General features: G+C 38.6%; 3 protein-coding genes across 3 annotated transcripts in view; all 3 read right to left on the bottom strand.

Moving 5' to 3' along the window:
• Positions 1-9,283: 9,283 nt before the first annotated feature.
• Positions 9,284-11,670, bottom strand: ARL4A (ARF like GTPase 4A). Its single transcript, XM_031679612.2, has 3 exons — positions 11,450-11,670; positions 10,734-10,852; positions 9,284-10,291 (listed from the first exon to the last, which is right to left on the bottom strand). The coding sequence occupies exon 3, from the start codon at positions 10,202-10,204 to the stop codon at positions 9,602-9,604; it is 603 nt and encodes a 200-aa protein (XP_031535472.1). The 5' UTR covers positions 10,205-10,291; positions 10,734-10,852; positions 11,450-11,670; the 3' UTR covers positions 9,284-9,601.
• Positions 11,671-47,610: 35,940 nt separating this feature from the next.
• On the bottom strand, positions 47,611-113,860 carry SCIN (scinderin). The gene is made up of 16 exons (XM_006217747.3): positions 113,526-113,860; positions 106,953-107,107; positions 102,740-102,901; positions 90,824-90,973; positions 72,621-72,713; positions 70,339-70,471; positions 69,846-69,934; positions 69,026-69,241; positions 66,741-66,862; positions 60,730-60,820; positions 58,380-58,550; positions 53,951-54,128; positions 53,529-53,650; positions 50,823-50,900; positions 49,067-49,127; positions 47,611-48,458 (listed from the first exon to the last, which is right to left on the bottom strand). Exons 1-16 carry the CDS (start codon positions 113,722-113,724, stop codon positions 48,331-48,333), a joined length of 2,148 nt encoding a protein of 715 aa, XP_006217809.2. The 5' UTR covers positions 113,725-113,860; the 3' UTR covers positions 47,611-48,330.
• A 26,111-nt stretch (positions 113,861-139,971) lies between these two features.
• The window catches only part of C7H7orf78 (chromosome 7 C7orf78 homolog), a 14,313-nt gene continuing 10,105 nt past the window's right edge, over positions 139,972-144,179 (bottom strand). The window contains 4 exon segments of the mRNA XM_072964028.1: positions 139,972-140,173; positions 140,381-140,434; positions 140,436-140,446; positions 141,017-141,156. Of these exon segments, the coding sequence (XP_072820129.1) occupies positions 139,972-140,173; positions 140,381-140,434; positions 140,436-140,446; positions 141,017-141,156 (407 nt within the window).

Raw genomic sequence — 144,179 nt, forward strand, 5'->3', positions numbered from 1 at the left:
AAAGGTTTCATACTCTGAAATATTCTAAACAATTTTATTTATTTATTTATTTATTTATTTATTTATTTATACAGTGGTAAACATTTCTGAAAAAAAAATCTTGGAATATCTCTGGAAAAAAGTTCAGCTCAAACAGCTTTGACATCAATGAGCATGAACAATAAAAAAAACAGCTTCAACTTTTTATTATTTACATTTTAACTAAGTTTTGTATGTGGCAGCAACAGAATATAAATGCTGCTATATTTATAATAAATACCGTCTGAACGGAATACATCCCTGTAACATAAAGTGATGGATCTACTCTCTGAAATTCAAGAGGCCTAGATTCAGCATGTAGCGCCACCTATTCGTGCGACCTTGAGCAAGTTCCTTGACCTCTTCCAGCTGATTTGCTCTTTGGTAAAATGTGACCAATGAAACTATTTACTTAAAGGACTACACAGCTAATTTTAAGTTCCAAATCTACACAAAAAAGAAACAGGACCTTGGGGAAAAGAATTTAACATTGATATATTAGAGGGCCTTCAGAGACTAAGACAGCAAGATAAAAGCAGTAACTGAAGCTAGTAACTAGACAGCATTTAGACCAGGATAACTGTGGAAATGGAGTTGAAAGTCAACTTTTAAGACATTTCAAGAGATGACAAAGTAAATAATTTAGTTAAGATCATCTTAAAATAGGAATCAGATTTATGTCAATTTTTAAAAATCTGTAATACTTTCCTACTGCTTTTAGAATAAAATTAATTTTTGCTCCTTTTCAGACCAACTTTCCAGCTAAGAGAAACTGGAAAAGCTAAGCCATTTTTGTTTTTAAATCTATTTGAAGAGATCCGAGAGCTACAAAGACAATGAGAATTTGGAGGAAGGACCCAAAGGAAAAGGAAACCCAGAGAGATAAACTAGCCTAACCCTTGTTAACTGCCAGTAACAGAAGTAAATTTTCTCTGGAGAATGATGGCATCCCACAGAGCTTCAAATACACTAAAATTGTACTTTTAATGTATGGCAGTCAGTCAGAAGAAAACCACAAATACAAAAGGGCAAAATTTGATTAAAAAACAGAAGAGAAACAGACTCCCAGATAACCAAATGTTGATTCAAGCCATAAATTCAAGAGATTCTACAAATCCCAAGCAAAAGAATTACACAGAAAACCACCTGTAGACAGTCAAACTGCAAAAACTAAATACAAAAACAAAGAAAAGTCTTACAAGCAGACAGAGAAAACATAATACCTTCATAAAAGCAAAAATTACACTAAGAGCTGACTCCCACCAATAACAATGGAAGCAAGAAGACAATAGAAGACATGCTTAAAGAAAAAAACAAAACAAAAACTGCCAACCTGGAATTCTATTACATAATGAAAATGTCCTTTAACTGTAAAAACAAAATAAGTTATCTTCAGAAACCAAAAATGAAAGGATTTGTTGACAGCAGATCATACTTCAGAAAATACTAAAAAGACAGTTCTTTGGGCAGAAGGAAAATGATCCTAGATTGTACTTCAAGAGACTCAAGAAAAAGTAGAGAGCAGAAAGGATAAATACGTGTAGATAAAATACATAACAATAATAACCCATATATCACATGGGAGCTAAATGCGGTTAAAAGTATTTTATGTTTTTGTATTGCCCAAAAAGTAGAAATGGCAAAAGTGCTAATTTGTATTAGGCTTCATAAATCAAGGATGTAAGTTGTAATTATGGTAACAACACAAAGAATAACAGAGGAATTTGTAACAAAGTTAATAGAGGGGGAAAATTAATAAAAATGCTTAATAAATCAAAAACAAGAGGAAAAGGACATTAAAAAGAAACAGAAATGGTCAAAATGGCAAAATATTATGGTAGATTTAAGCACAAGTGGCAGTAATTTGTAATTAAAGAGTGAATAAAAGCAAACTAAGTATTCTCATTAAAGACACAACCGTCAGACTGGATAAATGTCTTCTCCTGATCTTTCAGCTTCATATCCTGCCATTCTCCTTTTTCTCACTAATTCTGGCCATACTAGTTTACACTAAATTCTCAGTTCCATTAAGTGATTTTTTTCCATGTCAGGACCTTTGCATATAATGTTCTTCTCTGCTTGAAATGCTTTTCCCTGTAGTCTTCCTATAGCTCTTTAGACAGACCTGAAAAATCTTCAACTACATTATTAAAAGAAAGTCAGCCGTATGGTTTTCCATTCCTCAGCCTTTTGTTTCCTTCATAGCACTATTCACCTTTTATATTTATTTTGCTCCCTAACTTCTGAATTCCCCTTAAAATTAAGCTTCATTCATTAGGTACAGATGTGTTAGTACACGCATGCGCCTTGGAGGGTTGTAAGAGCTAAGGATACAGCAACGGATAAATTCCTGTCCTGTGGAGCTTACTTTCTAGAGCAGGAGATAGTAAACATCTCTGTTTTGCCTATTGCTGTATCCTGAACACCTGGCCACACGAGGTAGTTATTCAAATACTTCTTGAGTGAATGTTTGATCTACGTGCCAGAAACCATGCCAGACGACTCACAGACCTTTCACAACATCACCCTGTAGGAGAGGGAGGATTAAGGTGAGAAGGCTATACAGCTTCACAGAAATGAAGTAACTTGCATTTAGACACACATCTAATATAGGTCACAATCATGATTTAAACGTACTCTGTAAAGTTTAAAACAAGCACCCAGCATTTAGCATGGGAAGTTGTTGACAGATTAGATGGAGCAAGAAGGACCATCTTTGTCTAGCAAACTGGCAGACTGAAAGTGCTTTATTTGTATAATCAATGCATCAGGGACTTAGTGTAGTCTGTTTGGCACTGCGCATTTTCTTCAGTTGTTGCTACTGTCATATGCCTTTGATCTTTCTTTATCATAACTGTTAGTCTCAAAATAATCAGCTATGATCCTGATCACTAAAACCTGTGATACTCAAAGTTCACAGAATAGCAAACTGTAGGCTGTAGTTAGTACTTCTCTAAATCTCTCTTTTGTGAGATGAGCAGGACTCCATGTGAATTTCTAGGACACCTTACACCTCTTAGCATAAAGCATATACAAGGTCAATAGGAGGAAAATTGTCTATTCCTTTCCCCTGGGCTCTCTCAGATTTCCCCTAAGCCATCTGATCGGAAACATCCTTGGATCAGACAACGTTTCTCAGTTTAGTTATTCTGACATCAGTGACAAACCAACGGAAAAAAAATCTCACCATATAGAAGAAAAGGGATTGAAGATAACCAGGTAAATTTCCACTAGGCCAGTTCTATATATGATCCCTTAGTAAGATGCCACTGTGAGTGCCATCCCTCTGTCATCTCCAGCAAAGCAATGGTCCCTAAATCTGGCTCAGCTAGGTGTGTTAAAAAAATAGGAAGAGCTAGAATATAAATTATTGGCTCCATTCCCTAGAGAGTTGATTCACAGTGTCTGAAGTAGTCTAGGGATTTAAAAAGCTCCTGAAGTCATTCTGAAGTATAGTCAGTTTGGGAAAATGCTGTTCTAGGGAACCCCATTTTGTCATTGACCACCCATTTCAGGGTATCTACAGAGAGCTGAAGGATTAAGGGAAACGAGCACTTATCATTTTAATATTAAAAAAAAAATACATTGGTCCACTGGAAGCCCATGGTTTCTAATCACTTCCCGTTCAGTTATTCAGTTTCTGCATCAAAAAGAAAGAAGACAAATGACCACTGATATTCTTGTTGGCCTTACATAGAGCTGTGACAGGAAGGCGAGAGAACTTTTCAACCAGAGGCTGTTCTATGTCAGATGTTTTCCAATGCAAACCACATGAATGTTATTTTCACCAAACAATTCTACTGCAAAGTATGGGTCTCAAACTAAAAATGAAAAAAAAAATTTGCCTAAAAAAGTATTATTCTTGATTGAGGAAAATATTCATGTAGCTTAGTTTAGAAAAGTCTTCTAATATGATGTGTAAATTATTTTTAATCCCAAATTGAATATGTTAAGAATACTGGAAGAACTATATATATATTAAATAAACCAAAGTCAGTATTTCTAAATGTAAATAAAAGATTTTGTGAAACAAATGTACCTAAACATGTACCAGTTGGGGGCATAACCACAACCAAGAATTTGACTGTTCATCCCTAGTGAGGTGTAACCAACCTAAAGACAAAAGAAACTAAACTACTGTTAAACCACTTACAGTAATCATACTGTTAGTAGTATGGTTGTATTATTTTGAGAATGCAGTGAGATTACAGTGGAACAAAGCAAAGGAATACGTGTGAGTCGCTGATAACTAGCATTTAGGGCATAGGTAAAAAGAGACAGTAAGTAGTATCACTGAGATTAAGTAAAAACCCCACTATCCTGAGTTTTAAGCTTTAAATTGGAAGTATCAGTGTGAATTAATGATGTGTCTTTTTTTAAAAAAGTCCTGTTCCATCCACTGAAAAAGCCTAGAAATGATGACAAATCCAGTGGTTTATACTGTGGACTCTACATACCATTTTCCACTAAAAGAAACCTGGAGTCCTACAAAAAGGGTGAGTCTGCTAAGGCAGGAACTTCTTGGAAAACCAGAAAGCAAAGAAACTATTAAAGATTAAAATTAAAATTATATTCCTCAATCACTCCAGCCACATATCAAGCACTCAACCACATGAGGCTAGTGGCTACCATACTGAACAGTGTAGAAATAGAGTATTTCCATCATCACAGTTCTATTAGATGTCATTAAGACCATGACCACCAATGGCTGCTGGCAGCACAACAAGAGATAACCAAACATAGTACCTATGGATGAGAGTATAAACAACCACGTCCTCTAAAGGAGTTTTGGGAAAACAAAGAAGTGAGAGTATGGATAAAGAACATGTTAAGCACCACAAGGGAGATACATTCAGCAAGACCCAGAGTGTGGGAAACTATACAAAAATAAATTACAATGGGGGGAGGGGGAAGGCAGGGACAGGGAAACTAAGGAGAGGGAGGGAAGGGGAGGAGAAAGTGGGGCAGGGAGAGAGAACCTAGAGACACACATCAACCAGTCACAACTTATACTATTATCGATTGGATCTTGAGTCCAAAAACCTTGTTAAAACTTAATCAGGGAAATCTCAACACTGAATAGGTAGGTATCCGATTTTATTTTGAGTAAGTATTATTAGTGTTTTTTACATGTGATATTGAGATTGTTTTTAAAATGGGTGCTTATCTTTTAGAGACACATGCTAAAATACTTATAAACAAGATGTAACTTCTAGGACTCACTTTAAAATAATATGAGGGTGGGGGCAGAGAAAGGAGATGAGGATATAGAGGAAACAGGACTGGCCAAGAGTTGATAATTACTAAAACTACATGAGTGATAACTGGGTGTTCATTGAGCTAATCTACTTTTCTGTAAGCTGAAATTTGTCATAAAGATTGTTATTTAAAACTAGAGCATCACTGAAATGTATCAACTTCAACATCTCTCTTCAACCATGCATTTTTTAGAATGCTACGTATCTTAGGATATTTACCATAGTTCCCAAGAAAAGCTTCCTTCTTTTGTGTACATGCATGTATAAACAATAAATTTAAAAGATATCACACTTAGAAGACAGTGTTTCTGCTGGCATCAATTAAAGTCCATTAAGTAGGATTTTATTGAATGTCTACTACAAAGCAAATATTGTGCTTCTGAGAAAGCACTTTTTAAAAAGGCCCGAATTAGACTGGGAGTTCAAAATTTGTAGATACTAACAGGCATATGCAGTATAGATAAACAGGATTATACTGTATAGCACAGGGAAATATATACAAAATCTTACGGTAGCTCACAGCGAAGAAAAAAATGTGACAATGAATATATGTTATGTTCATGTATAACTGAAAAATTGTGCTTACACTGGAATTTGACACATTGTAAAATAGTTATAACTCAATAAAAAATGTTTAAAACAAGGCCCAAATTAATATACAGCATTGAATTATTTAAAGGTTTGTCAACTATACCATTACCAACTATACCATAATGCTGCTCAACACATATTGATTCCTACTGGTTAACAGTAATAGCTACCACTTACTGACTTCTTATCAAATGCATGGTGATGTGCTCAACAGTTGACATTATTTCATTCAACGCTCTCAAAATTCTATGGGACAGTTCTCGTTTCATCACGAGGGAATTCACACCATGAGACGGTTCAAGGAGCTTGCCAAAAAGTCATGTGTAACAGCAGGAAAGCCAAGATTTGAACTCAAATCTGACCTCAAAGCTCATGCTGATTTTAGACAGTACACTTATCCTCCTAAACTAGGCTCCCACAGAGGCTTGCATTTCTTACGTTTCCACCTTGCGTACACACAATTTGGCACACTTCAGCTGTGATGTGTTGAGACTATTATCTCTGATTGTCATATATTTTAATATTTATCATTAGTATAGCAGATTATACTGGCTAATATTAAGCTTTAAACATTCCCATCCTCCATATAATTTGTAAATAAATCTGATCTCTTAATCAGGTTGCCCTTACTCTACTCTTAGCTTATTCTTTGAAACTAAGTATACATTTAATATTCTCATTTTTTTATTGTAGTAAAATTTACTATCTTTACGTATTTTTAGATGTAAAATTCAGTGGCATTTAGTAATTCACTGTTGCACAAGCATCACCACTATCCACGTACAGACTGTTCTGCTAAATTTAAACCTTAAATGCAAAATTCCAACCTCCAATTGATGGTATACTCAAGTTTCCAAGTTCTATTAGCTAAATGTTGAGTATTATACCATTGAAAGTTTAAAGAAATATTTTTATGTGTGTCACCGGTATCACTGAAGAAACCATTATGTTTACATGACTAATGAAACTGTGTTAAACAGAACCTTGCAACAGTTTACCCAAGGCCTCCCTCCAGGTCAACATGAATAATTAATTAAACACTCTTTAAGTGTCAAATGCCTTGTACCGACAAAAACATTCTACATCTATGCCTTTTCCTCTGTTCAGAAACCATCATTCTACAGATTAGTAATTCTCTCTCTACATATATATATTTATACTAATAACTTCAGTTTTGGGGCTTCTAATGATTTACTCATTTTTCCATAACACATTCTTGGTGAACCTACACTAGCTATTTAAAATATACAACTTTTTTTCCCCTGGATGTTTAAAATCTATTTTAGAATAATGGACACTTAAAAATTTTAAGTATCAAAACTTTTTTTGATTTAACTTTGACAGTAATTTGAACTTAGAGTTGCAACCCTTGATTAACATTATAGATATTTAACCAAATAACCTCAAATATAAGAAAATACTTCAGCAATACATTTTAGAAAGTGTCCTTAATGAAAAATAAACTAGCATTGTATAAACTCTTCAGAGTTCATACTGAGACTCCTCATTACCCTATCCTATAGTATTTTAACGGCTAGAATAGGTAGTGGAGAACCTGAACTTAGCAAGCTGGAAAATCTTGAGTTTTGCAGCTGAAAATGTATTTTATAAATAAAAACTACTACAGCATCTACGCCATTTTCTCTTTTCTTGTTGTTGCTCACTAAATAAGAAACACTTTGATAATGTGGATTTGCTTATCGAATTCTTAGTCTAACCAAATAAAGGTTCACATAAAGGCTCAAGAAATAGTTAAAACAGTATCATTTTATACAGCAAGTATATGAAAAGTACAGGAAGGCTGAAAATCTAAAATGATTCACACTTTTTTTCAGCAAGCTGTGTTCATCCATCACAGATCTACAGATGTTCGGAGTATACACCATGATTTCATAAAGTGAAAGGGAAAAAAATGTTCTCCCCAAAAACCACCTTTGGTGCCTGTCACACTTGTGCAGAACAAAGTACTGTAGGGCTGTGTAACCCAGCTTTCAAAGTTGTTTTCAACTACTAATTAGTAGCTTCATCAAAAGTGGAAATACATACATTAAAACTCCAACACTGCTCTCCTAGTGCCTCAAGTAGTTTATTGGTAGTTATTATCCACATTTCTATAAATATAAACATTCTAAGTGACTGTCACTAGTGCAGGGACACTTAACACTTGAAAGCTCCACAGGAAGCTACTTCATTTTGTGTGTAACAGGAATCCAGGTTCCAAAAACTCCATTTAAAAAAAAAAAAAAAACCAGAAAAACCCCAAACCAAAACAAAACCCTGCTAGCAAAGTGCATTTCTTTTGGTTATCTTCAGAACAAACAGCTTTGGGCTTTACACACAGAAATTATGTCCATTTGCTAATATATTATGATCAATGGAAGTTGAGTCTTTACCTGTAGATAAGAATTAGGGAAAGGTTTTTCCTTCTTCTAATTTAGAGGGATTTTTTGGATTCCAACGTAAACAGCACCAGCGAATTTTTGCAAAACATAGCTTTGCTACTTACCCCTTCATTTTCTATACTCGTAATTCTTATCTGCAGTACTGTATCATTTCTTCCTACCTTACAATCAGGACTGGATTGCCTACATAACACTGTTCAGTTTGTAAACAAAAAAATTAAAGCTCAGAGCACATATAGGATCTCTCTTACATCTTTCCCCCACAGTGCATTAGGCAGTGTTTATAAAGCTTCTGCTCCTCTCAAAACACTACAAAAATATATGAAAAACCACATCTGTGTTCAGCTAGCAAATATAATAAAACAAGTATTTTACAACTGGAATACTTTAGAGACCATATATTGTAATTACATCCTTTTGACTGAATTCATCGATTGCTTTCTTCATAAATCCATACATATATCCAAGCATATGCATTTCAGATTAGTGTACATGCCCAAATTTACCATATAAAAAAGTTAAGCAAATTATTTTCGGTTCTTCAACTGAAAGTGCTTCTGACAACAAACATTTCTGTAATAGCCCTAAATCCCAAAAAAAAAGGTGTTTTAAACCAGACCATGTAGAAAGATGCATAGCTATTTCTAAAAAATAAAAGATTATACACCAAAACATGCTTTGTCTGGAAAACTAATCCATGCACTTGAATATGCCCCAAATACCTTTTTATTATTTTAAGTCAGAACAACTTAAACATCGTCTAGAATTAAGACATAGCATTACAGTATTTGATTCCAGAAAATGTCAAAGTTCATCTGGCCAAAACTTAAAAAACTAGACACTTCCTCCTTGCCCCTTACTGGTTGGACCAATGTGATCAACATAGCTGTATATATAATAATCTACCTTAACATTTCCATTCATTAGCATTTTATCTTCACATACAAAGCCTGGCATGCAATTTCCTTGCAAAGGCTTCCCCCCAAAAGATGTAAGCACAAAACACCAGGCAGACACTCTTCAAAGTTTTATTTCACTAACTTCAAGTCAAATTTCCACAACTGTTTTCTGATCAATTTACTATCCTCGCTTGACTTCCCAAAATGGTAAGTACCAGAAGATTTGTCGGGTAGGGAGAGGAGACCATTTTAAGAAGCACTGCATTTACTCATCTTCCACAGGGCAATAGAGTTGGGCATCTGATTGTTCAACAAAACAAAGCTTTAACAGCATCCAGGAGGACAGGCAGGCAAACCAGGCTGTAGACACTCTTCCGTTTGTCAAAATCAGACCAGAGAAAACCTACTTCACAGACAGAAAAAGTAACACCACTCATCTTTTCTTTTTCTGTTGCCGCAACATTTTTCTTCTTTTAATTATCATATCATGTAGTTTCTCAAGTCCTTCCTTCAGTCCGTCTCCTATGATTGCACACGCGGGCTGCAAATGCCAGGGAGTTGATGAACTCAGTTCACTCACTGCTAACAGTTTCTCAATTTCTGAGAGAGACAATGAGTTCCTCAGGTCTTGTTTGTTAGCAACTATAAGTACAGGGACTCCTTGATTTTCTGATATCCTGGTTATTTTATGAAGTTCAGTTTTGGCTTCTTCCATCCTTTCGACATCAACAGAATCCACAACAAACACAATGCCATCTGTGCATCTGGTATAGGACTTCCACAGTGGCCTTAATTTCTCCTGACCACCTACATCCCAGAAGTGAAAAGTGACTGTTTTAGAATTTCCCAAGGTTACCTTAATTTTTTCAGTGTTAAATCCTTTCGTAGGCACGGTATTTACAAATTCATTGAATTGCAGCCTGTATAATACAGTTGTTTTTCCAGCACAGTCCAAACCAAGAATAACAATGTGGAAGGACTGAAATGAAGGCAGGCTGGACAGGATAGAAGTCTGGTCTGACAGTCCATTCCCCATTTCCAGTTGCAAATACGTGTTCCAAATAGAAAATGCTTTCTTCTTACTGCTTTAGAACTTCTCTTCCTAGGGGATCCGGCTACAACACTGCCGAGGGGGAAAATGAATAAGTTATTCTTGTGAAATAATGGACTACACCTGTTTTCTTTCTGCTAAAATAAGCAAAACGAGGAACCTGATAAATAAAACTTGCCTCAGTAAACAAACCAAGAGAGATATGAGACGTACAAAATCCAAGGCAAAAGACAGAGTAATCATTGCCATTGAAATATTTTAACATTCACTGAAATTGCAGTAATATATACTTTACTCTCCTGGATCCCTAGACCTCAAACACCTCATTCCGGAGACAACCTAGTCACCTGTATCTGGTCCAAGTCGCAATAACCACAGAAGTGCCTTTTTTGGCAGAAAATTTGTAACACATAATCCGATCTTCAGGATCTAATTCCACATGATTAACATTAGACCCAAGGTCACTATTATCCTCCGCCACCCTCCCAGTAAAAAAAACCCACAAAGTTCTCACCTCCTGAACTGGAGACGGGGTCCAAACGAGCAAGCATGGGTAGGCTTTTCAACACGAGGGCGGAGAAGAACCCCACTTCACACTGCTTAGGTCTTCACGCAGCTCTGGCGATCGCCGCACTAGAAACCGTGGAGTCAGCCTCCGGCCACGCCCACTCCTCACGGCCCACCCCTGTGCTCAAATTCCATTGGCCACCTGCGTCAGCGCGACCCTGCCACGCCCGCCCCCGCGCCCTAATTGGTGAGAGCAACTGCCGCTCCCAGCGTGGCGGGCTCGCCCTCGGTCCACAGGCACCACCTGTTGCCCTCAAGTTAGAAAACAGGGCACCTGCGGAGGGAGCCGAGCGGCCCCTGCAGGGCAGGGGGAGCCTCGGCAGTCGCTCCGGCCCCCACCAGCCGGCTCGCTCCGCCCGCCCGGGCGCACCTGCAGCGCGGCCCACGGACGCTGCGCCGCGTTTCTCACATCCGGGGCCCTCGGTCACCGCCGGCGCCTTAACCCTTTGTCCGCTGGCCGGAGGGTGCTCCCTGCTGCCGCGCCGGCCTCCTGACGCGAAAGACCCGACCTGCGGCACCCACCCAGCGGCCGCGCCGGCCTCCTGGCGTGAACGGCCCGCCCTGTGGCACCCAGGAGCCCTTCACCTCGCCCCCCAACCCCCGGCCGGCTCTCTCCCTCGGCAGGGCGTGGCCACACCAGCTGCCCGCCCCGCTGCGGCTCACCTGACTAACTGTCTTTCCCTCGCCTGGACCCAGCGTGGCTCACAACGGCTCGGGAGCGCGTAGTTACCAGCCGGGGAACACCAGCGAGGCCTGGACGGTGGCCAGGGACCAGACGCCGCTTCCCGGGGCGCTCGGCGGGCGCCGCGCGCCAGGCTGCCCTAACGGTGCTCCGCCGACCGCCCCCGGCGCTGGCCACAGCCCCGCCCCCTTTCAGCGCACGCCGGGACGCCGGCCCGTGGGGGGCGTACGGGAGCTGGTCTCCTAGCAACGCCAAAACAAGGTCACATTCGAACCGGCCTAGCGCGCCGGAGGTGGGCAGTGGGTGGGGCTTCCGGTCTCAGCCCCCAGAGCCGCTGCTGTTTCAGACGCTTTCTGCAGCCGGCCGCTAGCTTCCGGCGAGCCCCACCCAGGTGGTCCCACCCTGCACCGGCTACCCTCAGGGCATCGTACGGCGTCCTCGGCGCGGTGGCCGCTGACGCAGGCTCAGGGATGTCAGAGGACAACGGACGGGCGGGCACTTTATATAACGGGTGACGTGGATGTACCTCAGTAGCTGCCCAGAGCGTCTTGGGCTGGACTGGTGTCTGTAACACACCCTCCTTTTGCAAAGCAAATAAATGCTCTGTCACGTGATCCTAGCAATATCTCCGTGAGGTGGCGACAGGTAGAAATCTGCCGGTTTTACAGATGAGGAAATCCACTGGCTGATTCTAATAACCCAAGGAAAATTAGTGGTAGTCCTAGAATTTAAAGCCTAGTCACTAAATGCATAATACTTTCCACTGGATAATTCTGACTCTAATTGCGTTTGTGTGCTCGACCTATAAATTTGCAGGTACTTATGGAACACTTAATAGGCAGTAGGCACAATTCTCTGGGCTTGGGGATAGAACGGTGAGCATATGAGACACTGTCTTTGCTCTCGTGGAGTACTGGAGTCTCATGAGAGAAAAAGAAAGTATCAAGTTTCCACACGAGTAAATTTAATTACAAAATATAATCATTGATAGTTTCAGAGTACTTATAACAACAGATAAGGAATACTGACAAAGTTCTGAGAAAGTGTTAATGAACAAATAAATATCTCTTTGGTGGAGACTGTAAGATATTGGAAGAATCTTTGTGGTGCGCTTTTTTTTTTTAATTTGCACTTTTTAAATATGGATTGAAATTTCCTCAAGAAATTTCCTGGTTTTTCTCAAGACCATTATTGCTGTATCTATCTCATTTATGGCTAACAGGAACAGTAACTGTCAAACTAGATTTTAAAAATAACTGACATAAAACCTAAGGACTAAGCACAATGCATATTTTCAAGATGGCAACACTAATTTTGGAAATAAAGCTACAAGTCTCAAATGGCATATTCTATAAAGTTATTGAATCTAGTATAAGCTGAGGCTTGCCCTACTAGTTATAGTTGTGGAATCTCATTAGCCGTTTACAATAATCAGCAAGTAAGTGATAAAGGACTAGTCTCCTTGGAAATTTATTAGAGATTCTTTATTAAGCTGGAAAAAAAACTTGCAAATTCTCATTAAATAAAGAACTAAGGACAAGATTCTATGACAACTTTTGTTTACACTAGCTTGAAGTCAGGCAGGCTCTTTCCATATTAGTTACAGGGAAGCATTTCTGCATACACTTCCCTGAAACAAAAGAAGGATGAGCTAGGAAAATATTGAGAGCTTACAGCCTTGCAGAATCATCTTTACTGAATTGTACTTTAATGTTGTATATGAGGGTTTTAGCTAGAACCTGGTTGGAGAACCACAGCCCGTGGGCTGCATTCAAGAGATAAGAATGGTTCTTACATATTAAAAGGGCTGCAACAGAAAAGGTAAGGTAAGACTATGCAATAGAGACCATTTGGGGCCCTGCAAAACTTAAAATATTTGCTCTCCCACTCTTTAAAGAATGATACTCCCGGGGGCAGGGTATAGCTCAAGTGGTAGAGCACATGCTTAGCATGCATGAGGTCCTGGGTTCCATCCCCAGTACCTCCTCTGATAAATAAATGAATAAATAAAAACCTAATTACTCCCCCATAAACAAAAAGTTAAAAAAATAAAGAATGATACTCCTTCTCTATGAGCAATAACAACCATGTGAAAAATGCAACAAACAATAGAAAAAGTGATTAAATTCATGGAATATACTGTCTACTTTGTCGCACAATCTTTCTAAAGAAGGTCCATGCAAATACTTTATTTTGATGCTATGCCAGGAGAATGCTCCCTTTAGGCTATGATTCATACACTATGAGCTGAGTTGCTCTGGGGTGCCTCAGGGAAATTACAGGAATTTAATGGGACATTTTTAACTTTTTGAGGGAAACACAGCGCCATCTGTTGGACTCTGTCGACAACTACAATTGTTAAATTGTGTGAATCCATCTACTTAATAAATGGAACTTTAGGATATTTCTTTTGGCTTGAGGCACCATGAAAAAATTACTGAGACACTAGGCACTCTGTGAACCTCTGCCTTTAGTTATAGTTTTCCAAACTTGACTAATAATGTATGTTCATGTATGACTAATGCATTATGCTGTACACCAGAAATTGACACATACTGAAAACTGACTCTATCTAGCTATCTAGCTATCTAGCTATCTCTCTCTCTATATATATATCTGACTATGTATATATAAAGAAAATCCTAAAGACTTTGTAGGAAAAAAACTGTTAGAACTAATAAGCAAATTCAGTAAAGTTGCAGGATACAAAATCAACATACAAAAATCAGTTGTGTTTTTATACAATAACCATAAAGTATTTGAAAAAGAAATAAAGAAAACAATCCCATTCACAGTAGCATCAAAAAGAATAAAATACTTGGAAATAAATTTAACTAGGGAGGTGAAAGATGCATTCACTGAAAACAATAAAACATTGATGAAAGAAATTGAAGAGTACACAAGTAAATGAAATGACATCCTCTGTTCATAGATGGGAAGAATTAACACTTAAAATTTTCATACTAACCAAAGTGATCTATAGATTCAATGCAATTTCTTTAGAAATTCCAGTGACATTTTTCACAGATAGAAATAGAAAAAAAAATTCTAAAAATCATATGGAACCACAAAAGACCCCAAATAGCTAAAGCAATCTTAAGAAAGAAGAACAGAGCTGGAGGCATCACATTCCTGATCCCAAACTATATTAGAAAGCTATGTAATCAAAACAGTACAGTCCTAGCATAACACCAGTCATATAGACAAAGAGAATAGAATCAAGAGCCCAGAAAGCACCATGCATATGTGATCAACTAATCTATGTCAAGGGTGCCAAGAATAGTATTGAAAAAGAATAATCTCTTCAATAAATGGTGTTGGAATGCTGTATTCATGTGTAAAAGTGAAACTGAACCCTTATCTTGAGGCACACACAAATTTTCACTAGGAATGGATTAAAGACTTAAATGTAAAACCTGAAATTATCAAAGTCATAGAACAAAACATGGGGGAAAACTCTCCTTGACATTGGTCTTGATAATGATTATTTGGCTATGACACCAAAAGCACAAGCAGCAAATGCAAAAATAAATAAAGGGACTGTATTAAACTAAAAAGTTTCTGCACAACAAAAGAAACAATCAACAAAAGGAAAAGATAACTTTACAGAATGGGAAAAAATGTTTGTGAACCATCTATCTGATAGTAGATGTATAAGGTGTAATATCTAAAATATATAAGGAACTCATACAACTCAGTAGCCAAACAAACAGAAACCCCAAAACACCATTCAACTGAAAAATGGGAAAAGGATCTGAATAGACATTTTTTTTCCAAAGAAGGCATACAAATGGCCATCAGGTACATGAAAAGGTGGTCAACATCACTAATCATCTGGGAAGGGCAAATCGAAACTACAATGAGATATCGCCTCACACCTTTTAGAATGTCTATCATCATGAAGACAAAAGATAAGTGTCGTTGAGGGTGTGTAGAAAAGGAAACCCTTGTATGTTGTTGGTGGGAACATAAATTTGTTCAACCACTATGGAAAACAGTGTGAAGGTACCTCAAAAAATTAAAAGTAGAACTACCGTATGATCCAGTAATTCCATATCTGGATATATATCCAAAGGAAATGAAATCACTATCTTAAGATACCTGAACTCCCATGTTCATTGTGGCATTGCTCACAATAGCCAAGCCATGGAAACAACCTGTCTGTCAAATAGATAAACGGTAAAGAAAATGTAGTATACATACACAATGGAACATTATTCAGCCTTAAAAAAAAAAAGGAAATTCTGCCATTTTCAACAGCATGGGTAAACCAGGAGGGCATTATGCTAAGTGAAATAAGCCAGAAAGAGAAAGACAAATACTATATGATATCACTTAGACATGAATTTTAAAAAGTTGAACTCATTAAAATAGAGTAGAATGGTGGTTGCCAAGTGCTAGGGGGAAAGTGAATGGGGAGATGTTGGTCAAAGGATATAGACTTCAGTTGTAGAACAAATAAGTTCTGAGGATCTCAGGTACAGCATGGTGACTATAGTTAACAGTACTGCATTGTTACTTGAACATTGCTAAGAAACTAGATGTTAATTATTCTCACCACATACACGCACATACACACACACACAGTAACTATGTGAAATGATAGAGGTGTTAACTAACCTTACTGTGGTAATCATGTCACAATACAAACATATATCAAATCATCACCTTGTACATCTTAAATTTACACAATATCATATGTTGATTATACCCCAAAAAAGCTGGAAAGAAAGATGTGCTCAAAAAGCAGTATTTTCCTGCACCCCAAATAATAGAAGAAAAAATGGATGCATTTTATGATTTTGAAGTGTATCAATATCATTCATACTCAGTAAGTTATTCATGTTTTATAATCATATAGTCAGAAGGAGTTTTTGAGCTAGACTCAATTTTCAATTGCCTCGTGAATGGCTCTGCCAAATATCCAGCATGTTCAAAACCTAATTATCACTTCAGTATCATTTCTGCTGAAATATGGCCCTCCTTTTTTAGTTCATGTTTTGGTTGATGGTGATTTATTTAATAACCTCAAGTAGAAATCTCAGAGCCACTTAAAAAATTCTCCTATGCTTCACTTAACGATTAGCCACGATTAGTCTCTTTAATCCATTTCTTTCTATACATTCCCATTTCCACTGCTTACATCTGGTTCTCATGATGTCTCTCCTAAGTTATTTAATTCACCTCCTAACTGATTTTTCAGTTAATAGGCGGTGGCGCTGGAACTTGCTTCCTATGTCTGGCACCAGTGTCTGTTCTCTTCTCCATAACGTTCAAGGGAGTCCACATTCAGCTTAATTCACTTAGACTCACTGTAGCATCAAACTCGGGTATAATTTTTGCCAAGACTTTTCAGAAAGATGTCAGAAGGAAAGTACAAGCCAAAGTTCACTTAGAATGGATGCCTACTTAAGAATTCACTGGGCCCACAGGTCCAAAACCCTCCTTGTTAACTATTTTTTATGGTCGGCTTCCAGGTCTAGCTCCACCACTTTCAAGTCACAGGACAGATGGCCTCATCCTCCAGGAAGATCTTCAGGGGCTTCTGGACACCTCATCCAGGCCCAGCTGCAGAGAGACCCAGGGCAGAAAGATGACATGCCACGTCACACACAAGGCCTCCTCACTACAGCCCTAGTCCCTGGCCTTGAACCTGCTTCTTCAGGGATAATTGACAGTGAGAATGTCCTATCCACCAGAGACCCAAAGAGGCCATCACATCAGCACAGATGAGTCCCGATTCTTCCCAGTTTTAACTCACACTCTGTGTTACATTTGATTTCGACAGTCCAGTTCTGTCCAGTCTTCTTTAGCACTTCTGTCTTCTGTCATGAACATCTTAATCCCCTCTGTTATGGGTTTCCCATCCTCTGATTGGAGTACTTCAAAGCTCAGTCCTGAAGTCTTTCTCTTAGGTAATCTGACCTAGGACCTAGGCTTTGAACACCCTCCATGCTCCCAAATTTGTCTCCATCCTGGCCCTCTTCCCAGAGCTCCACAACTGAGCTGAATGTAAGGATCTCAAAGGACCTCTAACCTGCTCCTCAGGCTCAGCATTCCTCATCCTATTCACCGGCAACCCGAGTTACCTGCTTGCTCAGAGCAAGAACCCAGGGGCCATCCTCATGCATTACATCTAGTCCACGAGCGAGTCCTGTGGACACATGAACCCAAACCTGACCCCTTCTCACCAGTCCAGCACTGTCGCTCTATTTCGTGTCCACTGTGTCCCTGGTCCTCTCATATGGGCCCTCTACTTCTGGGAGAAAGCTCCTCCCCCAGGCTCACATATCATCTCCTGAAAAGCCATTCCCTGAGTACTTTATCTAAAGTATCTTCCCTGCCCTCCCTTCTCCACCATCACTCTCTTTTCCTTATCCTGCTTTATTTCTTCTTCCTGGTACTTGTCACTACCTAGTCTACAAGAGGCATAATTTGTACTTGCTTATTGTATGCCCTGATTAACTGCCTGCTGCTTTTCCATTTAAGTTCTCGGAGGCAAGAATCATGTCAATCTTGCACGCCGTTGTATCCCCAGTATCTAGTGCAGTGTCTGGCACATAGTAGGACTCAGTGAATTTATCAAATGAATATTTAATATTCTAAGGAGAATTGCCCAAATAGGAACCCATGGACCTCCACAAAAAAAATAATAATTTCAAGGCACAGTTCCACACAGAGAAAAGAAAGCAAATGACTTCTACCTCTTTGTGCTTAAATAGCTAACAGATCCTGTATAAACAGTTTTGAATATATCACTGTTACACAATGGAATACTTAGCTTCTCAGTGTAAAATATCTGCATGAACAGTCATCTCAGTGTTTTTTAAGACTAATCGTCAGGTACTTGCTGTGTTTTTATAACTAATGGGCCCATTCAGGTGGTTTTCAAGAGCTGAAGGACGCAAAGGAGTGTTCATATCTTTACAACTTTTGAGGCAGAAAACTAATAATTTGAGGCAGAAACTCATTATAACTTTGAGAATAAGAATGTTCTTCTACCTTCAAACCATCCATGTTCCAAATATTTTTGATCAAGTTTCAGCCAGGTGTTTCCTGTTTTAAGCATTTCCATTTTTTTGTTTTGTTTTGTTTTCACCTAGTATTTGCTTCTTTGTATGACTAGTTGTGGTCCTCCTGTGGGGGTGGGGGGGACAGTTATCAAAGTGAACATGGTTAACACTGTCACACTGTTCCCCTTGGATAAGAAATGAAAAACATTATCATCATGAGTCAGGAAGAGGCAGAAATTCCCCTTTTCAGTTCCACGAAATGTATCCTGATACTTTCACCATCAAGAGTTCACAGGGGCCCGGCGTACAGTGTGTAACAGTCACTCTGGAAGTGACTATTTACAACTGTCATATGTAATTGCAAGTGTTCCCTCTTTTGTTGAACACAGAATAAAAGATTAGATAACTAATTTCAAATTCTCTAACCTAAACTGAACATCTGTGTAAGTTAGTGAGGGAAATTGAGTTTTTACTCAAGATAGACTTGCTATCGTAACACTTTGGAGTGTTTTAACTAAGATAAAACAAGATTTTAGTGTCTATTGAGATGGTACAGAGTAGAACTATTGCCTCAAATATTCCCTCATTATTGAAGAATTCCCAGCAATTTAAATCAGCTTTAAATGAGCTTTATGGATACATAAAGAACTAGACTAGGTCTCTTTACAAAAAGCTACCTACACAACAATTATATTAGGATAAATTAGAAGGACTATGGTTTGATATTTAGTGAAAATAATGGAAAGGGAAGTTTTGTTACATTTCTTTTAAACTCATTTTTTATCTATTAATGCACTTAGTTAAAAATATATTTCACAAATATCTGATAGAGCAGTATGCTAGTACCAGAATAGATATGTAAAAATCTACAACTTTCTCTTTGCCTTAATGAGTGTGTGTGTTTGTGTGTGAGTGTGTAATGGTGTTGGAGGAGCTGACCAGGTGTGGCAGGTGATGATCTGGAAGAAAGATAAAGGTTAAGTCAAGTAATTCAATTTACTAATCCTGAGGAAAGAATAACTAATTTATGATGATAAATAATTGATAAACTACCTTTTCATTATCGTATATTTAACATTTAGCAGCAGCTTGGATTCTTTGTTTATTTTAAAAGTGTAAGTCAGTTAGAATCTTTGCTTCCATTCAATGAGTTCTCATGTACTGATGAAAACCAGCATGCTTTACTGGAAGCTCTGTTCCTGATGCATGATAAGAAAAGATTATTTAATTAAGAGAAAGATGACAATTAAAGTACATCACATATGTTTGAGTATCGATATATCTCTCACTCTATAAATAATGTTTCGGTTGCCTATAGAGAACATTACAAAACTTAAGTGAGCTTTCTATTATGATGCAAAAGTTATAATTAAAGTCTAACCCAGTAAGCCACTAATACAAAGAGTCCCTTACACCTTATTTGATTTTAAACTTCTACTCCTTATTTTATGTTTTAGTTCACATGGAGGAAATCTGTGATCACTTCTGAGATGATTGTTGAATGCTGCAATGCTATCACATGTATCACATCAGTTATTTTACTTTAAGTAAAATGACGTTCAAGTTGCTGGACACAGAAAGTGTTTTTATAGTTCAAAATATAAGTGGTGGTTGTTCAAATGATGTATCGAATACCATGGTTATCCTTTAAGATGACATTTTAACAATAAGTGGCTATAAAATGATTCCCAAATTAACCTGTCATCAACAAACTCAGTCTAGTGTAGTTATGATAACAATAATCCAAGGTAGGAAGATGTAAGGGCAACAGCAGAGGTATGCGTGATGCCGCGGAAACGTCTGGTCACACGGGTCTGCTTTCAATCAGGAAGAGCAGGCACACGTGGCAGAAAAGGTGACACTGAAGCTGGGTCCTAAGAGAAAACTTTGAGCCCGTGTGTGCCAGGAGGAGGCAGGGAAAGGACAGGAGCCAGGAGAGGGAGGGGCACGCCAGGGAGGAGAAGGAAACAGCATAAGCAAAGGCAGAATCGGATATGTTCCAAGGACACTGCAAGTAACTTATCAACTGACTAAAAAAATAGGATTGTGTGGCATGAGGCAAATTCAGAAAGGAAGAAGAAACTGGACCCTTATGGTGGAGTGTCTCATGTCTTAGTAAGGAGCTTGGACTTCAGCCACTGATGATGCTTTCATGTTACGTCCCATCCCAGTTACCTCCAAGATCCACGTACAGTACTTAGTAGAGCACCTGGCCCAGAGCAGAAACAACTCAAAAGTAGGTGACAATGTTCTGTTTCTCAACCTGGGTATTGGTTACATAGATGTGTTTACTTTCTTATAAGTTATTAAGCTGCACACTTATAATTTATGTGCTTTTATGCTTTTCAATGTATGCATGTTATGCTTTTACTAAAAAAAATTAGAAAAAATTAAGTTTAAGATGCTACAAAAGAATAAGAGTAATTAGGGCTGAACCAACTTTTGGAAGCTGCGGTCACGGGCGCCACATTACTTACCATGCAAAAAATCACCAATGACCTCCCAGAGTGTTGTTTTAGTAGAGATAGAAAGAAAACTATTCAATTAAGTTATTAAAACAAGTCTAGTTATTATTAAAGGAATAAACAAGAGGGCTAGGGTATAGCTCATGTGGTAGAGTGCATGCTTAACATGTACAAGTTCCTGGGTTCAATACCCAGTACCTCCTCTAAAAAAAGCTAAACCTAATTACCTCCCCACCAAAAAAAGAAAAACAAATAATAAATAACTTGTAAATAGATAATCCATTACTTTTTAAAAAGGAATAAACAGATTAAATTTTAGTGTAAAGAAAAAAAGAATTCCTGTAAATCCCCCTCCTCCCAAGAGAAAGTGAAATTAGTATTTCAGCCAAATGCACCATGTTTACACTTTAGATTTGCATGCCCCTAAAATACTCCCGTGGATCCCTGAAGTTGTAGTGCTTCATTCTGCAGACCTCGGATGACTGTTTATAGCTGGCTTTCTAACCTCACCTGCACCATTCTCTCATTCTCACTCTCCCACCCTCATTCTCGTGCGCCATCCACATGGCACGACTTCTGCTCCTCCAAGTGTTCCACAGCGTACTGTCGATGAAAAAAAAAAATCAGTCTTTCTGTGAAAGAAATGGACATTTTAATTCGGGTCCCATTAAGGATTATAACTCAGAAACAGCTTCTCAGAAAGCTCCAAGAACTGTTCTACTGCTTAGAGGTAAAACCACAGTCATATGTTTCTGAGTCAGAGGACTATACATTAAATGATGTATTATTGACAGTTCATACAATCTAGCAAGCAGTGAGAGGGCCATGGGTCATCGTGGCCCCTTACGAGATCAAGAAGGAATATTATCTCTTGAGGAGCTGTCTCGTTGGAGCCAGGAGAACGTTGCTCTGTATGGTTGAGCAGGTATTTCTGCCAATGGGGAGGTCTGGTCTGATGCGTGATACAGATACACAAGGCACAGGAGAGGGGAGCAAGGAGGCCAGAGGACAGAGAAAATATGTTATGTTTAAGTTTTTCTTGTCTTGCCATAAAATATGAATTTTATTTCACAGTATCATGCTAGTTCATGCCTTCTCACTTTTTATGTGATGCCTGCAGCACCCCCCATCCACCCCTGTTCAGCCCTGTGCTGACGCTTGTCCCCCTGGAGATCCGTGTACTGCTCAGCACGAGGTTCCACAGCCTGCATGCACTTTGGTGAGGCTTCTCTAATTTTCCCAAACAGAGCAAGTCACTCTTTCCTTTGTGCCACCTGTAGCTCATGTACTTAGCACTACTTAAGCACTGATCACTTTGAAATTCTTTGTTTTCATGTCTTATTCTCCTGCTGGACTCTGGGATCCCCAGCACACAATCCCCCAGTACAGAATTTATCACACCTTATTTGGCTGATTAGCGTTTTAATCCAGACACAGCTGCCATTTAAAACTCATCAGGTGCCTTTCTGACCGGTGCTGAGTGTAAATCTCCTTGAGGCTTATCTTTGGTTGGAAAGAAGCACTTTAAATGCCTCCTTTTCATTCAATAAATGTAAGGCAATTAGGTAAAGATTGCCTGGGAAATAAGACAGAATAGGGTCTTTTTTGTGACTAGTCAAATGGAATTGTCACCTGGGAAAAGACAAAACTTTATCTACAACATCCTGGGTGGAAAAGAAATAAAATGCATGTATCTTATTGAGTCTTTTCTTCTAAATTGAGATATTTTCATCCAAGGTCTCTGGCAGGAGCGGGCCAGAGGGGGAACTTCAGCAAGAGAAGAAGGGCGAAGGTCTGCACTGGGCCCGGACTTGGACACCGGGATTCAGATGTGGGTGGAAGGAAAGCCTAGTTCCGGTGCACAGTGCAGGTGAATCAGAAAGTGCCCCCTCATCCTTTCTTCCTGTCATGGTGGACTTCCTCCCGAGGTGGGTGCACTCTTTCTTCATGTCGTAGCTACTGCAACCACTGTAGAGATCTGGATAGGTAATCACATTGTGATAGTAAGTCCTGTTTGGAACAGCAAGTCTGCAGACCAGAGCAGCAGCGGCTGAAACACAGAGGCCTCCGGAAGACTGGCCCGATCATCCTGGACTCTGACATTACGAAGCATTTAGAGGTAGGATTGGCTCTTTAAGGTTATGGGCTCACTCAGGAAAGAGGACAAGCCCCAAGAGAAAGATGCTGGTATTACTGCTAACCTAATATTTGATCCTGAGGTGGTTTTATTTAGAAAAATAAAATTTGTGACTTTACTGGTACCCCCAGCTCTTAAAGAAGGTCGTATCAATCACAGAATAAATAGTAATGAAAGCTTTTTTTCACTCACTACTATATATAAAATAAACAACAACTAAACTGTACAGCACAGGGAACTATATTCAATATCTTGGGTAAACTGTGATGAAAAAGAAATATGAGAAGGAATATATGTATGCATATGTATGACTGAAACATTATGCTGTACACCAGAAATTGACACAACATTGTAAACTGACTATACGTCAATAAAAAAAAAAAAGAAACATTTTTTTAAATTTAAAAACGCCAAGGTCAGATCTGTGCTGCAGGAAGATTACTCTGGCCAAAAAATGGGTAAGAGTAGAGGGAGGAAGACTAGTTAGGAGGTTTAGTAAGACTCCTGATTAGAGCTTAATAACAGGAAACAAATGGATTGAGGAGGAAACAGGAGTTAAGTAATTTGGAGGGGAGGTTGACAGGTCCTAGAAACTGTTTAGATAAATGAGGTAAGGGAGGTGTCATATGGCTCTTACGTATTTAGCCAGAGTAACTAGAAAAATATTGGAACGATTAACAAAAAATAGAAGGCACACAAAAAATAGGAAACACAAAAGGTGACATTAGTGTGACAGAGAAGTTAATGAGTCTGAAATAAGTACGCACGTTTGAAGTGGTGGTGACACAGGTGCACACATACAGGGCAGTCTGGTCCTGTGGTTTTCAAAACTGTTATCAGAATCACCTGGTGAGGTTTGTTTGTTTATTATAGAGATTTCTGTTAGTTGGAATTTTTAGATTGCAAGTTAGATATATCATGATTGATTAAGCAGACAACATATTTTGATTGCCTCACACTGTGGACAAACTACCATTGAATATAATGCTGTCATGAGCAGAAAGTAGCAGGAAAATTAATGATTGGAAACCAGCAGTAGGCATTAAAATAAGACCTGTTTTCTTGGGCAACAGCTGCTTTGTGTGGCTCTGAGCCTCCAGTGTCAACAATTTTTCAAGTGGTTAGTTATATATAAGAATTCCACAGCTAATAAGAGTTCTGGTGGGGGGAGAGCTGGTAACAGACAAGCCTGTATGAAATCAAATCTGGATTTTTTTTGATTTTATATCTATTTTACAGCCATCCTTTTATTGTCATTAAAAAGAAAAGGTGCAGGAAAAATTACTTTTCTATATGACTAAAAGTTTCCAGCTTCTAACTCTCTTATTTTTCATTGAAATATTTATTGTAATAGCACACTATTTGATAATGCATGGTCTCTTTGGAATACAACTCTAATGTATGGTCAAAGATTTTAGTCTCCCCACCCAGACCTACTGAATCAGACTACCTAAGGGTAAGGTCTTTAAAAACCTCTGGAATGAGACGTAGCTGGAAATCATCGACTGACGCTGAGGATGAAAGCTGGTGCAAGACAAATGTGCAGTTTCTGATGTACACACAGGGTAGGTGATTATTAGAGGGGAGGAGAGAAATTTAGAAGAAAGTCCGTGCTTTCACATGCATAGCAATTTTTACAATTACATTACTTCATTTAATTCTTCAACTGTCAAGAAGGGGGTCAGAAGAGATGGTGCCAAAAGAGATGGGGGGTCAGAAGGAGAGGTGTGTTTGCTCCAGCAGGGGAGACTTCGTCTCTGTTATGCATACAGCCTAGATGGGTGTGTATGAATATTGTGATCTTTGTGGACAGAACTAAAAGAGGGCTCGGGCAGAGGCTGAGGGGAGATTTGCTACTGTTCAGCTACATTTAATCATCAACTGCTAAGTACTGAAACGAGGGTCCTCCTTTGACTGGAAGGGAATGTATGTCATCCCCGGGCGGGAAGGCTGTGCTGTGAAAGTAGAACGAGCCCAAGGGGAAGGGCGCCCTCTGCAGGTGGCACAGGATCAAAGGAAGAATCAAACAATCTTCCTTTTAAATTCTACTAGTCCAGTACCTGGCAACTGACAGGCATTTAGAAAATATTTGTAGCATGAATAAATGAGCTAATTAAGTGTGTCTTAGAGTCTTTGTACCTAATTTTCTCCTTTGGTTGTTTTTGGGCACTGAATGAAATTACTCTATGCGTAACAGTAATTGTTAGATAAAATAGTACTGTTTTGACTTACGATTTCTTTCATTTTTAACTTCCTGAAGATCACAGGACTTATTAACTGAACAGCACTTTAGTCAAAAGCAATCATGATTTAAAAATTGCTCTAAGTTGCTGAAATTTTGGGGTGGTGGTGAAACAAGTAAACTGAGCAAAGAGGCAGCATAATTTCTCACCTGCTGAATAGAAAGATAAAAGTGCTGGCTATTTGCAAGCAATTTAATAAGCAAACTGAGCCCTAAATTTGATATTTGATAAAAATGTATTTTCTATAAAAAATCAGTATTTGTTAAATAAACGAATAAATAGGTGTTAGTTTTGCAAAGTTATTTTCTATATTTATCAAATATCCTTCAAACTACCTTCAAAAGAAAGCAAGAGCTGTGTGATTTATCCCAGTTTTATAAATGAAGAAACTGAGGCCTCGTGAGGTTAAGTGATTTATTTGCCGAGAGTGACTAAGTTAGCGTTTGGGGTTGTGACTTGACTGACTCCGGAGAAGATCTCTGCCTGGGACCACGTGCTGACTCGCTTTGGGATGTGGAGGGTAAGGGAGGGAGGAAGGTTCTTTCAGGAAGCTTCCACTGCAACAGATCAGGGCAGCAAAAAAAATGTGGAAGATCAATATGTCCTTGCTTTGGAAGCACGTTTTCTGTTTTTAGCCCGATAGTCCCTCAGTATGCTTCATTTATCATAAGGATATAATACTAAAGGATTAATAACTATCAGCCTGGAATCCATCAAGAGTTGGCAGCAAATTTATGATGTTCTCAATTCTAAAGGATTTTATTATGATCTTAAGACGGATCCAGATGTAGTTTTAAAACCAGGAAATGAAATAGAGTTTGAAGTTAATATCACTCACACAGAAACAACTAGTGCTGGCTGGGGAACTCTCCTGCTCTCTTCTATTTAAAGATAACTCTGACTTCTCAGTGAAAACTAGGGGTGTTCATGCCCCATGTAATCATCATACATTAAACCAGCAACTCTTGTACTTGTTTTTCAAGTAGTAACTCTCTGTGATATAAATGGAGGGGAGTCTGCTAGGATGGCTTATTAAACTTAGACTCAATATGCTTTTTCAAGAACCTGAAAATTAAATTAGCCTGATACGCAGGCTGGGAAATCACTTCTGTTTTAAACCGTATCTTAAGACATTAGATAGAAAAGTTGTACCAAGCCAGGTTCACAAACATTTCTGTTATTCTGAAAATAATTGTCTCCAAGATGTCCCAAACACTAAGTATAATAAGGCAATGTTGCTTCAGGAAAAATCTGAAATATTAGAAAGCTGTGTATTTAACTTGAAATCCTGCTTTATATGAAATAGTTTTTGATATAGACCACAAAAAAGAACTCAATCTTACCAGTTTAGGCTCTAGAAAAAGATTTATTTAATTCTAAAACAGAGGTATAGAGAAAGTATAACTGATCTACCAGAATAACTTGAGGTGACTTCTGCTCTCAGTGTGTGTGTGTGTGTGTGTGTGTGTGTGTTTGAACATCTGATCCTAACAATAGATGCTGTTCACATGAGAGGATCAATTTACCTAAAAGTAAAATCATAATTTCTCATTGTTGCTTATTCATATATAAAAATGGTAAACACATCTGGAAAATATTAAGAATTTTCTATATTCTATTAAATAAAGGAAATTATCAATAATGGACATGGGCATTTTCTACTTGAACTTCATTTAGTCAGAGTTTAGAGGTGAGCATTGGATTAGCTTATAATGCAGGAATGAACGGTAGAATGTAATTGGATCTTCTGAAGTTCATAAACATCATGTAAACTTATAAAATTATAATTATATGTAATATGTAATTATAATTATATGTAATATATAATTATAATTATATGTAATATATAATTATAAATATATTATAATTATATGTAATAAAACAAAAAATATATTTTCCCTTCTTTAAAGAAATGGTAAAATCAAACTTCTAAAAATCAATTTCCTTTTAATATTTTGGATATGAAACTATACTTTCCAAACAATTAAAAAATTCCATTTGTTTAAATTTTACTCAAATATTAAGTACTATATTATATATAATATGAAAGTTATAAAAGTTTAAAGTTTTAATAAATTCCCAGAACATTAAAATATTTTGATATTAAAAAACTATATGCAAGTCCTGATGGGAATACAAAATGGGCAGTTGCTTTGGAAAACTGTCTGGCAGTTCCTCATAAGGTTAAATATAGAATTGTTGTATAAGCCAGCAATTCCATTCCTTGATATCAACCCAAGAGAAATGAAAACACATGTTCACACAAAAACTCATATATGAATGTTCCTAGCAGCATTATTCATAGCAGTTCAAAGGTGAAAACAACTCAAACTGATGAATGGATACACAAAACATGGTGTATCCATACAAAGAAATATTATTTGGTCATAAGAATAAATGAATCATTGATGTATACTGTAACGTGGGTGAATCTTGAAACACGATGCTAAATTAAAGGACCCAATAGTGTATAATTCCATGTATGTGGAATGTCCAGAGATAGAAAGTGATTTGGTGATTGCCTAGGACTAAAAAGGGGGAAGGTTGAGGAAGAATGGGGAGCAACAGCCAAAAGGCATGGGATTTCTTTTTCGGGTGATGAAAGTGTCCTAAAATTGATTTTAGTGATGGTTGTACAACTGTGGTGAAAAGACAGCAATAGCAATCTCTTTCAAACTAATCAGTTTGTGCCAATAAATCTTATTTCTTCACAAGAGGCTTGACCACCTGCCAATACACCAGGATATTTAAATCTAGTACATTTATAGAGGTAAAAAAAAAATCATTTGCAATACTTCAATACTTCAGGATATATAGGTAGGCTATTATTCATGTTTAGAAGAACTAATATTTCGACCAAATTCATTGTAGTTCTTTTACTGCAAAGGGAAAGTATCATCAGGCTTTCATAGATCTTGAGTTTTTATAGCAAAATATCTGATCATCTGAAGAGTAACTGGCTGACAAGCTAATAATCAGCATGTACTAGCTGACTGTCTCCAGTTGCATATGCAAGACCTCGCAAAACAACAGAATGCCTTTGAGGGGTTCACTTTAGGATTATGTCCACTCTGAGTTTTCACCTCGCAAATAATCCATTCCAAATAAAGCATAAAAATCGCACTGCGAGTGCATCAAAGAAGAGGACTAAACAAAGATCAAGCGAAGGTATTTGGCAATCCATTGCACCAGTGGATGGAGATGCAAATCTCAGTTTTGGCAGCTGTGTTTGTATACATTGTAATCCAGGCTGAACATTTGGACTCCTTACCAAGCTGAACACTCATGGGACTGAGAAAACGTTGGCGTAAACACACACAGTGTTATGTATATGGATTCCATTTGCAGACTGATAGTTATGTCTTGGAAATTAAACATGAATTTATGCAAAGATAGAGTGTATCGGTACACATGTACAATATTTAGAGGCTGCCTTCTTGCCAGCACTGTGCTAGGCTCCGGGGAGTTAAAAATGCATGATGATACATATTTGTTAAAAACATGCGGAAGGGATACAAGAGGTTCTTTAACCATTATTACAGTAGGTCTCACCACTTTATTTTCCTCGTAATTTTAGCTCTAAACACACTATAAGATTTTTAATCAAATTCATAGAACACATTTAAGTTTGTTCTGTTTTCCCCTGCGCCTCTTCTTTGCATATAACTTGAAGTGACTTAAAAGAGATCAGGATGCCAGACTTCTCTTTTTCCCTCCTGAGGAGCTCTGACAACAAATCTTTCACACATGGAAGGGAGAAGCTGTTGGCTCTTCCTTCGTTTTCGAGATATCTGCAAATATCCACTAAAGCCACTCTGGGGACTCTTCTGAGCTCATGGAACAGTCTGCATTATCCACTAATATTCTGGAATTCTGGACTGCACGTCTTCACTGAGGCCAGAATTAGAGGTGACTACATGGAAGGATCCTTTTTTTTTTTCCCCAGAAACTCTCAATTCCAACACTTTGATCTGTGTATAGCAGTCAGTATTCTTAGCTGTCAACAAATGGAATCACTTCTAGTTAGTTAAGCAGAAAGGGGATGTGCAAAGGAACAGAGAGCCTTACTTAGAGGCTGTACAGCCAAGAATCATACCTCCAGTCCCACCCGCGGTTACCAGCACCAGCCAAGTCACCACCGCAGCGGTTGCTGGGGATGCCACCGCAGACCACACTGCCCACGCCGCTGAGGGTGAGCCCTGGACAACACTGCCAGAACCTGGGCCACAGGCACCTCTGTCAACTAAGCACATCCAGCATGGCTCTCAATCAAGCAGATTCCACAGCACTGATGCCACCGGCTCCCAATTCAAGTCTGGTAGGGTTGCAAATGATGGTGGGGTTTAGGTCCTGCACCTGCCCAACATCTGCAAGGAAAGATGGGAGCCCGGGCTTCCAGCTTCTTGGTAGCAGAGGGCTCTCAAAAATGGGGGGGAACATTGGCCAAAAGTGCCAGACGGCCTCAACAACTTAAAATATTCAACAGGACGTGAAAAAAACATTGCTTTTCAGATTACTTAGCTGATTTGTGGACTGTGTGTCTCTCTGCACTGGGAACATAACTTCTATGATAGGTGGGGAGGATGGGGGAAAGCGATTCTAATTAGTTATTCCTTCCCAATTGTGCTACTGCCTTAAGCAGAGTTCTTGCATTTACATGTTCACTTATATATAATTTTCAGCATCATAAAATTTCAATGTCAGGGTGCAAAATTTTATAATCAATTTTTGGAATAATTTTTAAAGGAGAGAAATAAGAGAAGCTGAAAATAAGGCAGAAGAGTCGATGTGACTGCCTTCGTCATGTACCTGGAATGCTTCTGGGAATAACTTAGGTACGCAACCATAGCATTTGACACTTTCATAAATTCGTGGTTATAAAACATAAATGAGCTCTCAACATTGCTCCCCTCTCATTTAAGTTTTTCTTTCCTCAAAACAGTCCTTTCTCCAAGATGGTTATTTTAAACTTCAGCTGTGTGCCTTGAACATCCAAATACACCATCTCATCCTGCCCAGGGCAGGTAATTGTCCCTCATTTTTTGACCCCCGTTCTCCTTCCCTCCCGTGATGGTGGAAGCGGAGACCCTCCTGCCTGAGGCTGCTCTGGCCTGGGCTCTGGGTCCCTTCTTCTCTGCTTTCTCACAGGACCCCACTATCACTTATTTCACTGTCTCATGTGTTTGCAAACTCTTTCCCCTCGGCTTGTAAACATGCTTAAGTCTCTAACATCCCCCAAAACATAATTCTTCAGTCAAAGGTCTTCCTGGAGGAACTGAGTTTTCCATTGCCATTGCTGCCAAACTTCTTTCAAGAGTTTCCTGGACTAGCTGTTTCTATTAGCTCATCCCATGGTCTCTCTTCAGCCCCTGAGGTCCTACTGCCCTGTGCTCGCAGGAGTCAGCAAAGACTGCGAGAGCTGAAGCTCACAGTGAGTCCTTAGACTTTATCTTCCTTGATCACTGAGCAGATCCAAGACTAATGACACTTCTTTTCTTTTCTTTTCTTTTCTTTTCTTTTCTTTCCTTTTCTTTACTTTTCTTTCCTTTTCTTTTTAAGATTTTTTTTTTAAGTGGAAGTCCTGGGGGTTGAACCCAGGATCTGTGCCTGCTAAGCATGCTCTCTACCTAAATCCTCCCCCAACACATTTTTCTCTGAATTCCTCTGATACCACAGTCTCTCATTCCTCCTCTCCTTCTTCAGTCTTCTCTTCTAAGACTCCTTGGAAGGCTTTATTTTCCTTCCTTCCCGCCTATCTCTTAAATGTTATTGCTCCCCAGCCTTTATACTTGGCCTCACCTTGTCTTTTCCTTCATACCTCCTTGAACTTCTCCATTTCCTCTCATGATTCCAAATGTCATCTAAATGACAATGACTCTGAAATCTATGTCCTCTACCTAGAGATATACTGTAAGTTCTAGATCTGTGTTTCCGACACTTTAACTCACACAGCCTCCTGGAAATCCCACAGGCATCGCAAACTCATAATTCTCAAAACTGAGCTCCTGATGGCCGCCTCAGAGCTTGCCTGTTCCCATGTCCCGTCTCTCTTCCTCGGCGAGTGACAACGCCATCCTCCCAGCTGACTGAGCCAGAAAACCGCCAGCACCCTTCACTCACTGAATTTTTCTCGCCCTTTATACTCAACCATTTGCGAAGTTCTTCCTACTGATTTACCCCTTGAGTATCTCTCAGAACTGTTCACGTCTCTCCATCCCTGAAGCTGCTCCTCTGGTTGACGCCATTACCATCTCACGTCTGGATGGCTGCCTGGCTTCAGTGGTTTTCCTGTCTCCATGCTTGTCCCTGGCATTATAGTCCCTACATTGCTGCCAAGGTGGGCTTCCTATTATGCGAACTTGGCTGCTGGTTTCGTTATCCAACAGGCTCCCAGGATAAAGTCTAAACTCTTTAACACGTGTGAGGCCTACGGTTAACCTTGCTCCTGCTCGCTTTGCCAGCCTTAATACCCACTCGCAGCGCACCAGTCACGGTCTGCACTCTTTCTGTCGGCTCAGCCGGCTACTCTCTGTTTATTTTTGTGCTTGATCATGCTGAGAGGTAAAAAGGACAGTAACACTAAGAGCAGGAACTGGGCTGGAAGGTGAGGACAGTGAGGGTGGGAAGAGGATAAGAAAAAGTAGGAAAAATGAGCAGATTCTGTGAAGGGTAGACAGAAGATGTGGGGGAAGACTTGCTCTGGGTTCCAAAATATTAATCCTCCTCTGTTGCCTTCTCCAGGGGACGTCATCCACACTGGAACTACTTCAGCGGCTCTTGGGAGCTGGGTGTTTTTCCTCTAAGATGAATTATCCTGCTGAGGTCAGTGGGGTGATGAGGAACATTTATATTAAGTTACACTTTTATAATCAGAGAGCAAAGGTAATTTTTTTCTGGAAAGACAGGATGCGTAGGAACATGTGTGCAGATGTGTACCAAGCTATGCTTGATCTCCTGTATTCAGAGATGGCTACAGATGTTCAGGAAAAGAAAAGATTTCTTCTGCCCTGGCTGGGGGCTCCTGATCCATCCAGGCTTAACACCGTTGGGACTTTTGCTTCTAGTTGGACAACAGATATCCTCTCATCTTCAGAACTTCCAGCCCTGCATGATTTGACTGGGAAACTGGCCCCCGAAGTATTACTTTCACATCTAAAAATGGAAGTTACTTGACACGTCTCCCTTCTGGGCCCTGAAGCACTAATCCAGTTATAATCCACTGCAGCCCAGAGCAACTGCGGAGAAGCTCCAAACTCCTCCGTCTTCGGCTGCAGAGCCTGCATATCTTAGCACTGCAAGTGTATCATACTTCACATGCAGGGCACCTCCCAAAATTGTAACAGCAGCAGCAACAGCAATACTGCAAAACCCTCTGGAACCCCAGCTGTCAGTTGACCAGGGAGTGAGAGATAAGGCCCAAACAGGAGAATATCTGTGCTCTGAAACTGTGCTTTTGTTGAGTCTCATCTGGCACTGAACGCATGAGGCCATCATGAGCCCCAGATACCCACCAGCAGCAGGCTATGTGTATGAACACTCCAAGGCCATCTGTGGGATGCTCTGTGTAAAGTGGGGGACTATATATTTTGCATGGAACAGCATATGACCAGGATTTGCTCTGGGCCCTTTCAGCCAGCCACTGTGGCTCTGTCAACACGTTAAATGTGGTTTAGAATAGGGACAGTGGTTGGTGTTACATTTACTTGTGATATCTGTCTCCAGGGAAAGTAGTAGTATAATCATTATTTAAACCATTTTCTGCCCCTGAATAACCATGGAGACACTTCTTCTGGATTTTATCTCCTTCCTAAATACATGGTGCTGTTAGGTAGCCACACCAAAATGGCGCATGTTCTCTAGCACATACCTTATCCTCACTCCAGACATTGCCAGTTCAGGGAATCTCCTGACTCTGTAGACAGGTCCAGCTACCTGACTTTTTGGCTCCTAATTTTTAAAGATGGTGTTAAAATACAGCCAAGTCTGTATTTACCTTTCCATTGTTCACTATCCATAGAGAAGTGGATTAGTCCATCGACAAATGGGTGATCCAATGTGCTCTCAAAAAACATAAGCAGTGGTGTCCTTCCCTCTGTTCACACAACTGAATTTAAAAATATGACAGCTCCAAGCAGAGTACTTCATACTCCGTGGCAACTACAATTTCTGTTCCTCATATTCCATGAGTTCCTAGACTTCACTGATACCCTTGAGACAATCTGTACCTAAAAAAAATGATGAGATGGATACAAACATTTCCAGGACTCCTTCCCACAGACAGAAGGCAGGATGTAGTGCCAAGCTAGAGAGAGAGCATACCAGAGAGTCCTGGCATCACCCTTCATCACAGGCATCCTTGCCAAGCACGTGGCTCCTCTAAACTGACGGGGACAGTCAACCTTACCTCGGCTGCCCCACTTCCGTGTTTTACCTTATGCCCCATCCTCTATCTCCATGGACTCCATCATGCATGGCAAAACCTGAAGTGTGGAGCAAGGCTTTCCAAAAGGTGTTAGGTTACTGAGGACTCCATGCTTCGCTGCTGTTTCAGTTCAGAAAGGCAATGTGTCAGGAGGATTTTCTAGCTCCATAGCATCTTTGATGGGTCAATGATCCAGCAAAAACTTGTCTACATTCATCTCTTCCTCTGACCTTTCTAAGGCATTACAGGCCATTCCCTGTCATTCTCACTCCATTCCAGCTAGGGCTCATTGGTCCCACAGAAGAAAAGATCTGACAAAACATATTCCAGCAGCAGACCTAGCACAAACTGATACCAATGACAGGTAATTAGAAAAACTAAAATTAGTTCATTCTTGTTTACTTGTTTACCGAGGAGTCAGCATTAGCCAGAATGACTGGAATAACATCAACATTAGTCTTAATTCATGAATTATTAAAGCCTTGAACTGAGTCATAGTAAATTTGCAGGAATAATGTTTTAATTTGATACTGTTTGCAATCAGCGCAGAAATAATGGGAAAGCATTTTTATGATCAAGCATTTGTAATAAAGGTGCCATTTTTATTTTAATAGCATTAAAATAATCCCTCTAAATATGAACTTTATCTTGTTAACTGAATTAAAAGACCCATTTTTCACAGGTAATGGAAAACATTATGACTACTGAATTCTTCTTTTTGCACTAGAAGAAAACTATTTTACAAACCATCCTTCTGAAGAAATGGAGACCTGATGAAATACATGCAAATATCACAGCCAATTATATGCTGAAAAGGACATCTTAATAGAGACTTATGTTTTCAAATAACAGTTGGCTGCTGCTCACGTTATTATGAAAGAGAGAAACACAGCACAAGTTGCAAAGCACAAGGGGAAATATTAATACCTCTGATTTGTCTTCCACTGATTGCTTTATACAAGGAAATTGCTAATCAGTATCTCCATTTCTTTGCCAATGCACAAAAGAAATTTATCACTTAAAAATTCAGTGACTTTCTTTGATGCACTTTTGTATGCATTTCTGCAGGGTATTTATCATGGAGTGGAATTTCTGCGCCATAGGGCGTGTGTATGTTCATTTTAATAGAGAGTGAAAGTTTTTCAAAATCAATGTGTGAGTTCTTACTTTGCCAGCCTTGGATGAGTGTTCCAGTTTCACTGTATCCTCACCAGTGTTTTCACTTGGTATTGCCACATAAAATATTTGATTTTGACCACTCCCCATGAATACTTGGCTTGAACCACTTTTTACAGGTTTAACGGCTTTTTTATATCATTCTTTGTGAAGTGCATTTATACGTCTCCTCCCCACCCACCTCCCCCTCTTGTCGGTCTTACCTGGGACAACAGCCAACTGGAATGAATGATCATTCTAAATATTTTTAGCACCTGCAGGCTTCAAAATTCAAACTCAGTTCAAACGCATAAAAAATACTTATTTTTTTTTCCTTTTAACTCAAATAATCTTCAACTTATTTTTTTAGTAGAAAGGCCAGTTCCTCTATATGACGATGTATGTTTACAGTGTGCAGCTTTGGAAAACAACGGGTGTGAGAACTGCTGCACGACTGATGGTGAGCCCGGTGGACAGACGCTTAATGTTTAAAGCTAGAGAGGGTTCCTAACCATTCCTGGGGGCCGGGCACTACTACAAATACAATATGGAGGCAGTTCTCTTTACCAGGACGGTTAGAAGTAGGTGGTGTGAAAATTTACTTGATAAGCTTGAGATAGGAGATGAGAATACCAGGAACTATGCTTATAGAAAGATAGATGATCTCTAAATGGCTCTCACGGCAGAGGGTAACTGCAGGATTTTTGACTGTTGGGGTAGGGTATGTACCTGTGGGATCAGAGAAGAGACATGAGGAGAAAACAGTAGGTCTGGATCCCTGTGAGATCCAGGAAGAGGACCTGCCTTCCTTGCCTCTGATTATGTATCAGATAACAGTGCCAAAAAATCAGCTTGAAGGGATGTTACCCTATTAGCTTACTTAGAAACACATATGTTCCTCTCTCTTCCATGGGTACCCAGCCTAATGTCTTTGATTTTGAAGTAGTGCGTAATTTGATAAATACAAAATTTTCAGGTATATTTTTTACAAAAATATTGCTGCACTGAGGATCAAACCTTTTGACCAATTTATATACCCACTGGTAGTTCATTTGTGAATCTGTGTCCCTCTACTTTGCTGACCACTAACATTTTGATATTTTAACATTTGCTAATTTGGTAGATAAATAAAAATGTTTACTCTGTTTTATTTTGAATTTATTAAATTATGAGTGTCACAGAACATCTTTTCAATAATTTATTGGTCATTTTCACTCTTCCCCATGAGCTGTCTCTTCATGGACTTTGACCATTTAGCTCTTGGACTGTTGACTCTCTGTTGATTGGTAAGCGTTCCTTTTCAATGACACAAGTTAGTATTTGTGTAGCTATAATGTTGACTGTATGCATTACACATTAATTTCTGTTTCTTATCTGGTTTTGGTAGCATGTGTGTCATATTTTTATGTAGTAAAACATATCATTTCTGCCTTCTGAGTGCATATATTTTTGCTGTGATTCATTCAGAAATTAGATGGCTGTGTTTTCTTCTCTTGCCTTCTCTTGGGCAGGTGAAGACTCTCTGTGACAAAACTGAATAATCATTTTAGTTCTCAAAACATTCTACCTTACCTTGCCACCTGTCCCATTTTTTAAATTGCAATTCAGTAAATATGAACTGAGACCCAACTACTTGCCTCAGCCCTTGCAAATTAGAGATGAGAAGAGCCACTAGCAAGACAGTGTCAAATGCAATCTCCAGCAACTTGCTCTTTACTAACTTTGTGATGTCTTTGAACATTTCCTTCTCACTAGCCTTAAACCGGTATAACATTAAGCTTGCCTCATAAGACACTTATAAATATGTATTTCTGACTATTTTATACTCCATTATTTTTCCTAGAAGTAGTTAAATGCCTTCCTCTATCACATTTGTTGAATGCAGGGGAAGGGCTACCTTTGTTAGCGTACAGCTTAAGCTGCTAGAGCAAGAAGATTACTTTTTAGGCAAGTATCTTATTAGGTAAATATCAGCCCTGAGTCACATGGCCACAATCAGCTCCAAGTGAGGCTGAGAAATTTCACTTCTACTTGGACAGCCACAGGTTTGCTCAGATTTTGGTGGGTTCTATGATTAGAAGGAATTAAGAGGTAGTGAATACCAGGGGACGCTTAGCAGCTTCTTCCATAACCCATGTGTGTGGCCACTCAATTATCTCATTTCTTTCACCCCATGCAAAAGGACACACCTCTATTCCAAAGGTGAACAATGTAGAGGCCAACCCAGTTTCGCTCAAAGTCTAGAACCTTTGCCTGATGCAAAATTCTTCCCATGAGTCCTGAGGATGTGCTTTCTGGTTCTATAACTGACAAACAAGTAGGTAATTTCACTGTCACTCCCCCAGCCCCCATGTCCCCACACACAAACACATAAATCCACTGATACACAGTAGTGGGGAGAACGAGGATAAAAATTCCTACTTGGAAACAGAAGAATGGGAGTCACACAGAACCACTTGTCTATAGCAATGCTGAAATCTTGCTGGGCAGAAACCCTAAAGACTCCTCTCATTAGCAGTGGAGTGAGCTCCTTGATGAAATTCTGACTCTGCTCTCTGGGAAAGTCCCTTGTCTGTTGTCTTTTTGGTCTCCTGGCTTTGTCCTTTGAGAAATTCTTCTCTGCCTACGATCTCCTGGGACACGTCTACAATGCACATTGGAAAGCTGACCCTCTGTTCCCTTTAGCTGTGATGCTGGACAAGGAGTTCTAGGTTTTAGGTTGAATGCAGCACAAGTTTGTCAGCAGATGCAGGGTTAGGATCTCAGGAGGTGCTTTATGGTCAAACAATCTCAAACTTTTGTAGATTAGACTTGTAAGTTCTTCAGCAATGTAATTTGCTGGAAAAAAAAATAGTTGACTTCTTTTCTATTTGGTTCCAGGTAGTTGTGTATAAAGAAACCACAGGCAAAGGCTTTATCTGGATGTAACTCTGACGATGTTATCATCTCTCTCTCCTTTGAATTAACAGCAGCTACACTGGGTATGAAAACAACACCCTTAATCAGATTTTGGGCTGACTCACATTCTTGGTGGAGAACACTTAAGGGAAGGCTCTTGAGAGAGGTCCTGGGTGACAATTTTATCTACTGTTATTTTGTTTACAGAAACAGTTGGCTTTTCCAAGTTACTAATCCCTGAGTCAGTTTAGATTAAAGGCCACCTGCCGAGAACAGAGCAGAGTTATAGTCCCCCTTCATCTCTGCTTTAAACTGGTTAATTCTTGCCTGACTCATCTCTCTCTTTAGAGGGCGTTGCTAAAAGCTGCAAGGATCGGCCAACACACATTATCATTCTGAATTTTCCTAACCCCTTTCCAGGAGATACAGACTTGGTAGGCACATGATCTGCCTTCTTAGTTACCATGGGTAACAGTTTTATTTAATGTTTGCCATAAAAAGGATTACTGGCTTCCCAGCCTGCACTCTTTACTTACTCGCTCTCAGCAAGCCTATCATTAAGGCAGGGCCACAGATATTAGAACATTTTTACAGTAAAACTCCTTTTCTGATACCAGTTTTTCTATTAATTAGACTACAGGCTGAACTGCTCTAAAAAGGAGACTCAGAAAGGCAATGGCTCAGATAAGAATGTTCTTTTTTTCTATCTGCTAGTCTTAAATACGCAGATCGAGTCATAGTAGGGAAGCTCTACCAGCTGCTCCACGTGTCATCCATCTCGGGGCCCAAGGTGGCTATTCAAGCCATTTCGCAGCCAGTGGAAAATGGACTAGGACAATGGAGGACAGAGAGCTTCCTTTTTAAGGAAATGACTGGGCACCTGCCTTTATAACTCAGTGAACTTCTGCTCACGTCATTGGCCTGAATTTAGTTCCGTGACCTAGCTGCTGGGGACACGGAGAGTGTGACCTGCTAAGTCACACAGGTGGGTTTCTATTACTAGAAAAAAGGGAAGGATGGATAACAGCGACCAGTCAGCAGATACAGATAGCACACTAATGTATTTTGCTCTCCCCTTGCTTGGTTTTTTGACATCGCTTTGGGGGAAAGAGCATGCATATTTAGCAACAATATTTTTAGCTTCCAAGTTACATATGAAATTACGTATTTTCAATCTGCCTTTTGAATATCTTTTAACATTCATATTACAATCTTAATCTTTTAAAAATCTTTTTAATATTCAGGCTGTTAATCAACACCAAGTCACTAATCAATAAAAACATTTTTTTATCTGTGATATTTGCTGCTTTTTTTTTATTGGTCTTTGTCTTGTAGGTTATACTCTGTATTTTGTTTTTTGTTTTCCAAAGCTCTCTAAATTTCTACCTTCTGAAATGTTCCATAGAGCCAAAATTTCTTACTGATGTTTAATGGTCGGAGACTACACATGGCAAACGCAAAAGGTGAGTGAATACATAAAAGAGTTGATGGTATTTATACAAGAGGTGGGTTTTTTCCTTCCAGAAAAGAAGGAATTTTGTCTACCTTCTGCATAGGTATTGTTCATCTTAATTTTTACTTCTCACCTCCGTATATATAACTCATCTCATTGAGCACAAATTACTGCAAGCTAGTAATACTAGTTTCTGGCATTCAGTTTTCTTCCCCATCATGCCACCCTCACCACCATTATTGTTTTATTTATTCTACTCAATCCTTGAGCTTTTCCCAATATTCCCTCCTCTTCTCCCAGTTTCCTCAAGTTCTTGAACAATTATGTTTACAATTCCCTTTCTCAGCATATCCAATTTTTGACATATCTGTTCATTTTGGCTTTGTTCAGAGTCTCTCTTCACCATCTTCTCCACGTCCGGGCACTGTGCCACACTCTCCTCCTCTTCCCTCTTTTCTCACTGGGCTTAACCTGGGGGAGCAGCTCAGCCTCCTCCTCCTGACTTCCAGCAGCCATGCTGGTTTTTTCCCAGCACCCACACTAATTGGTGAAGACCATCAAATACGTGGATTGTAGGGTGAGTAGGCAGGCAGATGCATGCTTAACCCTTAGAGAAACTGAGGTTAAAAGACAATTAAGTGATTTACTTAATACACTTGGCTCAACTAGTAATGGTGGAGCCAGGATTCTTCCCATGGTCTTTTAATTAAAAGACCTATCAAGACACCACACAGTGTTCACTGTTGGTGGGAATGTATTTTGGTGCAGCCACTATGAAAAACAGTACAGAGGGTCCTTTAAAAAACTAAAAATCAAGTTACCCTGTGATCCAGCAATCCCACTCCTGGGTATTTATCTGGGAAAAACTCTAACTGGAAAAGGCACATGCTCCCCAATGTTCATAGCAGCACTATTTACAATAGCCAAGTCATGGAAGCAACCTAACTGTCCATCAACAGATGACTGGATAAAGAAGATGAGGTATATACATACATAATACAATACAACTCAGCCATAAAAAAAAGAATGAAATAATGCCATTTGCAGCAACGTGGATGGACCTAGAGATTATCATACTAAATGAAATCAGACAGAGAAATACAAATATCATATGATATCATTTATATCTGGAATCTAAAATATGATACAAATGAACTTATTCACAAAACAGAAACAGACTCATAGACATAGAAAACAAACACATGGTTACCAGGGGGGAAAGAGGGTGGGAAGGGATAAATTGGGAGTTTGAGATATGCACATACTACCTACTATATATAAAATAGATAAACAACAAGGACCTACTGTATAGCACAGAGAAGTATATTCAATATCTTGTAATAAGTTATAAGGGAAAAGAATCTGAAAAGATATATATAGATAGATAGACAGATCTCTCTCTATATATATATCTATATATATATCCGATTCATTTTGCTGTACACCAGAAACTAACACAGCATTGTAAATCAACTATACTTCAACAAAAGTAAAAAATGATTCAAACCATTTTAAAGACACCATACAGTGTTTTTAAGCATTGCACTGTTACTGTAACCAGCCGCACTGCTTTCCAACAAAGCACAGGAAGCGTGACAGCACCAGTAATCTGTCAGTTACATTTGGCTATTCCCTGTCATCATGGGGAGGCCCCGGAGGGGGGCTGGTTCTGCCAAGACTGAACAGTTTACTTTCCAGGGGAAAAACTCCGCCTAGAAAATTGAATGAAATTATACCTTTTTATTTTGGGCCTCACTCAATAATCATCTTAAAAGCCAAAAGCACAAAATATGTTTTAAAAAACTCATATAGCTGGAAATTTTAGGATCCGAGAAGATTTTAACAAACTACAGGGTACCTATAATCCTTACTGGGAAATAGAACATAATTTCCATACTTTTTTGTTATGAACTCTTTTTTTCATTAAAAATTGGAGAATCATTGTCCTGTGACTATTTTTCTGAGATGCTTCTGAGTTTGTGGTAGTTCTGGTGCTGGAATATGGAATGATTTGTCCTGTGTGTCATTTATGAAATTCCTTGAGAAATAGATTGTGTTTATCTGTGACCTCTCCTCTTAGGGACTATCATCACAGGAACACAAAGAAGGAGGGTGTGTGGGGCCTACAGGGACAGTCGGGCATTATGCAAATGTTCTGCTTTGACTAACTGATAACCTCTTGGTGTCCGAAACATGACAAAGGGAAAAACAAAATGCAGACTCAAATAAGCAGTTGATTCAATTGATGTATAAATAAAGATGTTATCTCTGGTGCTCTCAATAAAAGCTCATGGAAAAATAACACTAGACCTTATAAAACAGGACCTTTTTTGAAACACGTTTATATTCAGAAGTTAAAAATCTCAAATAATGATGATTCTTCTCAGTCCAATATGGGTTGGATGTTACGGACCATTAGAAGCCTGCTGGCTACCCTCACGGATGACGCGCTGAGAAGACTGTCATTCTAGCAATGTCCCTCCTAGGTCTTCAGATACACGACTCACAGGGATCCTGTGACTGGGAGTAGAAAAACTCCACTCTCAAACACCAAAGCTCAAAAATTATCTTATTTAATTAGCTGTTTAGTTGTTCAAAATATTTTGTTTCTGTTTCAAACAATCTATCACACCAAATCCTTTGTTTCCAAGTTGGCCCATATATACTTTTGCCTTTGCAGTAGTGTTACTGTTCCTGTGAAGACAGCAAATGCCTTATGCAAACCTAGCATGAGAGATTTCTTTCTGCCTCTGTTTAGAAGATTGTCAGGTTGGGACAAAACTGTACCTTGCAAGGATTAGGAAGGAGATGAAATAAATGTTGGCCAGATTTCCCCTCAGCTACAATCACATTTATTTTCCACTTCAGGAATAAGGGTCTAGGCTGAAAGTGTAAATGACAGAAGAAAGTGGAAAAATCTACTGGCTTTCCAGATTATCAGCTTTTATCCAGTACATCAACTGACTAGACTACTGGTTTCATTGTATACTTTTCTACCCAGTGTGGTGGGTGGAGAACCAACTCCCCAAAGATGGCTACACCCTGCCCAGAACCTGTGAACGCATTACCTTACTAGACAAAGGGACTCTGTAGGTGTGATTAAATTAAGGATCCTGAGAAGGGGACATTACCCAGGATTATTCTGGTGGGTCCAAGGTAATTACAAGGGTCCTTATAGGTGAAGATGGGAAGCAAGAAAGTCAGAGTCAGAGGAGATGTGACTGATGGTCACATAGCAAGGTCAGACAGGGAGACAGAGAGATTGCTGAAGAGGCTTCTAGCTTTAAAGACAGAAAGAATGGCCACAAGCCAAGGAATGCAGGAGGCCACGAGAAGCTGGGAAAGGCAAGCACAGAGATGCTTCCCCAGAGCCTCCGGAAGGAAGGCAACCCTGCTGGCCCACCTTAGGATTCTGAGCTCCAGAAGAGGAAGGCAGTATGTTTGGGCTGTTTTAAGCTACATCATTTGGGATCATTTGTTACAGCAGCAATGGGAAATGAATGTACTACAATTCAACGATACCCATTTTAAACATACAGTATCAAAATTGCAGCATTAAAATTTTTTTTAAGTATTACCTTACACATATACCTGTATCCATATATTTTGTATCTGTTAAATAGTTAGGTCTTAGTTGTAGGGTCGCTAATGTCACGATGACAAGAATATGGCAAATTTCATTCATTAATTAAGAGCTCTCATTTGGCCCTTTATGTGAAACATCATCTAAAAAAAATGAAGCAGCTGTTCCACAACACAGTATTATCTCATTTTAGCTTGTTTCCTTAAAATTTCTCTGAAGTAACACATTGCTTTATTTCCATTTTGAAATGCAGTTACTCCAGGTTAGGGATTCAGAGCCTTGGCACTACTGACAGTTTGGACGAGACAGGCCTCTGCTGCGAGGGGCGCTCCTGTGCCCTTACAGCGTTGGGCGGCACCCCTGGCCTCTGCCCACCAGATGCCGGTACAACGAGATGTGCCCCAGCAGTGACAACCAAAACTGTCATCAGGCATTGACAGGTATCCCCAGGGGAGCAAAATCCACCCTGGCTGAAAAATCACTGCGTGAGGTCACGCGCAGTTTGGGGAGAAATGCCCCATAAGCATCCACTAGAACATTCACCAGAGTATTTGGTTATATCGTTAGGAAATCATCAGAAAGGCAAAGGTTGTTGCTTCCTTAAAATTCACGCTTGTCCCTAAAGGAGGTCGCCAACCTCAACAAAGCATTCTCTCAGGGACTCCCATGGTCGTCTTCTTGCCTCACTGGGACCGTCGCATCCTCCTCGCCAGCTTCCCCTCACCTCCCGCATCCCTGTGTGGTGAGACATCCCCAGGAATCAGTCATCCTGTCAGATCTTCCGTATGTACACTCACATCCTAGGTCATCATGTTCATTCTTGTGTCTTTAAATGTATCTATACACTGACCCAGAGCAAATATAGGTCCCTGGCCATGGACTCTCTGTGGAACTTGAACAGCTACTCAGTAACTTCAATTAACTGTCCAATAGGAAGGGCACCTCAAAAGTGAACATGTTTAACTCCTGTTTCCCCACCCAAACCTTCTCCTTCCACAGCTTCCCAGCTCAGTAAACAGCAACTCCTCTGAGACTCGACTTCTCTCATTTTCTCACACCCTCCATCAAATGCACTGTCCTCCCGTGGGCTTCATACTCACAACACACAGGGATCCAGTCCCCTTCTGCCACCACCTCCATCAGTTCTGTCCCAGGTTATACGCAGAGCCTCCTAACTGGCCTCTCCTTCCTGGCTTGTCATCCTGTCGTTTCTGCTCAACTCAGGAGCCACAGTGAGCGTTCCAAAACATCAGACAAGTCATGTCACTCCACTAAATCCCACCCAGAGAGGGAATGAAAACGCCACAAGTTCTGTGTGGTCTATGCTTCCAGGACCTTCCTGACCTTACCTCCTGCACGTCTCCATCTCTCCCCATCACTCTCACCACGCTGGCTTCCTCACAGTCTCTTGAGAGAGACAACCAGCTTCTTAACCCTCTGCATGGACGGCTCTGCTGTCCCACCCCCTCCCCAGAGATATGCCCAGGGCTGTGTCACTAGTCATGGTTCTCCAGAGAAACAAAAACAAAAGGATGGAGAGGTAGATAGTGGGGCGGGGGGGGACGGGGGGGGGATCTCGGTATCTAGCTGTATCTATTTTTTTAAAATAAGATTTATCATAAGAAATTGGCTCACATAACCGTGGAGGCTGAGGAGGCCCACAATAAGCTGTCTCAAGCTGGAGACACAGGGAAGCTAGTGGTATAAATTCCAGTCTGAGTCCAAAGGCCTCAGAACAGAAGGTCTGATGGTATAAGTCAGTCCCAGGGCAGGAGCAGACAGATGTCTCAGCTCAGGCAGGCAGAGAGAGCCAATTCAACCTTCCTCCACCTTTCAGTTCCATTCAGGCCCACAACAGACTGCGTGCTGCCGGACCCCAGTGGGGAAGGCCGTCTGCTGTAGTCAGTCTCTGAGAAACACCTTCACAGGCACAGAGATAACGTTTAACCAGAAAGCCGGGCATCCCACGGCCCGGTCAAGTTGACACATAATAGTAACCATCACAGACTCATCCCCTCACTTCCTGCAGATCTCTGTCCAAATGTCACCTTGGAGAGGCTTTGCCTGTTCACTCCATTTAACACAGAATCCCTCATCTCACAACCCCGATTTCTCCCCCTGGCCTTACTGTTCTTCCTGACACTTACTGTGAGATGGCAGACTATGGATGTTCGTACTTGTGTCTTTTCTGTCTCCACCCACTAGACTGTAGCTCCCCTGAGGGAGGGCATCCTTAACTCTCTGCTCTCTGCTGTATCGCCAGCACTAGGCTATATACCAGGATATACAGAAAGAGACAGATACATACATAAGTATCTTTCTCTCTCTCTACATATATATCAGGATAACATGCCAGGATAGCATAACAGGTTGCAAATACATTATAAAAGCAATATGTGATTGTATTCTTTTGACCCTCAAAATTGGAAAACAGTATAAAAATACTTCTCGACTAGGAACACAGCCACATTTGGCCTGCCTGGAAGCATTACTTGTTTCCAATCTAAAATAAAAGGAAATACGGCTGTGTCGCTCGGCACTTTCAGGAACTAGCAAATGCTTTTACCATTAACAAGGACACAGAATGCACTCTACTGTGCTGTTTGGATGTACCCATCTCTTTGAGGAAAATCAAAGACAAGAAAGCAATCTAATGTTTCATATTAAAAGTTAAAGCAATAGCACCATTCAAGAAAAATAAAAAATTAACTAGGAAACTTTTATATTTATTCATTAGGCTGTACGAAGCTGCATTTCAAATCCCAAAGACTAAACCTACATGGGTTTACTATAATTGGACTTGAAGACTCTAGAGTATCATAGAACAATGGCCCTTCTGTAATCCAGCGAATGTTCCCTTTTCACAAGGAGACTGGTTCCCCTCCCCAGCCTGGCCGCACAAGGGTCGTAGGTGTTTCTTCAAGCCACACCAGCTGCGGGTGTGAAGTGCAAACGACAACTCCCTAGCTTGCTATTCCAGGTAATTTTTACAAATCCTCTTCAGCGCCTCTCTCCACCAGCTGCCCTTCAGTTTACTAACCACAGGCCTCCTAGGTCTCCTTGGTACAGCTGCCATTCCTGGGAATTTCCGGGACCACCCCCACGGCGTCGTCTCCCCCACACTGCTTGTGCTGGTGATGCAGCCCTCTCCGCGGGTGTCGCCGTCCCTGCCTCTGAGTACGCGGGTGTGGGATGGGGGAAAGCAATCTGTTCACAGCTCAGACTTAAACAGCAGTTCTGCGTAAGGTGAAGGTTTTGGAGTCCAGCGGAGACAGGAGGAGAGAACCCCAGGGATCTCCCTGCTTCTTTAGACGTCAGTGTATGCGGCACGCTCTCACCTCCGAGGCCTCGGTTCTCGGCGTTCCCTCTGCCTGGGTGTGATCACAAGGTCCACTCCCTCCTCCTGTCCATTCTGTCTGACCATCACCTCCACCTGCACTGCACCTCACTCTTCACTGAGTGTTTCTTGTCCTCCCTCCCTCTCTTCCTCCACAGAACTTACCTTCTAATATATTTGTATAATATATCTGCTAATTGATTTTGTTTTCATTAGCCTCTTCATGAAATGACAACTGGGATTGTCTGTTTCACTCCTGTTGGAGCCTAAGTGCCCAGAACAGCACGTGACACCAAGTAATGCCCCACAGATAATTAATGAATGAACGAACGGCCCCTGGGAGTGCAGCTTCTCACTGCTTCCTCTCCACCCACATGAGCCCCAAGTCCGCAGCAGACCAGCTACCTTTAGGCCAGAACGGACCTGGGCCCACGTCCCCAGGCCAGGACCGCGTCTGAAACACACAGCCCTTCCTGCCTCCAGCGAGAGGGTGCCAAGTCCTCAGACCGCTCCTCTCCTCTGATTCCCCTTTCCACCCGCGTGTAGCTTTCCCTCCTCAACCAGCCACGCCCAGCTTACCGGCAAAGTTGGTTTCTACCTTACTGGAGCTCCGTCTTCTGCCCCAACTCCTGTTTCCTGGGTGCTGTTAAGTTACTTAAACAAAAAGGCCATTAGACTGCGGTGGCTCTAATGCAGTGGCAGCCGATGTGAGCGAACCAAAATCTAAGCCTGTAAATGCCTCACGGTTACAAAATCAGGGAAAATCAGTCACAAACAGCCAACGCAGCTTGAAGCTGTAGCCAATCAGTGATTTCCTTGCTTTGTTTCTGCCTTTTCTCGATGACCGTCTCTCCCAGGTGCTCCATTTAATGCGGCCTGCCCTAAGTCGAGTTTTGCTCAGAAAAACTCTTAAAACTTTTCCTAAGCTTCTGTTTATCTTTTAACAGGGCCCAGGTTTCATCTGCACTGTGATTTTTAAAATTGAAAATTATGGGTAAACACTAACTTCTTGAGCAAGGACACTAAATATCTGGCACTGAATTATTCTCTATTCGAACGGAGACCTACGGTCTGTGAACGCGTTTTGAAATTGAAATTTCTATGTCCTGAGCATGAAGGGCGTAACAAAAAGGCACACACACACACACCATAGACAACTGAGAGTGTTTAGCTGTTTTAAATTGAAATGTACAAATCTTATTTGGAACAGTAACTTTTTTTAGAACCTATCATATGCCTAATGTTCAAAAGAATAAAGTTCATAAACAGGAAAAAAAAGAGAAAATTTTGTAACCATGGAAACGTTTAATTTTGACTACTTAATATGGACGAATTAAGAAATACTAAATTCATATCTATTTATGCATAAAAATAATTTTAAAGGTAACCATGTAATTAACTCACATATCACATTTGAATAAAATGTCACAACCACCTTTCCAAAAAGAGATGCGTTTTAATGATGAAAGACAGGATAAGTGAATTGTTGGTATGTATCTTTGGTGACAGTAAACATGTACTATCATATATAGAAACGTGGATAAGAACACAAATTATTTTGTCAGGAAAAAGCTGTGCTTTCAAAGTCTTTTTAAAAGGCCGAAAAGGTAAAGTTTCTCTTAGAAAATGGTTCTTAGGAGTTAATGGTATCAAAGTCACATTGGCTAAAGAAGGAAAACAAACTTTCAAAGCCATCTTAACAGAAATCTTACTGCCAACATACAATTCTTTTGAACACAACACACAGAAAGGAGACTGACCTCAAAGGCATTTATAACTGTCTTCTCTGGTACATGAAAGAACAAGTTTGGCTTATGGGTCCTGAATTGTAAAACTTCCTGACAAACTCCCCTAGATTGTGCATAGCGTTTCTCCTTTAAAAGGTCATGTGAAAAGATGTACGTTAGCTTCCATCAGAGCTAATATTGGTCTATAACAGAAGTTTAAGTTATTTTAAAGTATTAACATAAGAAAATTCTAGTTTGAAACGAATTTCAAACCAATACTAGGCATTAAAGGATAGCCTTACAGCTGAGGTTAATTTTCTCAAGTCAAACAAAGAAACAGACCCTCCCTTTTTTCCCCAAACACAGCAAGGGGACAACTGCCCCATAATGTTTGTTTGTTTGTTTGTTTGTTTTCCTACAAAAATCACTTTACCACCTGCTGGAATCCCAGCCCAGGAACCAGCCTGTGAATGTGGGTGGCTCATGGCCCTGTTTTATGATAACAATTGGTGTCCTCTTGTCTCTTCCAGAAGGGTCCGTCTCAAGGTACATTTTGGCTGAAAAGAGTTAAAAAGATGAATTCAGTTAGTTTCAATTAAAGTAAAATAACCATAGAATGAAAAGTCTTCCAACAGAAGTAGTAAACCAAATTTTCCTTGCCCCAAAGAAGCCAATGTTACTCCATATGAAGAATTCCTTATTGATTTCTCTCTTCTGCCACAGAAAGTGCAGGAGAGTCTCATTATGCCCTGAAAAAATTCCAAACTTTGTGGAATTATCCTGACAGCATAATTATTTTTCACTTTGCAATAACACACACACACACAAAATTGTGCCAGAAAGAGCAGCGTTACTGAAAAGGAATTTTTTTAAAAGCTAGGTTATCACAGTTAGGGCGGTCTTACTATTTCCATAATAAAAAAAGTGTTTCAGTGAACTACAAATTTTCAGAATAAATTGATATATTCTAAATTAGGCAACAAAACATATTTTTCTTATTCCTACTCTGAAATCCTTCAGTTAAAAAATTCCATTACTGTTTACTTCTGAGGATGAAAGCTAAGACTCGTAGTCAGTTGTGGAAGCTGTGGTGAGAAGGGCAGTTAGGAACTTGGGAACAACTACTCGGGGTTACCGGCATCGCTGCCCACGGGATCTAGCTTACCAGACTTCAGAGACTCTGTCTTCTCAACTTCATTGGCATCCTTGCCAATCCAAATAAAAATCTGAAAAATGAAACCATAATAATACATATCGTTTGGGAGTGTTGACTTGGTGCAAGCTGTATGCAAAGAGCTTCTCACACGTTTTCATTGAATCTTCCAACAACCCCAGAGGTTAGGGATGTGGAGATGGAGGCGCAGAGAAATCTGATCACCTTCCCAAAGTCTACACTTACTAGGAGACATTGAAATTTATATCCCACCAGTTTGCCTCCAGATTTCACATTCTGGTATTTTATGTTTATGCAGTATTTTCCAGTTGATAAAGTGAACTTTCCCCCAAACAACGTACTGGCTGGTTTCTCTGCACCCACCCCTGGGGTGTATGAGCCAGTCATTATCCCCATATTATTATCCTACGTTGCGGCGGCCACAAGTAGCTTGTTTGTGGGCACCCCAGACTTCCTTTAGGAACCCTAATGTAAACCTAGTGTTCCTCTCCTATGGCATTCTATCCTATAATACTCTGATAAAAGTGCTATATTGATTTTTTAAAAACTGATGCATATTCTATATGTATCCTTCCTGTCAAATGTATAGGCTGGATACCTCAATGGTGAAAAATTCTCCTGAGTTACTTTATATTAAATCACTTTAAGACGACTTGTTGGGAGAGAAATTTTGGTCAAATTAGTTTTGACTGTATTCTAATTCACACTGAAAGTGCTAGAACATTTGCTTGCAGAGCACAGAAGCAACCACGACAGCAGTGGTAATGAAAGTGAAAAAGCATGATTTACAAAAATGAAATGCAGCACAGGAAATATTCTAAGGTACGCATAAACACAGAAGCAAGAGTTAACCACTAACGGAAATACATTCTTCTGAATAAGGAGATGTCATTCTTATTTTATAAATTCTTAAATACATAAAGGTATTTTATTGACACGAGGTTTTACATATCATATCTAGAAATAAGTGACCGGTTCACTTGAGGAGAATCCGTGACTAGATCCCAAATTCAAATATGGTCATTCTAGACCCAGCTAAGGTATGATTTAACTGAATGACCTTGCAGTTAAGAACCGACCTAAGTAACACTCTCTATGGTTGACTCTAAGACTAGGCCCACTTCAGATAACTGTTTCATAATTTTTCTGTATTTAGTTCCTAACATTTAGTTCCTGACATTTATTTTTCCCTTTCACTATTATTAGTTTACAGAGACTTAAAAAAAAAACCAACTATCAGATATAGTATGTCAAATCACCATTAATTTTCTACCAAATAAAGATATATATAACAATAGTAAATTGTACTGTGTAGATTCAAAACTATCCTGTGTCTGTTTCTTCCCCAGGGAAGGGGACCCCATGACTTCTTGTCAAATTTCAAGAGAAATTCTGAATATTTCAGCTTCCCCTGAGGCATTTACCCCCATGGTATTGTGCCTACTAATGCATTTATTACTTAAATGAGTGGATGGATGAATGGATGAATAAATTAGGAATGAGTGAATTTTACAAATAAATAAAAAATCTATTCAAGATGGTAGCCATGAAACCATCTCCACCTTAAGAAGCCAACTTGCCACATGTATCAGGTTTACTTTTTGCCAAAACTGTGGTGAGTTTCTTTTAAATACAGCCGAAATCCATATGTCTGGTTATTATTAGACTTGCCACTTCTCAAAGCAGGTTTTGTCAGCTCCCGACTGTAAGGACATTCTCTTGTTATGAACAAAAAAAAAAGTTTTACCTGTTCCCAAGCATCTAGTAACATGACATCATCTTCTGCTAAATCATCCTGGGTGAACTCTCCTGGAACCTCTTCAATCTGAAAGGGTATGAAAAAGCTTTGTGACCCAACAGCCAAGCGGTGATTTTTCTAATACATAGGATACAAGTGCCTTGTATTTGGAGCATAGCAAAAATAAAGTTTGGCAGTCATTTTTTCCTTCCTTTTGGGTAATAAAGATTTAAATAATTGTTTATCTGTTTAATGGGGTATCACAAACTGATGGTTTGTGCTTCACATACGTATTGTATCTGAATGCCTTAGGGAGGCCATATACAGTCGGTTCTGCCACAGCTGTCTCTACTTCCAGTTCTTTATGACAAGTTGCCTCACAGATTTATGCTGCCTTCCTAGTTCCTAAAGACATTTAAGTTTATGATCTGGGTATTAAATTGTCTTTCATTTTATAGGTCAAGATTATTTTAATAAAATCAATAGGTCTGGTCATTTTTATGAATCAACAATTTTCAATAAGATATTATAACAATATTCCATATGCAAAGCGTCATTATTGTTATTTTAAACGGGTTAAATTGTGTTCTATGTAGTTAACATTAAAGGGTAATGGAGAGGGTTGGTTTCATGCACCCAATAAATGGGTATACTTTAATCTAAGTTCAAAATTTTTAAAGAATTCTGGATGAACCACCCCCTCCTCCCCAATCCTTAGGAAAGATTGGATTATGGATTATAGTCTGCAGTTCTTCACTCCTTCCCTCCGCTGTGTGACTCCGCAATACAGTGGAGCAGGTGAGGTTGACTGAGGCGTTGGCTGTGTCATATTAGCACATGGGACTCAGCGGGGCCCTCTTGTGCTGCTGGGCTCTGTCCTGGGAAAAACAGGCACGCACCTAACCTGTAGCCCCCTGAGCACAGCAGTACATATCGTTTGTAATTCGATGAGATTTTTAGATTGTTATACAGAAAACAAACACTAACATTTACAGAGGGCAAGAAACTGGGTTTATCTCATCTTTTTACAGAATAATTACCAATCACATATAATGATTTAAAAAAAGCAAAAAACCTTAATATCATTTACTCCATGCCAGGTACTGTTCTAATCTTTTACATGCAACAACTAATTTAATATTCACAGCCACTCTACAAAATAAGTACTAGAATTATCCCTATTTTTCAGATGAGAAAATTATAGCTCAGAGAGGGTAAGCAACCAGTCTAAGGTCACATAGCCAGAAAAATAGTATCACCAAGTAAGTGATATCAAGTAGCCAGACTGGTTCTAAAAGGTTTGCTTTTAACCAACAGGTTCTGCTCTCTTGTATGAATCTATGTGTCTAAAGCCTGCTTTCTGTTTCTTGGTAATAAAATCAAATCTTGTTAGTAATAGTCCTTTTCCTTAAAATGTGAAGGGATTAGAGTTCAAAATATCAAACAAGGAAATGAGTAGGTGCAAAGGGAAAGTAAATTTCTCTTAAATATATGCATGATAAAACCCCAAAATTAATAGATTTCTTTTTAAACCTAAGAACAAAGCCTAGGTATAATTTTTGTAAAATGTATCTTCATTGGAAACAAACATGTTATTTACATCAATATTAGCAAATAATACTAATAAGAAACTATAGGAGCATTGTGCTGAAAAAGAAGTTGTTTGGATGCAGTATCAAATTAACAGTCAAAAGAGTAAAACAACAGATTTTTCTGACAAGTATATAAAATACAGGGATTTCCTGCAAAGTATGTGAACAACTGTGACCAACAACCTAATATTTATCACAATCTACCACTTAAATCTTTAATTTTTAGACCAATCACTCATAAGCTTCAAAAGTGGTTCACCCATGAGCAGTTTCTTCTTCAAAGCATTTTACTTCTCGCAAGCAATGTACCTGAAAAAACACTTCGGCAATTTTCATGTCTGTGTTGGAAAGCAAAACTGATATTTACTAAGACATGGTGACCAAATCTGCAGATCAAATTTTATAGGCAAGGAATTCACTCTTTAAGAGAAAAATTTACACAAAAGCCTCACATGTCAAACAGAGAAAGCCGAATTTTTGTGGTCAAACTGAGATGAGAGGCCATAGCCCAGGACATATTTCAGAGCCCAGTAGAAAAATCCCTCTTGTACACAGGTACTTCTGCTTCGGATTGCCTGGAACTCCAAGCCTGCGAATGACTAGGAAATAAAATACTCCTGCTGATTTCAGTTCATTTGCAGGTGTGTATATAGCTTTCTGTGATTTTGCCCCATGAGCATAATATTTCCATAATATTTTTTTATTCAGTCAACATGGTGAAACTTTTTATTCCCCTGGGAGACCAAAGTGCACAGTTTACCTAGTTTGATCAGAGGAACCATTACTGTTGCCCACATAAAGTGTCACATTTTTGCATTATCAAACCCAACCACATGCATATTCGTACAGCAGTGACCACATGCTGACACAGGTGCAAAGTGGCTGATATTTCTAAGAGCAGCCTGATTTACAGAGTACCTTCCAGTACTCCCATGCTTTCCCATCCACTACGTTGTGGGCTCCTAAACCAACCCCGTGCAGAGCAAAGACTATCATCTGTGATTTTCAGGGAAACTAAAACTGAGACTTGGAGCAGTAACATGGCTGGAAAGAGCCAGAGCCAACACCAGAACACCTCTTCCAACGTGGCTCGGATCTGCCCAGGGTTTCCCGAGACACTCACAGTGAATCTTCCGGTCTTGTTGGAGCAGCCGTAAAGCCGAGGAGGATGGTCTTCTGCCTGGGTTTCTAGCAGGGGAGAGGTCTGGTAGCCTTTTTTCCCTCCAAGGGAACTCCAGAACTCCTCTGTGGAAAACACACCGAGTTATCCAATGCATCTTCAGGAGCATGCGGTTGGAATTGCTTTACATCAATAAATAATAATATCTCACTTTGACTCCATTGTTAAGAAGTTATTTAAATATAACAGGAGAAGTTACTCAAATCCAGCAGGTACTGTCACCCACTTTTGCAACTAATGAAAGGGTTCTTAAGGCCCTATAACCAATACAAAGTTCCCATTTCTGAAAAAATAAATAAATGGCAAGATTAGCAATTATCCCAAACCGAGTTCTAGTGAGTGTCCTGGGCCCCACCTGTACACACCTGGTTCCTTGCCTTCCTGAATCCTCGTGGTTTTGCATTTAAGGACATTTGCCACATACTCTGCTCCTTTCTCCTCCTCCCGGCTGGCACCCTTTCCGAGCCAGGTGTAGCCGTTGTTTTGCCAAAGTTTCAGCACAAAAACGTCATTGGAATTCAATGAATTTGCATCAACATCGACCTAGAGTATAAAGAAAAAGAACACAATGATTTAAATTCATTGCTGCTCCCTCAATAAACATGTCCAAGAAGCTGTGACAGTGCCAAGCCACCTACAGGCTTCTGTCCTGATCCCAGTGTGTTAAAGTGGGGCGGCACCAGGACCCCACAATGGCCTCAGAAGCATGAGAGCACGAGCACTTTTGCTCTGCGTCACTTTAACGCTGAACTGCCTGCAGACAGCAGCACAAGGCTCTAAATTAGAGCACAAAATTAGCCCAACTTAAGTGATAAGTAACAAAGATAATGTTCAAAGAGACCATGAGAACGAGGATGGGCTGTAACATGTTTGGAAAGAGGATGTAATATTCACAAATGATGCATGGAAAGCACAGAAGTTCAGCTTTTCTCTCTCCCACTGAAAAGGTTTAGCAAATCATCAAAGGGACACCTAAAAATCTTAAACAGGAACTGGGGTCCATTTTTGGTAAAAATATAGTAACACAGAATCACTAAAAAGTTCACCAGGTCACACTTGATATAGTTCAAATTATAAAAGACTATTTATGGGGGATTAAAAACACAGCACTGACACCACCCCTTCCTTTCAACCGAGAAGCATGGACGCCATCTGCAATAGGCCAGGTGAGCAGTTCCAGTCTGTGTGGCCACAGAGTGAGAGGCACCTGGATGAGACAAGACTCCAGCCTGAGGGTGAGGTTGCAGGTGGAACCCTCTCTGGGCAGGGACAAGGCATGCGCTGCATCTTGGGCTTCAGTAAGCCTGAGGGCCAAGGATGGGCTTGTGTCTTGGACCGTATCTATGACCTTGTCATTGTGTGTCTCTGTGCTGGTCTCCATTTGAGACCCTCTGTGTAGCCACATGACTGTGTGACTGTGACAGTATGTGCATGTCTTTCTGTGGGACCATGGGACTCAGTGTGATGGGTGCTAACAGGGAGATGAAGGAGAACCAGTAAGCAAGACAGCGACAGAGCAGCCACAAGAAGGAGGAAGAAAGCACGAGTGCAGCGTCCTGAGGCCAAGCGAGGGGGGGTGCTTTACAAGCAGGCTGGTGATCAGCGGTGACAAATGACAGCGTTTGACCACCCGTGTGGAGCTACCAGATGGAGGCATCAACAGCATGGAGAGCTGGGTTTCACCAGGTTCGTGGGGACCCTGTCCCCAGAGGAGCAAGGAATGGCTGATGGAAAATTTGAAGATGTGTCCCAGGTGTTGGTAGCATTCAGGGATGTGGTTGTCATCCTCATCCAGTAGGAACAAGGCCCGTGGATCAAGCTCAAAGGCACCTATCAGATGTGATGATGGAGATTTATAGGAACCATGACTTCCAGTTTCTAATCTAAAAGGAAAGAGTTTGGATGATGGTGAGACAGGTGACAAGAGGCCCACACCCAGACTGCTGTGGGGTCAGGAAGACAGTTCCCGCAGAGCAGGACAAAGCTTTAGCCTCCCAGCAGATGAAAACCAAAGTCTTCCAAACAATGTTTTGACTAGTGCATTTCAGAGAGGCTAGGAATGCGAAGGCTGGTTTGAGAGGCTGCAAGAAGATAAAGCATTTACATCGCAATCAGCTTACGACGCCCCATGAAGAAGCGCCCACTGGGAAGATACCGGGAATGTCATGATTCTTGGTGATTCCCGCGTCTGAAATCAACTGAGACTGCCTGTAGATGAGAGCTTAACTGTCACCTGATAGATTAAAAAAACCAGTCATAATCGAACACATGAGAATCCAGGCCCAGAGTGTTCTGGAAGCGATCAGTACATAATGGAATGTAAACTGTATGAATGAGATCACTCTGAAGAGGGCCAAGACCGAGCCTTGGCGGGTCCAAGGGCTTCGAGGACAAGCGGAGGAGGAGGATCCAGCAAAACCGGACTGGAGTGAAAACACCTTCAGAAGAATGGCCCTGAAGTGTGGAAGAAATCCCGAGAAGTGTGGGCTTTCAGAAGAGGCCTAGTGAGAAAGAAAGAATGTTTCGAGAAGACAGAAAAGGACAACTGTGGCAACTACTAGCAGGAGGCGGAGCAAAGCGGGCGCACAGAAGAGAGTTTTGACGGCGGCTGTACACAGGTCATTGGCAAACTAGGTGAAAACCATCCGGGTGGAGGGACGGGAATGGAGGGCTGAGGAGCGGCTCCTGGGAGAGTGGGCCTAGCATGGGGGGACAGAGGGCGACTGAAGACAACCGTTTTGAAGATCCATACTCTTAATGGGGGGCAGAGAAAGGACGTGGTGGTTGGGAGGGTCAGAGTCAAGAGATAGTTTTTAAGGAAAGGAGGGGAGTGTTTAAAGGCACATGTGTAATCCAAAGGAAGTGATCCAGGATAGAAGATTAAATTGGTGATACAGAAGAGAAAGGAGATGACTGCCTGCAATACTGATAAACTGGAACTGCATAAGAACATGAGACAGAGACCCAGGAAAGTCCTTAAAAAGGCCAGGACAGGGGGGGCCAGGACAGGGGGACCCTGGACAGAAGTTGGTGGTGGTGTGGGGCCAAAGGAACTTGGCCTGAAATATGAGTCACATTTATTTATGCAATAAGTATATATTCATTTTTATCAATATATTACTTTATACAAATGCTATTATTTTTATTTATTTATGGACAAGAATACATTGGCATGAATTGATAATTTAGTATGTATATATAAATAATGATTATAAAATATTTATTAAATGTTAAATACAAGTAAATTAACAACTTACATTTATTTCATAAAATAGGCAGGAAGGAGAATGCACAAGTACAAATGCAGACAAGGGGGTGAGCTTGGAGGGGAGCAGATAAGGTGATTCCTGTATGATTATATCTGTGTTCTCTGTGAACTCAGAATCCGTGGTCAGTAGAGAGCAGAGATGTTGGAGATTTAGAGAGAGAGGAGGAAGCGAAGGGTATGACGCATGGAGAGGGTTCATGGACTCAGGTGTGAGACTGGAGAACTGCTGGAGTGTGAATCCTGGAGAAAAAGCGCTGATGGACAGGAGACGGTTGTCAGAGACGAGATGTTTGAGGTGCTAAAGTTACTGCCAATGGCAAGGTCTAGTACAGGACCACGTGAGTGTGAGAAGAAGGAGGGTCAAGGTGAGACCGCTGGGTGAGGGAAGCCAGAGTGATGGGGAGAGTGAGACAATGGCTGAAGGTCACAGAGAACAAGACGGGAAGGACTGGCAGCTCAGCAAATGACAGCACACAGGGGTGGGGGTGGGAGACCCGAGGAAGAGAGAAGTCAAAGGGGCCAGGGCGAGCAAGGAGGGGACCCCGCCACCCCATCCCTGGTAAGATGACACTGAGGAGAAACACAGCTTGCACTGGAGAGGGCCGTGTGGGAGTCTGCATCATCAGAGGACAGCCACAGAGCAAGAAAGGAAGGCAGCTTAGAGAAGAGGCTGCAGGTGGAGGAATGTCACCTGGTTTTCAGGGCTCAGTGCAATGGCTGGGCAGACGGGTCCAGGTCTGGGGCTAGACAGAGAAGGCAGGGCAGTTTAGGGTGATGGGTTTCAGTGGCGACTGAGGTGACTGGGTTATGAAGTGTGAGGAATCCTCCTAGAGGTCAAAGCACTCAGCCATTTAAAAACCTGGGCCTTCCCGGTGGGGAGGGTATAGCTCAGTGGTAGAGTGCGTGCTTAGCACGGGCGAGGTCCCAGGTTCAGCCCCAGGTACCTCCATTTAAAAACAAAAAAGGTATAAAAAGCAAAACAAAACCTGGCCCTAGTGGCCTTGCCCACACCTGGAGGTCTCGTCTTCCGACACTGTGATCTGGGGTTTGACTTCTTTCACAGCTCCTGTGCTGGAGACAGCTAACTTGACCTGCTGAGTTATGGTCTTGGCCCAGTGTGGTGAAGCTTACTTTCCAGGTTGGTTACACTTGTTCAAATAAGGGCCTTCCCTCTGGAACTTCACAGTGTGGTCAGCTGACTATCACTTGCCCTCCACCTTCCCCCAGGCCTTTCAAGATAGAGCTTAAGCTGCCTCACACCTTTGACAGCTTGATTTGTAACATTATTGTTAAAATTAATTTGTTTTGGTACAAGGCAATTGAAAAACATGAGAGGCCTGGTATCTGGACTTCACTTTCTACTTGATTCTCCTGCTTTTAGTTTTCTTGTGTGTGTGAATGCCCGATTAATTATAGAAATGAAGGGGGTTGACTTGCCAGTTTTTTAAAGGCTAATATTCATTGATGGCTCAGGTCCACTGGGAAGCCCATAAGCAGGGCAGGTTTTATTGAATATATGACGTTACCTCCACGATTCTGGTGATGGATGCCAGGTTTCTCCGGACTTGAAAGAGGCGTGTAGGGGGGGCCGGCGCCTGACCTCCTTTCTTTGATGTTCCATTCTTGTAAATAATGAGCGGTTTATCTTTGAACAAACTCAGCAGGTGAGCAGGTTCTTTGCCTTGGGAGACTCGAACCTGGGAGCAGTGGGGATAAAAGCAGCATAATAAAGCGTGCAGGCAGGAAGGCTATATTTCCAAATGCGTTCTTATTCTTCTTTTTGAAAACAAACTTAGAAATAAAAAGTCAAGAGCAGAAGGAACGATGATTAACAGAAAATATAGGTTAATGATAATCAAGCAGCATCTCCTTGCTGACTTAGGAATTGTCTGGGTTACTGCAGACACAGCATCTTCTCGGGGGACCCGACGCCGTACTGCACAACACTCTGCTCCCAGAAAGCACCAAGATGTAAGTCTGTTCATCCACATCTCCAAAGGGGAAAAACAACAAAGTGCTGAAGGGTGCCATCTTTTATTTGGTGACTAAAATTACTCTTTCCTCACGGGCACCAACACATTCCAGATGCTCAGGGCTATACCTGTTGCTTACATGTTTCAGATCTTGTTCAGAGGGTGAGATGTGCATTCATTCAAATACTTCCAAAAGTAAGACAACAAAAAAGCATACTTGTTCTTTCTATATCTCTACCACTGTGAGATGAAAAAAGTAATCAAGTAATCATAATCTAGGGATGAATAAAGATTTAGATTCAAACATCAAACACTGGCAAAAATAAACAGAACAGACTTTCTACTTTTTAACTTATCTATGGAAATAGTAATAGTGGATTTGCTTAATATAACACTTTTAAAAATACAATATAAGGACTTTTCAAGATAAGGAAATTGAAAACAATAAATGGTAAATTATTTAATTTCACCTATTAATTTAACATCAGATACTGGATTAAACATGAATTCCCTGTTTCTTCCATAAACTATTGAGGCATTAATTTACATGAAGAGTTCAAACTTTGTGTCAGTCCCCTATTTTTTCAATTATTTTGCCCTGTGCTAAAATTGAACTGTCTCAACTACCTGGTCTGTCTTTTTCTAGAAGCCAAGTGAATGGCACATGCCATTGTGTAAGGAGGCTTAGGGAGCGCTGAAAGTAACTAACTCCACAGGTATCTTTCACTTAGCAGACATATGAATGAGTGAGTAGCAAATTATAAAAATGTCTTCTGAGTCACAGCCCTGAGCTTGGGGTGAGGTTACCTGGGAGCACCTAAAACTGCTGTTGGATTCACATTTCACATAACATTGAGAAAATCTCAACTGCCAACTTGGGAGAAAGAAGGCCATTAACTAAGACCCATTCTCCACTGCGAAATGAAAATAAGACAGGGAAAAGTAAACTGAAAATCCTTCAGTACTGTAATATAGTCTACAAAAGAATTGCTTAAAACAGCAATTTAGGACTTGTTTTTTGCATTATTGTAAACTACTGCCATCTAGTGAGGAAACTAAGCATTACCATTTCATTGTCAATTTAGGATTCAACTGGCTAACAGAATGGAAATTCATTCATTAGTTGTATCAAATGTTTAACTATGAAATATAAAGTTTATAAGGCACAGATCATATCCTCAAAGTTCTTGCATGAATTGGTAAGAAACAGCTGAAAGATCAATTAAATGACATTGATGATTTCAGTTCTTAGAAATATTTCATTCAAGAATGTAATAGTTTCTGGGGAAATTCGTGGGGAAGTTCACAGGGAGTTAGCACATTTAAAGAATTCAATCATCTTGTTAATTTGTTAATTTACAATGAACAAAGTTGGTTTATTTTTTGAAAGTTAATCTGTACTTTTAAATTTAGGTCTGACTTGCTTTACACAGGTACTAAGTACCAAGATGGAAAGGAAACCAGCTGGAAGACCAAATTCAACCTCCACATCTTAATTTCATGTGCTAAAGTATCTGACTTACATTTCTATTTAATTGATACTTTTGAAGAAGCCATTACACTTTTATAAAGATTTGAAAACAGGAAAGTGATCAGCTGGAAGTGGTAACTCAGAACGGTTTTAATTGACATCTGATGTGATTCTAAATGAAAGATTGGGGGGGCTCCTAAATGTGTTAATAGTTTATTTTTTTAATTCTGTTTGCTCCTTCTTTTCCAGAATCTGAGAAAATTAGTATGGCGTGAGAATTGGAATAGTTAAGCTCCAAAATGGAAAAAAAAAAAAAGGATAATATTTAGAAAATGACAAATTCCTATCCCAACTTGGGGGAAGGGTTGTAACTAGACACTGGGCTGGCAGAACTTTAACGTGTGTGAGTTTTGGGGTTAAAAACATCCTAACCTGCACAGCCTGTCCTCCAAGGGACCTGTCCAACTGCACAGTCAGGAACGCCGATGTCGTCAGCTCGTCCCTCGTGGCATTTGCTCCCTGCCTGGAGGAACCAAAGAAAAATAAATTAGCTTGTATTTAACTTTTAAGATCATCTAATGTAGGCATTTCAAGCAGAAATTTAATATCATGAAAGATCAAGAAGAAACTAGCTGTTTTGACACGATACAGCAACAAAAGCTATTGCTTTTGGAAAGTACCAACACTGAGCCATGAACTCTCCCGTGCACTGTCTAGAACTACACATGGGAGGTATTTTAATCTCCGTTTTCTAGGTCTATTTGCAGTTCTTTACATAACTTAGCTAAGTAATCAAGTCTGTCTGATTTCACGTTGAGCTGCCTATTTTGTGAAACCATCTTCATAGTGAAAAATAATCCACTTGAGTAGAATATAAGCCAGATCTATTGGGTTGAGTATTAGAGGCATTTTATCTTTCCATGATTATTTGATGAGCATGGTAACAAATGTCTGCACCCAGAAAAAGCAAGAAAATCATCATCAGAAGTGGGCAGTGGAGAGGCCCCATTCTGTCATTCTAGCCATTCTTTAAAGGAATTATTAATAACACAGTTAGAGTTTAAACTACCAGTCACTCAGATAAGAGACAATCAACCAACGCATCCCATTCATCTGCAACTTCCCTTCCTAGGGTAGCCTGTGTATCACTCCAGTCAGTAGCTTAACCTACAGAGCAACCTCTGGGAGATCTGCCTATTCGACGTGTTGCGGGAGAGCAAAGCCAGCCAAAGCACTGAGCATTGTTTGTTTCTAGCCAACCCTCCGATCCTTGTCTGACTGGAGGTTAGCAGGAGGAACACTAATGCTGGGGCTGGATTTCAAAAGTTAGTTATATCTTTTCTTCGGACGCTTTGAGAGAGACCTACTATTTCATACCCAGAGCAGACTAACACAGCTCCCCAGCCTGGGCAACACACCCAAACATGCACATACGCGCACATGCCCCGAAACACTGGGTGCGGGGAGCAGGTCCTACTTATCTCAGCACATTTCCTGCACAGAGTCAAAGGGTTGATACAGAAATGTCCTAGAGTGGGGTGCCGAAAAAAAAGGAAGGACATACTCACATCAGGCACAAGTCTAAAAAAATTAAAAATGCTTTCCATTATATATGGACGCTCACAAAAATACAGTCTTTAATGCTACTTTTAAGCCTAAATTTCCCAGGAGCCAGTCCCGCTAACAGTCACTTCCGGGAGCACCGGGTGAGGAGAAACACGGAGCTGAGGAAAAAGCAGGAGTCTGTTCTCCCCCGTCCTTCCTTCCTCACATCTGTAAGTTCCTGGCTATTTCTTCATTTTCTTTTTTCCTGTACGAAAAACAAAAATCCAACCAAGCAATAGACAACATCTCCGCACTACTGTTGCCATTTTACTTCTTTTCCCTGGAATATGTCAACCAGTAAAACTGGAAAACCAAACTTTTGCCTTCCGGACACTCTTACTAAATATTTCACTGCTTATCTCAAGCCCTTCTTCTTCCTATGAAGTGACCTATGCTTCCATCCACGCAGATTCACGTTATTCTGTTTTATGGACCTACGACCCAGGCCGTCAAGGACCCCACTACCACAGCGGCAGGATGGGTGAGCCGGCCGGGGCCGCGCTGCGGGGGCGGGGGGGGGGCTGCGGGGCTCCTCGGACCGGCGGGCAGACAGGGCGGCGGGGCGAGCGGGCGCCGTGCGGGGAGGGGCCGGCGTGACTGTCACGGAGCCCCCCCTCCCCCCGGAGGACCCCGCGGGGGGTGCGGGGCGACGCTCCCCTGAGCGCGGGCGTGGGGCCTCGTTCCTCCGCGAAAACGCAGCCATCCGGACGCGCGTGTCCACGTCTTAGTTGGTTTACGGGGAACTTGGAGGTTCGGACCCTGGGCCAAGGTGTGATGCCAGAGCCTACCGGCCTGTAGTCCAGGTGAGGCTAGTGTCCGAGAAGACGTTAGAATACGGTTGGGTGTTTTCACGGGAGAACAAAGATCGTTTTGATTTTTAGAAAAACAAATAAACAAACAAAGGACACCACTACAATCAAGATATAATGAAGTTGCTCTTTGCCTCTAATTTTGAAATTCTATGCGTCGAAACAGTCTACTTTGGTATGACTTCTTCTAAGTATGTGGTACTTGTTACTCATTAAAAATAAATACTGCATGAAAATGGAATTTACTGCTTCAAGGGACTCATCACTGCCACTGTCCAGAGTCTGTTCAATTCCAATTACTTGACGTTTCGGAGAAAAGTTCACTGCTGAAATTATTTTTCCTCCTATCATTTTCGAATACAAGTGGCTTCAGAAATAAAAAGACAAATCTGGTACTGAGTAGCTGACTGAATTCTAGTTTGTCACCTTTAACTCTGCCTCCTGGACTTAACCTATTTACATCCCTGCAGTGAAATGAGCGCATAAACTGGAAAGCTGTTTAATTTGAAAGCCAGGCTTCAAGAGATCCGCCTGTTTTCTAAATGTCCTCTTCACCACCTTTATGGAAGCTTTTGAAGTCCCACAAATCATACAACAATAACAAACTGACATATTTAACATCCATATTAAATGACAAAGACTCACAGAAGGACTCTTAAGTATCTAACTTGTATTCTTGATACCTCAAAAAGTCATACATTCTCATCACGGAAATCTTGAACACATCAAATTGAAAGGAGACAGTATGTCCCCTCCCCCACCCCCAGTGCTAGTCCAAAGGTAATACCTATTAACAGTGTGGCACAGTCTCATCTTCCTCTTCTCTTTCTTTACAGCGAGGGCCAAATTTATCCTCCCCGAGTTCCTTATTTCCACAAATAAAACACTACCCACCTGTGCACAGATCAGAAATCTGGGGTCACCCTTGCCTTGGCCATCTTCTCTGTTCCCCGTAACCAGTCATTCAGATGTCAGCATCTTAATACCCTGCAACTTGTCTCACCCTTTCCCTTCCCATTTCCCTTACACAGTTCTGGCCACATTATCATTCAGCTGGATTACTGCAACAAATTCCCCACAGCCTCTCTGCCACCAATCTCCTCCCACTAGTCCTTTCTTCACACGTCAACCAGAATAATTTCTCTAAGATGAAAACCAATCATGTCATTCCCCTGTGCAAACTCTCTGACTGGCTTGCAATGCCCTGAAATAAGGTTCATCCTCCCCAGGATTGTAACAAAGCCGTTCACAGCCTGGCTCCTTCCAATTTCTCTGGTTTTATCTTTTGCTCCCTAACTTTGCTCTAGCGGTACCTCATTACTAGTAGGTCAGAGCACACTTTTCCTTGCCTTGCTTGGGATAGCGTCCATATTTGCTCGCCTTCCCAGCTCCCACTTCAATGTCCCTTCTAGGAGCTCATCACCAATAGCCTAGGAGTGGGCTTGGGTGACTGTCCCTAATTCCCCAAAGATCACTCAGCTTGGGCTTATCTTAAATGCTTCATACTTCATTGAAATGCCTGTTAATCTTCTTCTTCTCTTTTAAAGTGTAAGTTCTTGGGGACACAGGCTGTATTTTTTTCCCCTCACTGTATCTGTAGTATCGAGCACAGTGCTTGGCACATAGAAAGTGCTCAGTAAACATTTTCAAACAATTTAAGGAATAGCTACTTCATTTAAAATGTATAACCTGATTTTGTCTGTTTAGTTATATCCACATAGTCATGTGGATTGTAAATTGATGATTCCTCAAAACATTCTTTTAAATTGCTCAGTCTTTCCTGTTTGGTCTAAGTGCCACAATCAATTGTAGTTTTTACATACAAAAGAGAATTAAGAGGAAACCAAGAAACAAAGTGTAAAAGAAAAGCTGGCTGGGAACAATGAATTTACCCCTATGAATGCCATGCTTTGCAGAAACACTTTTCTGAATTAAACTTTAGGAAAGGGAATTGCAAAACAAGGACATAGCTTCTAGCAGGGCATAGCTGCACTCAAGCTGTAAAGAAAGCTGCCGATCAAGGTGTGACATGTTGCTTCACCAGTTACAACAGTTATGACTTTGGGTTCAATTACTTCATCTGCCTGATTCCCCCCCTCCTCTTTTTTTTTTCTTTAGAAAATAATCTGTTGGTGAGGAAGAAAGATAATACATGGAAACATCTAGCTTTTTGCTAGTACAAACATGCTGATCAAAAAAGTGGTTGCTCATAGATGGACAGGTGATCATCATACTAAGTAGCCAGAAAGAGAAAGAAAAATACCATATGATATCACTGATATGTGGAATCTAAAAAAAAAAAAGAGGACACAAATGAACTTATTTACAAAACAGAGACAGACTCACAGACATAGAAAACAAACTTATGGCTATGGGGGGATGGGGAGGGATAAATTAGGAGTTACGATTTGCAGATACTACTATAGATAAAATAGATAAACAACAAGGTCCCCCTGTACAGCACAGGCAATTACATTCAATATCTTGTAATATTCTATAATGAAAAAGAATATCAAAAGGAATATATATATATGTATAACTGAATCACTATGCTATACACCAGAAATTAACACAATATTGTCAAATTGACTTTACTTCAATTTAAAAAATGGTTGCCATGAAGACGGCATCTTAAACACACAACTAAATCCTAAATACATTCATCTTTGACAGGGTATGATGTGACTGTGGGGTCAGAAACCTCCCTGGGCACAGTGTATGTGCCCTAATGGTGTACATTAGAATCTCAGGAGTCCCTGTGGGCCAGGCATTTGAATTTGTAAAAAATTGTCCAGGTAATTATGTGCACCTACTGTTTAGAACCATTGCCTAAGGCAGTGCCTGTCAATCATTATAGCACATATGAATCATCCTGGGATCTTGCTGAAATGCAGGTTCTGCTTTAGTGGGTCAAAGGTAGGGCCTGACATTATTTCTAACCACCTCCTGGGTGATGCCAATGCTTCCAGGTCCCAAATCACCCTATGGCACCAAGAACCTAGGGGACAGGGATAATCATCCCATCTCCTGAACTTGGTTAAGCTCGAGGCACTGGTGAGTGTAAGTGGTTACACTATGAGGACAGAGGTGGCTCTGTCATCTGGTGGGACGCTCACCACAGAGAAATGTCACCATCTCAGCAGAGACCTGAGGTACATTCAACGTGCTCACTGAAGAGCACCATCACAAGGTGGGCAAAGTTAGGATCCTGCTTCACCCTTGCACCTTCCACCTACACGTCTCAGCTTTAAGATCTTTTTAAAAAATTATTTTCTTTTTCTCTGTCTTCCCAGAAATAGTCTATTTTACTTGATTTCACTTAATAAAGTTTGAGAATCCCACATGAGATGACTTGTTGCGGAATCCTTGTCCTTTTGGAATAGTCCAATGGCAGCTACACCTAACTTATTTGGTGTTCCTTCCCCATTGGCAGTGACTCTCTTTAAGTAAACTTAACCCTCAATTAACTAAAATCATTATTCAAAACCATACAAGATAGGCTACACTGGCATTTTCTCCATTGTTGCTATGAATTTCATGGGGCCGGAGAGTAAGGATGCATCAATTTGAGGTCTCTGGAGTATGACATAGGATCATAAATTATACACCTGTGCCTTAGAGGGTTTGCCACCTTGCAGTGCTGCAGCTCCAATCAGTATGGACCGCTGTGAATTTCAACGATACGAAGACATGGTGCCCGCGATGCTGGCCGGATGGAGTGTTAGCTTGCATAGGAGATGAGATACTCAACTACATACCCACCAGGAGAACACTACCCTTTGGATACCAAAACCTTTTTCCTAGATTAAAAAGGATGGCTTCTATCTAACTCCTTCCTCTTGTGGATAGCAGCTACAGAATACAGTCAAAATCATATGGAAAGAAAATACTGCATGCATGTTATACAAATCTCACTGGGGTAACTAAAGGGTAATTCTACTCCACATTGCCTGGAATTCAATGAAATTTAACTCTGGAGCAGAACCTGGCCTCTGTGGAACTTGAGATCTTATGAAAGAGGGAACTTACCACGTGTAGATAATCTGTCCTCGGGGGTAAGTGTAGAGTATAATGTAGCAGTCACCGCCATAGAATTCACCGTATGAGTTCTGGTCAATTTCCACCCTACCATTGTTTTCTACCCGCCAGATCTGAAGGAAATAAAACATGCATACTGAAATTCAAATTTCCTTGATCTAATAACACTTCTCAGAGCTCTAAAAATTTTTTTGGTTTAAATCTGTCATTAAACAACTTTTAAATTCCTTTTCCAAATCAAGCAACAGGAAAAAATCTTATCAATCTGGCAATTTGTTTACTGACTTTTTAAGCACTTACACGTCCTTTGTACCTTCATAGTACTTAGTTCAGAGACTGATGATTAATAAGTAACCAACCATTTGATCGATACGTGAACACAACGGGACACTCAAGTGGAATAACGAACTACAACATTCGGCTCAGGGATACATCTCTTAACTTGTATAGAAGTTTTCATCGGTTGGGAGGTAATTTTTCACAACTCTCTTTCCTATCCTGTAAGGCGTGAGATAGATGACTATTTCCCAGGTTAAAGTGGCAGACTGTGACCAAATAATAAAGATGCCCCTTGTGTGAGCTCTATTTTCCAAAGGTGCCATCTAAGCATAAGACCGATAGATAAAAGCAGGCAGAACTGGTTTTTTTTTTTTTCCTATTTCCTCATCCTCATCACAGATTAAAGACAGTTTAATTAACGATGAAAAGCTGGAGAGAGAAGAGCTGTAGATGAAACAGTAAAGTAACATATGAGTCAGAGACTGCCCGGCACTGTGAGCACACACGCCCTCCGGCCTGGGTCCTGGGGAGGCCCAGCACAGATGGGCCCTTTGCTTTGAGACTGGAGCTAAGCAAGTGGGGAGGAGCGGAGCAGTGCTGTCTGAGAGCAGCCCTCCCACGCCATCCCGGAGGAGCGTGGCAGCACGGCCTGGCTAGACCCAAAACCTACAGCGAGCCCTGAAGTCAGCAGCCCTGGGGAGGGCATCTTGGAGACACTGGGGCCTGACAGGGAGACTGCAGCCGGGACATCCTTGGTGCTGGGGAACCACATCTTCACGGGGCTGTCTGGCTGTGCTGAGCTCCGGAAAAGGATGTTGGAGCAGCAGACAGACCCAGACCCGAAGCTGCTACCCTTCTGACCACCATCGTGGGAGGCACTTCCCCCTTTGCGGTTCCCACAACCCCCTGCACAGCTTAGATTCACACATCATGTCTTTGAAAAGAAAAACTACTTCCTAAATCTCTTTACTAGATACTTTGGCCCAAACATTGTGGTATGCTCTGGGAGGACAGAGATAAATGATTTTAATTCCTTCCCTTGAGGAACTGACAAGAGGTCTAGGAGGACAAATCTGTAAGTAAATGAAAAATTTTGTGGTACTTACATGGCAAATTCTGTGAAAAATATAACTTATGGTTTGAGCACAGAGAAAGGTCACTTTAGTGAGGAGGGAAGGCTTCATAGGAGAGGCAGCTTGTGACTTACTGAGTTACAAAGGGGGAGTGGACTGTCAACCAGACGGTGGAGGGGAAGTGGCCTCGGGGCAGTGGAAGGGTGAGGCACAGAGGAGAGGAAGGACCCACCACAGAGGGTCTGTGAGGCCCCACTGAGGATGGACGTTCTCAGAAAGACCATGGAGAGCCATCAAAATATTCTAGAATGGGAGTGACATGACCTAGTTCCCCTTAAGTTAGATGACTCAATAGCAGATTGACTGAAAAGATTCTAGTTAGGGACAGCTCTTAGCTGGGGGTTAATAATTTTTGTCAGAAAAAAAGAGGAAAAAAAATCAACAAACTCAATTTGAATGCTCTAAAAATATCGGTGAGTTTGGCATATAACACATGCCTGATTTGCTTTCGTGAATGCCTCTGAGATGCAAGGGAAGCAACAACTTCTGGTGTTGGTGCTTTCAAAGCAACACACCCTCACTGGGCAATCCCAGGTCTGAGAGCAGGGGCAGTTCAGAGCCAGGAAACCAGATAGAGATGACTGGGTTCCTTGCAGGCCTCTAAGGTGACAATAAAGTAATCTCACACAAATCACTTAACTTCCTGGAATTCCAAAATACACACTGTGAAACAGAACTGAAGGTCAGACAACATCTCTTCCAGCTTTAAATTCCCTAACTAAATATATAGTTTGGGACCATCTTTGTTAATAATTGAAAATTCACATTTTACAAAGTTTGCAATTTCTTGAAGTTGTATTTCCACTTCTACTGGCATAAATGGGCTTGATAAAAACAAACAAATACACAAAAACATGCAAATACCTTCACTTTGCCAGAACCATCATCCACCATATTATGCTGGGCCGCCATTTGTGGAGAAGTGTGTAATTTGGAGGCATCGAATGGCACTTGTTTTATTCGAGCCACTTTCTCTGTGACATACACTTTCCCAAAGCCATCGCTCTGATCTTTATCTCTCCAGTCTTTAAAGAACTGTTTGAAGATTGGTGTTTCACCTCCTTCCGGAAGCACTTGAATCTGAAATTTAAAAACTAATAATCATTATAAACAGGAAAATAAGAGATCAAGGAAAAACAGGAATCCGGTAGTACCATTACAGCCAAGTAAGTCCGAGTGTTTTTTCTACATTTGGTTCATGAGAGGTCTGTGACATGAAAGAAATGATCTCACTGTGTTACTTGCACCAGGACATAAAAATGAAAAAATGAGGCTGAGAGATTCAGAAAGGAAGATTAACTAGCCAGTGTCTAAGCTGATCTCCATGAAGCCAAATATTCTCTGGGCATTCCTCCACGTCTACACAGCTTGCTCTATGGTAAGTCTTCTTAGTTAATTCAACTATGATTGATCATCTCGACTTAAAAGTCTGGGAAGAAAGTGGATGGGCTCTAATTCCCAGCATGCAGCCCCATGGAAGGTCTGATCTCCAGTGTCTGAGAAATTCCATCTTCCACACAGATACAGTTCTAGGGACACATGACACAACACTGGACTCATGTAAGTGAAGAATGACTCCTATGCATATGTTACTTGGGACCAAATTCTTTCATGAGATTTGTGGAGATGTCCTGAGCTCTCATGTTTAACAATGTTTTCCTAGCCAGTTCATTTCCACACATACTTGAGTATTTTTAGAATAATTCATTTGCTCCAGGAATTCTTCAGCTGTCTTCATGGCAGTCTTTCTCTCCTGGGGATTAGCATCTTTACCTAACATGTGAGATAAATGAAAGAGACAGAATTTCAGAGAGGCAAGATACTCCATGATTAAGAATTACTTGTGCACCAAAAAATAAACCTGAATATAATTTAACTACAACACTGAGAGAATGACAAAAATTTCCTAGTACACTAAATACATTTAACAATATCATAATGAATGCTATAAGAAACAGATTTTTTTTTATGGCAACCAAAGGCTTTCTCTCACCCCATCATCCCTGGCAAATGATGCTCTTAGAAAGAAAATATGGTTTGGATGTCTGCTTTTTACAGATCATGCATCAGAAAGATAGGCTTTTTTTTTTTATAATCAGAAAAGATGTTTTAGTTCCCTTCCTGAAAAAAACTCTATAAATCTGAACAGCATCGACAATGTCAATCGCAGTTCTTACCTTTCCACACGAAAATTTGTTTGGCGGCTCCATGGTCCAAAATGAAGCATTCTTGGGAAAGCAGCATTGCCATGGAGAAGGGGTTTTCTTCTGCCACCATGCTCACCTTCATGGACCCACTGGCATCTGAAACCTAACATACAAACCAGGAGCTCATTTGAGGATGATAAATATGTTGTAGACATGGATCACAGCAATGGTTACACAACTCTATAAATGTTAATTGCAACCACTGAATTGTACACTTAAACGGGTAAACTTTACGTTACATAAATTATATCTCAAGAAAGCTACTTCAAAGAAAACAAATGAGCAAACAACCCCATGAGCCCAATTTCACCCTAAAAGGCTTTTATAAACTCCGTTGGAGTAAAAGTCTACTAGTAAAAAAAGTTAAGTTTCAACACAGAACATACCAGTGGTAATAATAATGGATAAAGTTTGTTGATTTTTCATATCTACTAGGCACCATGTAACAAACTTCTCATGATTACTTCTTAATTTTTACAACAATCTTTTCAAACAGGTAATAATCTTACACTCATCACACACACACAAAAAACTGAAGCTTAAACATTCATTCATTCATTGAACATTGACTGAGTACTACCACATGTAAGGCACTGTGCTAAGGAAGGCTTTGATACATTACAATTTATGCTTACAGATTTTTTTCAATATGGATCCTGTAAGTTAAGTATATTTTGTGTAAATTATCAAAGTAGATTTCCTCTGTCATATATAAATTGTTATTTACCTAGACTCTTGAGGTTTGGAAATGACCACAGAACATTTTTTATAAGTTGGCAGAGGTCTTACAAAGTTAAAAGTATACTTAATGCCCGGGTTAGAATTCACTGTTTTTCAAAGGCCAGCTTGTAGGCTGCAAGGTTATCACCTGGGCACTTGCTAAATATGCAAATTTCAGGGCCCTCCCTAGACCAGTGGTGGAGCTTTCCTGCACTCTGGTGGGGCTTGAATTCCGTATTTTTAATTCTAAGTGATTCTGCCTTTCAGTTTTGTTCAGAAATCCCAAATTAAAATATTTTCAAACGGACTTTAGACTTTGGATGTATGCAGTATGTTACAGATCCACTAGAGGGAGCAAGGATTCAGGATTAACAAAGCCACATTTTAAAATATTTCTTCAGACCCATAATGCTGTCCAAGAGGGAGAACAGATTCATTTGCTAATGCACCATAAAAGATATCTATTAAACTATTGAAATTGGGTTTTAGAAACAGTAATAAAAATAAGCAGCCACAGAATTATTTCTGTATGGTTTTATATTAAAATTACCGGTATTTAGGAGTGGTAATCACATTTTCCTATACCATCTAAGAAGAAAAGAATCGAGTTCCCCTTTACAAAGAGGAAGTTATTCTACACAAATCGGTAACTCGATCTTCATTTGAAATCACAGAGTTTTTTAACTCGAAGGTCCTTTAGGAGCAGCAAATAGAACTTCTTCCTTTAAGAGATGAGAAAACCACTCAGTTCCTCAGAGAGATTAAGGTCTGTTCTAAATCACGTGCTTGGAAAGTTGTGAGGGCAGGGAATGCTTGAAGGATCCCATGTGAGCAGTTTCCTCATCTGATATATCTTGTCACCAGCAATAAAATCATAAAATCATAGAGCTGGGAGGAACCTGAGTAATCTTCTAATGTCATCTCATTCTCTCTGTTTCTCTCTCTCTCTCTTTCACATAAGGAAATAAGACCCAGGGAGGTCACATCTTGCGCAGGGTCACCCAGCCAGTCCTCCACACAGAGCTGACACGGCACCAGGTCCTCCAGCGCCCAGGATAGGGCTGTTATTACTCTGTCTCCTTCCAGCTGTTTGATTTGACAGCCTTGCCCTCCTGAATAAAGAAAGCCCTCATGATGGCTAAACAGGATATTTGAAATAAGGTGACAATGTTATAGCATCTCAAGATTTTATAAGAAAGAGTTTATAGAATCATTTTACTCCATGAAGGGAACGTTTTGTTGAAGGCACTATATCAAACCATATTGTTGCAAAGTAGAACAGCAACAATATGTAATTTTATTCAAATCACAGCACTAAGTTCACTTATTATTTTTTAATAAAAAATTTCAAAGTAATAAAAACAGGAATTGTCGTAACTATACTAGAACAAAGAATGGAGTCTGCCCACATACTTCTCTTTGAGGGCAATGAAGAGAATTATCAACTGTGGCGAAGAGAGTCCCCGCAGTGCAGGCGTCCCCGGAGCATCCAGTCCAGTAAAACAGTAGAACCCCCAACAGTGAAAACTCACCATGTAGAGCTTAGCCATTTTCCTGTTGGTTATGTCTGCTCTGGTGTCATCATCATCTTCTCCATCCCTAAGCTCTGGCTTTTTCCCTAACACCTGGAAAAAAAATTGAACAGGCAAAGGATAAAGACGTCTTATTAAAGAATGCAAAGTTAAAAAAAAAAAAGTAAACCATCTTACATTTCGAAAGACACAGATTGTAAAATAGGAGCAACTGAAATGGCCAGGCTCAGACATTTCTCAGCCAATCACACTACATTGGCCTTTTTCCATGGGTCAAATCAATCAAGGGCATTAAGTAAACAAACACCGCGTTCACTGGTGATGTGAACTTTCAAGGAAAAGAAATCCCAAACTTGAAAGTGTAGGTCTCCATATTATGGAAAATTAGCAGGAATTAATTAAAATATGAGTTCTAAGTTCAGTTCTGCAAGAGAATTTCTTTCACGACAATCTATAGGTTTTATTAATTTATTACCACAAAGACCTGGCCAAATTGCTACTTAAGGGCAAGGTACTCTTATCATTACTGATATGGGCTAAAGTGCAAGTGAACCATATCGTGCTTTGTTTCCTGCTCTATTTTTGGCACAGAACAGAAGAATGTCAAATGAATGAATGAATGCATCTATTTATTCTTTGCATATCTGACGCAATCCAAAAGTTCAAGTAAAACATTCAGTAGAAAATACATTTGAATCAGCTTTGAATTTCTGTGCACTAAAATCACAAAAAATATGTCTATAGAGCACCTTAATTAATTAATTTAAATAACTGACACAAATATAGGACGTTAAGGACAGGAATCAAATATAAACATTCTAAACAATGTGAGTTTTATAACAACGTAAGTATAAATTCAAGTTCAGAAAATGCAAGGAAGTTATTCATTTAGATTCAATAAATATTTAATATATGAGGAAATTCCTTGCATAATGTGTTTTATATTCAGTATCCCTTACAATATGGTGTGTGAAAATATATAACTGCTAAATATCAAACAACAATGAAAATGTATACAAATTCTAATCCTTGCATGAGTACAGCACAGCCTCGATTTAGAAATATATTTAAGACATTTCTTCTGGGAGCATGTCCACCTTTTTGTTTAAACAATGATCAATAAAACACTTTAATTATCAAATATACTACATGATTGTAATACAGTTTTTCTTTTCTGCTAAAAGTGGGATCAAGGCAAAAATTAAAACACTTGCAACCAAAAGCTTTTTTTTTTTTACAGTTTTACCTTGGTAGAAGTATGTTTATCTTATAAAAGCAGTAAAAGGTCTCATACACACTTTTGAAATTCTACTCCAACCAAGAAAGTAGTTTGGAATCAAAAGTTTGGGTTAAGGCCGTATTTAATACTGGGACGTCTCCCAGCGGACTAAGCGAGTCTGCGATTTGGGGCATACTCCAACTTTTAATTTTCAGATAATCATTCCCACATTAGCCAGGGATCTTATTTAGCCTCTCAAAGGACTGTAGCATAGATGTGAAGTGAACCTGGGGGATTTACTAGAAACAGGCTTAACTCTGGGGATACAAGGATGCTATACATTGCCAGGTGTCATTTTAAAATTCAGTTCAACAACTAAGCATTTACCAAATACCTCACTGGGATATACAAAAGAGCGCCCCACCACCTCGCATAACTCTTAGAAACTTTACACCTTTCCTGGAAACAGGAAAATAATTTAAGGTCTGCACTTTATCCACTATGCCATACATTTTGATCTTTGAAATAAACCGTAAATACAGCTTTTCTTTTCTTTTTTTTTTCTACAGGAAGGATAATGCCTAAATTTAAAACACCCACTTTTAAGTTTCTCAAGTGATAAGCATTTAGCTCATATAATCCCTTGTGTGTGAAACAGCCTGTATTTTGATAATTTAAAGAGGAAGGGAAACAGAGAAGACTCCTCTGAGGATGTTCCATAAAAGTTTCATCTATTGTTTTAGCCAAGACCTGTCTCTCAAGCTTGGAGCTCCCCTTTCCTTCAATTATTTTCTGTAAGTTTCCACTTAAAAGTATCATCGTCCTCTAACAGGTTCCAAACTTACCTTATCTTCCTACAAAACTGACCATTCTCGATTTTCCCCTTGTGTTGGTGAGTCTCTACTCCTCACCTGGACTTAAAATCACGCTGTCCGTTTTGAACACTCCCTGCCCTCCACTTTGAACCTCCCAGCTGCTTAGTCACTAAATTCTACTTCTTGATGGTGATGTTTAGAGTCCCCGACTCCCGTCTGCATTAATTCCCACCCTAGCAGAGTGCTTCATCACCCTAGCCGCGGGTTACACCTCCTCCTGGCAGTTCCCTTCTGCCCTCAGTCCCACCTTGTCTTTTCATCCAATAAGTTATCCTGGGCACCGGCTGGAAGGCCCCTTATTTCACTTCACTCCAGTATTTCAAGAAAAGGACTCCAGGTAAAGATTTATATCTTTTATCTGCAGCCATGATTCTTAGGGTTCATTGTGCCACACCTGGGTACCTTGAGAAAATACAAATTCCCCACCGCCAGCTATTAAGCCAGCAGGTCTGGGCTGAGGTCCAAGAAGCCATGCTCCAGATGATTCTGAACTGGATGCTCATGGACAGAGCCCACACTCCCCTGTGTGGGTGCCAAGGCCCCTTCAGAGGCTGGATGTGACCTACCTTGCATCATTTCCCAGCATCTTCTACCGAGTAGCCTTCTCTAATCCGGCTAATGTTCTCGGTGTCCCCTGGGAGCCATGCACTTCCTTCCCCAGGGCTGTACCTAATGCTGCCTGTAACTGCTACCTAGGTGGACTGGGTTTGGCAGAAGCAAAACTGAGCAATTATTCTTTGGTTGGTTCAGCTAATTATAATGAGCACAGTAACAGTCACCGCTTACTGAATGTCTGCAGAGTCACACACTGGATCAGAAGCTTCAGACACATGTAACTTCAACCTTGCAAGGGCTCCCATGAACCAGATACTGCTATCATTATTTTACAATGTTCAAAGAGGTGAAGCAAATGTTTCATATAGCTGCTAAGTGCTGAGGCTGAGATTCTGGCACAGGGTCCTTTAATGCCATTTCTGCAACTTTTAGAATAACTGGTTGCATACTTTCCTAAATCAAGGAAAGCTGGGCAAGGTTTTGAAATGGACAAAAAGATTTTTTCCATGGATGGTGCCTAGGGGACTGTTCTGATGTGATCTGATGTGACCTGATGTTACAGAGGTCTGCACCTTTCCTTTTCGCTGAGTTATTTTTTAATTCAGTAGAAGACTGATAGCAGTAAATGATTCAGTCCACAGAGATGCACAGGAATTCTGTCTGGTGGAGTTGAAAGTAATTTCTGTGGAAGAGGCCAGTTTTGCAGTTATTAGCAAACTCATTTCAACACCGACTGCCATACCTTTGTGTGTTCTTTGGATCCTTCTTTGAATTCGTTACAGTATCTTATTAGCAGTTCTTTTATTAATGAATACAAAATCTTTGACGTGGGTGATTTTATGTTTGTCTGAGATACATGATTTTACTTCTTTGAAAACCACCCTTTAACATATAGTACCCCTTTGTCTAAACCTATTTATATATTTGTTGCCTTTTATTATGTTACATGCATTTAGCTAATACTTTTCAAGTGTTACTACCTGCCATGTTAAGAACTTTAAAAATATAATATAATCAATGCTCATATATCACTATGTACCAGACCCCATTCTAAGCCTTTTACATTTAATAAGTCATTTCCTCTTCATAACAACCCTTGGAGCCCATTTTAAGCCTTAAGAAACAGACTACGTAGTTTGCCCCAGGTCATGCAGCTAGTAAGTGACAAAGTCGGGATCTGCCCCCGCTCCAGAGTGTGTCCTAAACTAGCAGCTGTGCGCCTCTTGGAGGTACTTCCGATGATCTTCACTTAACTCTTTCAGCCTCATCCCTGGAGATGAAGCAGAAGTTGTCTCACAGTGGAGATTGTGCAGGGACCACTTCTATTTCCCCCTGTTCTGATCGGAGCAATGGAAGCAATTACCCGACGCAGCCCACATCCTACACACTTTGGTTAGTGTTCTGCCTTCCTCTCCACGTAGCTCTGTTTCCATCTTTCTCCAGATCCCCTCTGTCTACTTTCCTTTGTTCTTGGTTCTGTCTACGCTGTGGGCATGAAAGGCTGAGAGACAGAAATTTTTTTATCATCTCATAGTGTTGTGGGAGCAAGAAGCCCTTAATAAAAAGATAAAACAGGGTTCAATAAACAGGAAAGAGCTACCAAAAGAATGTAAAATAAAAAAATAACTTTTTTACTTGCAAAATTGTCAAAGGTTAGGAGAACACTGACAACATCCAGTGGTGGCAAAGATTCGGTATTCTGCCAGGCACTCCGGTGAGAAGCAACATTCTTGAAAATGATGAGAAGTAGGTAACAGAAACCTTAGAAACACACCAATCGTTTAGTCCAACAATTCTATTCTAATAGTTTAGTCTAAGGAAATAATTAAAATATATACAAAAAATTAATCTAATGAGCTTTCATCACAGCATTTTATAATATTAAAAAACAGAAGCCATCTCAATGCCCAAAATGGGAAGAACTGATGAAATAAATTAGGCTATATCCATACAATGGAAAACTATACAGTCGTTATAATATTATAAAAATTACTGAATGACCAAGAAAATGTTCATAACACTTCAACTAAAAATTTAGGCTGCAAAGCATTACTTACAGTATGAATTCTTTCTTGAAAAAGCACAGAGATATGTAGGTGAAAACAAAGATTAGAAAAAAATTGGTTACTTTTTTTCAAAGGTGGGACTTGGAGTGATACTTTTCTCTGTCATGATTATATTTTGTAAAGTTTCAACAATAAGCATTTATTTCTCTTAAATAAAACTGTAAAATATTTTACTAAAAAAGGCTGACCTCCTGTATTTGTTCCCTGTCCTAGTGGTGTAAACAGTGATATTTTGTTACTTTGAATAGAGTAATTATTACTTCACTTTAACTTACATTGTATCGGGGGCTTCTGCCTCAGCTTTCTTCATTCAGTTCATCAAAGGATACTAAGTTTGCTTACTGGATTCCTACCTGCTCTAGGCATTTTGATCAGAGAAGCATTTGTTAATGTAAAGATCTAGAAGGCGCCACCACGGGTCTAGAGCTCTTAAGTTTTCAGCTAGGGGAACGAAGTGGTTCCAAAGATCACAGGTGCTTTTTTGCAACAGATGTGAAATGAATTCAAAAATGGGAGTATCTATCTCTTTTCCTCTCTGTTTTGTCAGTAACAAATTGGAAATGCTTAATAACATCTTTTTTTTTTTTTGAGTAAAGTTAGATTTATTTAGAGAGATACATACATACCGCATAGAGTGTAAGGCAAGAGAAAGGCAAGGAAAGAGGTGTGGGAATTGGGTGCTCAGGTTAAGGTAAAAGTAGGTACACACTCCACAGACAGAGTGCAGGCCGTCTCCGCAGAGGAGGGAGTGAGAAAGGGCCGCTAGGCGTGGTGTTGCCAGTATTTATGGGCTCGGTAGCTTCACACGCCTACAGGTGGGACCATTTTAACTACCCTGGGGAAGGGGCTGGGATTCCCAGGAACTGGGCCACCGTCCATTCTTTGACCTTTTGTGGTTTGCCTGTCATGGTGCCTGTCAGTGGAATTGCTTAATAACATCTTAATGATGTAAGACACTACTCCGAATACATGAAATGAAAGAGGTTGGAAATGTGTGGAAGTAACAGTTGTTTTCTGCCTGAAGAGACTTCTGCTGTTTACTCTGCCTTCAACAGGAGTTCAACTGAAAAGAACTCAGAAGATATTTATATCAAATCATTAAAGCAAATACACAATCTAGCTTTAGATTCACAGTCCCCTAGTTTCAGAATTTCTAGGTTTTCATGACCTGCATCGAGATACCCTCTTATGTTTTTTCTGTGTGACCCACCGTGACTTTCTTTTAAAACATACGCTGGCCTATGTGTAAATCTGTTTTCTTAGAGAGAAGGACCAGGCAGTTAAGAGAAACTTGGCTGTATTTTCATAATTCTTTCTGAATTTTCATATTTCCATCTGTCTTTATTTAGCTTCTACCTTTTAGCCAGCCCAGCCTACTCTGGATATGAAACTGCAACACATACAATCTTGCTTACACAAGATGCAGTTAGCCTTCTTTACCTTTCTTCAGAAAAGTCAAGATGCTTGGACACTTTATAGTAAATATTTGAAGTGAATAGCAGGAAAAGAGGGGATAACACATGTTCTGGAGGAAGGACAGTGCGTAATTCAAAACTGCAGATCACTTTGGATAAAAATGTTCAAAGTTGGTGTCAGGTCCTACTAAAAGCATTTAACATAGAGGATCTTATGTGCTTCTCAATGTCAGTTCAGCTTGATAGATTAGAAAAATGAGGCTGAGGGAGTCAGGAGTTTTGCCTGAGGCCCAAGCGTGCGAACCCCAGGTCTTCCTCCGCCTACTGCAGTGTTTCATACAGAAAATGAGACATGGCATTGTTCTTACTGTAACTATTTTCGTGTAAACGGCTCTGCTTCTTTTTTTCCCCTTAGAACAGAATAAGCTCTCAGGCACTGAGAGCTAAAATTTTAACTGTTCAGTAATTTCTGTGTCTTGTTTCCTGTCTTATTTCCTTTCCCTAAATAGGGGGAGAAAAGGCAATACATTGCCAGCATCTGGTGAACAGAAATACATTATGAGGTGTAGCCTCATCGTTGTTTACTCGCTTCAAGATATTTTACACATTTGGTAGGACAAATATTTGGTAACAGGGAAGAAACAGGGATACAAAATGACAGGCAATTCTGAGAAAAGCTGCGTCCACATTTAACCAGCCCCGCCTCCCCTGGATATGTTTCTAACATCGCTCTTGTGCTCTCTCTCAGCGATGTGCCTCCCTGCCCCCAAACGACTTCATCTCCTTATTGACATATTGAATTAAGAGTAATTTAATATATCAAATAGCGGATGAGCTATTTCAGACCTGAGGAGAGCATGTGAAATACATGTTTGGATAAAAGGACAAAGTGGACCGAGTCCCTGCAAGAGAGGTTCTGCTTCATCACCCAGCTCAGGGCTGTCCAGCACAACCTCCTGTGGCTGTAATATTCCATATCCGTGCTGTCCAGCACGGTAGTCACTGCTGAGCACCTGGAACGTGGCTCGTGCCGCCAAGTCCCTGAATTATTAGTTAGATCAATTTTAATTTCTTTAAATCAAATCCTAAACGTCCACACACATCTCACAGATGCTGTACGTGACAGTGCAGTTCCAGAAGACTCAGAGGATGCCGTGGCCTTACGGAACTCATCGTGATGCAGGCCCTAATCTCGGTATTACCGTAACGTCAACGTAGCAGAGATTAGGTTCACAGGGTCAAACTCACGAGAAAGTCAGCTCATAAATTATTATAATATGGAAAGCTAATTCACGAGTTATTATTATGCAACACTAATGTTAATTTCTTCTGTATAGCACAGGGAACTAGCCATATTCAATATCTTGTAAGAACCTTTAATGAAAAGGAATATGAAAATGAAAATATGTATGTGTATGCATGACTGGGATATTGTGCTGTACCCTAGAAACTGATATATTGTAACTGACTTACTTCAATTTAAAAAAAAAAAAAACCAAAACTCCAGTACAAAAGAAACCAAGTATGATAACGTGGAAAGTGAACTCACAAGTTATTAAAACGCATAAGCCAGAACGTCAGCTTATTACATTACAGCAGTTGTCTTCACCAGCTGCATATTAAACCTGCCTGGAAGTCAGGATAAAGAACACTGAAGGCTGAGAATCCCAGCCCCAGAGAGGCTGACTGAAGCCCCTGCACTGTGTACTCTAGAAGCCCCCTGGGCCTGGTTTGGTGGTAGGATTTCGGCCTTGAGTGGCATTAGCTTTGTTAGTCTGGCTCATCCATCTCAACCATCAGGACGGGTCTGCCAAGCATTTCTGATTTTCATGTAGCTTCACATAAAGAATTTCTCCTGTGGACAAATGATCATGACCTGGAAAAGATTTGAGGCCATCTGCTCTTTCTGGAGATGATGAATCCCATTTCTGTTAGGTCTCAAACCCATCAGGACATGTCTACTTGACCAGTGCTTGAATGGCACCTCCATCACTTGCCTTTGGGGTTCCTAATCTCTATGCACAATGATCAACCCCCTACTTTGCCTTTCTGATAATCCTTTCATTGCTAAGATCAAGCCATCTCAGCTGGATGGACCCATTACTCAGGGACTCTGTGATCTTGCCCCCATATTTAAAATGGTGTAATAATTAATGCCACTCACAATTACGATGATGATTAAGTGAGGTAAATAAACCTGATTTACAGATAACATTTAATCAGATTAGGTGGAGTTTTACAGCAAGAGAGTTGTGAAAACCTCCTCTTTATCTACATAATTCAGAACATTTCCAAGCACCAAAATTTAATTGAGTGAACTCAAAATGGCTTTCATATACTCTGAAGGGCTTGAAAAACATTTGCATATATTTCATATTTCCACTAAAAGAATGTATTTTCTTTCAAAAAAGTCTGCCCAATAACCCTGCACCTAATGCCTCCACAGTATGGATAAAGGGTTGAAAAAGAGATATAAAACCAAGGGGCAGGCCAGCCCACTGAGCACAATATTACTTATGATGTAGTGTACACAAAATAGGTATGATTGTCAAACATGTGGCAACATTTTAGAAGTTATAAAATAATTTCACAGCCGACAGGAGTCCCATCTCTCTGCATGTTCACGCTTTACAAAGCTCTGGAATGAAGACCGCCTGGCTGTGAACCACAGCCCTCCCACCCCACTCCCACCTGGGCAAGTTACTTGGTCTCTCTACAACTTACTGTCTTTGTGAAGTGAGGATGTAGAGATGCTGTTGGGGCCTTGCCCATCTCACCTTGGTCCCCCTCAGAGGTCATCTGCAGACAATTCCTTGAACGTCAAGGCCTTCTGCTCCCTATCTGATGGCATTCTCTGGCCACTGAGCTGTACTGTACTCACACACAAGGCAGGCTGGGGGTTCTGGGGAGTTGGCACTCAACGAGACTCTCAGCCAGGGCAGGATGGGAGTTACTGGCTAAATCCCGCAGCCACTTCAGCCTTCAGCGGGCTAGTCCTGAAGTGTTTTCCATACATTTTCTCAGAGGGGCCCTCTGGGATTAAGCCCCAGTTGCCTGCAGCAGGAAATGACTTATTAACAAACTACTGCCTCGTTTTACTCCTCCTCCCTGCTTCCAGGATCATCTTCCAATTAACAACCTGCTCCCAATCCTTGCCTCAGGGTTGTTTTTCGGAGGAACACAAATCAAGGCAGGGAATAATAAATGTATGTGCTTCACAGGGCTCTTGTAAGAATTAAATCAGCTCATCCCCGCAGAGCCCACAGCAGAACGCCCGTCGCATGGTAAACACTGGATGTTTGTCCTGGTTGGGCTTCTTGTTACCTCCTCTGCAGCAAATAAAATCCATGACCAATTTGTTTCTCAGCGTATGGAATTTCTGTATTAATGATAAGAAGCACTTGTGCTACATATAGAAAAATGCAACTAGAGAGAGTGAACAGAAAATTCAGCTACCAGTGAGCCATCTGCCTTCAGCCTTGCAGAGCTTCACAAAACGAAATCATGTCTTCACCTAGCAGCGGAGCGCCACGACAGTGAACATCACAGCGACCGACGTTCCATTGGAGCGCATTTGCTACCTGCTTCAGAATAGTTTTTAATCTGCGTATTTGTCTTACCCTTATGTCCTCTATCAGATTTCATGAAGATTTATTTTCAGTTTGGGTTTGCTTTTTTAGTCACTAGCATTCATTGAAACAGAGCATTGGTATTTAATTTCACAGCTGTGCTTGGTACAGGACTCCACTTCCCAGTATATTTGTACGGCTTCTTGTGTGTCTGCATACAGACACGAACGTAGTTTCTTTTTAACTGTATGTTAGTAATTTTTTCCTGATGAGTAAAATGTCATGGAATATCCAGAAGTGAGAATTTCCTGTTGGTTTCCACTGAGAGCATACGTGTTTACACGAATAAACCATACTTTCCTGACAAAGTCACTCCAAAGCCTTCTTATACATGTGTATGTGTTATGTTATATATCTATGCATATCCAAAACAAGGTAGCCATAAAGTTGTGATGCACTGGGTACTCACGTGGACATAACAGCAATCCTAACAGCAATCTCATCGCTTTCTCATTTGTGCAAGTAAAGTCAGTCAATTCTACCACTTGGCTCTGGATAAACAGGACTTAAAAGCACAATCCACATGGCCTCCATTTTAGGGAGTTCTTTCCAATATGTGAACACATTTCCTCGTGATATTAAACAAATATTAATTACAAAGCAAATACTAAGGAGTTGTGAATCACTGAATCTTGAAAAGTCAATTTTTTAATATTTGGGCTTGGCTTACTTTTAGGTCAAGATGGTAAGAGGAAGCATACAAAGTTAATATTACTGCTAATTATTATTATATATTTTATACTATTAGGTATTTTTAAAACTACTTAATTTACAAAGTGATGTCAAGGAATTGTGAATCACTGACTCTTAGAGATCTGGCCTTTTGATATTTGAGGTTAGCTAATTCCTGGCACAAGGAGTAAGAACAAATTAACCTAAAATTGCCGAAAGAAAGTATAGTCTTACTCCTGCTTTTTAATTATATTTTGTCACTAATATTATAACAAACAGGAGGAGCAATATAAATAATAAAGAGACTAGAAGTCTGCCATTCTAGTTTAATATTTGTGTTAGTTTATCAATTCAGAGATAGATTTTGTGGGGCAAAGATCCACCCTTCCATACAGTCCATCTGTTGTGAATCACATTATCCTATTTACACTGTTCCTTCACTCCAGCCACAAACTAAAGGAGAAATTACGTCATTCAGAGACGCTTGCCAAGTAGTTATCAATTTGGACTGATTGCATAAAAGTGACACCTTATCAGTCAGGTCATAAGTCATCATGTGGAACTTTGGTGGACAAAGTGAAAGATCATTTGAAAAATTATCTTATTGTAGTATATGGTTAACTATACTGTTATTATAGTTTGTATCTTTGTTCAGAATATTCCAACTTCACCCAGTGGATGAATTGATGAGGAGCAAAATGGGTATGTGCACTAAATACTAGAGATTCAAATAAAAGTTCCATTAAAATAAATGACAACAAGTGAACGGTGCCTCAAACAGTATCTGGCACATAGTAAGCTACCAATAAATGGTAGACACAAGCAGCTGCAACCACAGTGCTCCTGAGAGCATCGAAACCTTGCAGCATGCACTGCCTGGCACTATAAGTCTTTGGATTTGGGGTGTGTACAAAGTATCATTGCCAAAAAGCAGAATGGAGGAAATGATTTAATTACAGTGCAACAGAAAGAAGAACAGGAAAGATTCGTATCTACTGGCACCTCTCTACTCCATATGTAATAAGGACTAATCTAGAGAGACTAGCAAATACTTTGGATCCCTTTAACTTAAAAATCTTTGAATGGTAAACTCAAACAAATCTCCCTCCACGTGGCTACTGCCATGTCAATCAGACGACAAACCCTGGTGAACACTCTGATGTGTCACACCTCATATGACATGAGTGGGAAATTCCAAAATATGTAAGACAATTGCTCAATTTCCCAAGAACTTACAAAAAGACTCCGGAAAATAAAGGAGAGGTAAACAAGGAGCCTAAGCCAATTAGCACACAAAGAGAAGTGTGCCTCTCTGACAACACATTTTTTTTGTTGTCTCTTAACGTTAAGTGTTTACTCTATTGGCCAAATTAATACCCCAAGCAACTCAAATTTCCAACTTTACAAAGTATAGAGTTTTAACAACAATGAAATAAATAAGAGGGCAACAGGAAGTAGTTTAATGAGTGATGTGTATGTGTGTGTACGTGTATTATAAACAAACTCACAAAACAACTTTACATCTCATATTAAGGAACTCAAAACACCCATATTTGTTCCCTCATGCTAAAAAGCAATGTGATTTTAACTTTCATTTATTATTAACTTTCATTTATTTATTAACTTTCATTTATTATTACTATTTATCCTATAAATCTTTAAACCTTTTAAAAATACTGTATACTCATTTTACCAAAATGGTCATGAGGAGGATTTTCAAAACGGCTCCCCATTTCTATTACTAGTACTTCTTTGGCTCATTCTACAAGGATAAATGGGGACTGATTAATCTAATCAAAAATCATCCCCAGAAAGTAACATTTCTGCCATTCTCTATGACATCATTTTCAGACTGATCAAACTTGATTTAAATATACAATGTTATTTTAGTTAAAAGATTAAAATATCCCATGTAAATCTGGTAAACTCAAGATTATGCTATGAAGCAAATGTTTCCACAGAGAAACTTTATGGAATGTTGACAGAATTCTAAATTTCCAAATTCCAACTTGATCTCTTGATCTCTTACTTTACATGCTGACAATGTATGTCTACTCCAGTACTTACATTATTAAATGCTTAAAATCACTCTTGATTTTACTTTCTGTAAATTTAAATTATATAAGACCTTGGGAAGCATTAGCATATGCACAGCCCTCTGATGTTAAGTCTGGGGGAAAAATAAGATAAATATATTGGGTGATCTCAAAAATAAAGCTCAAAAAAAAATAAAATAAAGCTCTACATCTGTATAGTTCCTTGGTGTTCGTGGACCATATTCACTTTTAACCCAGTGGTGAGGAGAGGCAGCTCCGGGACCATGGACAACAGCCAAGCAGAGGAGTCAAGGCCAATGGACAGCAGTGATGAGTGCTAGAGAGTGAGGGGAGTGGGCTTTTTGGACACTAAGTGGTCAAACATAGAAATGGTGACCAATTTTGCTGGACACTAAGTTGGCAGTGGCAGGAGGGGGGCGGTGACCTGATCTGGGAAGGAAGATTTTACAGATGGCAGAATCCAACTACAGCTCCTGGGGACATGTGCTTTTATTCACAGGAGGAATAGTTTTAGACATGAGCCATTTATTTCCTACTGTGCCAGGTACTTTCACCTGGAAGAAATGCAATCTACCTAACACATGGGAAGTAGATAAGCTCAAGACTCAGATATTACTTTCCAAGATGTCAGTTGGAACTATCCATCTGTAGAAAGAAGACTAGCAGAATACATGAATCATCCTTTTCTAAACACTAACTGCTCCTATACAAATGCAACTGGTTTTAAAAGTTAATCAACAGTATGGCTTTGTCAATATCTTTATCATCACTATCATTTAAAACACAAGGAAGTTTTAAAGCAATGCTATTCTCTAGAAAACAGAAGAACAAATGTAATTGGTTTTCTGGCACCACAAAGGTCACAGTTAACTATATTAACTATAAAATATTTATGAGCATGAATTGGAACCTTATATCTTTATACACAAATATAAAGGTGGTACCCGGCCTCAAGGAACTTGGAATAACCCTGATAAGATACAAATTTTATTTGGCCAAATACTTCAGAGAAATATGACTAAAGCCTTACTCTTTGCCTTAACAGACATCACTAAAGGATAATTTAAGAAATGTGTGCACCTATTCAACTCCAGATTTTACTTACAAGATACCCAGATGAGCACATCATAAATATCTGATCAACTTGTCAAGAGAATAATTAGATGAATTATTTTATTTTTGAGTAGTCAATTATGACTTCCAAAAACAAGATGAATACAATTCTTATATTATAGGGAGATTCTTTTGAGATTAAGATTAAGCATATCTATCTTATATGCTATTACCATATAATCTAAAATATGTACGTTTCATCATGAGAAGGCTTCCAACCATTGGCAGTATCATTCCAATCACACTGTCTGGCATTTGAAGACCCTCACAGTCTGTTCCCACTCTTTGACTCTGCTTCAGAGTTGGTGCATGCTTCTCTTCTCAATCAGACAATAAAATAAGCAGAGTCTTTGAACTTTATTGGGAGCCAACCCAGCCATTTAAAAAATATGACATTCTCATTTTTCTTCCAATTTCCTTTTTTTTCCTGTCCAAAGTCTAACATAATGATGGTGCATATGACTTTCTAGGGAGCCTTAGTGTTTTCCTAAAAGCAAGAAATCTAACAGTTCAGCAACATAGCATCTGCTCCCAATCTCCCTGTAGTACTTTTACTGCCGGTATTCCTCCATTAGCACTTGCAAATGGTTATAGACTTAACAAGTTCATCAAATGATACTGAAAAAACTCTCTGGGTTAGAAAAATTAGTTGTTTTGTTGTTATTTCAAACAAGTTGTCACTTCTTCCTTCTCTCTTTGATGTCTATGTGATATTGCCTTTTTAAAAATGAAAGTCAATTAAATTGATTGATAAATTATTGACCTTAACAATTTCTCCTCACGGGACTTTTCAGACTCCCTTCCTAATGATTAGAGAACGAACAGAGACAACAAAGAAAGTATGGGACTGTAGGGCTAGTGAGATACTTTGTTTTCCTTCACATTCATTGATTATTTATTTTAAATAGGAAAAGAAGAAAGAACAAGAAAAAAGCTTTACATAATTTATATGCAGCTTTTCACACAAATATGTTTACAGTGAGGAGAAAACAGGCACAGGGTGAATGTGCCTTTAGTTACCGGCTTAGTTCTACTTACAGATTACTTTCATATTTAGGCATATGAGCTTTTAAAAGTGCTGATGAGACAGATAAGAGGCTGTCCACACATCCTGTTTCCCCAGGCGGTCTTGTTATTACATGCTGGGTCCTATCTGGTTAGTGCCCCCTATTACTCTCCAAAGTGTTTTGGTTGGAAGGATAAGCTGCATTAAAATTGTGTGAAAATAATATTGTGATGATAGATAGCTGAATCACCTCCAAATAAAGATCAATTTTTCAAAAAATTCTCAGAATAATTATTTTTCAGTATTTTCAGTGTTGAGTACTTCAATGCATTATCAAGACAAGTTCCAAAAATCCAGCACTGAATGTGAAGAAATGATAATATAATCATTTAACCAGTTGAAAAGTCCTTGGTCTCAAGCCGTTACCAACCTTTATACATAGACTTTCAAAGTTTTTGAAGATAAATAATTTTAAAAGATTCTCATTAAAAAAATAAGTCAGTTAAAAGGTCTATTTTAAAAGACACTTTGAAAGAGTCTTAGAATTTTAGAATCCTTCACTAGCAATGTTAACAGTTGTATTAGAGTCTCAGAAAAAGAAATGACATTCCATCATCTCAAATGAGGTAATCTTTTGTGTGTGCGCTATCAACCACTTTGGACCACTTTTGAGTATATGAACCCCAACTAAGAAAAATATTTTTACACATATAAAATAAAATACATAGTATTACAATAGAACCCAATTATATTAGAATACAGCTATCAAAATATCAAAATATATCCAAAAAACACTTGTGATAAAGTAATACATAAGTTTCTTAGTTAACGCGTTAATATTATTGAATAGCAGGTCCAATAACTGTCCTAATTACCAAGTTGTGATGAACATAAATGATACTTTGAGGTTATGCATGATACAGTGTGATCTGAAAAGTCACAGGTACTGCTCATGCTACTGTGGTATGTCAACTACACTCACAATCAGAGAAAATTTCCATTAAGAGGTTAGTGAAAATGATGTTGCAATATCTTCCCAACCAAGGTCATGACCTCTTTGAATTTTATTGTTACAGGTACAACATTAAGAAAGCCTAGAGGTCAAACTAGCTTATCACAGGTGCATAAATAATTCAGTAAACGACTACCTACCCTTGTAATCACGCAGCAAAAGAACATTTATAAGAACAAAAATCCCCATTGAATGCTTTTTAAGAAAAAAAAAATGAAGGCTTTCAGTGAAAACTTAGTTCAGTTCAACAGAGTGAGAGCGGTTCAACCATAATGCAATAAACACTGAATGTGCTGAATGGAAACAAAGTAGGTATTTTCCAGGACAATTTAGAAACCAAAAAACTCAAAAAGCTCTAGAACACAGATACGTGTTTTATATGAAACAGTATGTCCCTTATTCCTATTAACAATATTTTAAAATCAGTTCTATTTTAACAAATTTTTTCTTCTGGTTTGCATTCTCTCATTTTAATTTAACACCATAATAAAGTAATTGACTATTTAAACTTTTCTTTCTCAGATTATTGACTGAAATCCAGTAAGCAAGGACATCAGAAGTCTACATGCACAGTTAAGACCTCAGCCTCAGTGGCTTCATTTCCTGGAACAGACTACAAATGAGTGATAGTTAAACACAGCTACTGCCTAAGTAAGGGACAAGGCTGAATCACAGATCACTGGAAACTAAAGGGACCAGGGAAGCCACTTCGTCTAACCCCTCACTTTACAAATGAGGAACCAGAGACAATCAGAGGTTGAGGGATTTTCCAGGGTGACCGTGGTAGTTAACGCAACCTCATAGTTAATGCAACACATGAATAGTTAATTCCCTCCAGCTCCTGAAAAAGGCAAATCCTGCTCCTGGGGCAACTTCAGTCAAAGCATAGCTATTGAGATCTGAGGTTACCGTCAGTTAGAAATACATCTCATCTTTGCTACCAAACATGAGAATTAGATGACTTAAATGGTGATCACATCTCCAGAACAGAGGCCTACAAAAATACTGAAAAATTAAGAATTTGCTCTAAATAGTTTTTGAGGTCTAATTTATTAGCGATGTTATTCTGACTACTGAAAACCCAGTTAAGCCATCCCTAATTTTATTTTAGTTTTTCAGATGGCCTTTTTTTCTGATTATAGAAGGAATACACATTCATTATGATAAATTTTGAAAACACAGACAAATGAAGAAAATAACAAAAAGCCACATCCTCAGAGTCAACAATATTATTGGTAATAGTTCAGCACATTTCTTTCCAGATACAAAAGTACACATATATACATACATATGTACATATAAACATGTATTATTAATATAGTGTATTAAAATTTTTATATCCTGCCTTTTCCCTTAGCATTATACTGTGAGCGTATTCCCACGGAATTAAAATTGTTTCCAAAACATCATTAATGTGACAGTCTGTGTTCAGTGGTTATTAAAGTCATAAAGTTTAAAGACATTATAATCAATAAAATGATCTCATTATTATTTTTTGATTACTAGATTGTGTAGGTTTTCACTGGATCTGGTAACTCTAATGCATTAAATTGCTCTAAATCAAACAATTAAAAATATGTTTACAAGATAGCCTTTTGAAAATTTTAAGTGCAAGTGGCTAAAATCATTGGGGAAAATGAACAATATCCCAGGAAATTAGAGAAATGAAAACTCAAGATACCACTGGCTACCATTAAATGCAGGAAGATTCAGAAAGGTATTACAACAGTAAGTCCTGACTGGACTCTGTAAAATCATGAAGGAACACAGGGCTTGTGCAAGGAAGCAGCAACTGGTAAAAGCACTAGGGCCTGGCTCACAGTAGGGGTTAAATAAATAGTTGTTGAATGAATAAATGGGAGTCAAATTTACCAACATGTACTGAGAAACCTGAATATGATTATACCCTTTGACTGATCATTTTACTTAAGGGAATATATACAATTTATAAACTCAGGTACTCACTGTAGTTTTCTTAAAGGGGAAAAACTGGTCACAGGACTTATATATTTGTTAAGTGAAAAACATAGAGACAATTCAAATTAATTTAACAACTATAGTAAAATTATAAGTATTTTGCCTATAATTCTTAGTTTAAAAATGATTGAAATATTTAAAATATTGGTTTATTTAATCTCTTGGAATAAGACTTTATTTCACAAAAACAATTTTTTAATAAAATTTTTTAAAAATTTTATTTTATTTCTTTCATGAACTAATTATTAATTTTAAAACTGAAGAAAACCACTGCATTAAAAAAAAAAAGTTGAGAAGCCCAGATGAGGAAACTATTATTTTTCTTCTAAAACATTTTCTTATAGTCCATCTCAAAAGTATCGCCCCCCTACGTGTCCTAGAAGAGCACAGAAGACAGGGACAAGGCTTCCTTTCACAGTCACACCAATGATGAGAGATAATAGTCTTGATGTTCTATTTTCCTGGTACCATGACTCTGATGACTCTAACATTTTCTCTTATCTAATCTTAGCCTAAGTATTAGAGCATTTGTTGAAACTAACACACACACACACACTCACATACACACCTTAGAGCGGCAACCTTCTAGAAAGACAATTCAACTCACCTCTATCAGCTCTGGCGGTTCGCTCCCTTCTTCCACCACAATGAGCTGAGCTCTTCCTTTCCTCTCATTGTCCCGAATGCCAACGGCAACCTGGCTGGCCTTCAGACGTTCATATTTGTTGCACAAGGATCCACACCACTGGTAAATTTCCTGTAAGGAAGAAACAGGTCTTTTGACCACAGAAATATGTGGAGAACATTCAGCCCTGGTGTACTACACACTTGGCTAATTAGCAAAAAAACAAAAAGGCATAAAAAATAAAATTAAAGCTATCTATTGCTGAGGTATACATAATTTTACATATTTAGGTTATACCTCATTCTGTATCCTGTGGCTTTCTGTTAGCATTATAACGTAAGCATTTTTTTAAACATGGAAAATATGAAGACACATCTCACCATTCTTTGTGTATATAATCCACTAAGCACAATTTATGAAAGTAACCTTACGTAGATTATTTAAATTCAGAATAAGTTTAATATTTCAGAACGTTAGTCAAGAATCTGTTATAGTAACATGCTCTCGATGATCATAAAAAAATGGTATCTCTTTTGTAAGGCAATTTAACCATTCTTATCAAGAGCTATAAAAATAGCTTAAACCTTTGACCCAGTAATATCACTATCTGGAATTTATTTTAATAAATTATTCATAAAGAGAAGAAAAAACACATGTACAGGGCTTGTCACTGCTGTGAGATTATGTTAGTGAGGCAGTGGGAAGACATTAAGTGTTCAACAACAGGATAATAGTTATATAAACTACAATACTTAGAAAAAATTACTAAATATCAAAGTTATACTTTAAAAGAAATTTAGGAAAATAGAAGCAGAACAACAGTTTGATAAAGTTTTAAATTAAACAGATTGCATTAGTTGCCATTTAGATTACATAGTTTAGACTTAGGCACAGTGTTCAGAAGATACACAGTTACAAATGTAAAATAACAATAAAATATCATTGTCTCCAGTAAATGTGGTTTAACAAAAGAAAGAAAGAAAGTTCCTGGCACGGAGGCCTGGGGGGATGTGGGAGTGGGCATCATCACACACCATGTGGGTCATGTGTCCTGACACAGGCGTTTTTTGAGGGCAATTTGACATCATATCAAAAAAAGTATATGTGCTTTTAGAAGGAGGAAGTTCCATTTTTAGGAATTTATCTTATAGAACTATTCAAGTGTGGGAGGCAAAGACAAAAGGAAACAAACAAAACAAAGTCAAATGGCCATCAGTAGGGAGATGGCCACATATATGTCCTTATTTGTGCACTGCAGACGATTCTTCAGTGGTTACAAGTTGAGGAAGATACTTAAATACTGATGTAGAAAATATCACTGCGTATCATAAAGAATAAAGGAAAGCCACAGAACAATATAGTTCCCCTTTAAGTAGAAACAAAATTATAAGCTCTGTTTCTGCCTTTTCTGCATTAAAAGATTTTTCAAGATACACAGTTTTAATGCATGGGGAGGTGCACGTATTTGCAGAAAGAAAGCCTTCAGTTTTTACTATACCTAAATCAGTGTTTTTTCTTTTTTTTTTTTCCAAACCTAACTCATTTTCACTAGGTGCCTATTATGAGCTAGGTGCTGGGAACAGAAAGACAAATGAGGGAAAACTAACAAGGAGAGACTGACATGCAGACAACAACGCTAATGCTGTCAGCTCTACACTTGGTTTTCAAAACGTTTCCACACATCTGTATCTGGTCCATCTGGAGAGGGGGAGACATCGTGGTTAAGTGTGAAGGAGGCAGACCGGCAGCCACTTACTGGCTATGTGACCTTGTGTTTGCACTTTTCAAAAGAGGAAATAAATCAATAACAGCAAAATAACAGAGCACTCCAAAATTCAGAGAGTCTGGCTCTTTCCTCTGATTATAAGACATTCTCAGTCCAGAGTCATTTCTTCATTCAAAAATAGTTAATCGATTGCATGACAGTGGGCAGGCCTTCTTCCAGGCAGGCCCTGGAGGCACAACTTTGAAGCACAGAAGCCTGGGGCAGTTCCTCTGACCTCTCGTATCCCCTTGTTCCTGACCGACATATTCCATATTCCTCTTTAAGAGCAAAATACAAGTTTTCAGAATTCAAGCCTTTATAAGAAATAAAATAAAAAGGACTTAGTTATTCAGTGTGGTCAAGGGGTGTTTCTTTTCTGCTTTTGAGAGAATTATGTGTTGCTATGGTTTCTTCTCTAAGCTCTTTTCTGCATCTGGGCATCTGACTACAAGGCTCACATTTGGAGGCAAGTTTGAAGACCAGGCCCAGGTTAGCTGTTAGAAAGTGTGAAAACAACTGGTTCCCAATGATCAGCCAATGCCTAATCACTGAGCATTAAAATCAGGTGGTGGAGCAGGGGGGTGACTTTTAAAAATACAGATACCCGAGGCTACCCTTAGGGACTCTTGGGTGTGTTCTGGGCAGCCGTGTTCATTGAACGCTCCCCAGATGATTCTAAACATTAAACCATCTGAGAACCCCTGCTGGTCCCTGCGCGCACACTGTACACGACAGGTGTTACAGGGACGCTGTAACTTCTAATTACCCACTTCAGCCAAGCCTGCTCCTCTGCTAGTACACTTAGGCTCTGAGCTTAGATTGCTTTCCTACTTTATTCCATGATATTGTGCAAACAATTCTTTTCTTAGTTGGTCTGAGAAAGCCAATATTGCACTACAGTGAAATACAGGATGTGGATCCAAAATTAGCTCTCCAGATTTCTCAGACTTGTCAGCAGCTTTTATTACTGGCTTGCTCCATATTTTTATTTTCATCTGACGGATGTTTAGAGTCTCCCTACCTTGGTTGTATGAACGACCTCGCACCTAGTTCAGAGAGATTATATAAAATCACGCTAAATTTTATTAGCACCTGTAAAGCATTATGGAAGCCTGGTAAAAGGTGTTTAAAAATGAATTATGGATAATGATAATTTTATGAACATAATTACTATTCAACATAGAATTTTATAATATTCTTTGGGTCCCAAAATATTTTCTATGATATTACTTTGGGTTGGGAGTTTTTATGTGCAGTATCAATTCACAAATAAATTTGTTGTAGAAAATATTCCTCACCATTGCTTAGAGACCACAATTTCAATCTTTAAAACAGCAAAAACATACCCAGTAAATACTTATAAAAATAATAAAACTTTTAAAAGTGAAATTTTCCTTTTAACTAAAAGATGACTAAATCACTAAAGAGAGTGTTACAAAAAATTTCTTATTGAGCATGAAAATGAACGTTTTGTGTTATGCTTACTCATTACTTTCACCTTATTTTATGCTAATATTTCTATAAGTGATATATAGTATCTTATGCACTAGAATTTTCAGTGTTTCACTCAGATAGGAAATATGATAAAATATGGACTTTAATTTTAAATTACTAAAAGCCAGAACTGTTTAAAAGTTAATTTAAAAACCTGTTGCATTCAATGCTAATTAACTTTTTATGCAAACAGTTTGATTATGGCAGCAGCACATTAAAACATGCTTTAAAATTTTAAACAGAATTTGAGCCATTCATTTAATTTGAGCCATTTATATACCATCACATGTAGACGATGTCTTTAAGACATCTCATTTTAACAGCGCTCTACCAGGATGAAATTAGTTTGTATCGTACTACTAATAAACTGTACAAGCCCAACACTTGCTCTGTTTAGAGGTAGCTGGTTAAGACTACTTCACCACTCTGTGCACAAGGAAACTTTGTACTCGGTTGGCCCTATGCTTGAAAAACTCTCCTGTAATTCAACTTAACTGTTTTTTAAAGGGAGTGGGCTAAAATAAAGAAATTCTGCATAGAGCTGAAAAAGCTGATAGATTTATATGTATTAAATTACAACAGAAAAGGTTTTATTGTTTTACTTGTAATACTTTAACTTGATTTAGATGAAAAACACTTCGTAAATCTGGTTTATGTGTAATGGGCACTGAAAGTTGTAAAGAAAACATGGTTTCAGAAGCAACTATTTTACCATCTAAGAGCCTAAGGAATTTAACAACTCAACACTATAATGTTATATTTCTTTGGGGAAAGGATATATAAAACCCCCCTGTAAACACAGAAGCATCCATTCAATTCAGAACAACGTCCACTTAAATTTCGGCCAAAATTTGCTGATATGCATAATGCCCATGAACACCCTCTGGTAGAAGTCTGTGACACTATAATTAACTCAATATATAAACTATTAAAGGAAAACAAAATTACTCTGGATAGTTGGAAAAGGAAGAAATAAGGGAGTAAAGACAATCCATTACTGGCAATTAGTTTGGACCACTAGTAACAAGACATAAAAGCCAGCAAGTGATATTTATAGAAACAACCACACTGGGCAAACCAGAGATTTCTAAATTTCCTTTAAACTACATGGTCAGAGTTAACCAGTAAAACATCAAAGTACAGCCAAACTTCATTTGGGGACAGGAAATAAGTCAACAATGCCCTCGAAGGGAAGCAAGATTTCAGAAGCTGAGTTTAAAGGCAAGCCCCCAACAGCCATGTGATGCTGGCTCATACATAACATGTGCAAAGAATTCAGTGTGGACTTGCTCCTCTTCTGTCCTTTTCTAAGTTATTTATTCTAAATACACCTAAGTTTACAAAAGGAGGAGGGGCAGACCTCCTCCCCTCCCTTGCTTCTATTGGCTTTATTTTTACTCTGTTTAGTTTTAGATCTAGTTAACTAAATATAGAAGTTTATTCAGAGATCCCTTTGGGTGGAGGTTCTTTCAGCACTGCTTAAAAATGATGACTTGTGTGATACTTCCAGGAGTCCACTTCTTTTACCTTTAAAACATGACTCTTTTTTTTAGCTTTTGGATACACAAATGTTTATTTACATTCTATTTCATTGTTGTTTAAAGCCAAGCCAACTCAACATCCTTCAATGACACATACACGTGTTTTAAAAAACATCTCTGACTGAAGGATGGAAGATGAACACAGTGAGCGTGGAGGGTCACTGAAGGCTTGGCACAGAAAGGGAGGAATCGCATGTGCGGTAGGGCAGAGCAGTGGTGATGGAGAGCGGAGAAGACAGAGGGATATTTAGATGGTTAGAGCCTACAGGGTTGGTAAACAATGCCTTTGGACGGATACTGGAGGACTAGGAAAGGGGGAAATGACTCGGACAGTTCCAGCTTGGCTGTGGCAATGATGGCACTTACTGGGTCCAGGTGATGGCTTCTGGAGCACTCCTTTGGTAGCAAGAGAAGGTGAAATTGTGCTCCCTATACTAATCAAAGTATTTGGCAAAGCAAGGATGTTTTACAGTCACATTTTATCAAAAAATAATTTCTGCCAGCCACATAAACTGGTGACTCAACTATTTTTAACTGACTTAACTGGTTCTTCAGACATATGGCCCTAAATTTTCCAGCACCTTTAGACACTTCCCATCCTGAAATGGTCCTCAACAGTCACTGTACAATGTAACAGCCTGGGGGTGGGGTTTAAAAACAATCTACCTCAAAGTTCCGTCCCAAAAGCTTAAAATCAGAATCTTCAAGAGTCAAATCACAGGCACCAGTATTTTTAAAACCTCTTCTAAATGATTCTAGTATGAAACCATGATAGAGAATTCTAGCATAAATCCGGACACGATGAGAGTTGTCTTCCTAGCGCCCTCGTCCATTCTCCGGTTACAATGTGTGTGCAGTTCCATTCCAGCATCTCTCACATTCTACCTGGTCAAACTCTGCCTGGTGTATGCGTCTGTGTTCGCACCGCTTCACAGTGCCTAGAGGTCGAAGGCTATCTGGTTTTCATCCTTATACTCCACGCGTCCAGCACACACTAAGCACGAATGAAATGCCATTCACCCACACTTTCATTTTAAGGTAAATTTTAGAGATTGAAAATTAGGCTTATCTTTCTCATTATCTTTTCTTGTTGCCTGAAGGCTCTCTCCAATAAATCTAATGGAATGCATTACTTTGGGGCAAGGATAAGTTATCTAAAACAGAGAAAACAAAAACGATTTTGCTCAGTTTTTAGTTTAAAGTAAGCCTTTTTAAGTAACAGTAGAGACCAAGTCTGAAAGCCAACATAGCTTTAATTTAAAAGAACCTTGATTTTGCCAGAGTTACGTCTTTTGGGGAGAGGAGTGAGGATGCAGTCTAGAAAGCTGGTTTTGCATTTCAACAACCACAAGTCTCGATCTTAGGGGCAGAGTATATTGCAGGAAGCACAGAGCAGGCAACAGTGTGAAACAGTGTTAAAACTAGTTAGGTCCAGAAAAAGCAGGTGATTACCAGGGAACTAGGAAACTAGATCAGATGCAATGAATCTTTGAGAAGATGATCCTGAGCATTAAAGCACAAACAACTCTGGGCAGTGACTAGGCAGTTGGAGTAATGGGTGCCGGTACCATCTGGGTACAGTGTCCCCACAGCCCCAGTGTGACGTGGGAAAAACAGAGCAGAGTTCCTGAGAGGGGTGCAGTGGAGGCTAACAGAACCAGCGAGGGTCCTGAAGCAGAAACATGGGTGCAGACATGTGGGCATCTCAGAAGACCAAAGTGAAGCTACGGATATTTTCCAGCAGCTGTCATGGGACAGAGGACGAAGCTCAAAGCTCAAGAATGAATGAAATGACTTCGCCTCAATGAACGTTAGAGAGGAAGGAGGCTGCGTGCTGCAAACCAGACTCACACTTCCATTCTTAAACCCGCCCCCTCCCCCACGCCCTAATACTACAGATGCATCTCCTGGGATGGAAAAAGGGATGAATGGGGTAAGCTTGATTTGCTTTAATAACAGACAAAATCTACCTTCATGAGGCAAGATTATTTTATTTTTAACTTTCCTGGGGAAACAGAAGAAATTTGATAAACAGATTGAATTATAGGTGAAAGAAATTGCATCTCTATACACATGACTGCATGAGACTGCATGCTTTATATTGGACAGATATACATTTGCTGAAACTTTGTCAAGTGAGTCTAAGTTCTGGGCCTAATACCAGGAACAAAATGAGGGAGGGAGGTCAAGAAGTGGATGGACAGGCAGTGCGGGAAGTGCTGAGAGGCAAGTCTCCACACCATGATAGGAAAGTGAAGGACCTGCCCAACTCTCCAGGGTGAGACATGGAACAGGGCAAGGAGAGAAGGGGGGTCAGGGAACACATTATAAAGAAGGCACATCTGAGTTGAATTTGAGGATGAGATGATATGGGATGCTTGCCAGAGAAAGGTGACACAGAAAAGGAGACTATTCTCAGCTAAAAAAAGTGCAAAAAAGCAAAAGTATGGCGTCTTGAAGGGAAGTGTGAGGCACAGGGCCCTGAGACAGTATTGTGCTGATGAAGAGGATGGGAAGGATTCAGGAGACACTAGGAGGTAGAACAGACGGGGGCAGTGACCGGCTGAATGGGCAGCACTTGGGACAAGCTGTCAGGATGACTCCTGGATGTGGGGTTTGAGGGCCTGAGTGGTCAATGGTTCTATTCACAAGGAAAGGACAGTAAGAGGAGAAATCTTTTGGGAAAGAGAGGGTGAAGTTGATGAGCTCTGTGTTGAGACTTGTTGAATCTGAGGTTCTCATGATACACACACAAGCTGAACCACCTTGGAGGCAGTCTGAAATACTGACTGAGAGCTCAGGCAAGAGTTCTGAGCTGGACTATAACACTGAGACTTACCAGTGGGTGAGCAGTTGAAGCTTTGGGTGAAGACGAGTTTGGGCAGGAGGAACGCATAAAGAAAAGACAACGATCAAAAGTAGAATCCTTAGAGAGGTGGGCAGACCAAGTGAAGAAGAATGAGAAAAAGTGGTTTGAAAGGGAGGAGAAACTGGAAGTCAGAAAAGGAGTGAGACTGAAGGAGAAGGGAGTAATCAAGAGTCAACTGCAGCACAGAGGTCAAGTGGAAAATGATCAAAGTGTCCACTGATCTAGCAGAAGGCAACGATGCTCATAGGAAGAACAGTTTGAAAGAAATGGTGGAAGTCAAAGTCCAAAGAAGTGGGCTGAAGGCCAACTGGTCGATGAGGAAGTGTAGGCTGCTGTTTCAAAGCAGCATGACTGACCACGAGAGAGGACATGATAGATTACAGATAGCCAAGGCAGTAGAGCAGTGCTGTAAAACTGACCAAACAAGTTAGTGAGGAAAGAGACCATGCAGAACATCATGATTAATCACTCACCACAGACTCCTACCTCTGTGAAATCTAAATCTCCACCAGTGGATGGCTCTGACATATATTTCTAAGAGTTAACTCCAGACCCCAAACTTTGAGAATATGGGCTTTTTTTCATTATCATTCATATTCTGGAGTTACTGATGCTTTGTGGCAATATATTTAAATGTGATCTTATTAGTTGATTTCACAAATACCTCATGTCTTTAAAAATAATGGGAAAGTAATGATTTATAAATTCACCAACATTAAAATATATAGCTCAAAAGCCTAGTTCCAATGATCCAGTAAATTCCAAATTGCTGAAATCTAGCAATGTCCCTTATTATTTTCTGAAAACACATGAAATATAAGACAATTTATGCAAATTATCCTCTAGAATGTTGATGATTTTCTTCACTTTCAAAATGAGTAAATGAGTAATTTAACAACTGCGTGCTTGAGGTTGAAGCAGTTGCATTGTCACGTCTAGGGAGTATTTGCTGTAGTCTAAAATCCTATCACAGCAAATGTCTCTAAGCCATTTGGTATATCATCTTCACAAAGGGACTCCTTACCCCACAAAGCTCACTTCTCTTAAACACAATCAAGATACGGGATTTAGGCTACACCCGTCACCTTAGTGTTGGTCAGCTGCCTTTAGCTGGGTGACACCTGTAGATGTCTAACCTACCTTTTCCATACCTGGGTAATAAAACAAACTTGAAGAAATGACACTGGCTTCCCTTCATGCCCTCTAAGCAGAAAGTGATCATGAAATAATTAACTCAGTAACTACTATTAAAATACTATGGTAAAGAAAATTTTGACTCCATTCTTCTTCACTGTGACACACCCCAAAAATAAAGTTCCCAAGGTAATTGCAAGATCTTATCACCATCTAGAAACTTTTGGTGACATACCAACTGGTTAAAGGTTAGTAACATAAACACAGGTCACATGGGTATTTGCTCTAATGTACTCAGGAATTCAGGGCTTGAGTCCTACCATGCTATCCCTTTGGAGTGTGGGAAATCTCAACAATATAAAAGATCATCCACTTCAAGTGTCTCTGTAACAATACTATTGCAGTATCCCTAACCAGGCACACGAGCAAAAGACAACCTGAAAGTCATTAAAGATAATTAATGACATAGAATAAAGAAAATTTACTATTAAACAGGTTCACGTCCTTGAGCCTTATAATAGATGCTCTGTCCCTCTTATATGAGCCTGGATTTGTGGGTCACAGTCCTATGGGTAGATATTACCTACAGGAAGAGAGCATATGCTACTAGCACTGCAAGCGATCTACCACCACATTCAACTGTCAAGTCCGTTGTGGAAACTCAGTACTTGCTCAAAAAAATAATAAACCACTTCAATAGTAATAATAATACCACGTTCAGTAGATTGTAAGCCAGATTAGACATAATCGATTCTGAAACTGCTGAAAGACACTGTTACAGAGCCATACCATCTTCTATGCTACCAAGTTCACCTACTGGAGTTAAAAGGATGTGAACCAGGAATAAACAGAAAAACCCCAGTCCGACCCAGGTCACCACTCAACCTGCACTGACGCCAGTGACCTGTTCACACCTCCTAAGGCTTTTTCCCTCCTGTGGAACTGGATGATCATTGCCATTTCCAGATGTGACTGTGTGTCAGATAGGACTGAATCACAGCCAGCTAAGGTCCGTAGTGTCTCAAGAACCAGAGTTAAGATAAAAACAAAACAAAAAACCAAGGCAGTTAAGGCTCAAAAGGCTCAGAGAGGTTAATGATTTGCCCAAGATCAAAGGGTAGATAGTCGGAAAGTTGAACAGGGCATTGTTCATGACAACTAAATTGCATTTGTAGAGCATATACATTACACATTAATAGGTGTTTTTTTTCAAAAAGAAATACTTTCCAGGAATGGCAGTGATGAATCACATTAGCAGTGGGAAGTGTCTCTCTTGTTTAGGGGCCCCAGAGAATATCTAATCAAATACCTGACTTTTAGAGATGAGAACCTGAGATTGCACTAAACTTGGATGAAAACTGAGGTCTCCTTTTTCCATGAAAAGTACTACATTATGTGTAAAAATATTTTATAAATTATACAGGAATAAAGGGCTATACTGTAAGTGTTTGAGAAAGACAATTACTGTGCAAGGCTTTGAGAGACTGCTGTAACTGCTTCTGGAACCGTGTGGCTTGATATACTTGATTATCTATCTGGATAAGTCATGGTTCTGGTTGCAGGGAAACGGAGGGATAGGATAGTCCCTGCTTTCTGCCTAGATCTCTAAGTCAGGGACTTAAGCCTGTTTAGGGGAACAGGTTAGTATTTTTAATTCAAAAGGACATTTCCATGAAATTCATTGCAAGATGCAGGGCAAGACCACTGCCATTTTGGGGTGTCTAAGTGTGACACTGGGAATTGTATTTGGGGCATTAACGTTATGCTCTCAACTGTGCACACAAGCTGGTGTCATCCAAGACAGTCAGATTATTCATTAGCAGTAATAAAACCAGAGGTGTACCCTAATTTAGAGAAACCAGTGATGTTTCTAGCTTGGTTCATTTTCCAAACCATTCCTAACCTTGGCATATTTAATCTCTGTGCTGTTGCTAAATTAATATTGTTCAAACAGAACCTTGATTGTGGAGCTCCATTCCAAACCCTCAGTGTCCCTTCACTATACATAAGGAATAAACGTGGCCTCCATCTGACACTCTTTCCCAAAATACTGCCCGCAGGGAGGCAGTAAAATGCTTAGGTGGGAATGTGACATCCATAGGGTGTAATCCTGACTTCACCACTTACTAGCTGTGCAACCTTAAGTAAGTTGCCAGGCAGTCCAAGCCTCATGCTGACCGACGTAACACAGGTCAGGTCAAGTCCCTGCACAACGCTGACCCAGAAGTGTGAGGGGTGGCGATTAGAATGCTGGTGGAAGTGGTGTGATGAGAATGACAAGCCGGAGAAGAAGGACATCATAATCGTGCTCTGTGAGTCCTTGCCTTCTCTGTCTTTGCACACAGGATTTCCATGCTTTTACATCCTTACAAAGTGTTAAAGACACAACTTAAATCCTACCTGCTAGAGTCCAGCACAAGACCTTGCAATAATACTTCTTTGTCATGACAAGAATAATAAGTATACCTGACATTAGAGAGGCCTCTTTTCTTGGGAGAAAACATAAATCAGATGCTGCCCATACCATTAAGACGAGACTCGTTATTTGCACTTGTGCCTTTCCTTCTAATAATTCTGTGAGAATTAAAAAGTGTGGAATAATATGGTGTGTGTGGATGAAAGGGAAAAAATTAATATTTGTTCAAATATCTTCCCCAAATTCTTCAGGCGGGCTGTTTAGACTCAGCCTACGTCCATTTAAAATTCTAGAATCTTTGCTTCCTGGAGGAATCAATTTCCCCCTTGTGCAATGTTTTCCCACACAAACTTTATGGACAAAAATAATTAGAGGAAGTTCTGTTCAGGGAGAAGGGGGAAATTATGAAAAATTTTTCAATTTCTGTTCTATAGTAGGAAGAACTAAATCATGATTCCATTCTAAACCTATCAAAGAAAATAAAAACTTCAAAGTCCTACTTTATGTGTCATTTAATTCCTTGCCAATTAGTCATACGGTGTGATTGCCTCTCACATACATAGACGTGACCTCTTTCTAGCGTGTAGAAAAGTGATTGTCTTCCGTGATGCGTGCATCTGATTTGAACTGAAGGCAGTTTACTTTCCTCTAGGGGTCTCCATTTGTGTATAAAACTTACGGAGCCAAGGTCAATGATGAAGCAGTCACCCCTGTTGAAACTGTCCCAGCTTAAGGGAACTTCCGTGGCCCTGACCACTCTCCGGCCCTTCACGTGCAGGAGCTTCTGCGCAGTCAGGTCGTTAGTGAGAACGTGATTCAGTCCCGACGCCACGCCTCCAGCCTGGTAAGTGGGAGGAGGACAGAAAACGAAACAAAACGGATGAGGCTTCAGACTAGACACAGAAACTTCTAAAACCACAGGTGCTGTTGCCAAAACGGCAGCGGGCCGAGATAAAATAGCTACCTAAGTGCACGTGGGAAACGAAACATGCAGAAGAGAAGTTCCCGGCAAATCAACAGGTTCCCGTTTTGTCCTGTGTTGTTTTAGGCTCTTTGTCCTGTCTATTTTAACTATTCAGTTTAAGATTGCAAAAATATATTGAGAGACTTCAGTGTGTAAAACGTGCGACATAAACAAAAAAGAGTTGTAGCTCCTGTCCTTTGGGAACTAATGATTCTCGACCACTGAGGGAGAAGGCAGACAAGGACCTCAGACAAGAGGGTGACAGGGGGTTACAGGGGAGTCACAAGTACAGCCAAGGAGGGCTCAGAACCGGGCAGCCGAAACTCACACCCTCAACAGCCTTAGGACCGAGAAGGGGAGCTGAGAGCCTGCATACGGTATGGGCTGCTCCTAATCATGGTACGGTTTTTACATTAAAAACTCACCTGTCTGTCTGTCTGTCTGTCTGTATGTATGTAAAAGGAGTTAACAAAATATGCCAGGCCTAAGTATTTATACTCTAAATTTGGTTGCACATCCCCAAATAAAGTACAATCACACTGAATTCAGAAATGCTGAAGAAAAAAAAATTGACTGTATCAAGTATATTTAACTTCTTGCATTATTTGAAATCGGCTTTTACCTTTTTCCCCCGCTAATTAAATAGTAGATAATCTTGGTTTACTTTTACAATTAATCACTAGGTAATGTGCATAGTAAAGATGTGGTATAAATAGATCTGTTATTTATTGATCAAAGGTCTCCCTCAATAATATGCTAAGCAAGTTAGCAGCATACGAAACCTGTAAAATAACCCAGCTTTCAAGTTACAGAAACATATACAATAAATGCAAAGAAAGAAGTCAGGCTGCCCATGTAGCAATCATTAACACATTCTTTACATTTCCACTGAGTTTAGATCTCCTCCCTTCTCCAAGAAAAGGCCCTCATGAGTAAAAAGGTTTTATTGATAAGGGCTAAATGCTGACTTGAGGACAATTATAACCACAAGTTTTTAGAAATATATAATAACTTCCCAGTTCATAATTTTACACAGGTTGCCATATTTCTGACTGCACAAACTCAGCATTATACAATAAAAATAAATACAAGTTTTCCGTCTATGTACTACTGTTCTTGGCCATTTCAATTTTTTTTTTAAATAAGAAGTACACTGTGATCTGATTAAGAAAACAGCCTAAGAACACTGTGGTCTGAAGAAAAAGTTATAAAGCATAGAGTTGACTTAGACTGAGGCGCTATATATATAATACATATGCATATACAATACATAATACATAATACATATTATTATATATATATAAAACATTTAGGCCAATTTCATATGGTGAAGTATCAGAGTACCATGTAGTATGAGCATTTAATAGTATTTTAAAAATTAATTTGTCTGTAATATTTAATGCCAAAATGCACAAAAGAGAAACTTTAAGTTTCATATATGTCCCTATCAGACAGTAAGTCGTTTCTCTGTGAATACTGTTTAAATTAACCCTAGAATCTCCCTGCCTCTTTCCATCTATCCTACAGAATGAAAACGAGGTGGAAGATTCTCCAATCGAGGGCACCATAAATACACTTTTACTGGCTGACAGATGCCTGCCCGTCCCTATTTATAATCACGGCTGAGGGCTGGGTCTTGATGAGCTTGGAAAAAGTGAGCTTAGCCCAGGATTTAAAATAAGGAAGTTGTGGTAAGTCCTCTAAAACCCCTCCCCAACTCCCTATAAAACCTCACAGAGTGAAAAACCTCAAGTCAACTAAATGAGATGGGAAGATGGTTTGAATGTTTCCCAGTTCTGTCTATACATTACATCTGGCAACTAAATTTGGTTGTTGCTGGCTTGGTAATGGTAGGCTTCGCCAAGTTCTGGCATTTTAAATCAACACAGTATCCTTTTCATCTTAAATACAGAATTCATCCTGACATTTGAAACTTTACTTGCCTTGAGAATCATAGTGTCATGGTCAGCAGCTCAGGTGCTGGAGTCAGATGGTCACCTGTCACTTACCAGCTGGGAGACCTTGGCAAGTTCCATCCACTCTCTAAGCTTCCATTTACTTATCTTAATAGGATGATAATCATAGAAACTGCATACAGAGCTGGTGTTTGGCTTGCACGAGATCAGATGTGGGGATGACTTAGTACATCAAGCAAGAACTGAAATATAACATCAGTCTTTGCTCTTCTGAGTGTTAATGATCTCTGCTTCCACATTTCCTATGAAGTACTGGTGCATCTGCACACACTGTCATCCGCTCAAGGCCACTAACGATATGATAGTAAACTGATTTTTTTGGCTGATAAATGTGACCTCCATGTGCAAACATCCTCTTTCTAAAAAAGGCTGACTTGTGGTGGTTTGAAAGTTGATAATTTGAAGGGAATTATCCAATAATTCTAAAATTACTCTTATCAGGTCCACTTTTAAATATGTGCCCAGAAGTTTGATTTCAGAAGTCCTGCTTTATTAACCCCGAAGAATTAATAATAGCCTAAGTCCCAAATGACTGCATATGTACTACAAAATAGGTATTTTTATTGTAGTTATTTTATTATAATTTATTATAATTTAATCCTCAAGCCTTACAACACCTCTACAAGGAGGCGGTTGTTATACCCACCGCACCTGTGAGGAAGCTGAGCCCAAAAAGCTTGTGTACTCGCCTGGAGGCAAACCAGTCACATGTGGCAGAAATGGGTTCATAACCAGGATGACAGCACAGTACGTGCTTTTAGTAACGACAAGTCCCGGCTTATTCACAATGTTAGGTGCACTGCCATAAAGGATGTTTCAGGAGCATTTGACAAACTGTAGTAACTCGTGTGAATTAAATGAAATAAGAGGGACGAGTTTCATATGTAGAGTGGCTCCTAGTCTAAAGTCAAAAAATGACTTCAAGAGAGAAAGGAACTGGTAAGTGTTTTGTCCTGATCTCCACAGCATCACAAAATATTCAACTGAGACTCTGATCAGGAAAGAGTAGAAATAAACCCTAGCATCATAGTAGGCAAATTTAGTATATATTCAGAGTTCTAGTTTAGTTCTGAGATTTTGAGTCTCCACTGGGAGGGGTGGGGTGGTAGGGTCCGCAGAACTCCTGTGGAAGCACGTTTGATTTTGAAAAAGGTTGTTTCTGAAGTGTCTGTCTAGGGAAGGTATCCCTCACACTTTAACTGAACACTCCTGGGGGCAGAGGGGATACTGAAGGATGGCCAGTCTATAAAGGTCACTGAGAGTTCCAGAAAAAAGCTACCCTTTACTGAAGGTTGCCTTCAAAGGCTAGAACTATTTAACTATTTGGGTTTTTTGTTTGTTTGAGAAGCAAAGCCATTTGATGATTAGAGCTTCAGGCCAAAACAGATAAGCTCTGTGTGTATGTGTGTGTGTGTGTGTGTATGCCAGTGTGTGTATATTTGAGTTTGTGAGGCTGAATCACACATATTCAACTCAATAGTTTCATTTGTATCATTTCCAATATCAAACCACATTATTTGGGAAATGTGTGTACAGTTCTTTGTATTAACTGAAGTTATAACTGTTATAAGTACTGGATTAATATATTCCAAAACAATTGAAATTCCCAAATTGTGGGTTATTTGCAGCAAATTAAGAGATTCTTTAGAATAACCAAAAAAATTATTAATGTCCAAGTTGCCTGTATTTACTTAAATTTATTAAAAACTAACCTGTCAAATGAAACTAAGTCTATTTTACATATTATATCATATATTCAACAAACATTTATTGAGCCTCTGTTGTGTGTCTAGAAAGTCCTGGGGATGTATCAATGAATATAGCAGATTAAAACAAAAACAAAACAAAACCGAAAGCCCTGTCTTCTATGAACTTTCCTTCTATAAAGATGTGAAGTGTAGGGGGATCGGAAGAGAAAGGGGGTCATAAAACGGTTGCAGAGAGCTGCTTACCTTATACTTCAGACCTCCTTTGAAATAGCCAACAAAATCAGTGGACTCGTAGCCTTGAAGTTCTCTGTTCTGCACTGGCTCGCCACCCAAATAGTCATCCATCTGAACAGTAAAGATGGCAGCTGCTGTACTTTCATCCTGAGAGCACTCCTTCCCTGAAATAGCAAATGAAAGCAAGGGAAAGGAGTAAGGTTAATTTTCTAGTATGAAGAAACTCAGACTTTGAATTATATACCAACGCAATAAATTGATATAAATTATTCATCTTCAACAGAGCAATCTTTTAGCAGAAATGGTGTAACATAAAACATTATTTTGCTTATAAATAAAAGAATTGTTTTGCTCCTGCTTTCCAATTCTCTCTCTTTTTTCTTTTAATTTTAAAAGAAATAAAACTGTCTGAATAGGTTCAGGAAGATATGAAAATATTTTTCAATTTTTTTAGCCATTATCAGCATTAATCTCTAGGTTTCCAATAAGTCAGTATGTTAATATCTGCAAGGAATACGAACACCATAGGCCAGAGCTAAACAACACTCCTGAGAATGGGAAAATAAATGTACCTAGACCTTACCCCTATTTTTGAATCCCAGTGTCCCCACTTCACTATCTCACTGGTATAAGGTAATATTCTCTGAAGGAAAAGGGGGGAGTGAAGGAACCTGCATGCTACATCTTTTGAATGTTAATGCATACAGGATTACCCCAGGAAGTTAACACACAATACACATTTAATTTTCACAATTTGAATACAGATCCCATCCCGGCAACCTCACTGTGGTTGTGGCTGGAACATCAATTTTTAAGACCCAGTGTCTTCAATGTACACGAAGATCAGAGCCAGGACAGTCCTGTGGGAACCTCAAAATTTATAAGACAGTTTTAAACTTTTACTACCTCTGACCTGTGTGAAAATCATTAATGATTCTAGAAATAATAATGTCTATTTCTATGTCTGCTATGGGCCAGACAATGTGCCAGTGTTTCATGCGGATGACCTCACTTTATCCTCAGGTGACCCAATGCAGCAGAAGCTATTTCCTTCCACGTTACAGCAGAGGCTTAGACAGGCCGGGTAACTTCCCTGAGGCCATAAACTTGGCCTTTGGTGGAACATGACCCAGAGACAGGTTTCTGTGACTTTGAAGTACAGGCTCTTAGAAACCATAACACTAGTAGGGTTTTTTTGTACTCAGACTCTCATTAGCAGTAAAATTTTGCAGAAATTGACGTATGTTCTTTTCCTTTAAGGATGACTGATGCATAAATGTTTAGAAGCCGTAACCATAACTATAGTTCACCTGGAACCTCAATTAAGAGTATCCGCTAAAGTTGAAGAAAGAAAACCAGTCAGATGTATTAAAGAACGTATTGGATTTATTTACAACTCCTCTCTTACTCTCAAAGGGGACCTGCGTAGCGAGTGTGTTCTCAGGAATAAATTCAGTAGCTAGAAGAGTATTTGACATGATATCAGTTTTGCGAACTTGTTGTGGTCAAAGGAAATGATTCAACAGATGTGAAAAACACATGCAATTTTGCAGTCTGAAGGGGCTCTGCTGTCATTCTTCTGTCTACTTTCCCATCCATAAATGAGATTACTAATAAAGGCAAAGAGGGAGATTTGTATAGAGATGCTTTAAGAGGGAAACTTAAATCAAGGTTAATATGAAAGGTGTTAAGGATGACATTTTTGATATAAACATTCTTACTTGAGTACGAGTTGAAATGTGAATCTCTTTAGGTAGATGCAAATGAACAGGCATGCAATTAATGAATGAACTAGAAGTAAGTTAATTAAAGTATGCTATCATTTTGATGCTTATGTTTTTGTGCTAGGCCAGGGAATGTCAGTATGAATTAACCAAAGTCCTTGCTCTAAAGAGGTTGAAAGGTCTTAATGAAGCCAATACTAGCTTTTGACTGTGAAAACTAGAATCAAGTTCAGTTCTTTATGATGAAATTCTAGTAAGTGTTCAATAACTTATGAACTTTCTATATGAGTTCTGCCTACAACTTCATTTATTTTCCCCATGTTGACTTCCCCAATGCCTTCAGTATTAATATGTTGTTTTGTGTTATTTTATATTGTTACCTTGTTGTATTTGTATATATCCTATAAACTTCCTAAGATTATTTGGAGGATGTGATTGTTATATATATGAAACACAGATAAAAAGGGAGGTTTAATGACTAAGTTAGTTGAACATTCATTCACAAAAAAAAAAAAAACTCTCACCAACTTAGGAATACAGAGGGAAATCCTCAATTTGATAAACAACATCTACAAAAAACATACAGCTAATACAACTCTTAATGATCAAAGAGAATGCTTTCCCCCTAAAATCAGCAAGGCAAGTGCCCCTACTCAGCACAACACAGGAAGTTCTAGTCACTGCAAAAAAGTTTTAAAAAGAAATAAAAACCATAAAGATTGGAAAGGAAGAAAAAAAATCTCTATTTAGAGATAACAAGATGGTCTACATAGAAAATCCTAAGGTATCTACAAAAAACCTTCAGAATAAGTGCATTTAGCAAGATAGCAGGATAAAGATTAATCAGTAACAAAGAACAGTCTCATTTTTATATGGAAACAATGAACACGCAGAAATTGAAATTAAAAAAGGCAATACCATTCACAGTCACTTCAAAGAAAATGAAATACTCAGGTAATATATTTAACAAAACAGTTACATGCTCAACATGCTAAAACTTACAAAACGGTGATAAAAAATAAAAAATCTTAACAAATATGAAGACACAGTGTTCATGGATTGTAAGATTCAATATAATAAAAATTATAATATATTTATGTTTACAATATAATAAAGATGTCAATTTCCCCCAAACGCATCTAGAGGCTTAATGCTATTCCTATCAAAATCATAGCAAGGTGTATTGCAGATTGTATGAGTTTGTTATAAAATTATATGAAAAGGCACACATCTTGGAATAGGTAAAACAATCCTGACGAAGAAAAATAAGGTAGGAGGACTACCTCTGTCTGATATTAAGGTTTACCACACAGCCTCAGTCATTAAGACAGTATGATAGTGGTGGAACGACAGACATACAGATCAACAGACCAAGTTTCCTCCAATGCAACATTTTGTAAAACTAGAATATGTATAGTTTGGTATACTATATAGCATACTGCAGTATAAGCACGTAAGTGTTAAGACAGCACAAAATGCCGCAACCACGATATTGACACGGATACAATGCATTTATGTTTTTCAAATCTCCCCAATTTTACGTATACTCGTCTACTTGTACTCGTTTACTTGTACTTGTGTACATTTGATTCTACACAATTTTATCATATGTGTAAATTTATATACCCACTATCATAGTCAAGATTCCATATAGTTCTATCACTAAGAAATCTCTTATGCTGTCCTTTTATAACTACACCCACCTGCATCACCCCCTCCCTATCTCATCTCTAACCTCTGATAACAATGAATGTTATATAAATGGAATCATATAGCATGGAACATTTTGGCTTTTTTTTTCACTCAGAATAATTCCCTAAGGGATTTATTTGAGCTGTTGTGTTTATTGATAGTTTGTTGCTTTCTATTGCTTGATTAGTATCCCTTGGTGTAGATGTGTCACCTGCTTACCCAGTCACCTGTTGAAGGATATCTGGGCTGATTCAAGTTTTTATTTATTCATATAAAGCTGCAATGGACATTCATTTATACAGGTTCTGGCATGAATATAAAATTTCATTTCTCTGGAACAAATGCCCATCGGTGCAATTTCTGTGTCATATGGTAGTTGCACATTCAGTTTAGTAAGAAAGTAACAAACTCTCTTCCAAAATAGTCATACATTTTATATCCCCCCACCCAAAGCAATGTATAAAAATCCAGTTTCTCAGCATCCTCTCCAGCCCTTGTATAAGTTCCTTGTATTATATGCTGTATATTGTAATCCAATTCTGTGGGTTCCCAGTGCTTTGCATAGGGTCCAGCACAGACTAGTTGGTAGGTGTATTGAAACTGTTAGATATAAAGCTGAAATGTTTTTCAGGAAGGACCAATGCAACAAGTTTTAAGTTCTATGCAACAAGTTCTTACTTTGTCAAATGAATAAAAGAAAAAAAATAAAATGAAAGAATCAGATCTGCAAGGAGATTATGCAAAGACACTGAGGGAAAGACGTCTTCCTCCGTTCTCCTCTTTTAGGTCCCATTTCTTGTTTCCCCTTTTACTTGGCCTGTTTTGTCATTTCTACACTATGCACCTTTTTTCATCCTAGGATGATTTTAACTTCATTCTCTTTCATCTTCCTTCCAATTGATTTCCTTTAGTCAGACTTTCTTTTCCCTTGAACTTCTGGCTGGCCCTCTTTGAACTTTCTCTCAATCTGTCCCTCTGATTAATCCTCATGAACTCATCCAAATTTAGTTCTTAGAGTAGAATATTTAGAGTGAAATCCAGCTTGCTTCAGAGAACTGAAGTAGAAAGAGCTGCTAAGAATTCCATCCAAAGGTCTTGCGGACAACTGCACTCTAAACTTTTCCACGTTTCCCATGGTTTTCCCTTGGCACAAGATCCTTCCCTATTACCCTCATTCTCCCTTTTTCCATCAAGGCTTCTCTGCTTCCCCATAACGACAGACACTTTGCATCTCTTTCATGGTGCTTATCACATTTTACCTGTGCTATATCAATGTCTGTTTTATTGTACCTTTGAGATTGTAAACTGTTAAGGAAGGTTTATAAATTATTCACATGCAAAAATGCCTTACACAATGCTGGGCACATTGAAAACTACTGAATTAACCTATTAATTAACACACTATTAAGTTCAGTTTTAGTAGATCTTTAAGATCATACAATGTTTCTACCCAAAGTGTTTTCTATTATATTTTTTTGAAATTGGTGACCACTAAATAAAATAATTAAGAGTTAAATCTGTAAACCCTACAAAACACAGTGCTTAAAGAGCTTATATGGATAAGAAAGAACTTATAGAATTAAAACAATTCTGTTCAAAGCCCCCTTGCAGTCCTTTGACAAAGTTAAAATCTATAGCAGGATATGAAGTTTTTTCACATTTTAATTCACCAAAAAACAAGTGTGGCACTTCAGACACTTTTACTCGCTCCTGATCCAAGTTCTGAATAGAAAGATAAGGTGAGGACATTATTATTCTATGTGGCATCATTCATTCATGAACATAATATGCATTAAGGTTTCAGACTATTTTGGTCCAAAATATAAACAGGTAATGAGAGTAGTGATGTTACACTAGGAAAACAAAATGAATTTGGAACTCAGCCTCAGCCTCTTCAAGCAAGAAAGAACAACATTTCAGTATCAAATGCCGTAATGAAAACAGTCCTGTCTCCCTCTGGGTATTTCTCATTTGGAGTATTTGCTCCAGGTGTTCCCTAACACTGAGAATATCACTTCTCAATGTTTCCTACCATTTTGTTTCTTAAAATCTTTTAAGTGGGGGAAAAAATTACTTTCAGGGACTTCAAAATGTGTATGTCTGTGATTTTGTGTTTTCCCCATAAGCTTATGAATAAAACTAAAAATAAACCCAGTCTAGGGGAGGCAAGCTAGTTTTAAAAGCAGGCAGTAAGGCTCGGATAGTCAGTATGTTGTTAGACCGGGTGTGCCCACTGGCACTGGATCTCCCAGGGAGAGGTTAGACATTCAGGATGTTTACAAGTAAAAGTAGAAGGTGGAAAAAGTGGAACACACAAGGCCCAGTGTCCTGAGAGCCGGACTCGGGTGCAGCCCAAAATAATTACTACTGATGAAGGAGCCGTTTTGTTCCAAACTGTGTCCTGGTTCAACTAGATCAACAATAAAATTTAAAAATAGCCATTATTATTATTATAAAGTAGTTCATCTAAATACAAAAATATGCCATACAGAACTGTTTACTTATATTGACAATATCTGTACTTTTTTTCTCCTGCTTCCATCCGAGGCTGCCAGCGTCCTGATCCACAGGGAATTTCTGTTAGCCAAATCTAACAGGCAGGCTCCCAATTTAAAGCGGCCCAGAACATTAATCGTCGCAACTAACAGAGAAATGTAAGCAGATGCCCAAGGGCAAAAGCACTTTTTTAAAAAATTTCAAGGCTTCTCGCCAGCTGCGGTGAATGCCCACAAACTTGTCTGACTTCATCTCCTCTCTGTCAGAGAAACCAGGACTGAACTTGTAGGAAGGTGAACGGAACTTGGCCAGCGCCAAGGTGCGGCGCGCAGCGGCCCTGGGCGGGCGCGGGGTGTGGAGACTGGAAGGCGAATAGGGAAAAGGCTGGAGGAACCAGTCCCATAGTCCGGGGAGATGGACACGACAAAGGCCAGTGGGTAAGACTCTCGGGACTTCCCTGCGCCCCGGGTTCGCAGCCGCGTTTGCAGGAGCGAGCTCCGGCCTGGGGGAAGGTGCCCAGCCCCAAAGGGGCGGCCCGCGGCGGCGCAACGAGGCTGCCCTCCGGGCGGATCTGCACCGCCCTCCCGGCGAGCAAGCAAACCTCGCCCCTCCGCGACCTGCGCACGTCGGGACTGCAAAACGTGTACGCGTGTGGCCCTCCGCTCCTTACCCAGCCAGAAGTGCAGGCGGTAGGTGAAGCCCCGTCTGGCCTTGGCCGTGTGGAGTACCAGGTAGGCATCCCCGACGTAGAAGTCGCCGTAAACGTTCTCGGGCACGGGTACCAGCTCCAGCTTCTCGATCCTCCAGACCTGCAGCCCCGCCTGCTTGCCCGCGCGGGCGAATTCCTTGTGGTACAGCGCCTGGGCCATGGCTTGGGCACGCGATGCTTCGGGGAATTTGTACGAGACCTCGCAGACCTTGGGTCAGAGTGAACCGAGACCGGCGAGAAGGACACTGTTCGCCGCGGTTTTATAGGGTTTGCTCCGCGGAGAGGCGGGGCCCCCAAACGGGAGGGGCTAAGTGCCCGGGCAGGAGTTGCTTCGGAGTAGGCGATCCCTTCCCAGCCCGGGCGCAACGCCTGGTACCCACCTCTCGTACGCGCTTCTGCGCAGCCCAAGGGGAATCGGGGTTTCAGAAATCATGAGATCCTGAGGGAACTTACTGAAACTCCTGGAAATTCCTCCTCCAAGGAAGGACATATTACCTGGCAACCGATAGAGATCAACAATTAAAACTCTGGTTGGAGCATCTTTTTTTTTTTTAATGGCTGCCCAGGTAATAATCGTCAACTCCATCATTTTGTCAGCCAGTCTCTCCATTCCCAAAGACCACAGTTCCTCTCTCTTACCTTCCCAATTTGAAAATGCCATGAGAAACAGCATGTCAGTTTTCTTGGAAAGAATAAAAACTTGGAAGGCTGGCGGTCTCACCCAGGGGAAAGAGCTCTGTAAATCCCCGGGGGGTTCAGGGAGCTGTGGTTAAGCTGTTTGCCACCTGCCTCCTTTGGCCAAGGAAGTTTTTGAAAACAAAAAACAAAAAAACAGCAGCAGTCTTCCTAGGGTATTTTCAGGCAGAGGTGTTTGTGACTATTATGCTTAGTCTGCCCTGTGAGTTACTTGTTACTTGGCTTCAAGGTGCTAATTTCCTCATTGTTGCATCATGGGCAAAGCCCCATAAAATACAAATGGAAATTTACTCCTTATTTTGCATTTACTTAACTGAAGCTGATCTGGCAAAGGATTTTCTTGTTTTTGAGAAAGCAAACCGATCATGGTGTAGAGCAAGCAAGTATGGTTTTTATGCGTGTACATTTTCTGTCACTGTTTTCCAAATTACAGGAGTCCCTGGAAGGTCACTAATAACGTACAATTCAACTTTTTCCTTAATTAATTTATGTTTTAAAATAGGTATTACATGGTACAAAATTCAAAAGTACAAGGTGTGCAATAAAAATGTATCTCCATTTCACCTGCTATCTAGTTGCTTTCCCTGGAGGCAACTGACTTATCAGTTTCTTATGTTTTTTCCCAGACATATGTGATATTCTCTTATCTACAAGAATATAGATAACATAGTAATTTTTATCTTCTAGCAGGAATAGTAACATACACACTGTTCTGAACCAATACAGCAATAAATGTCACTACCCAGTACTCACAGAGCTGTCTCTTTTTACTGACCACATGGTATTCCATCTTATAAGTGAACTATAACTTATTAAATCTGTTCGTGTTCATAGGCATTTAAATTTTGTCTACATTTTGCTAATTTCATGTTGCAAACAACATCTTTGACTGTAATTATCCTCATGCATTATAACTATGAGATAAATTCCTGAACATAGAATTGCAAGAGGGTCTGGAATTCAACGGTTTTGATGGCAGTGATAATCATGAAACCAGTCACTACCATTTACTGCTCTGCAGTAGTGGGGTGTGGCACAGATTGCTTTCATCCAATTCCTCCATTCTTGGTTCTGAGGCTTTTGGCAAATCACCTAACTATACAACAAGCCTTAGGTTCCTCATCTATAAAATGGGAAGATAATAGTTTTCACCTGGAAAGATTGTCATTTGAATTGAATGCACAAGTACTTGTGTCTGTTACAGGGGAAATGCTCAGGAATTATGAGCTATTATGATGTGGTGGTGGGCTTCCTTTTGCTCCTCTAGATCCCTTCTCTGTCCTTCTGCACCTTTTCCCTTCAGGCCAACCCACATGGGCTAAAGCAACTGGGCTTCAATGCCCTCTAGCTTAGGGTTTGGTTGGAAATCAGGGGGAGAGATGAGAGTAAGGTCAGAGTATTTATTTTTCCCCTCCACCAAAGGTCACTGTACTTTCTAAAGACAAGTAACTCTATCTGCCCTTTTCTCTTCTTTGGATTAGGGCTGCTGTCCTCTCAGATGCACTGTCCCTTTTGCCTTCTCTGTTCTTCTACTATATATAACCTCTAAAAAAAAAAAAAAACCTCCTGAATTTTCCTGTTTGGTAGGTGCCGTCTGTCAACAGTTGAGATCCTAGTTGATAAATATTATTAGCTACATTCTCTTTTTTCTTTCTAACTCAATGATAGGTAGGTATGAGACGGCTTATTTTCTGAATGAGGAAACTGAGGCTTTGGAACTTGTCAAAGATCACCCAGCTAGTGAGAGTGAGTGGCCAAAGGAAAATTCAAGCTCACTGTGTCTAATTCACAAGCACATGTTCTTTATAAAATTTTATTCTTTCAATCCAAATTATCTGGCCAAGATTTGTTCATATAAGGATACTTCTTAAATTTTCTTGTTCTTCAAACTTGTCCCTAGAGAAGCTTCTGATCTAGTGTGCCCCATTCAGCACCAGGAAGTTTAGTTTTAACTGTGTCACTGAGCCATTACATGTCTTGCGTTTTTTTTTTTTTTATCTGTAAAGTAGAAATCATTTGTTCTCTTCCTTTCTCTAGGGGAAAAATATGAAACTGGTGATCTGATCTGATCTTACTTAAGATAATTTAAAAATCAGAGTTATAACTTAAGTTCAGTTTCAGTTTTAGTGATAATTCCTTTCCTTTTAGTGAAGGAATTCCTTTTAGTGAATAAATAAAAAGAAATGGAAATAATTTCCTTTTAGGGAAGAAATAAAAAGGAACTTTGATAGATGAATGAAATTCCCTCTTGCTTAGGCCAAGACTAGCTGGAGGCAAGTGAGGAACCTGCCTGGGATGCAAAACTGACAAGGGCACCGGAAAGTTCAGTAACCAAGGTCAATACTATTTTAAGGCAGTATTTTTAAAAAAATCAACATTCCTGGAAAAAAATGATAAAAATAGCAAAATTTCTAATAAAGGCAGAATTGTTAACAATGTCTGATGGGGGGTGCATACTGGAGGCTTAAGCAAAGGAAAAATACTGATCTTCCTTTACTTAAAATTGTGATATTTTAATTCATCATTGTCTGCATTACTTTTGCCATTTTAAAAAGTATCACATTAAAACCTTCTTGATCTTGACTACTGTTTTTGTTTTCCTTTTTTGGCCATCTCTCTTAAACTGTGTTTTTGGCAAGTGCCTCACTCCTGTCATGCTAGTTCTGTCCTGGCTAAGCGGCCTCCAGGCTCAAAGTTGAAACTTCCTGGTGGAGGTAACTAACTACTTGATCCCACCAAGGTCAAGTTCAGCATGTTCAAAATTCTCTCATCATTCCTTCAAAACATTCTCTTCTCCTGTCTTCCTAATTTCATTAAACATGATTTAGTTATGACTCAGCACTCTCACTTCATCTCCACATTCAATCAACTAGGCTGTCCAAAGTCTTTCTCATATCCAACCCCCCACTGCCCACTGGCCAGTCGTGACTCCGAGTCCCCCATCTTCAGCGAGGCAGGCAGTGGGGTGGAGCAGCCTAGCTGAGAGCGCGGCTTTGGCCTAGGTTGACTCCTGGCCCAGGTTGACTCCTGGCCCCTGCACTCCTCAGCTGATTAAACTTGGACAAGTTCCCTCACATTATTGTGTCTCATTTTTCTTATCTATGAATCGGGAATACTGACAGACATTACCCTTTCTAAAATTATCGTATTAAATGGATAAATAAATATAAACCTGGAATAGTGCCTAGCATAAACTCAGCTGAGACTGAGGAGTGGTTAATTCACTTCTCCACATCCAGTCCTGTAAGAATGTATCTAAGTCTAGTTCAGGTAAGGATTGCCCATTTCCTGTACAAAAAAGTTCTCTAAGACCAGAAGCCAGTTTCCTTTCCATGACCTTTTTTTCTCTCTCTCTTTCTCATATCTGAAGTCCTTAAAAGTAGATTATTTTCTCTTCCGCATATTATTGCCTTGCTCCCAATATCTGTCTGCTGAAAAAGTTTTTACCACTGCTTTAAGGTTCAACTAAAAAGCTACACATCTTCATCATCGGCAGTCCTTTGGCTCCATCAAATGTCAGCATCCTCTGCTCCCACTCTTCTTGATGTGCCTTACATAACAGCAATCACCACACTCTGAAGTGTGTTTTCTCTCACAAGCCTGTAGACCTTCTTAGAGACTTAGGTCCCATTATTTTATTCCCTGAGCTTATGGCAACACAAGCTGAAAAAGTGCAATTGAATAGTTGATTTTGAATTAAATTACATTTTGGGGAGGGGGGGAGGTGCAGAGCATAATTTACCAATCCTCTTTCAGTCCAGTTAGAAACAGTCAAGGTGAAAAAGTTTTGTTTTGTTTTGTTTTTTTAACCAAGAGTCTGGAGGTATGCAGTGTGGGGCCTGTGGCTGAATTCAAGGTAGGTGTTCTTCTACAATGTTAATGCCCAGGGGGAAATGCTACGTAGTTTAATACTGGAAATAAATAACAGCATTAAATAATGTAATTGATTCATTGTGCAGTTCATTGGAATGAGTTATTAAAAAACAAAACAAAACAAAAAGTTGGCTTCAAGTGGTCTACATTCCCCAAATCATAAAATTTTACATCCATTACTGCATCATGACCACAGAATTGTTGAACTTAAATATATGTGAAAGACAGGACGTACATTTGTTTTCCCAGAGACAGGAATGCTTCAACTATGCTATTTATTTGGTTTCTTTTGATTATAAATAATGAAAGAATGTAATTAAAAATACATTTCTTTTCCTGGTTATCCTGCTACATTATAGTAACATGTTTGATTTACCGAATAATTTGAGGGTTTAAGCGTGGAACCTGGAGTCAGAAGACTTGAGTGCTGTGAGGATTAAAAGAGGTAATGTATGTTGGAAACATAGTCAATAAACATGGTTAATAATCAGCAAGAGCCCTTAACCCCAGTACTCATCAAAACCAGGTGATTATTAAAAGTGAAAATTCACTCTAAGGAAGTGTGTTTTCATCCCTCTTGTCCATACCAGACAAACCAGGACTTTTCTTTTAATTCATCTATTTTTTTTTTTTAGATCAGCCAGGATCTAGGACTTTTTCTTTCACCAATTAGTTAGATTAAAATAGCACATAATATTATACCTATAAAGGCATGGTCATGGCTCAATACCACAGTGAAGGTTGTTTATTGGTCTTGAATGTCAGCTGTTGTGATAAATAATTCATTTCTTGTAAACCTTTTTAACACAGCAGGTTCATTCAGCACTTTCTTTTTAATAATTTTATCATATATAAAATCTATTATTATTGTCATTGTTGTTGTTATTATTATTATTATATAGGAAATAGCTAGCTCCTATGAGATTACGGGGAGAAGATATCATCATTGCTTTGGGAGTTTACATATTAGGGGATGCCTATGACCAAATGAAAGATTGAGGATCGAAAGTCTGAGGGATTTATGATCTAAAATGATAACTTTTGCTTCATGTTTATGCAAATAGAGATCTGAGGATAATTCTGGTTTTAAAGCTATGATGAAATCGAAGCTAACACTGCTTGAGACGATAGCAGGATTTTTTTTGGCTGATTTTTCTAAATGTATCTATTTACTAATAATCACAATTGACATTTTATTCAATTTTTCTTGTTTGTAGCACTGACTTCAACAGCTTCAACAGTGAGAAATAACTTCAAATTTTCAAAGAATATGTCAACAATTACTTAGAACATTTGAATGTCAGAACTGTGTGACCATAGAAAAAAACGGAAATCAGACATGATCACATCATGGTTTTACTGTATAGGTAAAAGGTTAATTAATTCATCTAAACCAAATGGCAGTTTGTTGAAAAGAGTTAAGGCTTGAAGATATCCTTCTCACTGACCAGAAATCACTTCCTTTAGCAAATTATCTTCTTGACTCATTAGCTCTTTATATGATTTTAAATTGAGCAATTTGACTGACATTCCTTTTACCCTTAGGTTCCCCTGATTTCAGTATTTTGGAGCTTCCCTAAAATCACAGGGTTCTATAAACTATTCAAATTGATTCAAAGGTTTTTGTTAGATGTTTTATTTTACATACTTCAGAGAACATCGTATTCCAAACCTGGCACAGGGAGTTTCACGTCTTCCATGTCTACCCAGTCCGTCTCCTGAAATGACAAAAATTAAAAATAAGTCATTCAATAACTATCTCCTGTACACTTGGTTCCCATGCTTCTGGCCGAGGCTGACGGAGGAAAAACGAAAGGCAACTGGCCTCACCACAGAAATCGTGGGGCACTGAGATACTTGGGAGACTTTTAAAAAGATGCGTGAGAATTCTTTTAATTTTTTCCCACTATTTTTTATTTTAATATTTATTGTACATTTTCTGATTACATTAGTTACACATGTTCACTAAAGACGATTTTGAAAGTACCAACTATGAATGCAATTAAAATTATCCCTAAACACACCACCTACAGATAAGTTCTGATAACGTTTTAAACAAAATTAAGGTATTATATGAAACTACATTTTGATATGCAGTTTGGTTTATAATCTGTAATACATGGATCTTTTCAGTGGGTGGGTGGAGCTGAAGATAATGAGAATTTTCAGAAGTTCCATCCTCCCCTTGGAGAAACACTGGCTTGTTAGGCATGAACAAATCCGGTGTCATTTTATAATTTCTGAAAGTATAATTTTAACTTTTATTTTCATTTGAAAAATTATAAAGGAATTACACTCACCCATAATCATCACATCTTTCTTGCTCTATTTTCACAAACATTATAATATTTAAGAAGTGAATCGGCTACACTTCAATAAAAAATAAGAATTAAAAAACATTATACTAAAAAGACATCAGGACCAAAATGGAGTCACTTCTGCTTAACCGCACATCGTCAAACCCAGACTTATATACAGTTTTGGCTCTCCCAGAAATGAAATCTTAAACCAGTCAATCAGGAAATCACTGATCAGCAGTGGTTAGGTAATATGCCTGAAAACCTGCTTCCGTACTCAATCTGCTTTTTGGTCTAGTAGTATCTTCCTTGTTCCTGCTCCCTTCTGCCTGTAAGTCTCTCATTTTGTGCAGCTCCTCAGGGCTCCTTTCTATTTGCTAGATCAGATGCTTCCCAAGTCATGAATCGTTGAGTAAAGCCAATAAGCTCTTAGAAAAAAAAAAACAAGAAAGAAGTGAATGCCCCTCTTGGCCCACTGAAGTCCACATCTCAGAGAACACATTTTAACAGTTTGATGCATACCCTTTTCAAAGTTTTGCATTGTTACAGATATATCCATGCATCATTTTTCTGACTTTCGAGCTATCCATTTCTGTTCATCCATCCATCCACCCATCTCTGTCCTTGCTAATGGTTAAAGAGCACAGGCTTTGGAGCCAACTGTCCTGGGTTCAGTTCCTTGCTCTGCCAATTCTAGCTGTGTAACCAGTCGTGTGTTACTCTGCACCTCAGGTTTTTCATGTCTAAAATGGGGGTACCACATGATAGGATTGTTGTGTGGATTAAATGAGTTAATACAGATAAGGTTCTTGAAGAAATTCTTGCCAGATGGTAAACTCTCAATAAATACACATTATTATTCACACACACACACACATACTCACACACATTTCAACCAAAATGGAGTATATATTCATATGCAGCTTGCTTTAAAAAAAAACTATGAATAGATTATAAACATTCCTTCAGGGAAGGATATACAGAACCTCATTAAAAATAATAACAGCTCTGTGTTCCATTGTATTAATATGCCATTTTCCTAATTATATACTTTTAGTTACTTCCAAAAGCACCAATTCAAATATGTCAATAAATAACCTTCCATACATATTATTCTTTATATGTACATGACACTATTTCTGTAGAACAGGTTTCAAAAGTGGAATTTCTGGGTCAAATGAAGTCTACCCATGTCAATGTACTGATTTGAAATATATTATTATACATAAAATTCTTATTTCTAGATTTCTATTCAATCTACTGATTTATGTATTCATTTATCTGTGGCATGCTTCTTTTATTACAATACTTATATTTTCCTTTAATTTCTGCTATGGCAGATCCTCACTATTTTTTTCAAAATTTTCTTATTAGTTCTTACATAATTTTCCATGTGAAATTAAGAATCAATTAAACATTAAACTTTGAAAGTGACATTTGTTTTCTTTCTAATATTACAAGAAATACATAAATGCATAGAGATCAACAATCACCCATAATCCCCACCCCACAGAGATAACCATCATTAACATTTTGATGCACTGACTCCCGGTGTCTACATTTTTTTTTAACTGAGGTATAATTGGCCTGCATCACTATGTTAGGCCCAGGTGCACAACATAGTGATTTGATATTTCTATATATTACAAATGATCACCAAGATGTGTCTGGTTGCCATCTGTCACCATACAAAGATATTACAATAGAAGTGACTATATTCCTCATGCTATACATTTCATCCCCATGACTCATTTTTTTGGAATTCAATCTCCCTCACCTACTTCACTCATTCCCCCAAGCTCCATCCCCTCTGGCAATCACCTGTTTGTTCTCTTAATTTATAAATTTGTTCTGTTTTGTTATGTTTGTTCTTTTTTTTTTAAGATTCCACATATAAGCGAAATCATACAGTATCTGTCTTCCTCTGTCTGACTTATTTCACTTAACATAATACCTTCTAGGTCCATCCATGTTGTTGCAAATGACAAGATTTCATTTTTTTTTAAGGCTGAGTCATATTCCATTTTCTATATATACCATTTTATCCATTCAAGTATCAACAGACATATGTTGCTTCTGTATCTTGGCTATGGTGAACAAAAAGGTACATATATCTTTTTGAATCAGTGTTTCTTCCTTTCTTCAGGAAAAAAACAGTTCTTCCAGAACTAATTGCTGGACTATATGGTAATTCCATTTTTAATTTTCTGAGGAACCTCCATACTGTTTTCCACAGTGGCTGCACCAGTTTAAATTTCCACTAACAATGCACAAGGGTTCCCTTTTCTCCACATCCTCACCAACACTTGTTATTTTTTGTCTTCCTGATAATATCCATTCTGACAGGTACGAGATGATGTCTCATTGTGGTTTTGACTTGCATTTCCTTGATGATTAGTGATGTTGAGTATCTTTTCATGTGTCTGTTGGCCATCTGTATGTCTTTATGGAAACATGTCTATTAATTTTAACATTAATCTACTATTTTGGGAACATGGTATAATCTTGGCATTTGGTCATGTCTTGGTTTCTAGAAGTCTATTATTTCAGAATTTTTAAAAATTCTTATTCTTAGACCTTTTATAACTGAATATATGATACCTTTGTGTCTTTAACTATATACATATATCACTAAATATGTATATATTTAATTTTTATTTATGTTTGCTGCTATTCCAGTAATAGGTTCATCTTCAAAAATAAAGGAGTAAAAACTATACAATTACATTAATAGATGATATAATAGGATTTGATAATGTTTAGAAGTTACTAAAAGTTATATTTAGAATAATATAGAGTGATTGGAAAGTTTTTCATAAAAAGTGAGTGAAAGAAAAATAAAACAACATACAAACTGGTAGGATCAGATTTGGCTTTAAATTTTAAATAAACATATATTACTTTGAGTATTTTGAGTGCTATGTACTATTTAAATGTTTTTCCAAGCATTGCCAATTCAATCACACAACAATCATATCACGTGGGTGCTACTATTATCATCTCCCTTTTCATGAAGGGAAAACTGAGATGGGCCAAGAAACTTGTCCAAAGCCACATTTGTGCTCAGTGCTAAGCTGGCAGCTGAACCCAGGCAAGTGGAGTTGTGACTTCACCATCTCAACCACTAGGACCATGTCAACACCTACGAGCTACAGTACTAACATATCTAGGCCCTAACCAGGTGACATAGCCTAATTCATGAGGAACAGTAAATTGATCTCACACGTATTTAACTTTACCTCAGCAAGACTATGTTTTTTTTTAATCTTAGAATCAAAGATAGAGATTGAAAGTTGATAGGACCTTGGGGAATATGCAGTTTTCACGTCCAGTAAGTAAGATACAATTTGTAAAAGTAATGCTAAGTACAGAATAACATAAATATTTTAAAAATCAAAAAATATTCTAAACAAATAAATATCAATAAATTTGAAATTCAAAAAGTAAAATCAGTGTATTTCTAGAAAATGGAAAATGCCAAAATTAACAAAAGAAGAAATAGAAAATCTTAATTGAATAATATATGTTAAGTAAGCAACACTCCTTAAAAGGGAAGAACTTTTCTTCAATAAAGTGCTGAGTCCAAGAAGTTTTATATGTGAGTTATTGTATATTTTCTATTGTATACAAATGTATCTGGAAAACAGAAATAAAGGAAAGCTGCTAAAACTATTTTCATGAAGCAATTATAGCATATAAACCCCAACATGGGCAGTTCAAGAAAATAAAATTACCTTTCAGTTTCATTTACGAAGATCAACACCAGTATCCTATCTAAAATTTTATCCAACCAATTAAAAAATGTGTTTTGTTTAAAGGGAAAAAATAAGGTAATCTCAATATATTAAAAAAAACTAAAATCCCTTCTTGTCAACATTTTTAGAAAACTAGGTAGAAGGGAACTTTCTTAACTGAAAGACATAATAACAAATGACATCAGTAACACATCAAATGGAAACATTTTAGAAGGATTCATTTAAGATTGGGGAAAAAAACAAGAAAAGAAGAAAGGAACCCCAATATCTCACTACTGTTCAACAGGGTACAGGAAGTTTTGGACAATATGAGATCAGAAAAAGAAATAAAAGATACTAGGAATTAATAGAAAGAATCTAAACTCATTATCTGCTGATAATGATCCGAATGTTGAAAGTCTAAGAATCCTCCTGACAAACTGACAGAACAAGAGAGTTCAACAGGATTATCAAATGATTAGAATACTGTGATGTAAAGTGAAACACAAATTCAAAAGAATTAAAATACATAAAATTGGGTGTGTCTGTGATTTCAGAGTAGAAAAAAATTTCTTAAAACAATGCCAAAAAAAATAGCATGAAATATGAAGGGAAGCGTGGATAGCTTTGACTACATCAGACTAAAGATACAGCCTCCAAACAGGACAACAAAGACAAACTGAATGATGGGCAGTAGACTATGTCAGAATCTTTCAATGTCTATAATTAACCAAGGACATCCAAAATATGTACAACAAAAAGAATGCAGCAAGAATAAAGTCAAGGAACTTTATGGAAAAGCAATGTAAAGATACAGAGTCATCTGGCCACTAAACATACAGAGTCCTCATTGATTTGGGCCTCACTATTAATTGGAGGAATTACATTGACAGCAGATACTTGAGTTCTTACTGTGGTCAGCCACTATTCTAAGTCCTTTTAAAGTATCACTGTTCTGTTCTGATCCTTACAGCAACTCTATGAACTAGGCAGCATCATTCTTGTTTTACAAATTACGAAACCAGGAACAGGAAGTTACACAAGTATTGAGTGGTAGAGCTAAAATCTGAATCTAGATGGGGTGGCTTTGCGTCCACGCACCTCACCTTCACGACCACTACGGCCTACTGCTCTATTACACAATTTTATAGCCATCAGGCTGTTAAAAATTAGAAAGGTAACATCAAAGGCTGACAAGGATGTGGAGAAATAAGAAATTTCATATAATATTGAGAGGGGCAGCTCTACGACGGTGTAGCCATTTGGAGAGCAATCTGGCAGTGTTTAGTGAAAATTGTAGGCATACACTTTGTGCCTCCAAATTCCACTTTTGGGTGTGTATGCTAGAGACGTCCTTCACAGATGCACAAGGAGGCATGTGCAATGATGCCCCCTAAAGCACATTGTGCTAGAAAGAAGTCAAAGGCAACCTAGGAGTTCAAAAATAGGTAAATGTATAACCAACGTTTATTGTATGGATACGCAAGAGAGGAATACAAGTGTCAGAGGCAACGATCCACATGGAAAAGAGAGCAGTGCAGACAGATTTCAAAACTACAAAGTTGAATAAAACAGTAAGAAACAGAATGTGGTGCTATTTGTGCCATTAAAAGCATAGCTATATTAATAAAAATAAATTTCATGAATGAACATATTGCAAATGACCATGAACCATGTGAAATGTGGAAGAGCATATGTTAACTGCATGTGAGTGTTCCTGCTGGGGGTGGGAGGGAGATTGATGATGCAGGAACGAATGGGAAAAATCATAAAAATAAAATATAAAAGAGAGAAGGTGCACTGGTTGACAATAAAAATGTGCCAGGAAACAAGGAGTATAATCAATTCAATTCTGTGCACCTGAGATACAAAAGCCCAAAGCAAACAAAATTAAAGATACCAACAAAATTTTAGAAATCTATCTATCTGTCCATCCAGCCATGTGATCGATTTTTTTAAAACACTGGTGTATCAGTATATAAAACTTAGGCTTATTATAATAAAAAATTATGTAGGGATTTAAAGAAATTTGGGGCCATAAAGAATAGCACAGAGAGAATTACTCGGGATGAATACAGTGGTTTTAATTCCATTTTTACCATATATTCTTTTAGCTTGTGTAACAAAAAGAAAAATCTTTAACACAGTAAGTGTTTCACATGACTTGTAAAACCTGGATTACTAATGTACTATCTTATTACTGTGTGATTTCAGAATGTGTAGAAAAATACTTGTTTCTATGACCTGAAATCTTGCATCCTTACAAACTACCATGACAAAAACGTCCAAATGATTAAGGATAATGTGCTTTATACTGCATTTATGTTGGCCTTTCATTTTTTCTAGTTACAAAACTTTTAATGACCCAGAAAACATATTTACTTAATGAATCAAGGAAATTGCAAGAAGGAAACAGGGTGCTGAGTACTTGCAGAAAAGGCAGAAAAATGGGAAAAATTTTTCTTCTTTTAGCTACATTTTTTTCCAACAGTCTGAATTACTTTCCTCTTGTATTTATGGCCTACATTAAGTATTGCAATATTTAATTATTTAAATAATGACCAAAAATGCAATGTATATATTCCTTAATAAGAGGTTAAAAAGGTAAAAGCATCTCATTCTCACTTAGAGATACAGTAAAATATTCATGAATTAAATGACCCAATGTCTAGGATTTACCTTGAAGTACACCAGGAAAAGCGCTGGGGAAGGACAGGTGAAATTGGCGAAGTGGTAACAATTGTTGTTGAGTGACAGGAATATAGAAGTTCATTCTTCTTTTGTATAAGATTAAAATTCTTCATTATAAGAAGTTTTTCTTAAGAAAATAATAAGCTTGGGCTTTGTGTGGTTTTAAGGATCATTTTGCTGTAACTGCTTTATGAAATATTTATGAAATGAATAAAGCTCTCTGAGCTGCATGGCTGGATTCACTTGGAAGAGTTTATGATGCTGGTCCAAAGGCCAGCCACATTCAGGGTGAGGTATATGGCCTGACACATGACTCCCTTTTCCAAGACAACTGGCAAGTATGGGCTGCTTTTCCACATGCGTGGTAAGCACTGGCCAGATTTCTTCTCCGAGTTTGTGTGGGGAAGTTCCTGTCTAAGAACACTGCTTTCCCTCTCGTTGAGCAGTTTAAAAATTAAGCTGTCAAGTAATGAACATTTATTATAATCAAGTAACTTTGCAAAGGAAGAGGAAGGTTTGTGTTATGTTTTGTTGGTTTGTTTACAATTCCCAAAAGACAGTACAGACATCAAGTCCCCAAAAGGAGACTGGTGAGTGAAATTGGTTAGTTATTGACACAGTTTAAACTTCTGAGTAATTTGTTTTAGGGAGAATTTTCTATATTGAAATATCAGTTGAAAATTAATAACATTTAGTTTGAAAGTGCAAGATAATTTAAATATTTTAAATTATGGGTACTAAAATCTGAAGGAAAATGTTGAAAGGCTGATGAAAACAACTCTGGAGGTTTCTGCCAAGCAGCCTATCTGATATGACTACATAACTAGTTGGCATTTTTCCCTTGTCATATCAAGTAAATTAAGCTAATTTTTAGAGAAGTGTGAAATCTTTCCAAAGGGCACCAGGAGGTTAACTTTCTTTTGCCATTTGGATAACCAGGACAGATTTTCGACTTATATAGCCTTCAACTTTCCTGTTTGAGACTAGGAGAATAAAAGTGAATCGTTTCTACAGAAAGTGTTCTGCCCATCTGCTATAAGAAGTTTTCAAGTTTCATGATGAAATTAAAATAGAAAAAAAATTTAAAGTTCTACCTCAATAAAAGAAAAAAAAAGTTTGAATTTTGAATAGTTTAACTCTGTATTTCAACCAGTGAAATAATTGAATGTCCCCCCACAGTCATTAAGAAAAAGGACATTTATATTTGCTTTCTGTTTTTTTCTTCTGTCCTAGAAAACACAGAAAAGGCATTCTTCAACTCAAAGAAAAGAATGAAAACCCCTTTTCTGCATCAAATTTTGTAGACAAATGAATATGTCAAATACTTGGTAGTTCAGAAGATATAGTTGAGCTTGGTTTTCAGAATTGGTTTTCCACTGATAAAATTAGAGAGGAACAGATACTTGAAACCTGTTTCCCGCCCTCTGCATGCTCTATAGCTCTTAAAGGCTCTGAGCATAGCAGTTAGGAATCTGGACTTTGTGTTAAAAAAAAAATCCCCAAATGACCTGGGTTTGATTTCCACATGCTCCATTTATAAGGAAATTAGTAACCTCCTCAACCTCTATCTATAAATTGGTGATGATGAATATATACTGAATACATATATAGGAAAACAGCTATGTTGTTGTAAAGGTTAAATTAGATTGTGCATCAAAGGTACATAACAAGTAACTAGAACATTCATAGACATGCTTAATAAATGTTTAGCTATTATTTGCTCTGGGACAGCATTTATATTTAATTTAAAATATATAGTGATGTAGAGGTCATTATGCTAAGTGAAATAAGTCAGACAGAGAAAGACCAATACTGTACAATTTCACATATGTGTGGAATCTAAAAAACAAAACAAATGAACAAACATAACCAAACAGAAACAGACTCAGAGATGCAGAAAACAAACAGGTGGTTGCAGAGGGAAGGAGATGAGAGGAGAGAAACAGGTGAGGGACATAAAGGGGTACAAACTCTGAGTTACAAAATAAGTGAGTCATGGGTATGCAAAGCACAACATGGAGAATATGGTCAATAATTATGTGATATCTTTGTATGATGACAGATGGTAACTAGACGTACGGTGATCACTTTGAAATAACAAATTGCTACATTGTGTACCAGGAACTAATATAGTGTTGTAGGTCGGTTATACTGCAAAAGCAAACAAATAAACAAATTCATAGAAAAAAAGATCAGATGTAGTTACCAGAGGCAGGGTGGGGGAAGTGGGAATTGAACAAAGGTAGCCAAAAGGTACAAACTTCCAGTTATAAAATAAGTAAATACTAGGGATGTGATGTGCAACATGGTGAATATAGTTAACACTGCTGTGTGCCATATGTGAAAGTTAAGAGAGTAAGTCCAAAGAGTTCCCATCACAAGAAAAATTTTTTTCTACTTACTTATTTTGTGTCTAAATGAGATGATGGATGTTCACTTAACTTACTGTGTAATCATTTCATAAAGTTTGCAAGTCAAATCATTGTGCTGCACCCTTTAAACCTACACAGCATTATATGTCAATTATACCTCAATAAAACGGGAAGAAAAAATCAAAATAAATAAATAAAACATATAGCAATGAATATGTATGACTAACAAAATAACTCTTTTGAAAAGAATGAGAGGAAAATGCAGCATGCATCTACATAGTTGAATGGTTCTAAAAGCTGACCTGAAATTTCCTGAAAGACAAAAAGTCTTATTATTGGCAAACTAAATTCTCTGAGTTTTAAACTGCATCTGGTTTGAATTAGCCTTGGAAATCACTGCTTTGTTTTTCTAAAATAAGTGCTGGATAATCTCCACATAATCTTGATGACGACATCACTTTGTTTTTTTGAATAGATATTTGATTTCTCAAAACTTTCACAAAGAGAACCACAAGTAGCAGGCTCTACCTGGGCCTTTCCCGATTGTCAGAGCAACTGTTTGTTGACTAGAAGCACGTGAACAGGTCCCTCTCTAGCTCACCACTGTTGTGTAACTGTATGCAAATGCAGGACATTTCTCCTCTCCGCTTTCAATTCTTCATTATCAGTATTCTCACCAACCTCAGAATTAAACGAAAAGCTCCAACGAAAAGCTTCACACAAGTGACAGTATTTTCTCCGTATATTCCCAGTGTTTTCTCACCTAACAGAACCTTAATAGTTTAAATTCATTGACCCTCCATTTTACTTCATAGTGGTATTAACTGAGAAATCAAAGACAGGATTCAGCTTACCTGTTGTTGGAGAATAAAATGAGCCAAAGCCTTTAAAACATGCGCACGAGCTCCTAAAATGCTCATGGAGAAGGGAGTCCAGGGTCCTAGGCATCAACACTGACCAGGCTGTGTGGTCTGCTGTCCTGTTTCAGGCCGGACCTATTCAGGCAATTTTAATGAAAGGTTTAAGAGATCCAGGTCCTGCAGAACAACTGTTGAAATCAATCCCAGCTCTGTCACCTGCTGTGACCTGGGCAAACTGTGGTCTCCTGAAAAAGGGAGAATACCAATCTCTAGCTCGTAGGGTAGTTCTGAGGATTAGTTAAATCAATCCATATAAAATGCTTAGGATAGTGCCTAGCACAAGGTAAGGGTCTAGGAAATATTAGCTATCATCATTATAAACACGCAGGCTAAAGCATGTATAGATATAAATATATAAATATACGTATGCACACACGTATATGTAAATATGCCATATGCACCAGAATGGTAACCTTTTGGTTTTACCTTGCACTACTTACTTACCATAGACTACTTTTTCAGGTAAGTACATGTAGATTTATCCCATTAAAAAATTGCTGTCTTCTAGCACATTATATTGATGTAGTTCTCTTACACTGATATACATTTAGTTTTTCCTTTTTGCTTTACAAATAATACTTAAAGCTACAATGTTTCTATACATAACTTTGCATATGGATACCTCTCTTTGTAATGAATACATTCCTAGAAATAAAACTGAGGGAACAAATTATATTTCTGTTTTTTTTAAATTGATATTCTAAAGTATTCCCCAAGTATATTATGCTCATTTTATATTTCTAAAAACTATAGAAGACTATCCATTTCCACAGACCCTGCCAGCATTTAATGCTATTAATTTAATTACTGCAAATCCAATGGGTATGATATTGTGTTGCATTTGGTTTTAATTTGAATTTCCTTGCTAATAGTGAAGTTGAGCATTAATCGTTGCATATACTAGAAATATTAACTCTTTGTCTCATATATGCGCTACAAATATTTTCTCCAAGACTGTTGCTGGTTGCATCTAGACTTTTACCCTCTTTAAATAGGCCTTTCCACACTGGGCTTAAAATATTCTCTCGTATTGTCTTCTAACAATTTTATAGCTTTGTTTTTGCTCTTTAGATATTGAATCTACATATAAAATAACATTGCATATGGTGGTTGTAAATATACAGCTTTATATATTTTGGGCAGCAAACTTCCTCATAGTTAAATAAGTGTGAAATCAGGGCTAGAAATTGAGAGGTGGATGAGACTTTAAAGATTATTCAGTCCATAGTCCCATCTTGCTATTCTGATGACTAAGGCATAATAAGAGAAAACCAAGTCATTCACCCCAGTGCTTAGGGGAATCTGATGTGAACGTTAAGGCTTGACAGCTGATCTGAAGTTGCTTCATCTGAACAGATCATCTCTTCTCATGACATTTCCTGCCACGTGGATCTGTATTAAGCAATTTGGCCAGTCCTACTTTCTTGTTCAACTTCCCCTTCTAGATATTTTCACCCTTCCCTGAAATCATAGGCCTTTATACGAACAGTAGATTAGCTGTAGACAATAGATAGATAGAAATGATTTTGAACCCTTTTTCTTTTTAAACTTTTTTTTTTCCCCAAAGCTCTTACTGAGAGAGCCAACTTTTGGTTTGGCACAACCCCTCTTCTGAAAACAATCAAGTTTAATATTCCACCTATAAATATATCTACCTGACATGAAAATACTCACTGTTCTAGGCCAGATTCAGGTAGAAAACATACAATTTGATTCTTAAAATAGAGGAACGCTTGACAAAAAATTTAAGGGGCTAATTTGTGGTACAAGTTTATTTTGAGAGGGATGATTTTAATTTGGTATTAATTTTTATATTAACATTATTTACTGGCATTTATTCTTTCTACTTGCTAAAGTAATACATATAAATTAAAGAAAATTTAGAAAATATATAAAAACAAAAATTCTATTCTGCATAATGACTTTAAATATTTTGATACATATTCTTTAATCTTTTATGTATACATATGTGAAATTTTAAACAAAATGGATATATGTTGAACCTGATTTTTCTTTTTGAAGTTTACTTTCATTATTTAAAATAGTAGCTGAAAATTATGAGATTTAATATTAAAATCTGGGAAGATTTGTGGCAACTCAATTTATAATCTCCTGTTGTCCTTGGGGAGAATGTATTTCTTTTACAGGATTTTCATTTTTAAAACTTTTCTCAATTTTTAACTTTTATATTTTGTTTCTCACATTTTGAGAAATCTAAGTAAATACAAGAGCCAAATTGTCAAAGAAGGTCACACTCTAAAAGGGAACCATAGTATTTTGCTTCAACAGGAATCTGGGATGAAATGAAAATGCTGTATATCAAATCCAGCTTATTGAGCAATTTTCCCTGTGAGGGAAGTATCTGAAGAAAAGACAGAATACCAGACCAATGCAACAAGTAGAGCTACGAAAATACAATGAGGTCTTGTAGAATGTGTACTTTTCACTCTATGAGACAATTCAAAGCTAATACACCAGTGAATAGAGGTAAATATATGGTTTTGAAAACGTTATTTAGGGAGTAAAAAAGAATATTAATTATCAAAGTCTCAAATAAAGAAGACAAAAAAGATTAATAGAGTAAACAAGGAACAGCAAAAAAAATGAAACAAAGGAATAATAAAGATAATGTCATTAAATGAAATGGAGAAAGAGATATGATTTACAAAACTGAAAGCTATTTTTTCAAAAGATCAGTAAGTCAGACATACATTTCAAAAAATTGATCATCAGTAAAAGACTGTGAATGCAAACAAACAACACTCAGAAGTAAGTGAAGTAACTAGAGACATAAAAGACCCATTGAAAATAACACGTAAATTATAATTATGTTGTAAATAATAATTTTAACTGTACATTAAAAAGCCAAATTAAATGGACAGTGTAAAAATGTAGTGACAAAATTATAAAAAATTTAAAAAACACCTTGCATAGCCACTAAATATATTAACTGTATTAACTAATTGAAAGTCTTCTCTCTTAGAAAACCCTGGCAAAGTTTATAGGTAATTCCTACCAAATATTCAAGGAACATTGCTAATCCTTATTTTATACAAATTGAACCAAAAAATAGGCAAAGAGGAAAAATGTCAAATGTTATGAGGCCACATTAATTTTCCTTGGCCACATTTTCTCAAGAAGACATCTTTAAAAAATTATTAAGAAAGGAGCTTTTTCTAGGTCCATTTCAATATCAATTTTCTATTTCCATTTCATTCCAAAAGGTCTTTAAAGTTGAACTTTATGATAGTGATAATTAGAACTAATCTTCTTTCTATCAGAAAAGAGCAGTTTACAAGCCAAACCTATAAAATAGAACTGAGACAGTCCTTAATTTTAATTTACATAATGAACACATAGTTATTTAGCCAATAAGGTTTGAAGGAGTTAATTCTGAAGTCATTTCTATATACTGCATATTAATACAATATGCAATTAATAGTTTAGGCTTTGTGGTTAGAAGCTTGGACCTTATTTCCAGTCCCTCCTTAAAAGCTGTGTGGTCTTTGGTAAGTTAATGTAAACTCTCTTAGCTTCCCCATCTTGAAAATGCTAATAATATCTTAAGGAATTTTGGGAGAATTAAATTAGATAATAAATATGAAGAGATTTAGAGTAGCCAACTCAGAGTAATTCTCAGTATGTGTTAGTTACCATCTGTACTGTGATAGATCTTGTTAGAATAGTTCAATTACAATTTAAAATAAAGAGTATTTAACTAAACTCTTAAGCAAGATATGATTGACAGGAAATGTCTTTAAAATAACTTTAAAATACATTTATTGTACTAAATGAGGTAATGCTGTAGAAAGATGGTATTTGTTATCATTGACTGCCCTGAGTTCTAATAAAAAAGACTAAAATTCCTGGTGGAGAAGTATTCAGTAAAATAACTCAAAACTTGGAAATAAAGCCAAAGAAGTACAGGATGACCCTTCAACAGCACCCTAAAATAGTACTGTTTAACAAGCCCATCCAATGATTATTTAATCATCTAGAGTTACACTATCCAACACAGTAGCCACTCTCCATATGTGTTTACTGAGCACCTGAAATGTGGCTTGTCAGAGAGGAGATGTGCTGGGAGCATAAAACAGACACTAGATTTTGAAGATTTGGTATGAAAAAAGAATGCAAAATAATCTCACTAAAAATTTGTTATATTACATGTTAAATTGGTAATATTTGTGATGTACTTGGCTAAATAGAGTTTACTATTAAAATTATTTTTCTTTTTCCTTTCTACTAATGTGCCTACTGAAGTTACATACGTGGATGATATTTTATTTCTATTGGATGGTGCTGATCTAATGAGAATATAGCCTTGGATAACTCACCAATTACAATTAATAAAAGCCTGGAATCTATGAAGTTACATAGTAACTGGCAAATTTCTTTCCAGTAGGGATGTAAATGATTTCCCTCTGATAGAAAAGATAACCCTACAGGTTATAACTTCATTGTCCTGAAGGACAGAAAGCAGTTGTGTAAACAAGTTAGAAATCTTATTACAACATTTTAAAAATCATGTGTATAACTATCCAGAATCTCAAAATGACCTTTTAACCAGCTTTGCTATCTTCTTGACTCCCTCATTAATAAGTCAGTAAACCTTTGCCAGGTGTTCACTCTAGAGGATTTAATAGATATGATTTAGAAGAGTTTATTTCCAACTAATAATATACATGAAAGAAAGCCTTTTTAATTTTCTGAAAAGCATACTTTGATGGAAAAAGTCCTTACTATGTTGTAAAATCTTTGAATTAGTTTGGCTTTTACTGCTTTTCTTCAGTAAACTTGATTGCATGATACTTTTCTTAAAATTCAACTATGACATGTGTAATTTAATATTTTCTGAAAAGTCACTTCACAATTCACAAATCACAAAAATTGACAAAGAGAAGTTCAACCAGTTTATAGTATAGCTTTTATCCACTGTCCACAAGGATGTGAACACAGATCTCATAGAACTTTATGTTAATTAGACTGTTTCTGTCATTCAATTTTGAGCAGTTAATCATTAATGTTCTCAGCAAGCCTTAACGGCAAGCCTGTCTATGGCGCTAATAAAAAGAATTACCAATCATTTAAGTGCAAGCATTTTCCCTAAAGGCTTCATTTGTTACCTCGTGGCATGGTATTTCCATTTCAGGTGCAATACACAAGAATCTTACAATTTTAACATTCCTGCCAGATACAAGGCAGTGATGTCTGTACTACTCTACATAGGTATTCTAATTTCACTTAGAAATCAAGGTTAGTTTCCACCTATTGTAAGCTGGAAGAGAGTGGTAAATAGGATATACACATATCCCAGTGCTCTTCAACTACTTGTGGATAACTTTAGCTTCACTGGCTCTGAAGAAAATCAAGAATTTGGTCATCTGTGTATGCAGCTTCCAAATTATTCCAGCAAAGTTATTCATTCAGCAAATATGTAATAAGCTCCTACTCTGCTTGGCACTGGTATACAACAGTGAACACACCTACAGATTCTCTGTCTTCATGAAACTTCCCTATTAGTAGGAGGACCCCAGTGCTGGGGAAGAGGGCAGAGAAATAATCAGGACCAGACAGCAAAGGACCATGGAGGGTACTGAAAAGACTTTGGCTGAAGATGTAAAGATACTGGAGGGTTTTGAGCAGAGAAATGACACAATAGGAACTGTATTTTACAGGAGTCAGACAGCTCTGTCGTTGTGTCGAGAACAGACTTAGGTGGGAGCGGGTCTGCAGGAGACTTCCCGATCGGAGGCTGCTGCAGTATTTCAGGCAAGAAATGATGGGGATTTACATCAGTGTATTTACTAGACGTGGTTAAAGTAGACAGGGTCATGGTATAATATGAAGTATAAAAATGACAAGATTTGCTGATACAGGATATAGAATAAAGAACAGAGACAAGGATAAATCCATTTTATTTTTACTTTTTGCCTGAGCAAATGGAAGAACGGAGTTGCTCTTTAATGACATAGGCAAGATTGTGAGAGGACTAGGGAAGACTATCAGGGCTAAGTTTTAGATAAGGTACATTGGAAGGGCTAGTAGACACTATGAGATGTCAAGCAGGCTGTCACGCGTAAGAGTCTAAGAGTCTGGAGTTCAGGAGAGGCACAGGGCGAGGAATACCCATTAAGAAGTCCTAGGGATGTGGATGACATTTAAAGCAGCGAGAATGAAGGCAATCACTAAGGGAGTCTATATAGATAGGAAACAGATGAGGGCCAAGAACTGAGCCCTGGAGCATTCTACCCTTTCTGTTCACGTGTCCCAAGTAAATTCACTGTCTAATATCTTTAATTCACTATCTACATTTATTTTTCTAAAGAATACATTTCATTTTCATAAATCACCTATTAAAATTCCAAGAAACTTGAATTATGCTGATCATCCTCTGGGAAATGAAATAACTCATTGCTTCATCTTTCCACTTAATACTGTTTATGTAAACAGAGCTATCAAATCCTTCTTTGACTGTATTCTAATTAGTTTTGAAATTGGAAATTGGAAAGAAGTTAGGGTAATTCACTTGATAAAAATGCCAGTGACATGAGGTCCTATCCCCTTTTTGTTTTTTATTTAAAATAATAATTATCAAATCTTGATCAGAAACAACGAAGAAATTTTAAGTCATTCGTTTTTTTTTTTCCTGCAAGATTTTTAAACAGAACTTTAGAAAATGATTTCAATATGTTAAAAGAAAGACGTTTTTCCCCTCTGGAACTATCAATTCTCCAAGGCTGATGATCTTCAAGGTGCACATATTTTGTCTTTATTAGTTGAAGATCATCTGTCTTTCAATATATTTGAGTGTCTCAAGTAAACTTCAAAAAATGCAATGGAAAAAGTGAAAAATAAAGATTCAGATTTTGCCTCAATACGCGGTAAACATACAAAGTAAATTTTGACTGTCATAGCCTCTGTCACCTTTTAAACGTGAACAAAAAATTCATACACAAAACTTTAGAATTTTTTTTTTGAGAAATAAATATTATCACAGATCATCTGGCATCCTAAGATTCCTGAAATAAAATCTGCTTCCAGGAACAACTTAAAAGTTTAGTAAAACATTGCTGTGCCACAAATTAAACTTCCTTACTTTTTTGTCTTTGAATAATATCCCCCTTCAAAAGTGTCTTATTTATGTGTGAGTGACTTCAATTCTTATCTCTGTCACAACAAAGGACTTTTGAGTTAGGCAATTTTTTAGTTTGAAAATTTTGCTGGCTTAGAACTTTTTTGGGCCTCAGGGAGAGTGCATATTTCCCTAGAAGCAAGGTTGATGCTAAACCATTGATTTTTCATAAGGGAGCACACAGAGGATGAATATTCAGGAGAGATTTCAGGAAGCCCTACGTCACTTTGTTCCATCAGCTACTGATTGAAATGAACAAAAGAGAAATGTGAGACCAGGATTTCCTGAATTAGCTTCTATAAAGAGTGACACATGATGACCTGAGGCATCACTCCCGGGACCAGAAACTTCACTGCAAACGGAAGATGTCCTCTGATCGGTCCTCTTATCTCCTTATGGAGAAATCCATCTAAAACCAAGCTCATAACTCCATGATAACAAGAAGGAATAGTTGAACAGGACTAAACTATGATGCGGAATGAGAACTATACTGTGCTAGCCAAACAAATTTATTTTGGGTTATTTAGCAGAACGTACACACGTGCCACTGTGATCTGCCCCTCATTGTCAGTGTTTCGGATTGACATTTTTAATAAGTGCTGTGAACATTCTATTTCTAATGAGGACTTCAGTTTCCTGGTTTATAAAATTGTAATAATAACACTTAACTAAACATGGCATGCGCTGGAAAGAACTGAGTGAAGCTATGCCTATGAAAGTGACTGTGCATTGCTGAATTTGATGTGTAAAAACCTGACAAAAGGATGCACAAATCAAGGACTCCTAAATACATCCTGTCTCCCACAGTTAAATATTTCCTTCTCCATCAGCAACAGGATGATGGAAGAATTCTGAGGAGTGTTACAATGGACCATTCTACATCTAATCCCTGGGAATCTATATCAGTGAACCTCATCCAGTTTCCAGCATTCATTCAATAAGCAAAGATTTGAGTATCATATTCCACGCACTTACCTACAAAACAAAATCAGTCAACACCCTGTTTCTGAAGTTGTTTACTATCTAGCTGGAGAAAGAAGCAGTACATCACCTACAAGCGTGTACATACCTGTCAGATGACTATCATCAAAAAGAACACAAAAAATAAATGTTGGCGAAGATGTAGAAGAAAGGGAACCCTAGGAATGTAAACTGATGCAGCTACTGTGGAAAACAGTATGGAGGCTTCTCAAAAAACTAAAAGTAGACTACCACATGACCCAGCAATTCCACTCCTGGATATATATATCCCCCTCATACCCCAAAAACATTAATTCAAAAGATACATGCACCTCAATGTTCAGAGCAGCATGATTTACAATGGCCAAGATATGAAGCAACCTAAGCGTCTATCAAAAGATGAATGGATTAAGGAGATGTGGTATTTATATATATATATGTATATATATACACACACACACACACACAACAGAATACTACTCAGTCATAAAAAAGGATGCAATTTGACAATATATTTTGCAGTAATATGGGTGGACTTGGAGGGTATTATGATAAGTGAAGTAAATCAGACAGAGAAAGACAAATACTGTATGATACAACTTACATATGGAAACTAAAAGACACAAGAAACTAGTGAATAGAACAAAAAAGAAACAGATTCATAAATACAGAAAGGGAAGGAGGAGGGGTAAGATGGGGGAGAGGATTAAGAGGTAGAAACTACAATGTATAAAATAAATAAGCTACAAAGATATATATTGTACAACAGGGGGACATAGACAATATTTTATAATAATTATAAATGGAATATAACCTTTAAGAATTGTGAATCACTATTTTGTACACCTGCAACTTATATGATACTATACATCAACTATACCTCAATTTAAAAGAAAAAAGAAAAAAAGCTATGCTAGAGGTATGCTCTGGAGGGACAAGGGGTATTCAAGTAAAACTAGTGGGTGGGGAAAGCTAGCAGAAGGATGTTGGGAGAACAATTCCCAGGAAACTTCCAAAGGCACGTGAGGAGTTGAGAGCCAATGTGCCCAGACTTCTTAGGTGACAGGAGGTAGGAACTCACTGAGACAAGGAATACAAGTGTTAATAGCATGTGGATATAGGATGTTTCCTGTTGTCTTGAAATGAGGCAAAAGTCCCAAAGCTGAGAACCCAAGGAAATAAGTACTCCTTGTAAGTTCCACAAAGAAGCTGCTAGAAGACTTACTCCTATTGGGCTTTTTAAAAAGTGGGCAGGTCAGACCTGCTACTCTCACCCTCTACTGCATCCAGATTAAGCAAATGATTAAAATTCTGAAGGCTTTTTTTTTTTTTTGAAGTAGGCAAGGTTATCCTTGGGGGAGAAGCACTGCAGAGAACTCATTCTGGGTCTTCTGAGGAAGGAAAGAAGGGTGATCCCTGCCAAGCCAATTAGGAGGCACTCAGAATTACCCTTTGTAATTGGAGACTGGAGGTGCCTACAAGAGGAGGAAACTGGGAGAAGCAGACACTTAATAGGGGCTCTAGTGAAACCAGAGGTGATCCCCAAAATGAAGGTAAGAACTCAGGCTGCTGATAAAGGAAAAGAGAAGAAGCCAACAAAATGCAAATAACCAGTGAGACAACTGAAGTTAAACCCCTTTGGGGAGCCGGGGGAACGCTGTAAAACAACCATCTCAGATACTGCTTCAGGGCAGCTGCTGGGAGACATCAGGCCGCTAGCCGCTAGCCGCTAGCCCAGTGAGCCACCGGGGTCAACTCCGACAGCCAGAGAACACCCTCTGGCAAGGAGGTGTAGACGCTGGCTGTAGGAAGTTAAACAGAAATGCTCGGGAATAATGAAAGGCTGAGGGGAGCTGGTTGGCACCAACCACGTCTGCGAAATTTGAAACTGTGACATGGTCACTAGCAGTTTTCCAGAATTCCGCTGAAACCTAGGAAAAATAGTAATTACCTGACCAAGAGACTGAACTCTTTCAGACTCCACTTAAAATGGTTTAAATACCACACAAATACTTCTTTTAAAATTCCTATGATAACAGCGCTTCTCCAGGATGAACTATACAGTGTTGAAAACAGTCATTTGAGTAGTAAATCCATAGTGAATGGCAATGTTCAGTGACAAATCTTAGAATTTTTGCCTGCTGTTCCTGCACGTCTTAGTAAACTTTTCTTCCACGTGGTCCATAAAGGCACCTTCTGTGTCTCTTAAGGAAGATGGTACAAAGGAATTAGTGAAAACAAATGTATTGACCATAATTTTTGTTCATCTTTTTAAAATTGCTATTTAATAGTCTTTGCTTTAAAAGCTTGCTCTGTAGGTCAGATGCACGTCTTGTTCTGCGTGGTCATGTAGGGCTATTCAGAGGAGCCTTATTTGTCCAGGGTAGAACTTGAGCCTTAAACTATGTGTTTCAGCATCTTTTTATGAGTGTATGGCAGAGTCTTCTCGTCCAGCCTTCTTACTCGAGTGCAATTCACTCAAAATGGGCTGCTCTAAACAAGGTGGGAATAAATTTGGGGGAAAATTCTTCACAATACTCAGGCCTCAATCCACCATACCAACTACCTTTGTAATAAGAAAAAATATCCAACATTCTGGATAATCTACTATTTGCATTTTAAGAAAAAGCAGAAATCTACATGCTTTACTTTTAAGATTAGGAATATCTTTCACCATATACACTACAACAAATGAGAAACTCCTGCATTAAAGCAATCATTAACAACACTGCTGGAGGCAGACACCAAGAGCTATAGAGAAAGAGCAAACCCACCGTATATGAAGCAGATTTAACTGGCCACAGAGCTTTGGGTAAAATTAGCTTTGAATCCCACAGTTCTCATGAGGCCTGTAGGTGATAAATCTCTGCACTGTTCTTCTGTTGGCCATATTTCAGCAACGGACACCCATGTACTAGACTGGCAACTGAAATAAAATCACACAACGTGAGAGTTGTAGGTTAAGTTTTATTTGGGGCCCAATGAGGACAACAGCCTGGGAGCCAGCATCCCAGAAAGCTCTGAGAAACTGTTCCCATGAGGCAGGGGAAAATTCAGCATTATATATGATTTCAGTGAAGGGGTACATGCAATAAACACGTTTAGGCAGAGGCTGCTGCTAATCACAAGGAGCAGATGTCACTGTTCATGATTTTAGTGCTTTTCTAGATATGAGACGCAAGAATTGGGGTCATAAAATCTCCTGAGATAAGCTTCAGAAACAAGCTTAGAGTGTCTTCTTAATAATTCAATTAAACTTACAATAATATAAGAAAATAATAAGAAACTATCTGGAAAGTGAGTCGTAGGCTGTAAATACAGACCTCCATTAACAAATCTAGACTTAATTTTCACTGAAACATAATCTTTTTCTCTCTAAAGTTACCCTCATTTTTATCAAATATAGCAAAATCAAGGTAAATTTGTCCACAAATTAAGTCTGATTATTTGTCATATAATAAATTAATATATAATCTATTATAATTTATATATAATTTAATGTATTTATTATGTAATTACATAATTTATCATTTAAATCATATATAATTTAATTTAATATTTATTACAATTTATATATAATAAATTAATATAATTTTAAAATTGGCTGTGCCAGAACTTTTCATAAGGAGTCTCAGGCTGAAATTTTAAGGTCTCCTAAGACTAGGAAAGCCACATCAAAGGCATGTCACAGATTTTTGCCTTATGATTTAGGTGAATTCTTTTCTTTTCAAGGTCCCCAAAATACCTTGATTCCTATACCTGTTAGGAGAAGATCTTCCTAATTTATCTGATAAAGCCACTGGGAACCTAAAGGTTTCCAATCTCTGGAGGGATCACAGAGAGAGAAAAGATAACCGTTCCAAGTCTGCTTACATAGGTATAATTAACCAAATTGCTGTTAGTCATAATTAGCTTAAGGAGAAAGGTTTCTTTCTATCTGGAAAACACAGATGAAAAGCCAGTAATGTTTCAGACAGGAACCATAAAAATTATAACCATTATTTCCCAGTTCACTCAGTCCTATGTAACTAATCCTTTCTGTTAATAGTTTTATGAAGCCATCAGGTTTTCCATTAGAATTCTTTAATTTTCTTATCCAGTTCAACATATGGTCTGGAAGTTATCAGAAATCTGTATTTATCAAAGAAATCTTTTCTATAAACCTTCTTGAAGAGGAGATATTTTGCAAAGGAATCAGAGTGAACCATAACTAACTATAGAATGGTAAAAAACTCAAGGCACAGTTTAAAACCTTATTCCAATGCAACTGATAAGAACTTAGGTACTGACGTGACATACAACATTTTAAGATAACCAGAATTATGATTGATAGCATTTTACCAGGAATATACCAGATTTTTTTTAAATTCCATATATTTTCTAGAATATCTGTATTAATAATGTTTTCTCATACAATATAAACCAAGAAGATTTATTATTCATTTGATAATACTTCCCATGTAGTTTAACATACCAAATGAACCTTACTGGTTTAAAAATCTCTGTTTGGGATATTCAGGGGCCCTCTGAAATATGCCAGAATTAGCTGGAGGTCAGAAGAACTCTCATTAAAATTTGGTATTTGGGAAGCTTATTAAAAAGTTTCAAAACACTTGATCAGATAAAAGCATAGGTCACTGTGAAATAATACTTATTAACAATAAAATATTTTAAAGGTAAATACAGAACAGATCACTTAAGGGGTAAAAGAAACTTTACAATCTGTTGCTAAAGGCAGATTAACATTTTAAGAAACCTTTGTCCTCTTAACAGGGAGAAAGAGAACTAAATCTAGCCTTATACCTTCTAACAGTCATTTACTCGACTAAATTTATTCTAAACTTAGCCAATCCCGACCATGTACAATACTCTTTTCTCAGGGTTCCTCTTCCACAAACCTTCCACAACTTTCTGTATCCATATTATTTTGTCCCTTATTTTCTTTTCCATTCAGAAGCAACCAACTTTAGGATAAAATCACTCTTTTTCCATTAACAAAAGGTAATTCCATTCCTCATACCTTCTTTTACTAAAAACACATATCCTACTTTCCTGCTACATACTAAACATTTCCTTTATGTTTCCTAGTAGCTTTAATTAAATTTTTAAAATAGAATCCTCAACTCTTAAAAATCTAATGAAAACTAAGAAGTAAGCAATTATGAGATGCCTTTTACATTAGTATTCTGTAGGTTGGCAAACAAATATCAATAATAATTTCTAAGAACCATGTGCTTTCTTATAGACTGTATCACATTTTGGCACTAAGCATATTAATAGTCCTACAAACCTTTAGTTTCTCTGCAAAGGGAAGCCAATATTCAGTAATTAGTGATTCAGTACATTACTATATTTGGGAATGACCTAGTTCCCACCATCACCAATAAACTTTCACCATTTAACTTAATTTAGCACAACTCTAAAATTTTAAGTTACCAGATATCTGGAGAATTTATTTTAAAGTAGACATCTCTAAAATATATCACTCCTAAAGAATTCATCCAAAGGCTCTTATCTCATTTGCATTCACCTCACTTTTAAAAATTTCACCATATCAAGTTACCTTCCTTGCTGACAAATTTGTAACAGATATAATAAGATCTTATTTGACTTCTATTAAACCTAGGTACAACAAAGGTTTTATACTTAATATTGATGACTCTAGGGACATGCCTATATTAATTAAATCAGCAAACTTTAATATCAGGTATTAATTTAATACTGAATATTGCCCAGTTCACGTGAACCTGAAATTCATTCTGGCCAGTTTCCTTTTATATTTCTGAGAATTTATATAAGGGCTTATTTTCCTTTAGGCCAACTCCATAGAACTTATTTACAAATTAGTTTTGATAATACTATCCAAAATTAAAGGCGTATGCAGTACACACACAGACATGTAGACAGACACAACCAGAGATCTCATAGTTTCATCTT

The sequence above is a fragment of the Vicugna pacos genome, chromosome 7 (genome assembly GCF_048564905.1).
Source record: "Vicugna pacos chromosome 7, VicPac4, whole genome shotgun sequence".
NCBI classification, from domain to species: domain Eukaryota; kingdom Metazoa; phylum Chordata; class Mammalia; order Artiodactyla; family Camelidae; genus Vicugna; species Vicugna pacos.

Excerpts from the sequence above, each read along its gene's own strand:
- ARL4A (XM_031679612.2), bottom strand. The coding sequence starts at position 10,204 with ATGGGGAATGGACTGTCAGACCAGACTTCTATCCTGTCCAGCCTGCCT.
- SCIN (XM_006217747.3), bottom strand. The coding sequence starts at position 113,724 with ATGGCCCAGGCGCTGTACCACAAGGAATTCGCCCGCGCGGGCAAGCAG. Across the intron at positions 60,821-66,740 it reads GGACAGATTATCTACACGTG|GCAGGGAGCAAATGCCACGA; the intron begins GTAAGTTCCCTC and ends TGGTTCCTCCAG. Across the intron at positions 58,551-60,729 it reads TTGGAGGACAGGCTGTGCAG|GTTCGAGTCTCCCAAGGCAA; the intron begins GTTAGGATGTTT and ends CACTGCTCCCAG.